Source organism: Plecotus auritus, assembly GCF_963455305.1.
Source record: "Plecotus auritus genome assembly, chromosome: 7".
NCBI lineage: Eukaryota > Metazoa > Chordata > Mammalia > Chiroptera > Vespertilionidae > Plecotus > Plecotus auritus.
The window spans coordinates 52,187,488-52,309,843 of record NC_137774.1 but is presented as its reverse complement, the minus strand read 5'-3'; the positions used below and the strand labels follow the sequence as shown (position 1 = coordinate 52,309,843).

At 45.2% G+C, this 122,356-nt stretch overlaps 2 protein-coding genes across 2 annotated transcripts; both read left to right on the top strand.

Moving 5' to 3' along the window:
- Window positions 1-1,370: 1,370 nt before the first annotated feature.
- LOC308252614 (phosphofurin acidic cluster sorting protein 2-like) lies at window positions 1,371-41,207 on the top strand (the record flags this gene model as incomplete). Its single annotated transcript, XM_080677393.1, is given in 10 exon segments — window positions 1,371-1,430; window positions 5,557-5,667; window positions 7,530-7,836; window positions 7,839-7,840; window positions 37,769-37,877; window positions 37,880-38,053; window positions 38,233-39,233; window positions 39,351-39,416; window positions 39,547-41,119; window positions 41,122-41,207. Coding segments are annotated over 10 exon segments (3,489 nt in total).
- A 54,694-nt stretch (window positions 41,208-95,901) lies between these two features.
- Window positions 95,902-99,017, top strand: LOC308252613 (phosphofurin acidic cluster sorting protein 2-like; the record flags this gene model as incomplete). Its single annotated transcript, XM_080677392.1, is given in 4 exon segments — window positions 95,902-96,888; window positions 96,942-98,291; window positions 98,295-98,696; window positions 98,700-99,017. Coding segments are annotated over 4 exon segments (3,045 nt in total). The 5' UTR covers window positions 95,902-95,913.
- Between the last annotated feature and the right edge of the window lie 23,339 nt (window positions 99,018-122,356).

Sequence of the window (122,356 nt, the reverse complement as noted above, 5' to 3'; positions counted from 1 at the left end):
CAGAGACACTTTACACAGACCTTTATACAGGGAGGGAGGGAGGGAGAGAGGTAGGGATGGAGTGCACACACAAGGTGTAACAGATGATTTTACCTGTCTGTGTCACAAGTGACAGTTGCCAGGCAAGGATCATCTTATTTTTGTAACTTGGAGGAGATTTATATTAGCTTCCAAATTAAATTGAAGAAGAAAATCAAATGAATATTCCTTAAAGAAATCCTCCAAGTTCATGAAGCACCTTCTGAAGAAGAGGAACTTGTCAAATTTGAAAGTGGGTCAAGGTCATTGTCATGAGCTGCAATGACTTTCCTCTAGTGGACAAGTGAGACATGGCACACATGTTGTTGGGCTCCTGCTTCTGACAGCATTGGAAGCAGACACCAAACTGAGCCTTTGCATGGGCTTGCCTCTAGACCACAATAAAATCGGTAAGAGTCAATATTTTGGGGTGCCTTCTAGTAGAAGTCATTGTCCTGTCATGTCACACTAGGAAGACACAGACTTTTTCCCAGGTCTGGTATTTCAGGAAGTCTGCATTGAGCTCCTGAGTCAGGCCCTGGGTTCCAGGACAGAAAAGCCAGACAAGGTCCCAGCCCCTGGACTTGAGGGCAGGGGCAGAGAATTGTGGGGATAATGGGTATACATCACCCTCCCATATGGCCAGTTGAAAAAATAGTACATAAAACCAAAGCATGTTGATTGAATCCTTCTGATTAAACAATAAACAGTTTAGATGATTGGAACACTACCCCTCAAGCTATTTGTATCTTTCATCTACATGTAAACACAGTTATTCCTAATATGGGGTCACCCTTTATTCCCACTCACTGTTCATTTAACATGAATATTATCGCTGCCCTTTAATAATTTTGCAACTATGATTGCACAGCTGCATAGCACTTCTTATGATACATTGTTCATAACTGACCTGCTGCCGACCTCTTGGCCAACCACATCCGTTTGTCTCCTAAAGTCCAGTTCGACTGCTATGAGCTCCAGGTAGCTCCAAATGTATAATCATTCATTATCCCTCCAGAGCATGCTCACTGCATTCTTTTCCCTTAAAATGCTGGCACTTCATGTTATGTCTTACCTCCTTTAGATCGCAAGCTGGTTCCTAGCCAAGATGATGCTCAATCAGATCTCTGTCCAGCTCTAAGCACAGCGCTTGGCGTACTGTGAACACTCGGTAAAGACGTGAATAGCACCATAATTCTAAATGAGATCCTCATGGTGTCAGAGAACTTTAATTGTCCATCAAAATTCACTCACCTGACTTGGGGTGCATAGCAGGATGGCACTTCCGAGACCCCCTTGCTGCCTTATGAGCTGCTGTTGCCAGTGGTAGAGAACAGGGACTGAGGTGCGCTATGGCAGACCTGGAGGATACAATCCCCCAGCATGCATTTCTCTGTGACCTGTCCCCTCAGGTGATGGAAGCACATGGGGGTGACGCCCTAGGAATGAAGAAGGCCCATGAGGGAAGAACTCTGGGTTCCTGAGAGACCACAGAAGGATTCGTCTCTCTAATCTGAACACCTGCCAGCACTTGTATGTGGGAAAACATATAGTGACATGCAATGGGAATTTTGGGGGATTTTTCCATAACTCAGCATAAATTAATCCACCTATGAGAGGATTAAACTACAGGATGAACTTACATGGTTATCCATCTAGTCCATTTAAAATGACAAAGTCAATTTGGCTCTAAGAACTGAGCTGATCTGTGGTGGATGGATCTGCTTATCTGTTCACTCAGCAACTGTGCCCTGAGCACTCAAACTGGGTCCATGTGGAAAAACCATCAGGGCCCTGCCCTCTAGGAGCTCACAGGCTGCAGGGAAGGTGGACACAACCACGAAAACAAAAACATGTGGAAGGAAAGAGTAGAGGCTGTGTGGAAAGGGAGCAGGTGCTGTGAGGAGGGCTGGAGGCTTCTGGGTGAGGGGCTGAAAGGCTGCACTGGGCATTTGTCTTCCCAGCAGCAGGACCAGAAGGAGCCAGTCCTGCCCAAACTCAGGTGTATTTAGCCTGGCAGAAGGCACAACTGTGCAGACACTTGGAGGCAGAAAGTGTCTGGATAGAGAGGAGGTTAGAAAGATGGATGCGGTGACTGGAGGGAACTGGGAGGAGATAAGGGAGGGAGGGAGGGAGGGAGGGCAGGGCTAGGGCCTGTTTTGGGATGACTATACTAGTGATCTGCTGTGTGCCAGTGTTACCCCACACTGGAGACTTAACCAACACACACTTATTAGCTCACATGTCTATGATGAGGAATCCCGCACGGCTCAACTGGGACTACTGTGGTCTCAAGTCAGGCAGGATCTGTGTCAGTGAGGGTCTGAGCTCCCTTGGAGGGTTTTTGGGATTCAGTTTGGATGGAAGGCCTGACTTCCTCTCTAGCTGTTGGTTTCTTTTATTTCTAGGCCATATGGGTCTCTCCAGATAGCAATTCATAGCACAGAGGCTTGAACAAGTGCATAGGCACTGACATTTAACATTTTTTAAAAATTTATTTTATAGAGAGAGGAAGGAAAAGGGACAGAGAGAGAAACATTGATGCAAGAGAGCAGCATCGATTAGTTGTCTCTTGTACCCACCCAAACCAGGGATCAAACTCATAGCCCAGGTATGTGCCCTGCGATGGAATCAAACCAGCAACCTTTTGGTGCCCAGGATGACACTCAACCAACTGAGTCACTCTGGCTGGGCCAGGCACTGACTTTTATAACCAAACTAGAGGCCCAGTGCACAAAATTCATGCACCGGTTGGGGGGTGTTCCTCAGCCCGGCCTGCACCCTCTCCAATGCCAGACATCCCTCTCACAATCTGGGACCTCTGGCTCCTAACCACTTACCTGCCTACCTGCCTGATTGCCCCTAACCACTCTTCCTGCCTGCCTGATCACCCCTAACCCCTCTGCCTGCCTGCCTGATATCCCCTAACCACTCTGCCTGCCTGATGCCTCTAACTGCTCCCCTGCCTGCCTGATCACCCCTAACTGCCTCTGCCTGCCTGCCTGATCGCCCCTAACCACCTCTGCCTGCCTGCCTGATTGCCCCAAACTGCTCTCCCCTGCCGGCCTGATTGCCCCTAACTGCTCTCCCCTGCTGGCCTGATTGCCCCTAACCGCCTCTGTCTTGGCCCCCACCACCATGACTTTGTCTGGAAGGACGTCCAGAAGATGTCTGGTCCATCCAGTCTAATTAGCATATTACCCTTTTAGATCATGAAGGTCATCTTGGATCCCTTTGCCTCTTCTATAGAGTCACTAATGACATCCACACTTAAGGGGAGGGCACACATTCACACCACATGAGAAAGGTGAAGACCATGGGGAGTCACTGAGGAGAGAACTGGTGACCTTAGAGGTCCATGCCTTGCCCAGAATCACAGACAGTCAGAATGCAGAGCCCAAGATAAACCCAGCTGTTTGTCCTCAAAGTTGGGGTCTTAGGTGCATCCAGGTTTTCTCAGGGGCTCTGGAAAAGGCTGTGCTGGTGGAATTGTGTACAGACATGGAGATGGTATGTGGGAAATGGTGAGTGTTCAGCAGCCTAGATAGGCATTAAGCCAGTATTTGTCTGAAAAAGAACCCAGATCTGGAACCATGCAGGTGCATTTCTGTCCACAACCCAACCAGGGTGGAGGGAGCCAGGCCCCCTTTATGCTGAGCTTATGCAGTTCTGAATCACACCCTCATTGGATATTTGGGTAACTAGAACCACAGAGAGGCAGATACTGCCCAATGTACATACATACAGAGTTCAGAGTTCAGGAACGTTCAGACCTTCCAGGCCAAGGCTCCCACCTCTCCCACAGGGTTGGTCTGGAAATTAGAAATCCTGACATATTGGGAAGCTCTTATCTGTTCCTCCCTATTTTGTGGCCTTTTTGTTATGGGATCCAGAAAGGGAGCACTGGCATGTGCTGGAAGCTAATTCCAGCAGGTCATAAATGCAAGAAGTTCATCAAAAGGTTGGTGGACCTTGAGCCTTCAGCAAGGGCTGGAAAATACATATTATTGTCTGTTGGAAATGGCTAAGGGCATTTCCCCAAATCTGAAAAGGATGCATAAATGATTGCTTTCTGCCAGACAGCTGAGAGCATTTCAATCTACATGTTATTGCCTCCTGCTGCCCAAACACCTGAACAGCTGTAGGCAGTTCCTCCAATCTGACAATGGATTCTGTATACTAAACCTTGCCTTTGATATGTATATCTACCTTGTTTTAGGATAATTTGTGTTAATAAAAAGCAAGGGGTCCAGAGAGACAGGAGGACTTGGTTTCTTTAGCTAAGTATCCTCTGGCTCCCCAAAATGCCTTCCAAAATTTATGTTTCATCTTTGGACTCTTTAATAATTTACACGTAGCCCTTCTTCAGATTCCTGAACACTTCTAACCCTTCTAGATGCTGGTTAAGACCCCTGGAAGGCATGTACACACACACACACACACACACACACACACACACACACACACACTAGATATAGTGACCTTGGGTGGTATTAGAAGAAAAGCAGACACAGAGGAGGTGACAACATGAAGGAAAAAGAGATTGGAGAAACTATTGTCTTGTGACAGTCCTCCTCCTACTTTACAGCTACTACCCCCCATGAGCCTGGACATCCCTAAGAAGCACTTGCTGCATAACCCATTGTGCAGGCAGGAGAGACAGGCATAATGACTTAAAAGGAAGTAAGAATGAGGGGATGAGTGTGAACCCAGGTTTGCTTCCTCAACTCTGGGACCCTGGCTGCACCCAGAGCTTCTAGGGTGCTGGGAGTGGGGAATGTTGGTGCCACTGTGTACAGATATGGTGTTTCATGGACAAGAGGGGTCCCCAGTCAGAAGCCCACAGGGCTATTTGTGTAACTGTCATTAGATGAGGGGACTCAGGGAAAACAATCCCAGGAACTGAGGTCACTTCCCAATAGAACTTGGAACCATATAACCAGGCACCCACATTCTAGCAACCACCCAACTGCCAGCTCACTTGCCAAGAGGCATTTGCCAGTGCAAGATGTTCTCTTGCTGTGTTCCCAGTGATTAGTGCTCTTGCTTCCGGAGACTCTGCAGTGAGGGCTTTTCCAGATGGCATAGACGTTGTTTCAACCCTCGTCCCCAACGTATCTGGCCATTTTCAAAAATATGGCCTAAGGTAACACAAGGTGGCCTGGGTTAGACCCATGCAGGCCAGTCCAGCCACCTCTGTGGGCCATCCCTGTGAGGCCCACATCCCCTCCCCTTCATGTGGTGGGAAGAGGAAAACCCTGGGGCAGAAACTGCTTTCGAGGCAGTGAATAACTTAGAGGTCCTGTTGTGATTACACCCCAGGACAGGGCAGGCAGTTGGGAGATGTGCAACCCTAGGGGTCCCTTATCTGTGACAACGGGAATCCTAGGCCCTCAGGTTGTCATGTCTTTTCCTCCCCAGTGGAGGTCAGAGTGGATAATGGTGTGTGTGACTGGAGTGGAGGGTCACAGGGGTCACAGAACCAGCAAAACAGGGCTCTGAGGCTTTCCCCCTGATGACTGGGAACTGTCTTTACAGAGCTCTGCACAGGAGAATGGACCAGAGCTGACATATGGGGTCCTCACCCCCGAGCCCCTGCAGGAGGCACAGGTGTCCCATCCATCCACAAGCATGCAGCACGGCTTCAGAGTGAGTGTAGGTGCCTAGTTGACCCAGACTCCAGGACCCCATGCAGTCAAAGGGGGAGCCCTGGGTTCTCGAGGCTGCCGTGCTACTCCCTGGAGATCCCTCCTAGAGTCCAATTTCCAAAGGAATCTGGGGCCCATATTCTCCCCGCAACCCACTCTCACAGTCCAGCCCCTTTCAGATCAGATGCAAAGTCACTGCCCACAAAGTTTTAGGAACATCAGAGGAGAGACTTTGTACCATTTCACTTCATGCTCAGTCAAGAGTATTTTTGCATTTTTGTACAGACTTTCCCTTTTAATATCCATGTCCAAGTGCCCATGTTGGCCTGACAATCCTTGCACACCTTCTCCCACTCTTACATATCGTCGTGATTAGTAGGATGCTTTTCCCAAAAGGACATGGGGCTCAAGGTTCCAAGTCTGTTGCTTTGCCATTTGCTGCCCCGAGGACCACATCTCTGTGGCCCCTCCAGGTTAGGAGCTGGGGCCTCCCTGGGCTACACAACAAGGGGGACCCATTATCAGGGCTGGCGATCCATCTCTTCACTGCTGTGGGACCTGAAATGATCCCCTTCTGCTGCCATGTCAATGGTGCTGTCCTGAACATCCCATTTGTTCTGATATGCAGAACCTCCCACTCCAGGAAAAGCCTCTGCGTGCTCATCTTAGAATGGGGTGTACTGTCAGAAATCCCAGGGTTAACACAGGGAGGTGCTGTCCATCCTCTGCTAAGAAAATGATTAAGATACTAATGTGTCTCATCATAACTCACCTCCAAATCTACTTTGCCCGCCAAGAACCTTTTCTGTTGTCAATGTAGAAAACATGAAAACCTGCGAAGAATTTTTCTGAGTTTCTTTGAGCCAAAGTGTAGACAATTGCAGTGAAGCAAAATCTCAACCGAATGAGATAATAATGCTTCAGAGAATGGCAGCTTTGTACCTTTTTTAATACATTACAATCAAAAGAGTATGTGTGAGTTCCATGAAATCCATTGGTAATAGATTAGGGAGGCAGGAGAAATTAAAGCAGGGAATCTCTGCGATTGGAGAAAAGGTAAAATGAGACACATACTTCTTTTACATAGGTGTGTGCGGGATAGTTAACAGTCCACAATGAACTCAATAACAATGAGCGGATTTGTGGTCTTTGCAGAGTGATGCCTGTGCTTTGAGGATTCTGAAAGAAGGAAAATTACTTTGACATTACAAAAATACACTGAGTGGCCAGATTCTTATGATCTCTGAACGCATAATAATCTGGCCACTCAGAGAGAGAGAGAGTGTGTGTGTGTGTGTGTGTGTATGTGTATGTGTGTGTATTAGAGGCCCAGTGCATGAATTTGTGCATGGGTGGGGTCCGGCCATCCTGGCCAGGGGGAGGGGACATGGGCGGTTGGCCGGCCTACCTGCTGGTCGAACCCCTGGTCGAAGGGACAATTTTCATATTAGCCTTTTATTATATAGGATATACACTGAGTGGCCAGATTATTATGCATTCAGAGAGCATAATAATCTGGCCACTCAGTGTATGTTGCTATAGATTCAAAAAGACAATACGCAGGTTCAGTTAAGGTAAAGATTGACCTTTGTCAGGGAAGATGACAGCCTAGGACATGACTACCCACCATACGCTGCTTTTAGTTTAAAAAAAACTTTAATTTCAGACCATCCTTTGTGGTCACTTTAGGTCTCTGAGTTTGCAAGGCTGCCAGGTTAGCATGTGGTCCCCGCGATCACTCCTGCCCCACCTCTTGCTACCAATCACTGAGTGCTTGGGGTTTGGTCTGAGCTGCAGCCCCCAGTGCTCCTGGCAGTTTATGAGCTGCCTCTGATGGCATGTGCCCCCTCTGTCCCAACACAGGGTGGAAGTAAGTCCTCTATGGGGCCTGCAGCTGCAGGCCTGGACAGCGTGCCCGCCGCACTCAGCACACAGGTACCGATGAACATCTTTGCTACCTGGGAGGTGGACTGCTCCAGCCCCACGTGTGTGCCCAGGCTGTGCAGCCTCACCTTAACCAAGCCGCTGATCTACAAGGAGCTGGCGAAGGAGCTCAGTGCTGTGGTGATAAGTGTGAAGATGCAGGGCTCCAAGAGCATCTTGAGGTCTGACGAGATTCTGCTGCCCCCCAGTGGTCAAGTGAAGACCGACCTGGCGCTGACCTTCTCCCTGCAGTACCCCCACTTTTTTTTTTAAATTTAATAAATCTTTATTGTTCAGATTATTACAATTGTTTCTCCTTTTTCCCGCCATAGCTTCCCTCCACCCGGTTCCCACCCCACCCTTTGCCTTTACCTCCCCCCACACTGTCCTCATCCATAGGTGTACGATTTTTGTCCAGTCTCTTCCTGCACCCTCCATACCCCTTTCCCCCTGAGAATTATCAGTCCACTCCCTTTCTATGCCCCTGATTATATTATATTCACCAGTTTATTCTGTTCCTCAGATTTTTAATTCACTTGAATTTTAGGTTCCCTTGTTGATAGATATATATTTGTTGTTCATAATTTTTCTCTTTACTTTTTTCTTCTTCCTCTTCTTTAAGAATACCTTTCAGCATTTCATATAATACTGGTTTGGTGGTGATGAACTCCTTTAGCTTTTTCTTATCTGTGAAGCTCTTTATCCGACCTTCCATTCTGAATAATAGCTTTGCTGGGTAGAGTAGTCTTGGTTGTAGGTTCTTGCTATTCATCACTTTGAATATTTCTTGCCACTCCCGTCTGGCCTGCATAGTTTCTGTTGAGAAATCAGCTGACAGTCCTATGGGTGCTCCCTTGTAGGTAACTAACTTTTTCTCTTGCTGCTTTTAATATTCTCTCTTTGTCTTTGCCCTTGGCATTTTAATTATGATGTGTCTTGGTGTGGTCCTCTTTGGATTCCTTTTGCTTGGGGTTCTGTGTGCTTCCTGGACTTGTAAGTCTATTTCTTTCACCAGGTCGGGGAACTTTTCTGTCATTATTTCTTCCAATAGGTTTTCAGTATCTTGCTCTCTCTCTTCTTCTGGCACCCCCATAATTCTGATGTTGGTATGCTTGAAGTTGTCACAGAGGCTTCTTACACTATCTTCAACTTTTTGGATTCTTTTTTCTTTTTTTTTTTTTTGCTTTTCCGGTTGAGTGTTTTTTGCTTCTTTGTATTTCAAATCTTTGACTTGATTCTTGTGTTCCTCTAGTCTGCTGTTGTGTCTCTGTATAATATTTTTTATTTCAGTCAGTGTATGTTTAATTTCTAGTTGGTCCTTTTTCATATCTTTGAGGGTCTCGTTATATTTATCGGCCTTTTCTAGGATATTCTTGAAAAACCTTATAACCGTGGTTTTGAATTCTATATCCAGTCGTTTGTTTTCCTCCATTTCTTTCGTTTGTGATCTGTTTCTTCGTCTCCCCATTTTTCACTGCTTCCCTGAGTTGTGTGCTAGGTTTCCTATATGGCCCAGTGGGTCGGCCTCCCCAGTTAACCTGAGGTGGACACTCTTGGTGCACCCCTTTGTGGACTGTGTGTACAGCCTTGTTGTAGTTAAGTCTTGATTGTTGTTGGTATCACTGGGAGGAATTGACCTGCAGGCCAGTTGGCTGTGAGGATCAGCTGTGTCTACACTGGGAGATTTTCGTTGCTGGAGACAGCCTTATAGGATTAGCCTTGCCAGATTGCAAAAGCCTCTGTGCTCACCTTGGAAGGGGTGGAGCCTCAGGGCGGAGCAGACAGCCTTGGCTTTCCGTCAACCCTGCCCTTGCGCGCGAGACTCCAGACCTCTGCCTTCTGCAGTTCCCGAGTTTCCGCCTTACAGTCCAGATTTCCCCCATAAGAGCGTGCATCACCAGCGGCTCGCCCAGAACTGCGGTTCAGTGCAGTTGGAACTGGGGTTCAGTGCCGTCAGGAGCTTCCGACTCCCTTCTGCTAGGGAATGCCTGCAGCAACCTCCGCAGTCAGTCTTTGTGCACACTCGTGCCTCCAGACCCCTGCCGCCGCGGCTCCCCTGAGTCTCCGAGTCTCCGTGTGCCTTTCTCTCTACCTGACAGTCCAAACTCCCCCTGTATGAACCTGGGTCCACAGGGTTTTGCCTGGAACTGAGGTTCAGTGCAGTTGGAACTGGGGTTCAGTGCAGTCGGGGGCTTCTTTCCCCCTCCCGCCAGAGAAAGCCAGCCAGGCACTCCTCTGCCCTTTCTCTCTGCGCGTGTGTCTCTGTACCTCAGCTCTTTGCTACTCCTTCTCCGTGAGATTTCCTCTTTCCTTCTAGTTGTAGAATTTCCACTCAGCCAGCTTTCCTGTGGTTCTGGATGGTGTCTGTTCTTTTAGTTGTAGTTTTGAAATTGTTCTGCGGGGCAGCAGTTTAGGTGCTTACCTATGCCGCCATCTTGGTTTCTAGTACCCCCACTTCTTAAAGAGAGAAGGCAACAAGTTACAGATCATGCTGCAGCAGAAGCAGCGCCTTAAAAACCAGACCATTCTGGGATACAAGACGCTTGCCATGGGCACCATCGACATGGCTGAGTTGATGCTGCGACCTCTCCAGGGTGGCCAGATGCTGAGCCTCCATAGCACCATCACAGAGACATCTGCCCATGTGGCTGAGGTCAGCTTCTCCTCCTTGTCCAGCCAGCTCATCAAACCCGAGGACAGCACCTGGCAGGCCGGCCCCAAAGCCAAGTGCAGAGTTCATTACTCTGAGCAGCAGGCCAGCCATGATCCCAGGCATGGGCAGGACCAAGAGGAGGAGGACTTCTACTTTGGGGAGCCCAAAAAGCAGCTCCAAGGAGTAATAAGAACGCCATTCATGACCAGGAAAGAAGATGCCAACAAGAAAGTTGGGGCGTGGCTGCGCAGGGTGCAAATGTGGGAGAAAGAATTGAACCTGGAGCAGGAGTCTTCGGAGCACATCACCGAGGTGGACGAGGACCTGGATCTGCTGTATGACTCACTAGAGAACCCCAGTGACAGTGGCCTATGATAGTCTCCTCAGTACCCTGAAGCACTACCTCAGGCCATTCTTGGAAGACCTGTCTCACCCCAGCTCTCAGAGGGAGATCTAGAACATCCACAGTGCCCACAGCCAGAAGGAGCCTCCAAATCCAACCCATGTGACGGAGATGAGCTGCTAGAAACCAGCAGGTGCATCACAAAGACCGAGTCTCTCCTCATCCCCTCCCCCAGATCCCATGGGCAGCAGGTGAGCAGTTGGGGCTGGAGCACATCCCTGAAGGAGGGACAGGTGGCACAGCCACACAACAAGCTGGTCAACAGCCTGGACAACAAGCACTGTCCAGACCCGCCGAGCCAGCTGCAGATCCCCAGGATGACAATGTATGACCAGCTGAACTGCATCCTCATCTCTGACAATCAGCTGCCTGAGAACATCCTCCTCCTCAATGCCTCTGACTGGCAGGGGCAGTTACCATCTGAGTCCTGTAGCAACACGTGCTGCAACACTTGCTCCAAGGCTGAGGTCCAGGAGTCCTTCAGCACCATCATCTGGAGGTTACAGAGATGGTGCTATGGAGGCTCAGCATCTGGCCCGAAGCCTGTGAAGATCCTGGTGGCAGGGGCACAGCATTACTTCAGCGCTGTGCTGCAGGTCTTCCTGGAGCTGCTGACCTACAACCTGCCCTCCTGGCTGGGCTACATGCACTTCCTGGTCACCCTGCTGGTTTCCCATCCTGTGGCCAGGTACCTGGGCTCCGTGGAAATCTGCTACAACAACTTCTTTCAGGCCCTGCCCAGGCAGGACCTGTTCTACAAGGAGGCCCAGAGGGCTGTGCAGGACACACTATATATCCTTTTGAGAATCACACAGTACATTATGGGGGCCAATTGTGTCCACTAACTGCCCATCATGGAGGCCATACTCACCTACAAATGGAAGAGCCCCAATGAGAAGTCCTTGAACATTATTCCCTTCATGGTGTTGGTGGAACTTGGAATAGTGGGACCATTCTGGGTCACATCAGGAGACGGAGATTATGTGGCTCCCGTGGCTCTAGGGTGCTGTCGTCCAGCCTGCCATACAGGTCTGCGGCAAACAAGGAGGCCCACCAACACTATTCTGCTCCTCGTCTGTGAGTGGAGGCGTGTCCTCCTCCAGCCAGGGTGTTGGCCCTGAGCTAACGGGGCTGCAGAAGGATTCCTGGACAGCAGCCCCGCCACAGACAGAAAGAGAGACTCTGAGAACAAAGACCAGGCTACCACCAACCACACCCTCAAGTGCACCTTCCAGTCTCTCCAGGTCAGCAGGCTGCCCAGCAAGGGTGAGGCTGTAGCCACGCCCACCATGTCCATGACAGTGGTCACCAAGGAGAACAATAACAAGGTGATGTGTTTTCCCAAGAAAACCAAGGACAGGGATGAGAAGTACCAAAGCCAGTGCCTGGAGGGCATCAGCCACCCACTCTGCAGGGCCAAGCATCTGCAGAACATACTGTGGGTCCTCGTCGATGGCGTGGAGTGGAGCAACGTGAAGCTGTCACATCAAGCACTTCCCCACCTGCATCTTCGGATGCTCCAATTCCACCTTCTAGCCTGCCCGTCCCCTACCCTTCCCCCTACCCTTCCCCCTACCCTTCCCCCTGCCCTGGCCAAGCCCAGAAGGACCAACTGCTTTTCTGCTCACATTTCAGTTTAGTACAGAGACAGACCCTGGAAATACAAAGCGTAAGCTTTTCAGTGTGAATGTGCTCACAACCTGGAAACTAACGTTGTGGACCCCACAGGGAGCCCCCAACTGCTCGGCTTATTACCCAGAATGCTCTGGTGAGTGGGAGGTCAGGCAGACAGTGTTCAGCTGGAGAATCATTGAAGCTGTGGCCTCAGGACCCCAAAATCCCCATTGAGAAAGGTTCTCACCATCAGGACCTGCCCTTCCTGGAAGCCAGGACTCTGCTCCCCGGGGAGTCAGCTTCAGTATGTGCCCAACTCAGCGCTGGGTGGCAGAGGCCAAGGACTGGCCTCCCATTGGGGGCATCCTCACAGAGCATGGAGGCCGGTCAGCCCAGCCCTGGGCCCCAGCTGCCAACCAGCCAAGTGGCCTCAGCACCACCCTCTCGTGGTGTCCAATAAACTCCATCCTCACAAGGCAAAACATAAAAGAAAAATAAAAAGACCAGTATGGTACCGACCACCCAGGCACACTGACTAGACAAACTGTCCAAATACCAGGTGTGCCCACCTTCCTGGGCAGGGACCCCACTTTTCTCCCCACCTTTCTGTGTTATTATATAGAGCATTTGCTACCACCCAAATGATGTGGGACCAACTATTTACCAAGTGAGCCCCTCCCTCTCCCCCTCCACAGCCACCTGTTTGCTGTGAGTCTTCAGGTCATTGCATCTCTCTGAGTGTTTGTTCCTCTGAACATGGGGAAATGGAGGCCCAATCAGGTTATTGTAGAGACTCAGTGGGGTCCTCCTGGGAAAGTGCTCTCTGGGTGTCTGGAGAGTGGAGAGGTGTGCCAGAGTGCCTGTGGTTGAGCCAATTGGTCATTTTCTCTTCCTGTTGAGGAAGCCTCTGCCAAATTTGTGATTCTCCTCAGGGCCTTGGGCTAAGCTCTTTTCTCATGTCATAAAGAGATCAGAGATTCCATTAAGGGTCCCTGTCTTGGGTGAAGCCAGAGCAGAAACCCCAGGGGTGAGCAGTGGGGCCCCAGGGTCACCCAGCTATCTGAGATGGGGCTGGTTTGGGCTCATTCGTTCAGCAAATATATCAGAAGCCCTGCCCAGTACAGACACATCTCTAGGTACTGACCATAATCCAGTGCACAGAGTAGACCCCAAGCCTGCACTCCAGATTTTCCTTCTAGTCAGGAGCGATTCAGTCACACTAGGCTGCACAGGCTCGTAATGTCCACAGGACAGTTGATGTGACGTCCTCCTGGCCTCTGCTACCTATGGTACTTCTTGCTGTATTGTGAAGAGGAAGGAGGACCTCTGGACCAGCAGAAAATGTGAGTAGGCTTTGGATCAGAGCTGTGAGGGGAGTATGGGGACTGTGAGTTCAAGATGCTGGCAAAACCCTGTATCTCACACCTGGTGGGATTGCTGCAAGAGGGCACAGGTCTGAGGGCTTCTCCTAGAAAAAAGGACAGGAGTCAGAGAGTTGTGCATGTGGATTTGGGTGGTGTGGGTGAGTGGGGAGGTCAGTGAGAGAGTCAGACCCTCAGAAAATTCATACCCTTCTGCTCCTAACCCCAGCCCTGCCTGCACCCCTAACGAGGGATCCTGTTCACTAATCTGGTAGAATTTCCTCAATGGCAGCTTGGCAGGTGTACCCCACCCTGTGGGAGTTGAGTTTAAGTGGGAGGCCAAGCACCACACAGGGCAGCTAGTGAATTGGGCAGCATGTAGGTGCAGGAGCCAAAGTCTGAGTGATAGGAAGGCCCTGGGAACCCAGCGATGGAGACGGAGTCCATTTGTTTGCTCATTGGCCAGATATTTCTGGAGGACCTACTGTGTGCCAATGAGTGACATGAACATGGTGGACACCAGTCTTCCCTGTCCTAATGGAGTTGATATTTGGGTGGGAGGGTCGTGGGAGGGAAAGGGACACTGAGAGAGCTTGTCAGGTTCCCCTGAAGAAGGGGCCAGGTGGTTCCCTCATTGATCCAGAGCTGTCAGTAGGAGGGCTTTCTGCGAGCCCCTCCTGGGTGACCAGGCGCGTGTCTGCCAGGACTGCCAGGTTGAAGGTGGACAAGGAGTAGGTCTGGCTTCTGGATGGGCAGGAGCAGCAGGCACAGGACCCCAGGCTTTCTGAGTGGTGCTCTGGGAGGGCCGTGTGGAAGGAAAGGCCAGGCTCCAGACTCTGCTGCCCACCTCTCTCCCTCCCTAGGGCCATCTCCTGCATCCTGGCATCTGGCTGGACCAGCACCTCCAGAATTTCCAAGCCTGATGATGCTTTTGGCCTCCATAGAGCCAACTTTCTAGCCCCAGACCTGCTAAACCAGGCCCAGCATCTCCATTCACAGCTGGAGCACCTGAGCTCACTGAGGCCAAGACAGAGAAGGGGAGAGTGGTGTGGTTGAGGGGGAGGGCATGTGGCTGGGCCACACAGAGAAGAGCTCCCAGGGGCTGGGTTTAGGCAGGAGCACAGAGTCGCTCAGGTCAGTGCCCGGGGCCTGCAGTCTGGAGGACCTCCTGGGGTGGGGTCTTGAACTGAGACTTCAGTGATGGAGATGGGAGGTTCCCTTCCTTGGAAGGCACACAAAAGTCAGTCATGGTGTAACATGTTCTCTTCCTGGATCTACAGAAGCAGCTCCTGAGCAAGATCAAGAAACACCTAAGGAGGAAACTCTGGAGTGCTCTCTCCAGAGCCAGAGCAGGCTCCAGGCACAGCTGTCCCTGAACTTCCAGATGTGGAACCATCTGCAGTTTGTGAGCTACTTGCCTCAGGCCTGTGAGGCCTGTGGTCCCAGGTCCAGAGCCTTAGCGTGTGTCAGCTGCCACGGAAGAGGGGGCTTCCCCTCCCTGATAGTAGCAATATAAAAAATGTCTGTGTTTATCTTACACATACTTAGAATTTTAGTGTATTTTTCTTAAACTATTGAGTAAAATAAAATGTATTTAAAATAAAATTTAATAAGACTATATTAAAAATAAATTTAAATTATATAAATTTTAATTTTATTATCCTTTAAAGTGTAAATTTTAACGTCAAGCACATTCACATTTTTTTAATTTAATAAATCTTTGTTGTTCAGATTATTACAATAGTTCCTCTTTTTTCCCCCATAGCTCCCCTCCACCTGGTTCCCACCCAATCTCTACCCTACCCGCCCCCCCACTGTCCTCATCCATAGGTGTACGATTTTTGTCCAGTCTCTTCTCCCACCCCCCACACCCCTTTCCCCGCAAGAATTGTCAGTCCACTCCCTTTCTATGCCCCTGATTCTATTATATTCACCAGTTTATTCTGTTCCTCAGATTTTTAATTCACTTGAATTTTAGGTTCCCTTGTTGATAGATATGTATTTGTTGTTCATAATTTTTCTCTTTACTTTTTTCTTCTTCCTCTTCTTTAAGAATACCTTTCAGCATTTCATATAATACTGGTTTGGTGGTGATGAACTCCTTTAGCTTTTTCTTATCTGTGAAGCTCTTTATCTGCCCTTCAATTCTGAATGATAGCTTTGCTGGGTAGAGTAGTCTTGGTTGTAGGTTCTTGCTATTCATCACTTTGAATATTTCTTGCCACTCCCGTCTGGCCTGCATAGTTTCTGTTGAGAAATCAGCTGACAGTCCTATGGGTGCTCCCTTATAGGTAACTAACTGTTTTTCTCTTGCTGCTTTTAATATTCTCTCTTTGTCTTTTGCTCTTGGCATTTTAATTATGATGTGTCTTGGTGTGGTCCTCTTTGGATTCCTTTTGCTTGGGGTTCTGTGCGCTTCCTGGACTTGTAAGTCTATTTCTTTCACCAGGTCGGGGAAGTTTTCTGTCATTATTTCTTCCAATAGGTTTTCAGTATCTTGCTCTCTCTCTTCTTCTGGCACCCCCATAATTCTGATGTTGGTATGCTTGAAGTTGTCGCAGAGGCTTCTTACACTATCTTCAACTTTTTGGATTCTTTTTTTTTTTGCTTTTCTGGTTGAGTGTTTTTTGCTTCTTTGTATTTCAAATCTTTGACTTGATTCTTGCGATCCTCTAGTCTGCTATTAGATCTCTGTATAATATTTTTTATTTCAGTCAGTGTACGTTTAATTTCTAGTTGGTCCTTTTTCATATCCTGGAGGGTCTCACTAAATTTATCGGCCTTTTCTAGAAAATTCTTGAAAAACCTTATAAGCGTGGTTTTGAACTCTATATCCAGTCATTTGCCTTCCTCCATTTCTTTCATTTGTGACCTGTTTCTTTGTCTCCGCATTTTGGCTGCTTCCCTGAGTTGATAGAGTGGCTTTGTGTGCTAGGTGTCCTATAGGGCCCAGTGGCTCAGCCTCCCCAGTTACCTGAGGTAGACACTCTTGGTGCACTCCTTTGTGGGCTGTGTGCTCAGTCTTGTAGTTAAGCCTTGATTGTTGTTGGTATCACTGGGAGGAATTGACCTCCAGGCCAATTGGCTGTGAGGATCAGCTGTGTCTAGGCTGGGAGAACTTCTGTGCTGGAGACACCCTTATGAGACAAGACTTGCAAAAGCCTCTGTGCTCAACTTGGATGGTGCGGAGTCTCAGGGTGGAGCAGACACCATTGGTTTCCCATTAGCCCTACCATAATAGGCCCCTGTGTCTCAGTGTCCCGTGGTAATTGCTGCAAGCACCTCTGAGAGAAAGCCGTCCTCGAGTTCCACTTGCTGCCAGACAGTCCAGTTTCTCCCCTAATGAATCTGGGTCCCCAGAGTCTCGCCCAGAACTGGAGTTCAGTGCAGTCAGGAGCTTTTGTCTCCCTCCCACTTGAGAAAGCCAGCTGCGTATTCAGTTGCCCGCCCTCTCCGCATGCGCGCCTCAGTACCTCTGCCTTCTGCAGTTCCTCTGAGTCTCAGTGTGCTTTTCTCTTTCCTGACAATCCAGTTTCACCCCGTATGAGTCTGGGTCCCCAGAGTCTCACCCAGAACTGGAGTTCAGCACAGTCAGGAGCTTTTGTCTCCCTCCCGTTTGAGAAAGCCAGCTGTGCACTCAGTTGCCAGTCCCCTCCGCACGTGTCTCAGTACCTCTGCCTCCTGCAGCTCCTCTGAGTCTCAGTGTGCTTTTCTCTTTCCTTCTAGTTGTAGAATTTCCACTCAGCCAGCCTTCCTGTGATTCTGGATGATGTCCGTTTTGTCTTTTAGTTCTGGTTTTGAAATTGTTGTGCGAGTCAGCAGTTTAGGTGTTTACCTATGCTGCCATCTTGGTTTCTCACATTCACAATTTTTCACAACTGTTATATAACATCATAAACACTCTCTAGTTCCAGAACATTTTCAGAACCCACAACCTAGGTATGTGTCCTGACCAGGAATCAAACCTGCCACCTTTTGGTGTATGGGATGACTCCCTGTCCAGGGTGAGAGAGAGCAATATTTTCATTTGAATTTTTCATTCTGTAAACTGCAGTTGGATATCTTTTCACATACTTTTTGGTTTATTTCTTGTTTTGGAATTTCAGTTGGAGGGCTTTTGCCCTCTTTTCCATTGGGTTGTTAGGAAATCTCAATTGTTATGAATATCAGCTTTTTGCCATGTAACTTGCAAATGGTTTCTCTAGCTTGCCATTTGTCTCCATTTGATGTGTGTTTTGCCAAGGAGATGCATTACATTTTGATGTGGTCAAATCTGTCTTCTCATATGCTTTTTGATCTTGTGTCTCACTTTGAGGGGAAAAGATGTTTTCCATCTTATCTGGATGACAGGCTAGGTTGTATTGTGCTAACAGAGCCCTAAATCTCAGTGGTTTGCAGCAGCAAAGGCTAATTTCATAGTCATGTGACTTCAATGATGTGATGGATTTAAAAAGAGTTCCTGTTTTTGGATTGTTCACTTTTTTAATTTATTTATTATAAGGATGAAAGTAAGGACTTCCAAGCTCTTTATATGTCAGAGTGGAAACCAGAAGTTGACATTTTATTTGACAATGGCCTGTGGTGGACATGACATCTATTTCTCCCTTTCTAACACCTGCCAATTTCCACATCCAGGTGGTTCTGGGGAGTGTGGTTCAGGGCCCCAGCGTGGAGGTATCTAACTAGCCTGTTGCATTTTGGATCAGATGCTTTTTCAGTGGTTGTATGTGGACATGAGACTTCAATGACTTCATAAGGTTCTTTATACTAGTGACCAGAAAAAATTTCTAGATGTTCTCAATTAAATTAGAGCAGCCAGAGTGAGAGAAAGAGACAGAGCTGTTAGCCAGTAATAGCTGGGAGCCAGTGGACTGAAGGGTCTTGGGTTTGATTCCAATAAGGGTATATACCTTGGTTGCAGGCTAGATCCTTGGCCCTGGTCTGGGCAAGTGCAGTAGGCAACCAGTAGATGTTTCTCTCTCACATGGATGTTTCTCTCTCTGTCTCTCCCTCTCCCTTCCATCCTCTCTAAAAATCAATAGAAACTTATCCTTGGGTGAGAATTAACAACAACAACAATTTAGTGAGAAGAATGGCACTGCCACTTGCATTGAAGCTTCAGTCATGTTAGCTGAGTTCTTTAAGGCTTGCTCTTTTCACGTGCAAAATGAGTTGTAAGGATAAAATTAAGTAAAAAAGTGCTTAACATAAAGAGTTGGCATGTGGTGGGCACTCAGTATACATGGCCCATTACTATTATAAATACATATGTATGTAAACAATCATCAGGTGGAAATACAAAGTGTAACATCAACAAAACACTCTAAAGCATTAAGATGTTAACAGGAATTGCCCAGGGCCTTCCAATGCTCCATTTCTCCATTTAATCATAAGTGGATGGACTTACTAATTTCTAGATAGAAAGATAAAATATGGCAAAGGCACACATTCTCCTGGATTAATATAAAATTTACTTATTTGAAATAAAAATCATAACAGGATTTTGGGGAAACAAAAACTATTCTAAATTTTATCTAAAAAGAAATATGCAAACAAATCAGGAAACGGTTAAAAAGAATATAGGAAGGGGACTTGCTCTGTCAAGTAGAAAGGACTCTGAAGCAGTGTGGCCCTGGCGCTGGAGTGAGTAGGTCATGGGAGCTGAGCAGCAACATCAGGAACAGGGCCGAGCACACCTGGGATTGAGTGGGTCATTATGGGGTCCTTTGGCAATAAATAGCACTGGGACAGCTGTTTATTTAGGGGCACATATTAGATCAATATTTCAGATCTCACCAAAAACATTTAAAATGAATTTAAGATTAATACATTTTTTAAAAAAATTTTATTTTATTGTTTAAAGTATTGTAAATAATAGTACATATGTCTCCTTTTCTTCCCCATTGACCTTCCCCTGGCCTCCCCTACCCCCACCCCGGCACATTCCCTCACCCCATCCCCCAGTGTCTTGCATCCATTGGTTATGCTTATATGCATGCATACAAGTCCTTTGGTTGATCTCCTACCACCCCTCCGCCAACCCTCTGCAGCCTTCCGCTGTAATTTGACAGTCTGTTCAGTGCTTCTCTGCTTCTGTATCTATCTTTTTGTTCATCAGGTTATAATGTTCTTTATTATCCATAAATGAGCGAGATCATGTGGTATTTTCCTTTCACTGACTGGCTTATTTTACTTAGCATAATGCTTCCAGTTTCATCCATGCTGCTGCAAATGGTAAGAATTCCTTCTTTTTTATAGCAGCGTAGTATTTCATTTTGTAGATGTACCATAGTTTTCTAACCCACTCATCTGCTGATGGGCATTTAGGCTGTTTCCAAATGTTAGCTATGGTAAATTGTGCTGCTATGAACATAGGGGTGCATATATCTTTTTTGATTGGTGTTTCTGTTTTCTTAGGATATATTCCTAGAAGTGGTATTACTGGGTCAAATGGCAGTTCCATTTTTAAATTTTTGAGGAAACGCCATACTGTTTTCCACAATGGCTGCACCAGTCTGCATTACCACCAACAGTGAAGGAGGGTTCCTTTTTCTCCGCATCATCTCCAGCACTTGTTTGTTGATTTGTTAATGATAGCCATTCAGACAGGTGTGAGGTGGTACCTCATTGTTGTTTTGATTTGCATCTCTCGGATGATTAGTGACTTTGAGCATGCTTTCATGTCTCTTGGTTTTCTGAATGTCCTCTTTCGAAAAGTGTCTATTAGATCCTTTGCCCATTTTTGATTGGATTGTTTATCTTCCTTTTGTTAAGTTGTATGAGTTCCCTCTAAATGTTGGAGAGTAAACCCTTATCAAAGATAACATTGGCAAATATGTTCTCCCATGCAGTGAGCTTTCCTGTTTTTTTGATGGTTTCTTTTGCTATGCAGAGGCTTTTTATTTTGATATAGTCCCATTTGTTTATTTTCTTCTTAGTCTCTCTTGCCCTAGGATCTGTATCTGTAAAGATATTGCTACGACATATGTCTGCAATTTTGCTATCATTAACAAATCAACTGCCTATGGAGTATTGTAGGATTTTTATGATTTACCATCTTACATTCAAGTCCTTTAGCCATTTTGAGTTTGTTTCTGTGTATGGTGTAAGCTGGTGATCTAGTTTCATTTTTTTGCATGTATCTGACCAAATTTCCCAGCACCATTTATTAAAGAGACTGTTTTGACTCCATTGTATGCTCTTGTCTCCTTTGTCAAATATTAATTGAATATAATGGCTTGGGTCAATTTCAGGATTCTCAATTCTGTTCCATTGGTCTATTTGTCTGTTCTTGTGCCAGTACCAGGCAGTTTTGAGAACTGTGGCTTGGTAATATAGCTTGATGTCTGGTGTTGTGATCCCTCCAACTTTGTTCTTCTTTCTCAGGATAGCTGTTGCTATTCAGGGTCTTTTTAAATTCCAGATGAATTTTTGTAGAGTTTGTTCTAGATCTCTGAAATATGCCATTGATATTTTAATAGGTATTGCATTGAATCTATACATTGCTTTAGGTAGCATGGACATTTTAATGATGTTGATTCTACAAATCCATGAACATGGTATGTACTTCCATTTGTTTATGTCTTCCTCTATCTCTTTTTTCAATGTTCTGTAGTTTTCCGAGTACAGGTCTTTTACATCCTTAGTTAGGTTTATTCCTAGGTATCTTAATTTTTTGTGTGCAATGGTAAATGGGATTGTTTTTCATTTCTCTTTCTGTGAGTTTATTATTGGTGTATAAAAAGGCCATAGATTTCTGGGTGTTAATTTTATATCCTGCTACATTGCCAAATTCATTTATTAGGTCTAGTAGTTTTTTGATGGAATCTTTGGGGTTTTCTATGTATAGTATGTCATCTGCGAATAAGGGCAGTTTTACTTCTTTTCCAATTTGGATGCCTTTTATTTCTTCTTCTTGTCTGATCGCTATGGCTAGTATTTCTAGTACTATGTCAAACAGCAGTGTTGAAAGTGGGAATCCTTGTCTTGTTCCTGTTCTTAGGGGAAATGAGTTTAGTTTTTGTCCATTGAGTATGATGTTGGCTGTAGGTTTGTCATATAGGGCTTTTATTATGTTGAGCTATGATCCCTCTATACTCTGCTGAGTGTTTTTATCAAGAAAGGGTGTTGGATTTTGTCAAATGCTTTTTCTGCATCAATTGATATGATTATGTGATTTTTATCTCTCAGTTTGTTTATGTGATGTATCACATTTATTGATTTGCAGATATTGTACCATCCTTGCATTCCCGGTATAAATCCCACTTGGTCATGGTGCATGATCTTTCTAATGTATTGCTGAATCCAATTTGTTAGAATTTTGTTGAGGATTTTAGCATCTATGTTCATCAAGGATATTGGCCTATAGTTCTCTTTTTGTGTGGTGTCTTTATCTGGTTTTGGGATTAGGGTAATTCTGGCTTCATAGAAAGAGGTTGGAAGTGTGCCTTCCTCTTGAATTTTTTGGGAATAGTCTGAGGAGGATAGGTTTTAGTTCTTCTTTGAATGCTTCGTAGAACTCCCCTGTAAAACCAGAGGAACCAGGGCTTTTGTTTGCTGGAAGATTTTGATCACTGTTTCAATTTCTTCGGTAGTTATTGGCCTATTCAGGCTTTTTGATTCTTCTTGGTTGAGTTTTGGGAGCTTGTACTTTTCTAGGAATATGTCCATTTCATCTAGGTTGTCCATTTTGTTGGAATAGAGTTTTTCATAGTATTTTTTCATAAGCGTTTGTATTTCTGTGGGATTGGTTGCTATTTTGCCTCTTTCATTTCTGATTTTGTTTATATGGGTCCTCTCTCTTCGTTTCTTGGTGAGCCTGGCTAGAGGTTCATCAGTCTTGTTTATCCTTTCAAAGAACCAGCTCTTGGTTTTGTTGACCTTATGTATTTTTTGTGTGTCTCTATTTCATTTATCTCTGCTCTGATCTTTATTATTTCCTTCCTTCTGCTTACACTGGGCTTTTCTTGTTGCTGCCTTTCTAACTCTTTGAATTGTAGGATTAGGTAATTTATTACCATTGTTTCTTGTTTTTTTTTTGCAGTAGGCTTGTAGAGCTATGAACTTCCCTCTCAAGACTGCTTTCACTGTGTCCCATAGATTTTAGATTGTTGTGTTTTCATTGTTATTTTTTATTTCTTCCTTGATCTCTCTGGTAACCCAGTCATTGTATAATAGCATGCTATTTAACCTCTAGGTGTTTGCTTTTTTTGATTGTTTTTATTGTAGTTGATTTCTAATTTTATGCCACTGTGATCTGAGAAGATGCTTGGTATGATTTCTATTTTCTTGAATTTGAATAGACTTTGCCTGTGTCCCAACATATGGTCTATCTTTGAAAATGACCCATGTGCACTTGAGAAGAATGTATATTCTGTGGCTTTGGGGTGCAATGTTCTGAAGATGTCAATTCCCAATTCCATCTGGTCTAGTGTGTCATTTAGGATTGATATTTCTTTGCTGATTTTTTCTTTAGAGGATTTGTCCAGTGGTGTTAGAGGGGTATTAAAGTCCCCTGCTATGACTGTATTGTTGTCAATTTCTCCCTTGATATCCTCCAGAAGTTTTTTTTTTTTATGTATTTGGTGTTCCTGTATTGGGTGCGTATATGTTTACCAGAGTTATATCTTCTTGTTGGATTGCACCCTTTAGTGTTATGAAGTGGCCTTCTTCATCTCTTGTTATGTCCTTCACTTTGAGATCTAATTTCTCAGACATAAGTATTGCTACCCCAGCTTATGAAATACCTTTTTCCATCCCTTCACCATCAGTTTGTGTGAATCCTTTTTTCTGAGGTGTGTTTCCTGTAGACAGCAGATATATGGGTCATGTTTTCTTTCTTTTTTTTAAAAAAAATATTTTTATTGATTTCAGAGAGGAAGGGAGAGGGAGAGAAAGATAGAAACATCAATGAAGAAAATCATTGATCAGCTGCCTCCCGCACGCCCCACACTGGGGATCGAGCCCACTACTCAGGCATGTGCCCCTCACCAGAATCAAACCCGGGACCTTTGAGTCCTCAGGCTAATGCTCTATCCACTGAGCCAAACTGGCTAGGGCATTGGGTCATGTTTTCTTATCTATTCAGCTACCCTATGTCTTTTGATTGGGGCATTTAATCCATTTACATTTAAAGTTATTATTGATAGGTACTTGTTTGTCTCCATATTTATTCTTTATGCCCGTGTTCCTTCTTTACTTCCTATTTCTTCTTTTTACACCAGACCCTTTAGTTTTTCTTGCATTGATGGTTTGGTGGTGATAAACTCCCTTAGTCCTTTTTTGTCTGTGAAGCTCCTGATTTCACGTTCAATTTTGATTGATAGCCTTGCTGGGTACAGTATTCTTGGATTCAGACCCTTGCTTTGCATGACTTTGTATATTTCATTCTATTCCCTTCTGGCCTGATGTGTTTCTGTTGAGAAATCAGTCACTAGTTTGATGGGGGATCCTTTGTAGGTAACTTTTTGTCTCTATCTGGCCGTTTTTAAGATTCTTACTTTGTCATTGGTGTTTGCCAATTTAATTATAATGTGCCTTGGCATCGGTCTTTTGGGTTTCATTTTGTTTGGGACTCTCTGAGCTTTTTGGACCTGTGTGAGTTTTTTCTTCCCTATATGAGGGAAGTTTTCTGTCATTATTGCTTCTAACAGGTTTTCTATACCTTGCTCAGTTTCCTCTCCTTCTGGAACCCCTATTATGCGGAGGTTGTTTCATTTCATGTTGTCCCAAAGTTCCCTTAGGCTCTCCTCTTGCTTTTTAAGCCTTTTTTTTTCTAAATGCTGCTCTGCTTGGGTATTCTTTCAAACTTTGTCTTCTAGCTCACTGATGTGGTCCTCCACTTCCTCTAGGCTACTGTTGACACTTTCTATTGAGTTCTTTATTGCAGTGATGTCATTTTTCATTTCTTCTTGGTTCTTCTTCATTTCCTCTTGGTTCTTACACATATTGTTGAATTTGTCTTCCAACATTTTCAGTGACCTTATGACCATTTCTCTGAATTCTTTCTCTGACATATTGCTTGCCTCCATTTCATTTACTTCCTTTTCTAGTGATGCCTCCTTTTCTTTCGTATGTGGGCTGTTTCTTTGTCTCCCCATGATCTCTCCTCTCTGGGTGTCTGGTTATGTAGATCTCTCTCTCCTGTGTTGACTTAAAGACACAAAATACAACACAACAAAGCACAACACACAAGGCATTGAACACAAATGTATTCACGATACTAATATCTGCAAATAAAGGTGACCACCAGAGAAAAGAGCATTCGGGGATAAAAAAAAAAAAAAGAGTGCAAAAATGATACTGAGAAAGGGAAAAAAATTAGAGATAAAAGAAAGAGAATGAAAAAGAAGGGGGAAAACTATTTATATGGGGAGAAAACTCCAATAGAACAGCAATAGAGCAATCCAAATAAATGCAAACAATGTACACCCAGATATGAATGCAAACTACAAAAACAACTAATAACAAGCGAGGAGAGGAAAAACAGAAGCAAAAAAAGGGGGAAACAATCACACAAACAAACAAACAAAACCCAATCTAATCAACAATCAAACAACAACAATAGGAAAGAGAAAAAATGGCAAAACAAAATAAAATAAAACAAAAAACATAAATAAAACAACAACAACAAAAACAAAAAAAGGGAAGAGAGAAAAAAATTGGATAGTGAAGAAAGAGAAGAGAGAAGTGTGTATGGACTTGGAGCAAGGGATCAGAAATTATGTATATAAGTAGGATGAATTTTTAACGGGGTAAAAAGAAGGAATATGGAAAATCTAAAGTAGGAATAGGGTAAGAGAAACAGGACAACAAAAGGGAAAAAGTGAGGAAGAGAGTGTTGGCATAAAGGTAAAGTTGAGATAGAGTAAAATGATGCTAAAGGAAAAATGAAAATAGAATGTAGAATGTAATCCCAAAATAAAATAAAACAGAGAAAATAAATGAAACTTAAAAAAGATAAAATAATAGTAGTAATAATACTGATTAAAAATAAAAACATAATAATTAGGTAAAATCAAGTGAGGAAAAAAATAAAAAAATGGTTTCTTAAGTCAAAGATAAAAAAAATGTGCAGTAGTGAAGGTCATTCACTTTCTCAACTGTTCTTTTTGACACACCTGTTCCTGTCAGGTAGTCAGGACAGTATTGAAGTTCCCTGCATTCCATAGCGCCTCTGTGTCGTAAGCCACAGTCTTGTTTTCAAGTAAGCAGTATTTCTTTGTTACTCAGCCTGCCTGTGGTTGTATTTACACGAGAGTCAGTTTGTGATTCAACCACTGGGTGGCAGTGTTTCTGTATTGACATATGGGGCTATAAGTCCTCTCTACCCAGTATTTAGAATTTGTTTTCCCTGCTGCACTTGATACTGGTTTGGGGATATGGACTGCCCCAGAGCTGGTTTTCTGATCGTTTCTCCCCACTCTGATCCCCAGTTTCCACAAAAACGAATTTTCCCTGCAGTCTCTGAGAGTGTTTTTAATTGGGTGATCTATGTACTAGGCTTAGTAATCAAAAGCAAGGATTTAAGGAGAAAAAAGAGTCAGAGTAAGTGCGCAAACTCGCAACTTTTTCGCCCCAGTACAGTGCTTGACTCTGTTCACGTCTCTGTGCACGTCTTTTCTCCCTGGCACAGCACAGCCGGTTTACTGGTAAAGCTTCAGGCTGCCTTTATGTGCCCATTCCAGCTATGGGTTTATTTCTAGAGTTCCCTCTGTCAGCAGTCCTGTGGACCCGCTTCCACATTTGCGGACTACGCTGGCCCCAAGGTCCACGAATTTGGTGTGGCGCAGGCTTCCTCTGAGCCTCTAGTTTCTATTGCATGTGTTTCTCCCTTCAGCCTGGATGGAAGACCTCACCTTTCTCTGGGCAAAATCTGACCTTTCTGTGAGAAGGTGCAGAGCTCATTTGAGTCCGCTTATTCACACTGCTTGAGACCCGGTGTTTGTGGGTTTGCAGCTGGTTCATGGGTGTTGTGGTTGTAGGGTCCTGGGAGGTATCCGATTCTTCCCAATTGAAATTAAGGTTAGGCTTCCAATCACAGCCACTCTCCCCTTCAAGATGGCACGGTCTCTGTTCAGAGCTGGTTGCTCTGGGAGAGATTTCAGTAGCAGTAGGCTGCCCAGTCTGGGGAGCCCAGTCCGGCAGTCCCCAACAGTCCCTTGGAATATAGCTGTCCATCACTCACAAATAGACACTCCCTGTATGTTCAACACTCTCCTTTCGTTCTTTCACTCACACACTATCTTGTAGCCTGCCTTCCTCGGCAGCCATCTTCGATCTTATTGATGGATCTATTTTTGTTCATCAGTTTATGTTGTTCATTACATTGCACAAATGAGTGAGATCATGTGATATTTATCTTTCTCTGACAGGCTTATTTCGCTTAGCATAATGCTCTCCATGTCCATCCAATCTGTTGTGAATGGTAAGAGTTCTTTCTTTTTTACAACAGCATAGAATTCCATTGTGTAGATGTACCACAGTTTTTTAATCCACTCATCTGCTGATGGGCACTTAGGCCATCTCCAAATCTTAGCTATTGTGCATATATGCTTTCTGATTGGTGTTTCTGATTTCTTGGGATATATTCCTAGAAGAGGAATTACTGGGTCAAATAGGAGTTCCATTTTCAATTTTATGAGGAAACTCCATACTGTTTTCCACAGTGGCTGCACCAGTCTGCATTCCAACCAGCAGTGCACCATGGTTCCTTTTACTCCACATCCTACCAGCATTTGTCCTTTATTGATTTATTAATGATAGCCATTCTGACAGGTGTGAGGTGGTACCTCATTGTGTTTTTTTTTTTTTAAATATATTTTATTGATATTTCACAGAGAGGAAGGGAGAGAGATAGAGAGCCAGAAACATCGATGAGAGAGAAACATCGATCAGCTGCCTCCTGCACACCTCCCACTGGGGATGTGCCCGCAACCAAGGTACATGCCCTTGACCGGAATCGAACCCGGGACCTTTCAGTCTGCAGGCCGACGCTCTATCCACTGAGCCAAACCGGTTTCGGCGTGGTTTTTTTTTTAAAATATATTTTTATTGATTTCAGAGAGGAAGAAAGAAGGAAAGAGGGATAGAAACATCAATGATGAGAGAATCATTGATTGGCTGCCTCCTGCACATCCCCTACTGGGGATTGAGCTCACAACCTGGGCATGTGCTTATGACCAGAATTGAACCCAGGACATTTCAGTCTGCAGGGCCACACTCTATTCACTGAGCCAAAAAGGCTAGGGGCCTCATTGTTGTTTGATTTGCATCTCTCAGATGTTTAGTGTCAATGAGCATGTTTTCATAAGGCCAAGAGACATATGAAAACAGAATTTTTGTTGTTGTCACAAATAAAAAGAATGTTATTAAACTCACTGAAGTCACATGTTCACATACAATCATCATTACTCTGGCCAGACCAGTTAAATATGATAATACCTCCTCTCTGGGGCCCTGAACCACACTCCCTTGAACCAGCTGGATGTGGAAATTGGCAGCTGTTAGAAAGAGGGAACTAGAAGTCATGTTCACCATAGACCATTATCAAATAAAACGTCAACTTCTGGTTTCCACTCTGACATATAAAGAGCTTGGAAGTCCTTACTCTCATCCTTACAAGAAGAAAAAAAAGAACAATCCAAAAAACAGGAACTATTTTTAGATTCATCAGATCATTGAAGTCACATGGCTATGAAATTAATCTTTGCTGCTGCAAACCACTGAGATTTAGGGCTTTGTTAACACAATACAACCTAGCACTAGCTCTTGTGTGCACGCACACGCCCCCCACAAACACGCTAGATAAAAATGGGTGGAATTAGAAGAAAAGCAGACACTGAGGAGATGACAATAGGAAGAAAAAGGAGGTTGGAGGCACTTACGCCTTGTGACAGTCTTCCTACTTGATAGCTACTACCCACATGAGCCTGAACATTTCTAAGAAGCACATGCTGCAATAATCCATTGTGTAGGCAGGAGAGAGACAGGCCCTGACAGGTACAATGACTTATCCAGGATCAAGAAGAGGTAGGAATGAGGGGTTGAGTCTGAGCCCAGTTTTGTCTCCTCAAATCGGGGACTCTGGCTGCAACCAGACCTTCTAGGCAGGGGGCTGTGGAGTGGGGTGTGTTGGTGTTACTGTGTACACTGTTGGTATTCCATGGAGAAGGTGGGTAAGCAATCATTAGCCCACAGCACTGTCTATGGCTGTTATTAGGTGAGAGGAGTCAGGAGAGGCAATGCCAGGAAGTGAGGTCACTTCCTAATAGAACTCGGAACCCTCGTAACCAGGCACCCACTTTCTAGCAACAGCCCAACCGCCACTCACTTGGCAAGAGACAGCTGAGAGTTTAAGATGTTCTCTTGCTGTGTTTCCAGTTATCGGGGCTCTAGTTCCCAGAGACCCTGTAGAGAGTTGTTCTAGACTCTGTAGATGGTTCAACACTTGTGCCCGACATCTCTGGCCATTTTCAAGAAGATCCCCTCAGGTAACAGAAGGTGGCCTGAGTCAGACCCATTCACGCCAGGCCAGCCTCCTCTGTGGGCCATCCCTGTGCAGCCCACATCCCCTCCCCTTCATGTGGTGGGAAGAGAGACCTGAAGGGAGAACCACAGGGGCAGGAACAATTTTCGGGGCAGTGGATAACCTAGAGGTCTTGGGGTGATCACCCACCAGGACAGGGCAGGCAGTTGGAAATGGGCTTCCAGAGGAGTCCCTTATTTGTGCCAATGGGATTTTAGTCGCTCAGATTGTCACCCCTTTTCCTTGCCAGTGGAGGTCTCAGCAGATCACACTGTGTGTATGTGTCTGGAGTGGAGGAATACAAGTGTAGAGACCAGCAAAATCAGGGCTCTGAGGCTTTCCCCTGTGACTGGGAACTGTCTTTACAGAGCTCCGCACAGAAGAACGGACTGGAGCTGACAGATGGGGTCCTCAACTCCATGCCCCTGCAGGAGGCACAGCTGCCCCATATATCTTCAAACGTGCAGCATGGCCACAGGGTGAGTGTAGGTGCCCAGTTTACCCAAACTCCAGAACGCCAGGGAGCCAAAGGGACCCGGGTTCCAGAAGGCACCCTGTTACTCCCTTGAGATCCCTCCTAGCATCCAGTTTCCAAAGGAATCTGGGTCCCCATCTCCTCCAGGTCCGGAGCTGGGGCCTCTCTGGGCTGCACATTATATGGGGATGGGGACTGCTTATCACGGCGACCCATGGCTTTATTGCTGTGGGACCTGGACCTTATACCTTCTGTTGCCATGACAATGGTACCACCCTGAACATACCACATGTCCTAATATCCAGACCCTCCACCCCAGGAAAAGCCTTTGTGTTCTCATCTTACATTGGGCTGTTTTGTCAGAAATCACACGGGTGATACTGTTAATACACGCATGTGCTGTAGGTCCTATGCTAAGAAAATGACCTAAGATACTAGAGTATTTCTTTATTCCTCACCTCCAATTCTACTTTTCCTGCCAAGAATCTTTTCTCTTATCAATGTGAAAAACTTTCAAACCTGTGAAAAATTTTTGTGTGTTTATTTGAGCCAAAGTGTCGACAATTGCGGGCGAGCAAAATCTCAATAGGTTGAGAGAATGCTCTGGAGAATGACAATTTTGCAAAGTTACAAGCTAAGTGAAGACTTATGTGGGTTACATGAATTCCATGGGTGATAGATTAGGGAGAGAGGAGAAAGCAAAGTGTGGAAACTTCTGTGACTGGATAAACGGTAAAATGATAAGCACATACTTCTTTTACATAGGTGGATATAGGATAGTTTCAAGTCAACAATGAACTCAACAACAATGAAGGGATTTGTGATTTCTGTAGAGCACAGAGTGGTGCCTGTGCTTGAGTTGTTCAAAGTAATGAAAATCCCTTTGATAATCCAAAGGTATGTTATCATAGATGCAAAAACGCAGTACACAGGCTCAGTTAAGGTAAAGACTGACCTTTGTCAGGGAAGATACCAGGCAAGGACATGTCTACCCACTATGAGCTCCTTTTAGTTAGTGTTTTTATTTCAGACCATCCTTTGTGGTTACTTAAGGTCTCAGAGTTTGCAAGGCCTCCATGCAAGACTTTCCTGAGCTAGTCAGGTTAACATGTGGTCCCTTTTTTATCCATACATCCTCCTTTTGTTCATAAATCAATACAAATTATGCACTGATGATGAGTGTTAGTGTTTTGTCTTGCTGAAAAATAGACCATTGGAAATGAGGCAAGATTATAACCTTAAGTGGCATTCAAGGTGGAATTTTTATTATTATTCAAAATAAAAAGGCAGGTGAATGGGAGGCCATGAGATCCTATACGTTCTTATTAAAAAATACTCTCTACCAATTTTAAATTTTGAGCTACCATGAGCAGGGTCCTTTTGCTGCTTGTCTTAAGTTTTGGTATTTTGCATCTAGTATAACATTTACATACCAAAAACAAAAGCAACAGCATTAAAGCAGTAACACCATTTAGGAATAGAAAATGTCTAGTACTAGACAACAAAGCGTCTGAGGGGAATAAGCATCCCAGCCAACCAAAAAACCCTTTACATGTATTTTCATAATTGTTTATTAAGCTAAATATATGTTTTCCTCTTCATGCACTGTCCCTTGTACTTATGCTATGTTTGGCCAGATGAATTAAGACTCTCTACTATTTCCTTATCAAAACTGATCATCAGAATGTCATTATCTAGTAGTTGGGAAAAATTAAAAGGTATCCAAATTCAACTTTTCATATGTAATAAGGAGGGTAATAACAATATAAAATCATTTGATGTACATTTAACCAATAACAATTAGGAGATAGAAGAATAAGTTCTGAGCAGTAGTAATTTGTGAGTATCCAGGCCTTGGTGACTTCTTGGGATAACTGTCAGCCCCCATGGTTGGTGGTTTCTCATCCTTGAAAAGTCTTCAGTCTCCATGGTGGATGGATGCCAGTGTCAGAGACAGATGTCCATTTGTGGTTAGGCATCTGATAAGGTAATGTCCTTTTTAACACGTTGGAGAGAGTCTTTAATTAATGTGTTTCAATAAACAAAACTCTCCTGGTTGTAAGTTTTGGTCTTTGAAGTCTTTGTCTCTTGGGAGTACTGTGAAATGAATGTCACAAATTTATCAGTCCCTATAACCTTCTTAGTGAGTCGTTGGTAGTAATGTAGAATGTCTGCTTTTAGTTTTCCTTGTATTTGGAAAACAAAACGATTTAAAAATCAGCAGTATTTTAAACAGAGTCAGAACAACAATAATCATCTTCTCTTCATTTAGCCCCATACCCATATTTTGTTCCTGATTATTTGCCAGTATTTTCATGAACTCAATTATTCCTTAGAATTCTATACATCTTCATTCAGTTGGAAGATATGACCTGCTTAGAAACCTGTAATTTAGAGTAAATCAGAGTCCTTTTCATGGATTTTTCTAAAGATGTAACATATTTGAAAATGCAGTAGAGTAAAACAATAACTACCTAAGAATGACAAAACAAAGTGGCATGGTTATAGTTTTGGTTGTATGCAATTAATAAAAAAAATTGCTTTTTTTGTAAATAATAACATTTCAAGGCAATAATTTTTGGAAAATAGTAATTACTATAAAATGACAGAGAATAATATGAAAATATATAATTATATGTATATATTTGGATTCAATACACAATTTCAATATAAAAAGAACAAATAATATGTAAGATTTTAAAACATTGTCCATGGCTTCTTGTATTAAGAATTGGGAATAATTCATAAACTTCCAATGTTTGCACCACAAATATCCAGAGTCCCCTTGCCAGATGCCATCACAGGGAATCATCCCCCTTGGCTGGCCCAGTATTGCTGACACCAAGACCACTGTTACACCTGAAAGATTCCTATTTGAACTTTTCTTTGAATCTTTGTACGTTCCTTCCTAGGGCAGGTTGAAATCTGTAGAATATCTATTTTAATAAAAATATATGTACACAAATAGCACAGTTATTTTTATTTTTTAATTTGGCAAAGCTTCCCATGCAATTTCAAGCATATTAAGTAGTCCTAAATTAGTTAAAACGTTTCTCTAATAAGGAGAGTGAATAAATCCTTGAGGTATTCCAGGGCCCATTGGAATTAACTCAAGTCATCTTTTGTTTAAAAAGTCTCTTAAAATTGGAAGATTGTCAAATATACTTATGCAAAAGATTATACCATGGCCTTTTTGTAAATCTAAGTAAAGTAAACAGAGACTTATGGTAATAACTCTAAAAGACATTAATCATACTTACAAACAGTTTTAATATTAAATATTTTGTCCAGACTACAGAATTCATCTAAATTTACGTAAGTACTTAATCTTTTTAGGCCAATAAAAGATTATATCTTAATAATGCCATCTGGAGGTTGAAAATTCACCACACATAACACCAAGATGAACACATATCACATAAAGACTATACACATAATTTGAATTACTAATTTTTGCTGAGAAAATACAAGAATATTTTTATATAAAACTTTTGCAAAGTTTTATAGCCTGTACCCCCTTTTACCAGTACAAACTTTGCATCAACTTTCACAAAGCTTCTTACCCATTCAGTAATAACTATCCTTAGAGAAACTTACATTTGTCCTTTTCCTTCAAATATGACTCTCCATACCTCAAGCCTTTTATTATCACAACTATATAATTTCTTCCAACTTAACTGGAACTTTTAACTCTTAGAAGCCTTAATTTATAATGATAACCCCAAAAGTGAACAACCAGCATTCCTTAGATTGACACTGATGAACATATTTTAATCACACTCTCACTTTCAAGAAACACACCTTCAACAAAGCACAAAACATTGCATTAATAGCTCAAAATCCATTTTATAGACCTTCTGTAATAAAAAATCCAAAAGCAGGTGAACTTAAGACTTGTCTAGCAATCAATGTTTCAGTATTTCATGTTATTTCCAATATCTAGATATTGAATAACTTTCATTAAAACTTGCTAAGTTAGAAATAGTTGAAATAAGCTAAAGTGATTTGTGTAGGTGGGTAAGGTATATTTTTTCTATTGGGAAAAGACATATCCTCTGGAGATTTGTATTTTTAAAATGGGCTAGACAAGAGGTCTTGGTGAACTCAGGTATTTTCACTTCAAAGGTTCTGGGACTTTGGTTGCATAAAGCCGATGATCTATAAGCCTCTGAAATGAATAGGGGGGCAGGGTTGGGGAAGGTAAAAGGAGTTGGTGGGCTTTGAATTGTTTCTGGAGCCAAACCTCTGACCCTATGAAGACTTCGTTTGTAAAACAAGGATAGCCATTTTCAATACCTCAGGGACTGGGTTGCCACCCAAATGCTGTCAAGGGACTGACAAATTCATTCACCCGTTTTTGGAATTTTTCTTTCTATTTGGGTACATTTTTCTAGTTTCCAGAAAGCACATACCTCTGAGAGGTATAAAGGCTTTCAGGTATATGAAACCTCTGTCCATCTCAATTGGGATGACAAAACAGGTCCTAGCTGCAAGATAGTCTTAAAATTAATGGTGCCAAACCTCTCTATTACCCACTTTGAATTGGGACCAGGTAGGTGGTGTAATAAAAGAAGATTGGATTCTTTCTTGAGGGACTCAGGGTCAAGTTTCTTCCATTTGGTGAATATGTATCCCAAAAGAGGATTCTCAAGTCACTGTGGGCTGCTTCCCCATCTACAGAAAGACATATGAGCAAGCCAAGTGTTAGAGGCATCTCTGCACGTCTCTGGGCTGTTTGGGGCCATTCTGAGTAGGTGGGTACCCTGTGAAGCCATCTCTCAGGCTCTCGTGGAAGATAATAATGAAGAAAAGATGATTAGGAAAAGTTTGGTCAGTCTCAAGGTTAGTTTCCTCCTGGAAGATACCTTTAAAATCATTAATTTCCTTTTTGCTTTAGTATCTGGTTCATTTATTCTAAGTATATATGTAACTATTCTGGAAAAAACATATGTATGCATCACTGATTTCATTAAAAAGAAAAAAAAAACCCACTCTCACTTAACAGGTGAATTGGGTTAGATTTATTAAGCAAACCATATATATATATATATATATATATATATATATATATATATACCCATAACATTCCCTATTTGGAAGGAAACAGGTTTTGATTAAAAAACAGACATTTGTAGCAAAGCTTTATTCCGATGGTGAGAGCAATTAATTGGGTGCAGTTAAGAACAAATAAAGTAGTCTCAGTATATACAGAGTACTTAGTGGCTTCTCCCTCCTCCCTTTTTTAAAAAAATATTTATGTTGACTTTAGAGAGGAAGGGAGAGGGAGAGAGAGATAGAAACATCAATGATGAGAGAGAACCATCAATTGGCTGCCTCCTGCATGCCCCCTTCTGGGGATAGAGCCCGCAACCTGGGCATGTGCCCTTGACCAGAATCAAACCTGGGACCCTTCAGTCCGCAGGCTGACGCTCTGTCCCCTGAGCCAAACTGGCTAGGGAAGTGGCTTCCCTCTTAATGATAATTTAAAATTCTCCCAAAGTATCAGTGAGAAGGTGAAACAGTCTTGGGGCATCCCTATGCTTGTTTTTGTTTGTTTTCTTTTTCTAAATCCTATTTCAGTTTCCTATAATCCTTAAAGAGGGCAGACTTCTCTGCAGGAGTTTTCTTACCAACTGTATTTAGTAATTATGTTGCTTTTCTCCCAGAAACCAGGAAGCATATTAATGGGAATAGGTTAAAACAGCCAGGATTATCAGTTAAATTTCTTTGTGAACTAATCAGGGCCATAGAGAAAATGGAGAACGATTGCTGGTTCCACTCTGGCTGAGAGCAGCTTTCCTCCAAAGGGAGCTGGTAGAATTCCTATTCTCATTTTCCCTTAAGTCAGTAGGGAGGGGTAGTAGAGGAGACAGAAAGGGAAGGAAGAAGGGAAGGGAAAGAACAGGTCTGGACAAGGAAGCTGAGAGAGCAAAAGATATAGTGGAAGCGCTATAGGAGGGGGAGAATGGGGTGTTAGCATTTATTAGCTTCAGGAGAGTTCAGAAATAATCTCTGAAATTTATTAATTTATTTTTTAAAGAGAATTTATCTGTGCTTCTCCTTAGAAGTTTCTAATTTCCAAATCAAGATATGCTTCCTATTCATTCAATCACTTTAATATTCAGTCAGACATTTTTCTAGTGTGTTTTTCTTTTTGCCTGCGAAAAATTATTTTAGCACCCAAAGACAACTGTATATTGGCCATTTTTCAGTTGATATTTTCTGATTAAATCTTCTAATTTCTGTAAAGCACTTGCAAGTCAAGTCTTCATATCAGAAATATTAATGAGGGCTGGAGTCTGGGAGTTCCCAGCCGTGGAGGCACAACTTCCCATGTTAACTAGAGGTTTGTTTGCTGCTGTTGTTTTTATTGTTTGGTGTCTGCAGAGTCTCAGCACATTTTAGAGGGGTGTTATGTAATGGGTTGAAATGTGTTGCTTTGTGGGTTGAGCTGCACGATGCTCATGCCCCCTAGAGTCTCATCCAACCCTCTTATGTGCCTCGGTCTCCCTCCCTGCTGTCTAAAACAACCAGAAGGGCTACCAGTGCAGGTGGACCACACCTAATTAGTGCTCCCCGTGAAGAGCCAGTTAGTTTAGTCACAGTTGTTTGGGAAATTCCCTATGGGGCTTGGGCATGTCATGAGGAATGACCTCTGACACATCCGCAAAGATCCTTAGTTGTCTAAGAACACCTGAGATTCGTGCAGGAAGGAGGATGTGCCCCTTCATCTTCCGAGCTGAGCAAGATCATCTCTCATTTATACAGCCAAGGTTTGTTCCCCAGACTCTCAAAAGGCAAGTCCAATAGAAAAGCCAGTGGTCGAAACCAGGCCCATTTTTCCTCCTGTCTCTCCTTGGCCTGGGATCTGTCAGCCGTTAACCTTCGTTCCACCAAGAGAATTAAAAAATACGCCTCAAATAAAGTCAGCAGCACAAGCAAGGGAAGGTCCTGGATCCAACAGAAAATTCACACAAGTTCACCCAACGGGCAGGGAACTGGTGGGTCAATGGGCCCTTTGCTGCATCCCAGCACCAGGGGTAGGTCTGTAGGGTGGTGCTGGGCGAGCTTTTCTGGGAGCCTGCTGTATTGTGCCAAGTAAACGTCAATGTAAGAAGCAGTCAAAACTGTGAACAATTCTTGAGATTTTATCTGAGCCAAACTGTCAATTGCCTGAAAGCAAAATCTTAATAGACTGAAATAATGCTCTGGAGAATGGCAGTGTTCACCTTATTTTAGATACTACAATCAAAAGTGGAGATGTGTGTGGGTTGCATGAAATCCATTGGTGATAGATTAGGGAGGTGGGAGAAAGCAAAGCAGGGAAATCTCTGGGGGGATAAAAAGTAAAACGATAGACACATACTTCTTCACATAGGTGGGTATAGGATAGAACAGCCAACAATGACCTCAATAACAATGAGAGGATTTGTGGTCTCCGCAGAGCACAGTGTCCAGAACAAGGGAAATTCCTTTGACATTCCAAAGTTATGTACTTGTAGATTCCAAAAGACAATAGACAGGCTCAGTTAAGATAAAGATTGACCTTTTTTAGAGAAGATGCCAGCCTAGGACATGGTGACCCACCATAAACTGCTTTTAGTTAAAAAAGTTTTAACTTCAGAACATTCTTAGTGATACCTTAGGTCTCTGTGTTTAAAAGGCCATCACACAGGCCTTCCCTGACCTAATCACAGGTTAGTGAGTGGCCACATTTTGTGTGACCACACTCTCCTTCGATCACTTATGCCCCACCCTCTTGCCACCAATCATGTCCCTCCTCTGTCCAACCACAGGAGGACAAACCATCAACCCTGGGTAGGAAAAGTACCCGTATGGTGCCAGCAGCTGCAGCTTCCTCATGAACTGTGGGCCTGGCCAGCACATCCACTGTGCTCAAAACACAGGTACCCCAGAACCTGTTCGCCACCTGGGAGGTGGACTGTTCCAGCCCCAGCTGCGTGCCCAGGTGATGCAGTCTCACTTTATAGAAGCTAGTGGTCTTCAGGGAGCTGGTGAAGGACCTCATCTCCATGGTGATTTCCATGAAGATGCAGGGCTCCAAGGGCATCCTGAGGTCCCAAGAGATTGTGCTGCCCCCCAGTGGACCAGTGGAGACCCACCTGGCCCTGACCTTCTCCCTGCAGTACTCCCACTTCCTCAAGGGAGAAGGCAACAAGCTCCAGATCATGCTGGAGCAGAGGAAGCGCTATAAGAATAGTGTCCTGGGCTACGAGACACTGGCCATGGGCGCCATCACATGGCTGACGTCATGCAGCGAAACCCAAAGTGTGGTCAGATGCTAAGCCTCTGCTGCAGCATCAAGGAGTCCTCCACCAAGGTGGCTGAGATCTGGATCTCCTCCCTGTGCAGTCAGCCCATCAATGAGGAGGACAGTGCCATGCAGGCCAGCCCCAAGGCCAAGTCTGCAGGTAACTACACTGAGGGGGAGGATGAGAGCCCCTTTTCTAAACTGGAGGCCAGCTACAGTGAAAGCACAGACAGGACCTGCACAAGGATGACTTCGAGAAAAGGAAGCCAAAGAAGCAGCGGTGATCATTACAAGGAAACTTGAAGCGGAAAGTCCTGGCGCTGTTTCACAGGTCCAAAGTGTCAGAGAGGGACCGTCGGTCTGACAGAAAAAGTGACCCATACATGGAGGATGATGAGAACATCCTCAGCACTCCCAGGCCTAAGCTCAGGCCATACTTCGAAGGCCTGTCTTATTCCTGCTCACAGACGGAGATGTGGGGCAGCCACAGTGCTACAGGCTCCCGAATGGAGCCTCTGAGTCTGGCCCAAATGCCAGAGAATGCATGGTCCCTGGGAGGCAAGCAGCCAAGTGACAGTGACAATGAATTTGTGATCTACAGTACACCCAACAGCAAGGTGGACAAGATCCATACCTCCTCCCTGTCCAGGCTGCCCATCGACCATGAGGACAGCGCCAGGCAAGCCAGCCCCAAGGCTGAGTCCTCAGATAACTTTTCTGAGTACAAGTGTGAGAACTTCTTCTCCAAGCTGGAGGCCAGCTACAATGCCGCCCACAGGCAGGACCAGGAGGAGGATGACTTCGACGCGGGGAATCTGATATTCAGAAGGAGATCCATGACCAGGCAACAGAACTACCACCAGAAAGTCCTGTTATGGATGCACACAGTCCGAGTGTCGGAGGAGGTCCTGGACCCTGAGCAGGGCCATGGGGAGCATGTCCCAGAGGTGGAGGAGGACCTGGACCCCCTATATGAGATGCTGGAAAACCCCAGTGACAGTGACCCAGACATGGAGGACAATGACATCATCCTTAGCACCCCAATACCTGAGCTCAGGCCAGACTTCGAAGGCCTGTCTAGAGGCCCAAACATGAAGGACAATCACAGTGTCCTCAGCAGCCCCAATCCCAAGCTCAGGCCATACATCAAAGGCCTATCATTCTCCAGTTTGCAGATGGAGATGTGGGGCCTCCACAGTGCCAGCATCCGAAAGGAGCCTGTGAGTCTGGCCCACCTGCCTGAGAATGCATGGGCCCTGGGAGGCAAGCAGCCAAGCCACAGTGACTCCAAATTTGTGGCCTACAGCACACCCACCACTAAGGTGGACATGATCCGGATGGCCTCCCTGTCCAGCCAGCCCATTGATCATGAAGCCAGGGCCAGGGAGGCCAGCACCAAGGCCCAGACCTCCCCTGACGACTCTGCTGGCCCATCTGAGAGCTTCTTCTTTGAGCAGGCGGCCAGCTACAATGCCGCCCACAGGCAGTCTCAGGAGAATAACTCTGAGGAAGGGAACCTGATAGTAAGAAGGAGGTGCATGACCTGGCAACAGAATTACCACCAGAAAGCCGTGGCATCTATGCTCATGGCCCAAGTGTCGGAGGAGGTCGTGTCCTCAGAACAGGCCCTTGTGAGGCGTGTCCTCGGAACAGGCCCTTGTGAGGCATGTCCCCAAAGTGGAGAAGGCTCTGGACCGTTGGTATGACATTGTGGAATGCTCCAACGAGAGTAGCCTAGACATGGAGGATGATATCAGCATCTCCAGCACCCCAAAGCCCAAGCTCAGGAGATACTTTGACAGCATGTCAAATGATAGTGACTCTGACTCAATGGCCCACAGAATTCACTCCCTTGGGGAGCAGCTGGTACAGCTGGAGGACAGCCGGGAGGCAGAGTCCTCTGCCCGGGGTTGGTTCACCAGGAAGCTGCCATCCATAGTGCGCTTCACCAGGTCTCTAGTCATCCCCTCCAGCAGGTCCAAGAGGAAGCAGGCTGGCCACCGGAGCTGCAACACATCCCTAAATGAGTGGTTCAACAGACCGGACAATGAGTGCCCAGTCCCGCAGAGCCAGCAGCAGATTCCCAGGAAGCCCGTGTGTGACCAGCTAAACAACATCCTCATTTCCCACGACAAGCTGCCTGAGAACATCATCCTGGTCAACACCTCAGACTGGCAGGGCCAGTTACTTTCGGACATCCTGCAGGGGCACACACTGCCCGTGGTGTGCACTTGCTCCACAGATGACGTTCAGGAGGCTTTCAGCATCATTGTCTCCTGGATGCAGAGATACTGCAACTGCACTTCCCAGGCCCTGACACCTATGAAAATCGCGGTGGCAGGGGCACAGCCCTACTTCAGCGCTGTGCTGCGGGTCTTTGTGGAGAAGCTGTCCCACCAGCCACCCCAATGGCTGGACTACTTGTGCTTCCTGGTCATCCCACTGGGTTCCCACCCCTTGGCCAGCTACCTGGGCTCCATGGATTGCTGCTACAACAACTTCTTCCAGGACCTGTACTGGTGGGACATGTTCAACAACCTGGAGTCCCAGAACACCTTGCAGGACACACAGGACTTTGTGTCGAGAATCACAGAGTACGTCGTGGGGGCCAACTGTGTCTACCTGCTGCCCATCGCAGAGGCCATGCTCATGTCTAAGCAGCAGCACCCCGATGAGAAGCCCTCAAAGAAGCTCATTCCTTTTGTGGGGGCAGTGAAGGTTGGAAGAGTGGAACCATCTTCAGCCATGTCAGGAGACTCAGATGATGGGGCCCCCTCATGCTCCAGTGAGCTTCTGTCCCCTACCAGAAAGGCCTCATCCAACACACTCTCCCCCACATCAATGAGTGGGGGCCTGTCCTCCCCCAGCCAGAGTGTCCATGCAGAGATGATGGAGCTGCAGATGGATTACTGGACGGCAGCCCAGCCAATAGATACAAAGAGAGTCGTGGAGAAGAAAGACCTGCCTACCGCCAAAAGCACACTCAAGTGCTTCTTCCAGTCTGTACAGGTCAGTAGGCTGCCCAGCAGTGGTGAGGCCACAGCAACACCGGCCATGTCCATGACAGTGGACACCAAGGAGAAGAAAAAGAAGGCGCCCAAGAAAACCAAGGACGAGGATGTGGAGTCCACAAGCCAGTGCATCGAGGGCATCCGTCGCCTGGTTTGCAAGGCAAAACACCAGCAGAACATGCTTCCGGTCGTCATCGATGGCGTGGGGTGGAACGATGGTTCTTCCAGCTGGCAGGCCAGTGGTCCTCCCACCTCAAGTACTTCCCCATCTGCAGCTTCAGACACTCCAATTCCACCTTCTAGCTCTGCCCCTCCCCCTGCCCTTCACCCTGCCTGGGCCAAGCCCAGGAGGACCTGGCTGCTTTTGTGTTAACATTTCAGTTTACTACAGAGACAGACCCTGGAAACCCAAAGAGAAACCATTTTGAGTTCGAATGCACTCACAGCCTGGAATCTAAGGGGGTTGTCCCTCACTGGAGCTCCTAACTGCTCTGTTCAATAACCAGAACATTCTGGTGGGTGGGAGGTCAGGAGGGCAGTGTTGATCTGGAGAATCATGGGAGATGTGTTTTGGCCTCAGGACCCCCAACATTCCCAGTGAGAAGGGTTCTGGCCTTAAGGACCTGCCCTTTGTGGAAGCCAGGACTCTGTTTCCCTGGGGAGCCAGCTCTAGCCTGTACCCAGACTCAGAGCTGGGTGGCAAGAGATCAAGGGCTGGCCTCTGATTGTGGGCATTCTGAGTAGAACATGGAGGCTGGTCAGCCCAGCCCTGGGATCCAGCTGCCAACCAGCAAACTGGCCCCAGCACCACATCCTTGAGATTCCCAATGAACTTCAGCCTCACAGGGAGAAAAAAAAAAAAAAAAAAAAAAAAAAAAAAAAAAAAAAAAAAAAAGACCTGCATGGTGCACGTAGTCCTGGCACACTTGCTAGACAAAGTGGTCGAATACCTGAGCAGGGAACCCACCTTCTTTCCTGTCTGTAATTACAGAACATTTACTACCACCCAACAGCTGTGGGGACCAATTATTTACCAGGTGAGCCCCTGCCCCTCCAGAGCACATGGTCAACAGGCCACCTGTTGGCTGTTTGCCTTCAGATCACTGCAACTCTCAGAGTGTTTGTTCCTCTGAACCCTCTGTGAATCCAGGAGCAAGCTCATAGGGTTATTGTAGGGATTCTCTGGGGTCTTCCCTGGTAAGTGTTCTCTGGGTGCCTAGTCAATGGAGATGTCTGCTGGAGGGGCTGTGATTGAGCCAATTGTTCATTTTCTCTTCCTGTTGAGGAAGCCACTGCCAAATTTGTGAATCTCTTTGGGGCCTTGGAATAAGCTGTTTTCTCATTGAATAAAGAGTTTGGAGATCCCATTAAGGGTCCATGTCCCAGGTGAATCCAGATCAGAGATGCCAGGGGTGAGTAGCAGGGCCCCAGGGTCACCCAGGTATCTGAGATGGGGCTGGTTTGGGCTCATTCATTCAGCAGATATATTAGAAGCCCTCCCAGGTATAGACACGTCTCTAGGCACTGACCATAATCGAGTGCACAGAGCAGACCCCAAGCCTGCACTGCAGAGCTTCCTTCTATTTGGGAGCGATTCAGTCACACTAGGCTGCACAGGCTCGTAGTCCCACAGGACAGCCGATGTGACGTCCTCCTGGGCTCCTCTACCTATGGATGCATCTTCCCGTATTGTGAAGAGGACGGTAGAACTCTGTTCCAGCAGAAAATGTGAGTCAGATTTGGATCAGAGCCATGAGGGGAGTATGGGGACTGTGAATTCAAGGAGCTGGCAGAACCCTGGATCCCACACATGGTGGGATTTCTGCAAGAGGGCACAGGTCTGAGGGCTTCGCCTAGAAAAAAGGACACGAGTCAGAGAGCTGTGCATGTGGATTTGGGTGGTGTGGGCAAGTGGCGAGGTCAGTGAGATAAACCCTCCGGAAATTCATACCATTCCGCTCCTAAACCCCCATCCTGCCTGCACCCCTATCCCCGGACCTTGCTCACTAATCTGTTAGAACCTCCTCAGTGGCAGCTGGGAAGGTGTACCCCACCCTGTGGGAGTTGAGTTTCAGTGGGAGGCAAAGAACCATACAGGACAGCTAGTGAATTAGGCAGCATGTAGGTGCAGGAGCCAAAGTTTGAGGTGATAGGAAGTCCCTGGGTTTCGTTTGCTTGCTCATTGGTAAGTATTCCTGAAGCACCTACTGTATGTCAATGAATGACATGAACAAGGAGGACACCAGCCCTCTCAGTCCTAATGGGAGGGTCATGGGAGGAAACAGGGACACTGAGAGAGCATGTCAGGTTCCCCTGTAAAAGGCGACAGGTGGTTCCCTCATTGATCCAGAGCTGTCAATAGGAGGGCTTTCTGCCAGCCCCTCCTGGGTGACCAGCACATCTCTGTCCGGACTGTCAGACTGAAGGTGGACAAGGAGTAGGTTTGGCTTCTTGATGGGCAGGAGCAGCAGGCACAGGACCCCATGCTCTCTGAGTGCTGCTCTGGGATGGCCATGTGGAACTAAAGGCCATGCCTCAGACCCTGCTGCCCACCTATCTCTCTCCCCAGGGCCATCTCCTGCATCTTGGTCATCTGGCTGGACCAGCACCTCCAGAATTTCCCAGCCTGATGATGCTGTTGGCTTCTCTAGAGCTCAACTTTCCAGTCGCCACCTGTAAAACCAGGCCCAGCATCTCCATTCACAGCTGGAGCACCTGAGCCCACTGAGGCCTAGACAGGAGGAGGAGGACGAGGCCTCCAGGGGGTGGTGTGGGTGAGTGTGCCTTTGGAAGGCACACAGAAGGCAGTGAGGGTGGTAACATGTCCTCCTCTTGGATCGGCAGAACCAGCTCCAGGACAAGATCAGGAAAACCCTCAAGAAGCAACGTCACCCTAGTGGCCTCTCCAGAGCCAGAGCCGGATCCAGGCCCAGCTTTCACTGAACTTCAAGAGGCAGAGGAACCACCTGCAGCATTTGAGCAACTCACCCAGCTCCTGAGAGGCCTGTCGTGCCAGATCCTGGGTCACAGCGTGTGTCAGCTGCCACGGCAGAGAGGGCGCCCCCAACCCATTTAGATGCAGTGTTAAAAAGTTTTGTTTTTATGTTACACATGCTTATAACTTTAAGGTATTTTTTATGATATTCATTAACATACAGTGAATTGTAGAGAACATTGAATGAAATACTCCTAAACATAACCTTAATTTAGATTCTATAAAATTTACCTCTAGAAACCCTCAGAGCTTGGAGCAAGTCTGTTTTTCTGGACCCTGACACACACAGGGAGAACTGTCCTCACCTTCTCCACCTGCCCTTCCTGGAAGCCAGGACTCTGCTTCCCAGGGAGCTGGTTCCACCCTGTGCCCAGACTCAGAGCTGGGTGGCCAGAGGCCAAGGGCTGGCCTCCCATTGGGGGCATCCTGAGCCCAACATGAAGGTCAGTCAGCTCAGCCCTGGGCCTCCATGTTGACCACAACACCACTCACTCGGGGTTCCAAATAAGCTTGACCCTCACAGGAAAAATAAAAAAAGGACATGTAGGGTGCAGAACTCCCAGGAACACTGACTGCACAAACTGATCAAATACTTGGTGCCCGGCTTCCTGGGCAGTGTCTCCACCTTTGTCCCCATCCACCCTTCTGTGTTAATACAGAACATTTGCTACTAACCAATGTGTGGGACCAACCATGTACCAGGTGAGCCCTGCCCCTCCACAGCACAGTGGTCACTCAGCCACCTGCTTGCTGTGTCTTCAGGTCACTGCCTCTCTGAGTGTTTGTTTTTCTGAATATGGGGAGAGCCGAGGACCAGCCTCATAGGGTTATTGTAGAGACTTGGGGAGGGGGTGGGTGTCTTCCTGGGAAAGGCTCTCTGGGTGCCTGGACATTGGAGAGGTGTGCTGGAGGGGCTGTGGTTGTTCTAATTGACCATTTTCTCTTATTCTTTTTTTTAAAAAAAATATATTTTATTGATTTTTTTACAGAGAAGAAGGGAGAAGGATAGAGAGTTAGAAACATTGATGAGAGAGAAACATCGATCAGCTGCTTCCTGCATACCTCTTACCGGGGATGTGCCCTCAACCAAGGTACATGCCCTTGACCAGAATCGAACCTGGGACCTTTCAGTCTGCAGGCCGACACTCTATCCACTGAGCCAAACGGGTTATGGCTTCTCTTATTCTTAACAAACCTTTTGCCTTATTTGTGATTCTCCTTGAGGCCTTAGGCTAAGCTATTTTCTATTGTGATAAAAATATTGGAGATTCCATTAGGCATCCCTGTCCTGGGTGAAGCCAGATTAGAAATCCCAGGGGTGAGCAGGGGGACCCCTGGGGTCACCCAGCTATCTGAGATGGTGCAGGTTTGGGCTCATTCAGTCAGCAAATGCCCTTCCCCCAGGATTGCACTCCAGAGCTTCCTTCTAGTCACGAGTGTTTTAGTCACACTAGGCTGCACAGGCAGGTAGCGTCCACAGGTCAGTCGATGTGACTTCCTCCTTGAAGTATCGCTGCATCTTTGCATATTTTGAAGCAGAAAGTGGATCTCTAGACCAGCAGAAAAAAGTGAATGGGCTTTGAATCAGAGCCTTAAGGGAAGTATGGGGACTATGACTTGGAGAAGCTGGCAAAACCTTGGATCCCACACCTTGTGGGATTTCTGCAAGAGGGCAGAGTTCTGAGGGCTTCTCCTAGAAAACAGGGAGGGAGCAAAAGAGATCTGTGCATATGGGTTTGGGTGGTGTGGGTGAATGGGGAGGGGATGGAGCTGGGCCACACAGAGAAGCGCTCCCAGAGGCTGGGATTAGGCAGGAGCATAGAGTCGCTCAGGTCAGTGCCTATGGCCTGCAGTCTGGAGGACTTCCTGGGGTGGGGTCTTGAACAGATACTTCAGTGGTAGAGATGGGAGGTTCCCTTCCTTGGAAGGCACACAAAAGTCAGTCATGGTGGTAACATGTTCTCTTCCTGGATCTACAGAAGCAGCTCCTGAGCAAGAGCAAGAAACACCTAAAGAGGAAATACCAACTCTAGTGCCTTCTCCAGAGCCAGAGCAGGCTCCAGGCACAGCTGTCACTGAACTCCCAGTTGTGGAACCACCTGCTGCATTGGAGCAACTCACCTCAGCTCCTGTGAGGCCTGTGGTCCTAGGTCCTGGGCCACAGCATGTGTCATCTGCCAAGGCAGAGAGGGCTCCCCCTACCCCCCGTTATATGCGGTTTTAAAACATTTGTGTTTATTTTTATATGCTTATAATTTTCCGGTATTTTTCTTATACTATACATTAGCATACAGTCTATTTTAAAGAAAATTTAATGAAATACTCTTAAACATAAATTTAATTTAGATTATATAAAATCTAACTCTATAATCCTTCTGAACCTTGAGCAAGTCTGTTTCTTCTGGGCCTTCGTTGTTACTATGTGTCATAGGTTGGGAATAATTAGTCTCTCAGGAGCCCTCTGCTCTAAGGACGTGACGTTCTTGAGACCCAGGACAATGGGACTTTGGGGGAAATTGACCAACGAGCATTTGGGCAGAGACCCTTTATGTCAGGGCTGTCCCTGGCAAGCCACATTTGATTTGACTTCATCTCCCACCAGTGTATGGGCAAAGCATATTTTAAGCGCCCCCTGGCTTCCACTTTGCAGAATGTTGTAGGGTTAAGCAGCAGCAAGCTGCTCCTGAACACTGACTGTCACCTGCACCTAGGACAGAAACTCTACCCTGCTCCACTCGCACTGAACAGCATCCTAAACAGCTCCTCTGTTGGCCCATAGCACTGAAGAGGGGACACGGCATGTTCCAGGGCCTGGGGTCCACACTCATCTCCTCCACAGGCACCGCTTCCAAATCTGCTCTGGGGTCAGAGCCTCTCCCTGCCCTCAGCTCCTGAGCTCTGGTTCAGCTGGGCTTTTTCCTGAGGCTCTTCTGTCTTATGCCCTAATGCTGAACAAGGTTGTTTATGTGGCCTGGCTTGTCGCTTTCCATCAGTCCTCTTCAGCGCTCCAAACCACCCTGGAGCGAAGGGACTAACACCCTTCTAGGCACCATGCCCTGGAAAAAGCTACAATGTCTCAGGACAAATGGAAATAAACTTTGGACCAGACACACAACCCATGCCCTCAAGATGAGCACCTGTCTGGGTTGACACGGGCATTAAAAAAATTCTAGTAGAATGTGATGAGTCCTACGGTTGACCTGGTACCATAAGTACTGAGAACACGAGCCCATCTGTACATCATATGCAAGGCTCTTTAGGATGGGATTCATAAAGCAAACCAGAGGATGAATAAGTATTTGTCTACCCACTTTATCCTGATTTTTCATGCACCATAGCAATTCAGGGGAGCATTTTCAAATTAAACAAAGGCTGGAAAAGTAAAGGGAGGGTAGGTCTACTTTAGAGTCCATGGGCCTTTTTACATTTATGATTGTTGTTAAGAGTAGATGTCATGGTCCAGAATTTGAACAAATATATTTTAACAGAAAATGGTTTAGAGTAAGTCCTGTGTGCTGGAATTGCTAAATACTAGAAATCAGTGATGCTAAAGTCTTTTCAACAACATTCTCATGGAATACAGATACATGAGGACAATGACCTGATGTGGTTCCCATAGCACAAGTGGACTTAAGGTGACAGGAAGAGGACATTTCTTTGTGGGGAAGTATTGTGTGTCCACTTCCAAAGAGGATCACTAACGAGCAGTTTTCATTTCTAGTCTGTGGAGATATATGATATTAACCAGGCAAGTTAGACATTGAAAAACATTTCAAGCAGAGGGAAGAATTAGAAAAATTGAATGAGTCAGGAATCAATAAGGGATGTGGGGGTGGGGTTGCTCTGGGAGCCCTGGTATGATGGTTCCTAGCAGTGACCAGCAGTCCTGGCGCAGGAGGAGAGAAGGGAAGCAGATCTTCCTGAGTTTGAGAGCAGGTGGAATGAGAAGGGAAAGGGAATGGACAATAGTGAGGAGAGAGTGAGATGTAGGAGAGGAGAAGCTCAGACATGTCCTAAATGATGACAAGCTACAGAGTATGGTCAGGACAGGATGTCCCTGAAGTGGAGGGAGGTGATGGTCTCTGCACTGAGGTGCTAATGAAACAGTGAGAGTAGGAGGTGGACGTGGCAAACTCATGGACAAATACCGAAATTTCTGCAGGTTGGATAGAAGGAGATTTTGGAGACATTTGCCTAATTTGTCCCTAAATATGTGGCCTGATTGAAGGGTTAGTAGGAGACTGTGAGCAGGAGGTAGGCAGTGACCCACCTGGATAATGGGATCTCAAAGAGGGGGGCTACTGAAACAACAGAAGCATGTCTGGAGGTAGCACTGTGCATACAGAGTGCTGACTGGCCTCCTGGCACCATGGAGATACCCACATCAGTGGGAAGAGCCCGTACTTGCTCAGATAGCCCTTATGTCCTGCTTGTTTCTGAAATCCTCAGCTGCCAGCACACTTTATGATCTTAAAAAGGCCAAGAGTAATGACATGACCCTTCTGATGACAGATAAAGAGACCAGTCATTCAAGACGCTCAGCATGAGCTCTCCACTTCTCCCTCAGTGCCCTCTCCTCCCTGCTCTTCTTCAGTCCTGTCTGCTCACTCAGAACCCAGAGGTTGTCTGGAATCCAGGACTAGCTTACTCCTTGTATATGGGGCACCCATCACCAAGTGGTTTCCCCAGGTGCCCAGCTCCTGGCTTTTAACAAACCATTGTGAGGTTCAGCTCAGCCAACAGGGTGACTCTCTTCTCTTCATAGGACCCCACACAGGCTAAAGCTCACACAGATGCACAGTGAGAGGACACACCCCAGGAGCCCAGGACACAGGACAAGGGATCCAGTCCTCTGGGCACAACTGAGTGTCTCATTCACAGTGACAAGTGCCCACGTGTCTCTAGTGCCCTCCACGGAACCCCTGTTTCAGTAACATTCTTCCCCCTACGTTCTCGGGGTAAGGCTGGAGCAGAAGCTGGTAGGCATGAGGCACCGTGTTGATACCTGGGCTCCTGCTCGCTCACTGCAGTCCCTTGATGCTGAGATGCGGATCCAGACTTGAGGAGGAAAAGCATGGCTGGGGCCAGCAGAATGCATTGTGCTGCTCACCCCTGGGACCTGGCATGTTGCCTGCACTAGGGAGCAGGGGCAGCTGTGGAGAAAAGGCCCTGCTGAGAGAGGTGGTCACTTATGTTGGAGACCAGAGGGAGGGTACCCTCCTGGAACCTTCCTGGGTAACCCCCCATGCAAATTCCACAATTAGATTCACCAAGAAATGGCAGTTTTGACAGCATATGCAGGCAAAGAAAGGCAGAAAATGGGCATATCTGGGGAGAGGAGACACTTTGTTGATTCTCAGGGTCTCGGGAGACCTCAGGATGGGCGTGGCTCACTGTCTTCTCCCAAAAGGGTGCTGCTCCTTGGCTCTGATTGTGGTAGTGCATGGCTGTGCCCCCATCAAGGAAGAAACTCAGAACACTGAACATGTCTTCATTTTTGTTCCTTTTGTTTAAGATATAGGAGAAGGCATTTTCTTAAAACAGCCCCAAATCTAAGATCAAGGTGACAGGGTACACAGGCCCAGTTACACTGGGTCATGAAAGGGGTAAACAGGGAAGATGACAGTGGACAGAATTTCAGGTCCTAATAGGGAGGGAGAGGGGCCAAGTCAGAATAGCCTCATTTCTCTGTGGACAGAGCAGGTGCTGAGCTGAGTGTGGGTGGGCGGGATGTTGGTGACTGTCACAAACCTCAGGTTATGGGGCAGCTGCTGAGACTGGAGGTGAAGCCCCTGGGATAGCACAGCCTTTTCTTTCCATAAATAATAAGATGCCTGCTGTGCCCCTACAAGGCCTTGGGGGTTGCACCAATGAAAAAATTGACCTTCAGGGTTTCTATCTCAGGAGACACAGTTGTAGGGGCACACACCTCCCACGGTCACACACCTCTAACCAGAGATGTGCAAGCAGCCAGCCTGTTTCTCCTGAGATCTCCTGCCAGTCAACTTCCTCAGGTTTCCCAGGTTCCAGAGACTGTTCCACAGTCTTATTTGTAGACCACTTGCTACTCAAAGATCCATATCACTAAGATGGAGCTACATGATTGACAAATGTCGCTAATACATCACATGTAAGGTCAAAGACACTTTGCACAGACCTTTATATAGCGAGGGAGGGAGAGAGGTAATGGAGTGCACACACAACGTGTAACACATGATTTTACATGTCTGTGTCACAATTGACAGCTGCCAGGCAAGGATCATCTTATTTTTGTAACTTGGAGGGGATTTACATCAGCTTCCAAATTAAATTGAAGAAAAAAATTAAGTGAATATTCATTGAAGAAATCCTCCAAGTTCATGAACTTGTAAAATTTGGAAGTGGGTCAAGGTCATTGTCATGAGTTGCAATGACTTCCCTCCAGTGGACGACTGACACATGGCACACGTGTTGTGGGGCTCCTGGTTCTGCCAGCATTGGAAGCAGACACCAAACTGAGACTTTACATGGGCTTGCCTCTAGACCACAATGAAATGGTAAGAGTCAATATTTTGGGGTGCCTTCTAGTAGAAGTCATTGTCCTGTCATGTCACACTAGGAAGACACAGACTTTTTCCCAGGTCTGGTATTTCAGGAAGTCTGCATTGAGCTCCTGAGTCAGGCCCTGGGTTCCAGGACAGAAAAGCCAGGCAAGGTCCCAGCCCCTGGACATGAGGGCAGGGGCAGGGAAGTGTGGGGATAATGGGTGTATATCACCCTGCCATATGTTGGTTGAAAAAATAGTACATAAAACTAAAGCATATTGATGGAAGGCTTCTGATTAAACAATAAACATTTTAGATGATTGGAACACTACCCCCCAACCTTTTTGTATTCTTTCATCTACATGTAAACACAGTTATTCCTAATATGGGGTCACCCTGTATTCCCACTCACTGTTCATATAACATGAATACTATCCCTGCTCTTTAATAATTTTGAACCTATGATTGCACAGCTGCATAGCACTTCTTATGATACATTGTACATAACTGACCTGCTGCCTACCTCTTGGCTAACCACATTTGTTTGTCTCTGAAAGTGCAGTTTGACAGCTATGTGCTCCAGGTAGCTCCAAATGTATAATCATTCACTATCCCTCCAGAGCACACGCACCATATTATTTTCCCTCATGCCATGCCTTATCTCCTTTAGATCAGAAGCTTGTCCCAGGCCAACATGCTGCTCAATCAGACCTTCTTCCAGCTCTTAGCACAGCGCTTGGCGTATGGTAAACACTCAGTAAAGACGTGTATAACACCATAATTCTAAATGAGTTCCTCATGGTGTCAGATAACTTTAATTGCCCTTCAAAATCCATTCACCCGACTTGGGGCGCACAGCTGGATGGCACATCCCAGTCCCTCTTGCTGCCCTATGAGCTGCCATTGCCAGTGGGAGAGGACAGGCACTGAGGTGCGCCATGGCAGACCTGGCAGATACAATGCACTGGTCTAGATGTAATGATCTTGGATGGGATGAGAAGAAAAGCAGACACAGAGGATGTGACAACTAGAAGGAAAAAGAGGTTGGAGGCACTACCTAGATGTGACAGTCCTCCTCCTACTTTATAGCTCCTACACCCCATGAGCCTGAACAGCCCTAAGAAGCACTTGTTGCAATAACCCATTGAGCAGGCAGGAGAGACAGAGGCCCTGACAGTACAAGGACTTATGCAGGATTAAGAAGAGGTAAGAATGAGGGGTTGATTCTGAACCCAGGTCTGTCTCCTCAACTTTGGGAACTTGGCTGAGATTAGGCCTTCTAGGGTGCTGGGGAGAAGGGTGTGTTGGTGCCACTGTGTACATATATGGTGTTTCAGGGAGAATAGGGATCTGCAGACAGCAGCCCACAGGAGTATTTGTATAGCTGGTCTCCGATAAGGGAACTTGGGGAAGACAACCCCAGGAACTGAGGTCATTTCCCAATAGAACTTGGGATCCCCATAACCAGGCACCCACATTCTAGCAACCACTCAACCGCCAGCTCACTTGCCAAGAGGCATTTGCCAGTGCAAGATGTTCTCTGGCTGTGTTCCCAGTGATTGGTGCTCTTGCTTCCGGAGACCCTGCAGTGAGAGCTTTTCCAGACGGTGCAGACGTTGGTTCAACCCTCGTTCCCGTCATCTCTGGCCATTTTCCAGAATATGGCCTAAGGTAACACAAAGTGGCCTGGGTCAGACCAATCCTGGCTAGGCCACCTCTGTGCACCATCCCTTTGCAGCCCACATAATCCCTGGGGCAGGAAGAGGTTGCTGGGTGGTGGATAACCTAGCAGTTCTGTCATGGTCACACCCCAGGACAAGGCAGGCAGATGGAGATGGGCTTCCAGAGGGGTCTCTTATTTGTGCCAATGGGAATCCTAGGCCCTCAGGCTGTCACGCCTTTTCATCCACTTTGGGGGTCTAAGCGGATCATGGTGTGTGTGTGTCTGTGTCTGTGTGTGTGTGTGTGTGTGTGTGTGTGTGTGTGTCTGTGTCTGTGTCTGTGTAGAGTGGAGGGTCACAGGGACAGAGAACCAGCAAAAGAGGGCTCTGAGGCTTTTCTGGTGACTGGGAACTGTCTTTAGAGAGCTCTGCACAGGACAATGGAGAGGAGCTGACTGATGGGGTCCTCACTCCAAGCCCCTGCAGGAGGCACAGGTGTCCCATACATCCTCAATCGTGCAGCACAGCCTCAGGGTGAGTGTAGGTGCTGAGGTGACCCGGATTCCAGGATCCCATGCAGTCAAAGGGAGCCCTGGGTTCCAGAAGCTGCCCTGTTACTCCCCCGAGATCCCTCCCAGATTCCAATTTCCAAAGGAATCTGGTTCCCCATCTCCTCCTCCTAACCCACTCCCACTGTCTGTCCCCTTTCAGAAGAGATGCATAGTCACTGTTGACAAAGTGCTAGGAATATCAGAGGAGAGACTTTGTTCCATTTCCCTTTATGCTCAGTCAAGAGTATTTTTGCATTTTTCTCCAGACTTTCCCTTTTTAACGCCCATCCCCGCATGTCCATATTGGCCTGACAATCCTTACAAAACTTCTCCCACTCTTACACATCATTGTGATTAGGAGGGATGATTTTCCCAAAAGGACACGGGGCTCAAGGTACCAAGTCTGTTGCTTTGCCATTTGCTTCCCTGAGGAACACATCTACTTGACCTCTCCAGGTCAGGAGCTGGGGCCTCCCTGTGCTACACGACATACCAGGAGGGGGACCTGTTATCAGGGCTGGCGATGCATCTCTTCACTGCTGTGGGACCTGGACATGATCCTCTTCTTTTGCCATGCCAACCATGCTGCCCTGAACATCCCACTTGTCCTAATATCCTGACCCTCCCACTGCAGGAAAAGCCTTTTTGTTGTCATCTTAGAATGAGATGTTTTGTCAGAAATACCAGGACTGATATTGTTAATGCAAGCATGTGCTGTCCATCCTCTGCTAAGAATTGACCTAAGATACTATTGTGTTTCATCAGTCCCCACATCCAATTCTACTTTTCCTGTCAAGAATATCTTCTCATGTCAATGTAAGAAATTTTCAAACCTGTGAAGAATTTTTGTAAATTTGAGCCAAAGTGTCACCAACTGCCAGGAAACAAAATCTCAATATAAGGAGATAATGCTCTAGAGAATGGCAGTTTTGCACCTGATTTTATACATTGCATCCAAACCAGGAGACCTGTATGGGTTCCATGAAATCCATTAGTGATAGATTAGGGAGGCTGGAGAAAGCAAAGTGGGGACTGGACAAATAGCAAGATGATAGACACATACTTCTTTCACTAGGTGTGTGCAGGGTAGTTAACAGTCAACAATGAACTCAGTAACAATGAGGGGATGTGTGGTCTCTGCAGAGAACAGAGTGGTGCCTGTGCTTTCAGGGGTCTGAATAAAGGAAAATTGCATTGATATTTCAAAGATATGTTATTCTATATGCAAAAAGACAATAGACAGGCTCAGTTAAGGTAAAGATAGATCCTTGTCAGGGAAGATGCCAGGCTAGGACATGGCTACCCACCATAAACTGCTTTTCATTTAATAGTTTTAATTTAAGAACATCCTGTGTGGTTACTTTAGGTCTCTGCATTTGCAAGGCCGCCAGGTTAGCATGTGGCCCCTGTGTTCACTCCTGCCCCACCTCTTGCCAACAATCACTGAGTGCCTGGGGGTTCAGTTTAAGCTGCAGCCCCTAACCCACCTGACAGTTTATGAGTTGCCTCTGATGGCACGTGCCCCCTCTGTTGAAACATAGCGTGGAAATAAGACCTCTATGCTGCCTGCAGCTGCAGCTTCATCACCACCTGCAGACCTAGACCCCATTCCCCCTGCCCGCAACAAACAGGTGCCCATGAACCTCTTTGCTACCTGGGAGGGGATTTCTCCAGCCCCACCTGTGTGTCCAAGGCTGTGCAGCTTCACCTTAACCAAGCTGGTGGTCCTAAAGGACCTAGCAAAGGCGATCTCCTCCTTAATGATTGCTCTGGGAATTAAGAACTCAAAGTGCATCCTGAGGTCTGAGCAGATTCTGCTGCCCCCCAATGGACTAGTGAAGACTGACCTGGTGCTGAACTTCTCCCTGCAGTACCCCCACTCCCTCAAGAGGGAAGGCAACAAGCTGCAGATCATGCTGCAATAGAAGCAATGCCTTAAAAACCAGACTATTCCAGGGTACAAGATGCTCGCTGTGGGCACCATCGACATGGCTGAGGAGATGCAGCGAGCCCACTAGGATGGCCAGGTTTTGAGCCTCTATACCACCATGAGAGAGGCATCTGCCCATGTGGCGGATGTCAGCATCTTCTCCTTGTCCAGCCAGTGTATGGAACCTGAGGATAACACACAGCAGGCCGGTCCCAAGGCCAAATCCAGGGTTCATCACACTGAGAGGGAAGATAAAATTATCTCTGAGCAGCAGGCCATCCATGATCCTGGGCAGGGGCAGGACCCAGAGGAGGAGGACTTTGATGTGGGAGAAGCCAAGAAGCAGCACAAAGGAGTAGTAAGAATGTCATTCATGCTCAGGCAACAAGATGCCAACAAGAAAGTTGGGGCGTGGCTGCACAGGGTGCAAATGTGGGAGGAAGACCTGGACCTGGAGCAGGAGTCTTCAGAGCATGTCCCTGGGGTGGAGGAGGACCTGGATCTGCTGTATAACTCACTAGAGAACCTCAGTGACAGTGGCCCATGACAGTGTCCTCAGTAACCTGAAGCCCTGGCTCAGGCTATACTTGGAAAACCTGTTCCCCCCCCCAGCTCTCAGATGGATATGGAGAGCATCCACAGTGCCAGAGCCAGAAGGAGCCTCCAAGTCCAACCCACCTGCCTGAGAAGATGAACCACAAACAACCAAGGAACTGTGTCTCAGACTCAGTGGCCCACAGCGCACCCACCCACAGGAGAAACTGGCACAGCCCTAGGACTGTCAGGGGCAGAGGCCTCAGCCCTGGACGTGTTCATAGAGAAGCTGCCACTCTGTGGGCATGTCACCAAGACCAAGTCTCTCATCCCCTCCACCAGATCTCAGGGGAAGCTGGTGGGCCCCTGAGGCTGGAGCACATCCCCGAAGGGGCGGCAGGTGGCAGAGCCAGGAACAAGTGGTCCAACAGACAGGACAACAAGCACTGCCCAGACCTGCCCAGCCAGCTGCAGATCCCCACGAAGATGGTATAAGACCAGCTAAACCACATCCTCATCTCTGACAACCAGCTGCCCAACAACATCCTCCTCCTCAATTGCCTCTGACTGGCAGGGGCAGTTCCGTTCTGAGTCCTGCAGCAACACATGCTGCCTGTGGTGTGCATCTGCTCCTGAGGTCCCGGTGGCCTTCAGCTCTTATCATCTCGTGGAAACAGATACTGTCACTACAATTCCCAGCCCCTGAAGCCAGTGAAGATCGTGGTGGCAGGGGCACAGCACTACTTCAGCGCTGTGCTGTGGGTGTTCGTGGAGCAGCTGTGCAAGGACCTTCCCGACTGGCAGAGCTATGTGTGCTTCCTGGTCATCCCACTGGTTTAACACCCCATGGCCAGGTACCTGCGCTGCATCGATTGACACTCCACAACTTCTTCTAAGACCTGGCCTGGCGGGACGTGTTCCACAAGCTAGAGGCCCATGCAGGACACACTGGGCATGGTGTTGAGAATCACATGGTACACCCAGGGGGCCAGCTGTGTCCACCAGATGCCCATCAAGGAAGCCATGTTCACGTACAACAGAAGAGCCCCAACGAGGACTCCTTCCACTTCAATCCCTTCATTGGGTTGGTGGCACTTGGAATAGTGGAACTGTCCCCAGCCCTGTCAGGAGACACAGATGGTACAGTCTTCTTGGGCTGCAGTGTGCTTTCGTCCAACCTGCCATACAGGTCTGCGGCCAACAAGGAGGCCTTGCCCACCCCACCCACCTCCCCCAGGCAGGACATTGACACTGAACTGATGGGGCTTAAGGTAGATTATTGGATGGCAGCCCAGCCCACAGACAGGAAGAGAAACTCTGGGAAGAAGAACCTGGCTACCACCAAACACACCCAAGTGCACCTTCCACTCTCTCCAAGTCACCAGGCTACCCACCATGTCCATGACAGTGGTCACCGGGGAGATGAACAAGAAGGTGCTGTTTTTGCCCAAGAAAACCAAAGACAGGGACGTGGAGTCCAAAAGCCATTGCATGGATGGCATAAGCCCCCTGGTCTGCAGGGCCAAGCACCAGCAGAACATGCTGCAGGTCCTCATCAAAGGTGTGGTGTGGAATGACCTGAAATTCTTCCAACTGGCAACCCAGAGGTCCTCCCACATCAAGCACTTCCCCATCTGCATCTCTGGACACTGAAGTCCACCTTCTAGCTCTGCCTGTGGCCCTGCTGACTCCAAGCACTGGAGGGCCCAATTGCTTTTCTGTTAACATTTCAGTTTAGTACAGAGACCGACTGTGGAAACACACAGAAAAACTGTTTGAAGTGTGAATGTGCTCACAGCCTGGAAACTAACTTGGTGACACCCACGGGGAGCCCCCATCTGCTCTGCTCATTAACCAGCACGTTCTGGTGGGTGGGAGGTCAACCGGGCAGTGCTGAGCTGGAGACTCACGGAAGATGTGTTTTGGCCTGAGGACTCTGAATACTCCCAGTAAGAACTGTACTCACCTTCTCAACCTGCCCTTCCTGGAAGCCAGAACTCTGCTTCCCTGGGGAGCTGGCTCCATTGTGCCCAGACTCAGAGCTGGATGGCCAGAGGCCAAGGGCTGGCTCCCTTTAGGGGCACCCTGAGCAGAACAGGGAGCCAGTCAGCCCAGCTGCGGACTCCAGCTGCCAAACAGCAAAGTGGCCCCAGCACCACTCACTCAGGGTTCCAAATAAACTTAACACCCACAGACAAAAGAAAGGACCTGTGAGATGCAGACTGCCCAGGCACCCCGCCTAGAAAAATTGATCAAATACCTGGTGCCCGCCATCCTAGGCAGCGACCCCACCTTCATACCCACCCACCCCTCTGTGTTAATACAGAACAATTGCTGATAACCAACGTGTGTGGGACCAACCATGTACCAGGTGAGACCCTGCCCCTCCACAGCACAGTGGTCACTCAGCCACCTGCTTGCTGTGAGTCTTCAGGTCACTGCATCTCTCTGAGTGTTTGTTCCTCTGAACACAGTGTAAACAGAGGCCCAGCCTCATAGGGTTATTATAGGGAATCCATGTGGTTTTCCCTAGAAAGTGAACTCTGGGTGCCTGGACAGTGGAGAGGTCTGCTGGAGGGGCTGTGGCTGTGCTAATTCTCCATTTTCTCTCCCTCTTGACAGAGCCTCTGCCTCATTTGTGATTCTCCTCTGGGTCTTGTGCTAATATTTTCTAGATTAGAGATTCCATTGGGCATCCCTGTCCTGAGTGAAGCCAGATTAGAAATCCCAGAGGTGAGCAGTGGGGCCTCAGGCTCACTCAGCTATCTGAGATGGGGCTGGTTTTGGCTCATTCATTCAGCAAATATATTAGAAGGCCTGCCAGGTACAGACATGTCTCTAGGCACTGACCATAATCCAGTGCACAGAGCAGACCCCAAGCCTGCACTCCAGAGCTTCCTTTTATTCAGGAGAGATTCAGTCACAGTGGTCTGCACAGGCAGGTAGTGTCCACAGAATGGTTGATGTGACATCCTCCTGGTCTCCTGGATGTATCTCTGCATCTTCCCATGTTTTGAAGAAGAGGGTGGACCTCTGGACCAGCAAAAAATGTGAGTGGGTTTAGAATCAGAGCCGTGAGGAGAAAATGGCAACTGTGATTTTGAGATGCTGGCAAAATCCTGGATCCCACCCGTTGTGGGATTTCTGCAAGAAGACACAGTTCTGAGGGCTTCTCCTAGTAAAAAGGGAGGGAGTCAAAGAGAGGTGTGCATGTGGATTTGGGTGGTGTGGGTGAGTGGGGATGGGATGGGGCTGGGCCACACAGAGAAGAGCTCCCAGAAGCTGGTGCTCAGGTCAGTGTCCATGGCCTGCAGTCTGGAGGACTTCCTGGGGTGGGGTCTTAAACTGAGACTTCAGTGATGGATATGAGAAGTTCCCTTCCTTGGAAGGCACACAAAAGTCAGTCATGGTGTAACATCTTCTCTTCCTGGATGTATAGAAGCAACTCCTGAGCAAGATCAAGGAACATCTAAAGAGAAAATGCCAACTTAGTGCCCTCTCCAGAGCCAGAGCAAGCTCCAGGCACAGCTGTACCTGAACTTCCAGATGTGGAACCACCTGCACTTTGTGACCAACTCACCTCAGCCCCTGCAAGGCCTGTTGTCCCAGGTCCTGGAGGCAGCCTGTGTCCACTGTCACCAGTAAGAGCAGTTTTTTGATGTTTGTGTTTATCTTACATACATACTTTGAATTTTACTGATTTTCCTATACTATTGAGAAAAATGAAATGTATTTTGAATAAAATTTAATAAAGTACTAATAACATCAATTTAATTTAAATTATTTAAAATTTAATTCTTTGATACTTCAAAGTGTCAATTTCAACATCATTAAGCACATCCACAATTTTTGGCAACCACCACAGCACATCGCAACCCTCTCCAGAATATTTCATCCAGACCAATTCAGGTGGTGGCCAGTCATTGCTCACCCTCCCCACTCAACCCCTGACAGTCCCTCATCTCTAAGTCCCCCCATGGATTTACCTAATGTGGGTTTTCATGGAAATGAAATTATAGCATATGAGGCCTTTCCTGTCTGACTATGTAATGAATTAGATGAGAAGACTGATTGTGATTTGGTGAGAATAAAAACAATTTTTATTAAGACCGAAAATCCCAAAAGGTGAACATAATGTGTAAAAAGAAGCCCCCATATTAAATATTTGCATTACTTTGGGGTATGGACCACTTTGAGAGTTATGACATGAGAGCTGGAAACCACAGGGTGATACCTGGGTCTCTGAGACACCTTGGAAAGCTTTCTTTTCCTGGACAGGCTTTGTTTTCTTTTTCTATTGTGCGTAGTATGAAAATACGAAAGTCAGATATTTCCCTTTATCATCATGTATTAAGTAATAAAATATGTGGTTTTTTAAGGTTTTAGGAAAAATGATGTTTTTTAAAATGTTTTTATTGATTTTAGAGACAGAGGAAGGGAGAGGGATAGAGAGATAGAAACATAGATGAGAGAAAACCATTGAATGGCTGCATGCCTCCTATGGGGATCCAGCCAGCAACCCGGGCATGTGTCCTGACCTGGTATCTAACTGGGGACGTCTTGGTTCATGAGTCAACACAATACCACTTAGCCACACTGGCTGGGCAGAAAAAATAATGTTTATTAGTTAAATAAGGATTTAAATGTGAACCAAAAGATGACACACTCACTCCTTCTACCAAGAAATAATTGCCAGGAACAAGAGGTTTCCATCTTTTCATCTCAGTGCTGCAGTGTGTGGGGTGTTGTTGGGAGAGGGTATCAGGACTGTGCTCTTGTGTAACCTGACATCTCCATAGGTGGACACAACACAGCCTTGTTCCCCTCATGCATTCTCAGTGACCATCACAGGAATTCATCATAGGAAAGATGTGTTATTACCTAGCCGGTGTGCAGCTACCTGCTGAATGGGACTTTGCTTTGAAGGACTATTTTGTCTAGAGCTCCTTGTTAGCATTGGCTACATGGCCACTGGCTCCTACAATAAAGACTCTCTTATACACTTACAACTTCTCAAGGCTTCTCCGTCTTTGAATACCCGGGTCCCAGAAGGTCCAGCCCCTGGCAGAGGGGCTCGGACCCAACAGTTGGCATAGTAGGACAGGATCAGGAGCTGTGCTCCCACCCTTGTCAGCAGGATGGAGCAGTGAGTTCCTGACAGTCCTCCACAGCCCCCCTGGGCCACCCACGTCACTAGCCTCCTGCCTTTGCGAGCAGTGCCTGCCCATATGGTCTAATGAGCAGAGGGGAAGTGTGTCGCCTCCCTGACTCTTGGTTCTGCAGACAATGTGGGGTTAGAGAGAATGAGCTTCCCTCACATGCAGAATTGTGAAGGAAAACCAGGCATATGGGCTCCAGCCACTGCTCTGTGACCTTAGAGACTCCCTTTCTGTGGGTGGGCTTGTTTCTACCTACTCCATAAGGACCCAGGACCAGATCATCTCTCCATGGTTCTTCACATTTAACTACCTTTGGTTATGCTAGTCTGGATGAACTGTTTCCTAGGACGGAACCCAGAAAATATTTCCAGAGCATTACCACTACCATTTCCCCCACTTCATCTAGACTCTGAGCATTTAGTACTGCCCTGCTGACTCATCTCACTTATTACCCCAAAGGGTAGTCTATTACCCCAGGCCTTGGCAAGCTTACCCTGAGTATTCATGCCAGACTCTAAAGGGTGCTGTCCTTGGAAATTGTTTCCTATTTTCTGCCTCTCCTCCAAGGCCAAAGAAGGTAGTTACAATGGATATCAGCTTTTTGACAGTAATTTGCAAATGGTTTCTCTAGCTTGCCATTTGTCTCAATTTGATGGATGTGTGTTTGCTAAATAGATGTGTTACATTTGTTTGTGGTCAAATCTGTCTTTTCTTATCATGCTTTTTGATTTTGTGACTTAGAGCAGAAAAGATGTTTTCCATCTTCTCAGGAAGCTAGGCTAGGTTGCATTGTGCTAAGAAACCCCTAAATCTCAGTGGTTCACAGTAGCAAAGATTAATTCATTGTCATGTGACTTCAATGATCTGATGGATCTAAAAGGGTTCCTGTTTTTCAGATTCTTCATCTTTTCTCTTATCATAAGGATGAGAATAAGGACTTTGAAACTCTACATATGTCAGAGTGGAAACCAGAAGTCAATGTTTTATTTGACAATGGCCTGTGGTGGACATGACTTCTATTTCCCCTGCCAATTTCCACATCCAGGTGGTTCCAGGGAGTGTGGTTCAGGGCTCAGAGTGAGGTATCAGCACACCAGCTGGCCTGGCCACAGTGATAATGGTTGTACATGGACATGTGACTTCAGAGAGTTTAATAAAATTCTTTATATTAGTGACAAGAAAAAAATTCTGGATGTTCTCAATAAATGAGAGCAGCCAGATAGTAAGAGAAAGAGACAGAGCAGTTAGCCTGTTAATAGCTGGGAGCCAGCAGACTAAAGGGTTTTGGGGTTGGGTTCTAGTCAAGGGCATGTCCCTTGGTTGTAGGCAGGCTGGACCCTGGCCCTGGTTGGAGCGTGTGCAGGAGGCAATCAATCCATGTGTCTCCATGTTTCTTTCTCTCTCTGTGTGTCTCTCCCCTTCCAGTCCACTCTCTCTAAAAATCAGTGGAAAATTATCCTCCGGTGAGGATTAACAACAGCAACAACAGCAACTAGTCGGGAGACAGCTCACAAAATCTGCTCCCATATCTAAGTGTAGGTTGGGACTTTGAATTAACTTCCAGGCGGCTATTTTTCTGATGATCTGAAAGAGAAGAGAGAATACTCCTATTTTTAGTAGAATGTCAACTAGCACCTTGTTGCTAAAGAAGCACACTGTTACTTTTGCTTTTGTCTATTGCACTTAAGAGTTCCCAAGCTTTCCCTCCTTTCTGCACCTTAACCCATTGTATGCCATAAGCGTCTGTAGAAGCAAGCAGTGGACCTGCCCCACATGCCAGGCATGTCTATAAAAAAATGTTTTCCCTACGTGACAGCCCTGACCAACTTTAAAATCATTTTTTTGTGACAATTTTCTGCTGAAAATATTCAAGAACACTCGAATTGTGAGTAATGTATTTATTTTTATAATAGTCATTGCAAATTGATTTTTTAAATTAAATTCAAAATATCGTGGCCTGTGGGGATGGTTTCCATTTTGGATGCGTGGCAGTTAACTGGTTAACAGGCAAATAAACCCTAACAAAACAAAAATTGCAGCTTGTGTCCCTCCTGGTGAAAATGTAGGGGTGGATTTGTACAGGTCATTTTTGAAAAATGTTTCAACTCTTTGATCAATTCATAAAAACGTTTGGTCCAGCAAGTCCGCTTCACCAGATTTGCTTCAGCAAACAATCATGTAAGTGAACAAAAGGAAGACATTTATTACCATGTTGTAAACAATGGGAAAAAACTGTAAGCAACTAAATATTGAATATTGGGAAGTGTGTGAAATGAATTCTGATACATAATTGAATTGCACACTGAAATATTGCATAGGCATTAAGTAGTAATATAGCCTAATATTTACTAACATAGACATTATTATGTAAAAAAGCAAGTTTCGAAACAATTTGACTTCATTCTGAAAAAAACCACGTATATTTAGCCAAGATCAAAGTTTAAAATTTAAATACAGGTAATTATTTTGGGCTTATTTTTACTAGACTATTTCTACAGTAATGCATATTGTTGGTTTAATAGAAACAATAAGAGTAAAAAATACTAAACATTCAGTGGTATCTCATTGCCTACGCAATATATTCCAAGCTCTTCAACAAGGCATTGGTGGCCCGTCCCCCACAATGTCCTCCTCAGCCGCAGGGCTTGCTGTGGCTTGGTCACCAGTTACACTCAGCTGGGACAGTCTTTGCTCGCTCAGGGTGTTCCCACCCTCACTGCCTTTTTGTCCAGCTGTTCTGCTTAATAACAACTACCCTGACTATGGGTCATGTGCTTTGCTCTTGCATATTATCTATTTAGTCCTCACAGCTACCCTCCGAGTGACACAATGCTGTTGTTCTAAGTTTACAGGGGAGAAGAGGACACTTAGAATGGTGAGTGACTTCCACAGACACCCTAGGGATGGGCAGAGCTGACCAAGGCCGATGGGAGTATCCCTCTACTCCATGCCTCTGCCCCTCTGGGAGTGATCTTATTTCCCCCTGGCCACTTTTCCTGGGTGACTCATCAGCATTCGTTAATCTTAGCTCAACTTTCACCACCTTAAGGAAGCCTTCCCTGAGTCCTCCATCACTGACAAGGCAGGCTAAGCTTTCCTACTTTGTGGCTCCAATCCTCCTGCCCCGACCATAACCCTTCAGCATTGCATTAATGTTTTCTTCTTTCCTGTCCATGTGAGCTCCTGATTTGTGTTCTTAACCCAATTTGAGGTGCCTAATAGGCATTCAGTCATTATCAATGGAAGGAAGTGAACCTCAGATCAATTCAACTGTCTCAGGTCTAGGTAAAAACTGGCTTTCCTGACTCATTTGTAAAGGATTGCTCTCTCTTCCTAACTTCCACCTGCCAATGATGCATCTTTTTATCAGTTACTATCCCTTTTCTAGCCAGTGCATTGTTCAGGGCAGGTTGAACCTAAGTAGAGACTGGATCTCTCATTTACCTCCATCCTGTCACCTGCCTCCACCACCACCCCTCTTCAGGAATGTGTGTTGATATGCTGAGAGTTTTGTGCTGAGTAAAGAATGGAGTGGTTGCAAGGGTAATGGAGTGAGGAGCCACAGTAATAAAGGCTATGATGGGCTACCCAAAGATAGGGTCTTCCCACAGGGAAACGGAAAGGAGGAGACAGGCACAGTCAGTATTGTTTAAGGCCAAAGAGACAAAAATAAACCCAGAGCAAAGGAGAACATTTCTGCAAGTTTTGCCTGAATTGGAGGGGCTTTGTCCAGAGAGACTCTGGGTCAGATGGAAGCAGTGGGAGCTGTGCTCAGCAGAGAATCATGAGCGGGGCAGCCTCACACAGAACACTTGCAGGGAGGGTAGTGCACAGTGTCTCCTCCAAATGGCTTACAAGTAGTGGCTCCTTAGAGAGGGCTAGCATTCAGGATCATGAATGGGTGTGTGCTAGAGAACACAAGACCCCTCCCAGATCATAACCGGGTATATTTTGACAGGCTCGGTTGGGGGCACTGTGGTCCTATGATCAGGTAAGTGAAGGGTTTGAGCCTGCAATCTTCTAGTATTAGTGTTTGCATGACCTTAGTTATTGCCAAGGTGGGTGAGATCTGGGGTCTTGGGTTATACCTGTCTTTTCTTCATCACAGATCTGTGAGCTCATTCTGAGCAGGAGCTCTGTCCTATTTACTCCTGTGTTCCCCACAGGGCAATGCTCTTCACATAGTGGAGCAAGTTCCCAGTCTCCATGTCCATGCCCCAAATTACCCTCATGTCAACCTCTGGAAGGCTTTCCCTAGGAGGCATCTTCCCAAGGCCCCATGCATGTCCTTTTTCTCAGGTATAGATGAAAGTGTTCTTCATCATGGGTGTGACCACAGCCTACTGTGGCCACCTAGTGCAGCAATCTTTATGGTGGGGTTCAGGATCTGAAGGAGGGGCCAGTGCACAAATGAAAATACTATATAAGAAATATGACTTTAGAAGGCATTGGGGCCCAGGGGTGTCTCTTTCGTGAAGAGCATACAGAAACTAGGTCCAGTCTGCTTTTATGCACTTGAATATACATTTTCCCTTTAGCAATGCATACAGGCATATCAAAGGTAAAGTTTGGTAAACAGTAAAAGGATTATCATGTTAGGGAATTGCCTTGAGCCACTGAGCCCAGAGCAGGGCAATGTTATGCTGATTTTCAGCCCTGCTGAATATCAAATTCCATTGGCCTTCCAATGGTCTTTTTGCATTAATATACTAACTACTGTTGGTTTTACCTGGTAGCCTCCAGCAACCTAGTCCTTCATGGACTAGGTGTAGAGAGGCTATAGTTAAACTATGCAATGTGCCCCATAAAAGAGAGAGATGACATCCAAATGGGAGTCACAGGTGGAGAAGGCTTTATACTTCCCAGTGGCTGTGGGTATTCGGAGGATGGCTTGGACAAGTCAGAACAAGACATGATCATGAACCCTAATGGGGTGAAGAAGATAAAGCAGCCTGTGGCCATCAGCACTGTGAAGATTAAGCAGCCTCTGGCCATCAGCACTGTGTGATTCATTGGAGTGTTGGAACACGTGAGCCTCAGCAGAACATACAGCTCACAGCTGTAGTGGATCTTTCCAGACACACAGAAGCTCACCCTGGTCATGAGGAGGGTGTGGATGAGGCCATAGATGATAGAGCAGCCGTGGGCAAACTATGGCCCGTGGGCCAGATCCGGCCCGTTCGGCTGTTCTATCCAGCCCGCGGAGCCGAAAGAGTGGAGGGTTCTCTTGCTCTCCCCTCCTCTCCTTCACCAGCAGCAGTGTTAACATGGCAACGTCGGGAAACACGGCCGCAGCTTCTTCTACTGAGTGGGCGTATTTGTATAAATCCACCCACTCAGTAGAAGGAGAAACCTCTCAATCTTCCAGAGGCTCCTTGTAATGCCCCGGACGTGTCCCCGGACATCACCCTGAGAATGCGTAGACACATTATCGTGGTGATGAAGGGAGACACGCCCCTGGAGAGCACAGTATCAGAGCATTAGCTAAAAAGGAGACCAACAACACTGTTCCCACTGAAGTTGATGTTTTAAGGACCAAAAACCTTTCAACCCAGTCTACATTGCCATCTACATCTACGTCCTGGGCATAATTTGGAAGTTGCACTAAAGAAAATGTTTAATTTACTGTTTACACATTTTGTTCTTTTCTATTTGTTTTAGTTTTAAATTATTTTATTATATTTAAGTTTAATCTGAAAGGCTTTTGTACCTTTCCTTTGTTAGGCAATTTTATTTTGCCTTTGCCATCTTCAATATAAGGTATGTTATTGTGCTATGATTCCTCCATTTTTTGAAGTTTCAAATTATAATAATTAGTGTTTACATTCTTTTGTTAAAATGTTTGAAATGAATAAAACTATTGAAGTAAAAAAAAAAAAAGACCGTACCCTTTTATGTAATGATGTTTACTTTGAATTTATATTAGTTCACACAAACACTCCATCCATGCTTTTGTTCCGGCCCTCCGGTCCGGTTTAAGAACCCATTGTGGCCCTCGAGTCAAAAAGTTTGCCCACCCCTGTGATAGAGAGTGCCTAACATAAGGTGAGGAGTTCCACACATAGCCCAGGGCTCATGGCCATGGTGTACGGGAGGGGGCTGCCATAGTGGCCAGGATGAGATTGTCCAGAGCCACCAAGGAGACCATGCAGTTGAGCTGAGTCAAACATCCCAAGTAGGAAATGGCTTTGTTCAGGGACTGAATGTTCACCAGCATCTTGGGGATTGTGTTGGTGATAAAGAAGAGGTCAGTGAAGGAGAGATTGGCCAGAAAGAATAAATGGGAGTGTGCAGGCAGGAGTCAGTGCCTCTGACCAGGATCATGAGGTCATTTCCCACACCGTGACCAGGTATATGCACAGGAACATCCAATACAGGACCTGCTGGTCTGCAGGACTCTCTGAGTTCCAGGAGCAGAACATTGGAGACTCTGCTTTGGTGGCCTCCATCCATTTCCCCAACTGTCTGCAACATTGGTACCAACCAATGTTTGTTTCCTAGGTGCCCTCAATTGAACAATGACATTCATAGAAGCAAAATGAAGCATAATGTTAGCATTCACATAACTTAAACTATATAATACTTCTAGATTAGTAAGAAGATAAAAACAGGCACACACATATTACTTGGAAAATATTTTTGCAATTTATTCTTTCCAGCTACTTTTAATCTCACATACTCAATATTGCAGGTGTAATGTCTTGTTTTATTTCAAACCCTACATTTCACAGTACTCCTGAGCTGCTTAGAGATTACTATATTATAATATTTAATGGATTTAGAAATGATATTTAAAACAGGGTATGTATTGTAACAAATGACTATTGTCATTTGGGCAAAGGGGAGTAAGAAAAATATTGTATAAAAGAAGGAAAATGATTAGTTGCTGAAAGATGATCTATCTGCAAAACCTAAGATAAAGAATTGAAATGCCGCTAGAAATAAAAAGCAACTTCAGCCCAGCCAGCATGGCTCAATGTTTGAGCGTCAACCTATAAACCAGGAAGTCAAGGTTAGATTCCTGCTCAGGGCACATGCCCAAGTTGTGAGTTCAATCCCCCATAGGGGGTGTGCAGGAGGCAGCCCATCAATGATTTTCTCTCATCATTGATATTTCTATCTCTTTCTCCCTCTTCCTTCCTCTCTGAAGTCAATTAAAAAAATATATAAAAGCAACGTCAGTACAGTGGCCATTTATAGTGTATAGAACCAAAAGTAATAATGTAATGGTTAAGACTGTGCTGTCAGATGCTGGGATTCATGTCTGAGCTCTGCCACTTGCACTGAAACCTCAGGCAGGTTAGCTGAGCTCTTTAAGACTTGCTTTTTTCATGTGAAAAATGAGTTGCAAGAATAAAATTAAGTAATAAAGTGTTTAACACAAAGAGTTGACCTGTGGTGGCCCCTCAGTAAATATTGCCCATTACTATTATAAATATACTAGAGGCCTGATGCATGAAATTCATGCAAGAGTAGGCATTTCTTCTCTGGGCTGCCAGTATCGGCTTCCTTCTGCCACCCAGGACCCAGGCTTCCCTCACAGCCCCGGCATCATCTGGAAGGTCATCCGGAAGGATGTCTGGAAGGACATTTGGTCTCATTAGCATATTATGCTTTTATTATTATAGATGTACATGTATATAGACAATCATCAAGTGAAAATGCAATGTGAAACATCAACAAAACAATTTAAAGCATTAAGATGTTAACAGGAATTGTGCAGGGCCTTCCAATGCTCCATTTCTCCATCTTATCATAAATGGATGGATTTACTAATTTCTAGATAGAAAGATAAAATATTGCAGAGGCACATATTCTCCTGAATTAATATAAAATTTACGTGTATGAAGTAAAAATCATAACTGGATTTTGGGGAAACAAAAACTATTCTAATTTTATCTAAAAGTAAGTATGGAAATAAGTCAGGAAATGGTTGAAAAGAATATAGGAAGGGGACTTGCTCTGTCAAGTAGAAAGGATGCTCAAGCAGTGCGGCCCTGGTGCTGGAGTGAGCAGGTCACGGGAGCTGAGCAGCAACATCAGGAACAGGGCTGAGCACACCTGGGATTGAGTGGGTCATTATGGGGTCCTTTGGCATAAATAGCATGGGGGCAGCTGTTTATTTAGGGGCACATATTAGATTAATATTTTAGTTCTTAACAAAAACATTTAAATGTATTTGAGATAAAAAGAACTGAATGTGCCTTTTTTCCTTTGAAATTTAATGCAGGTGGAATAAAAATTTGTATTTTGTTGAATTTTTTTTTAATATCCTTAAATATAAAATGTAAAGAAAGTAAAAGTAACCCCAGGTCCTGTTAACATCTTGGTGAAAATTCTTCCAATTTTGTTTTTTTTACTAAATTATTTTTATTCACTCAATGTGCTGAAGAACATACTATGTAAATATTTTCGTCATTCTTAATGGCTGTGTGCTATTACACTTTATTGTTGTATCATATATATTTTAAATTAATATTGTGATGATATTTAGCTTCTTTCCTGTTTTCCCTATTACAGACAATGATTCAGGAAATGTCTTTGTACATCACTTTTGGATATATTTCTAGGTACATTCAAAGGGATTCACACTTTTCATTTTTATACATATTGCCGGAGTATCCTCAAGGGAGATAGTTTCAACTTGCATTCCCCAAATTAATGCAAACTGTCACGTCATGCCACCCTGCCCATGTTATCTGTGAAACATGTTTAATTTTCACAGCACTTCATTACTGGCAAGTCAGGTTACGATAAGAAGTTATTTTTTTCTTAATTCTTTGTTGTTGAAAGTATCACATGGTCCCCCTTTCATCCCATTGACCTCTCCCAGCGTGTCCTATTTGCAACAGCCTGGATGGAACTGGAGAGCATTATGCTAAGCGAAATAAGCCAGTCAGAGAAAAATAAGTATCACATGATCTCACTCATTTGTGGAATATAAAGAAGTTTTTTTTTTTTTTAATTAACCCAATACCTTAAGGAAATAGCAAAAGGAACTTTTTGTAGCTAAACCTCAAATATTGAGAAAGGTATCTCTCTCCAAGAAGCAAGGATAACTATTAAATTATGCAGACAATTATTACAGATACTTGAGACTGAGAAACTCCTTTTTACTGGAAATCACAGTGATAGGATTAGACACTGAAGCAAATATCAAACTTCTTATATTTGGACTTCCAGTTTTTGTAAATTTAATTTTATATTTTTGAATGCCATGGAAGTATTCTACACAATCAATTTAGAGAATTAATTTAGAGCATCTATAAAAATTAAAATTTTCATTCTTTTTGGGACAATTCCACTCTTTGAACTTATTTTATAGGAATTCAAGCAACTGTAACAAAAATAAAATATGACAACATTGTAATCATAAAACTTTGGATTCACTGCAACATCTACCAACAGACAACTGAGTAAAATACACTATTGTGCATACATAATGAATACTTATTCAGTTATAAAAAAAGAGTGATGTTATGTTAAGGCAGATATGAAAAATATTCCCATGATGAAGTTTAAATTAAAAATTCAAGTTTGTGTAAACCTATTTTTAATTACATATATGTGTGTTTGTATATTATCAGAAAAATCTGCATGTGTATTATCACACCATTAAAATTGGCTATTTTATTATGTAAAAATCAAGATATTAAAAACATGTTGTTCATGTGATTTGACTCTAGAACTCTACTCCTATGGATACAGATCCTAATAAATCATTCAAAATGGAAATAGTTTTATAAACAAAGATATCCATCACAACATTTTGTACCTTTTTATTAAATAAAAAGAGTCTAAATGCCCATGAAATAGGCAATGCTTAAGCACATGATGGTACCTAAACAGGTGAAATATTATTCAGCATGTTTATGGGCACCAGACATTTCTTTTGAGATAAGGATAACAAGAGGGGAACTATTTCAACATGCACAGGAAAATACTAGAAGCAAATATGCTAATATGCTGCATGTGATTGTCTCTGGGTGATGGGATTCGAGGTGATTTACTTCTGTGTGTTTTTCAGTGGATTGAGATCCCGGACTTCTCCTGCGTAAGAATTACTCATTCCTCTCAATGTCCCAAGGGCACAGCCCAGGACTTGGGGCCCGGAAGACTTGAGTACTGTCTGCCTAAGGGAGACCATGTGGCTAAGCCTCCAGCAAGGTTTGGCTCCCCCCAGCCTCCTTGGCGCAGATGTCAATCACCAAGAAACTACTTTCACCCAAAAAGCTTGCTCAGTGAGTAACATTGGGTGTTGGAATTTCTGGAGCACCTCAGAGCAGCATCCATTCTATTCTGTCCACTGGGATTTTGTCTCACAAGGCTAGAGAGAGAAACAAAGAAACCACCTCAACAAACTCCTTGAACACCACCTGACAAATGCATTTGCAGAGCATGCCATGTGCTTCTCTGGGCACTTGGAGAAAAATGTCCAGGGAAATCTCAAGGTCTTTGTTCTCAATCAAGGATTCAAGCGATCACTTTTGATCCACAGGCATTTGTTGATATCTAATGGAAATCAGCCTATAAGGTTTACTTGTCTGGCTGCACCATATATCTCCAACTTCAACCAGGGCAAATTGTCTACTCCTGCCCTGGGCACTGAGGCACAGAGCTATCAGATGTGGTAGAAGTTTGGTCCCCAGATCTCCTGGGACCAGGACATAAAGTTTTGTAAAGGGGAAATAAAAAGACATTATTAACCAGGATTATCTTTGATCCCAGAGATAATCCGGGCTCCCTGGAGCACGCAGAGAAAGGAAGAATTAGGCTGAGATTGACCACCAGGTCAGGCATGAGACTGCCTCAGTGCTCCCATGTGTTTCCTCCCTAATGAGGCTCCTGGGAGGTTCTGCTTCCTCTACCCTCCAGGTTCCTTGACTCAGATGCTGCACTAATCACTAGGGAAGGTCTCTGCCATCCAGTTCAACCCACTTAGTCGGTAAAAGTTGGTTTATTTGGAAGGTCTCTCAGAAAACCTGTTCCCCATCCCAGACATAGGTCTCCACAAAGTGAAGGAAAATAAATGTTGTTTGGCTTCTTGTTTTCTTGGTGCAGAGCTCCCTAAATCATATGCCTCAATTCATGACACCTCATCACCTCCATTCCTTGCGAGACATCTTCCTGGTTTTATTATCTTTTTTTTTTTTTACCTCTAATCTCTATTTCCTTCTTCTCCCTCCACATAGGTAGCGGCTTTAAAATTGGCATCTATGCTTGAAGAATTCATGTCTTTGTATGTCTGTATGTTTTATAGAAACACCTAGTATTGTGCTATAAATTCCATAGTGTTTCCTACTTTCTGTGTTGACACTATAATTTTTATGATCCACTGTCATTACTGTATGAATATTCAAATCCCTGCTTCTCTAATCTTCTTTCCAAACCATTCTCTTTGCACTCAGACTAATTTTCTTAAAGTCTAAATTGAACTGTATCACTTTCCTGCTTAAAGCATTTCAAGAACTTCCTATTACAATTAGGAAAAAAATGGAAACCAGCCTATAAGGTCTACTTGTTTGGCTCCTACATACATCGCCAACCTCAACCAGTATCCTTCTCTTTCTTCTGCTCCCCTCACTTCAGCCATACTGGCTTTTTTTCAGTTTGTTGAATTCACAAAGCTTTTTCATTTCAGAGCCTTTGCCTTCGCCCCCTCCCGCACCTCAACTTTTGAATGGCGTTCTCTTTCTCAGCCTTTAAGCCTCTCCTAACTGTGGCCATTGGTGCAGCCCTTGTGGAGAGACTTTGGCAATATTAGTCATCTTGTGTCAGGTTCCCTGGAAGCAAAGGGACTCTTTGGAACTGGGGCAGAGTTTAGTGAAGGAGTGACCTCAGAAGTAGAAGATGAGGGAGGTGGGCAGAGATGTGAACTCAGCACATTACGTACAGCCTGGTCTTGAGAGGGGATCTAAAACACCAATTGTACCCATTGAATGAGTCCCATTGGATGTAAGGAGCCAGGCTTGTCTACCCAGTGCCAGTCAGTTACTGGCCTCTGGCTGAGCCTACATCCCAGGGCAATGGAGGGGGAGCACCTAACACCTCTGGCCAGGGAAAGGCAGTTAGGAGCCATTAGCCACTATCATCCACAGCAGCTGGGAGGTGGCTGAACCAGCCAGTGAAATTGCACCCACCAGTAATTAAGGTGGGCATGGCCTTCCTCCTACAAATTCATTCTTAGCAACGTACTCTAGAGAACCTTCACTCACGCGCCCAGAATGGACTATATAAGGAAGTCCATTTCAGCATCGTTTTTAATGGTGAAATACTAGAGATAACCGAAATGTCCAACAGGAGAATGAAGTAATCATATTAAATATCTATTACAGTGATAAAAATAATGGACTGGAGTATGTGTAGCAACCTGGATTAATCTCAAAGTGTGATTTGAGTAAAATAGCAAGTTTCAGGATATATTCTGATTGATGCTATTGAAATAAAATCCCAAAAATGCAAAACCAAAACTAAAATATTTTGTGGATATACTACTTTAGAGTAAAATTATAAAAATGTTCATTAGAAGGAGCAGCACAAAGTGGATGATAGTAACTAGCTCTGGGGAAGGAAAAACTGGGATGGAATCAGGAGTTCAACAGTCTCCCAACTGTCACTCTAATGTTCTATTTAAAGACACACATGCAATGGCAGCATTTTAAGATTTAGTAGTAACACAGGTGATCATATTTTATTCTAGACACTGGACTGTGTATTTGTAATACTGACACTTTAAAAAATTACAAAAATATTCTTGTGGGTATATGTACATCAAAAGTAATACTTCTTTATTTCTATGTTATCGCTTTACTGACAAATGACAACAAAAGAAAGTACACCGATGATCCGTTTTCTCTTTTTAGGCTCCATCACAGCACTTTGCCACATTTCATCATGTCACATGAGTTTATTAGCTATGCTGTTCATATATAATACAATTAACATCGCCTGAGGATGTTTAGTCAGTGGAAAAATACTCATAAAAAGGCTCATGTTTTTGAGATGGAATTGACAGGATACATTTTTGGAACTTATTCCAGCTGCTTCTTTGCTATCTATTCTTTCAAATATTTCCAGTGGTCCATGCCCACCCAATGATGCTGACCTGAAAGATGGGTTCATGCTCTTAAACTCTGAGAGGCTATGATTTGACACAGAAGGCCTGCTTTTTCTCGTGTGTCCCAGCAGAGCAAATGTTATTCAAAAAATGACAATTCAAGCTTGAGAATGAGAGGCCTATGTTATAGATTCTCCTCCAGTGATTTTTAATGCTCTTTGGCTTGTTTCCTGGTGGGCGGTGGCCGGGAGCAAGCATCTGATCATTTTCCCTGAATGAGATCATATGAGGAGGCACGGCTAAGTACCATGGACATGAGGAAGTGCTTTGGGTTAGTTGAACACACAGATCCTGAGTGATGAGAATGGGACCATGCGCAGTGAAACTGCTTTCCCTGACCATGTCTTAGCTTGCCCCTGTGTGTCCATGTCTACAGTACTGTGGACCCAGTCAGAGCGATGCTTCTTTTAACAAATTCATGTATCCACCAGATTTTATTTATCCATTTCCCCAGGTGATGAACAGCTGACTTCATACTGCTACAAACAAGGCAGTGATGAACGGCCTTGCATGTCTCACTATGGATCTTAAGACAAGTCCTGTGAGGTATATGCCAGGAATGGGATTCTAGGTAACAGGAGACTGATGATGATAGATAGATAGATAGATAGATAGATAGATAGATAGATATGGATGAATGGTTATATATACATGCATATATATGTATATATAGTATATATCCTAATATAGGACATCAGAATAACTATCAGGACTTAGAAAAAGTATACATATGAATATTCAAATATATATAAAGTATTTAAATTTAATTTTGCTATGTACTTATAGATGGCCCTCCTGGGTGCCTGTACTAGTTTACAGTACCATCACAGTCCATTTGTTCCATAGCCTCACCAACACTCCTCATCAGACTCTAATCTGGCATTCAGATTGGTGTAGAGAGCATCTCATTACTTCTCTGACCAGACATGAGATTTAACATCTCTTCATATCGTGTTAACATTTCGGGTTTCCCTTTATGAAATTCCCTTTTCATATACTCTACCCATTTTTTATGTGACAGACGTTTCTTACAAACTCTAGATATTAATCCCAACAAGGGATTTCAGGGATAGCTTGCAGGTGTTAAAAGTTCCTATAGACATTTGTGCTCAGGTTTTTGAGTGGATGAAAGTTTTTATTTTTCTGGGATAAATGCCAGGAGTGCAAATGCTGGGTTGCATGGCAGTTGCATGTTTAGTTTTATAAGAAACCACCAAACTGCTTTCCCCAGTGGCTGTAATGGTCTACATTCCCACCAGCCCTGAATGAGTGACAGTTTCTCCACATCCTCACCATCATTGAATGTTAGCACAGACTTTTATTTAGTTAGTCTCCTTGTGGTTTAATTAACCTTTTCTTTCTTTTTTAAAAAAATATATTTTATTGATTTTTTACAGACAGGAAGGGAGAGGGATAGAAAGTTAGAAACATCGATGAGAGAGAAGCATCGAACAGCTGCCTCCTGCACACTCCCCACTGGGGATGTGCCCTCAACCAAGTTACATGCCCTTGACTGGAATCGAACCTGGGACGCTTGAGTCCACAGGCCGACGCTCTATCCACTGAGCCAAACCAGCTAGAGCTAATTAACCTTTTCTTAATGGCTTATGATGTTGAACTTTTCAAGTGTGCTTCTGTCATGTTATAGCCTCTTCAGTGAAGTGTCTGTTCATTTGTTCTATTTAATTCTCCAGTGAAACCACCTGGGCCTGGATGCCCTTCATTAGAATGCTTTAACTACAAATTCAATCTCTTTAATAGACTACTCAGGGTATCACTTTCTTTTGAGGAAGGTTTCATAGTTTGTTTCTTTCCAGGAATTGGTCCGTTTCACCTAACTTGTTGGAACTATGTGCAGTGTTTTTCTGTTTCTTGGTCAGTCTGGCTAGAAATCTGTTTATTTTACCAATGTTTTCAGAGAAGCAGTTTTTCAGTTTGTTGAAAGCTATTTTACAATTCTTTGTTTTACTGATTTCTTCCATTATCTTTTCCCCCTTCCTTGTTTCTTCAAGGTCACTCTGTTGCTCTCTCTAATTTACTGTTTTGATACTTTGATACTGTTGTTCTTTCCTTAGAAGTCTATTTAAAACTAAAACTCTCTTTTATGGCTGCTTTTGATTTGTAGTATTTCTTTATTTTTTTTAGTTGTAAATATTCCATAATTTCACTCATGATTTCCTTTGAACCCAGGGTTTATGTAGAATATACTTCACTTCAGGTTCCCTTATGCCTTCTCATGTGTGTAGATATTTGGCGGTTTTAAAGCATCATTCATTATGGTTCATGAACATAGCAATGGAGAACAAACATATTTCTTCTTTAAAATTTATTCAGATTTCCTATGTGGCATAGCACATGCTAATGTTTTATTTTGTTTAAAAGACTGGGTGTTAAATGTTAGGTGCTACTACACTGAGTGGCCAGATTATTATGATCTCTGAACGCATAATAATCTGGCCACTCAGTGTATTATATGTGTAACAAAGCAAACAATAACTTCCATTTGTCAAATTTTCTCTGATTTTTTAAAAATAACTTACTGCTTCTCATTTAATAGGTCCTATTTCTTGAGGGAGGTTTAAAATTTACACATTCTATTTTATAAGCCAGGATCCTTTACATTAACTTAAATACATGCAGTTAAATGTATCCCTAGGGATTTCTTTTTTTATTTATTTTATTTTATTGATATTTTACAGATAGGAAGGGAGAGAGATAGAGAGCTAGAAACATCGATGAGAGAGAAACATCGATCAGCTGCCTCCTGCACACCTCCCACTGGGGATGTGCCCACAACCAATGTACATGCCCTTGACTGGAATCGAACCCAGGACCCTTCAGTCCGCAGGCCGACGCTCTATCCACTGAGCCAAACTGGTTTAGGCTCCCTAGGGATTTCTTATACACATGTATATGTTCCCTAGCAAGACATACTCTTTAACATGCTCTCCTGTCTTGTATTCCCCTACTCTCATTCTCTACACAGTATTGACACTATCTAGTATTTTAGAATTTTATTTCACACTTTCTATGTACCCTTTTAGTCAAGAATAAACTTTGCTATGTTATTTCTCTGAAACCCACATCCATGGCTCTCTTTGACTCCTTCCCATTTTACTAGGAGAAGTCCTCCGACCTGTGCCCTACAGAAATCCCACCATGTGTGGGATCCAGTGTTTGGTCAGCAACTTGAATTCAGTCTTCATACTCCCCTCACTGCTATGAACCAAAGGCCATTCTCTTTTTCTCCTGTTGCAGAGATCCACCATTTTCTTCACAAATGGGAAGATGCAGACATAGGTCCTGGCTGATGCCACATCGACTGTCCTGTGGACACTACGAGCCTGTGTAGCCTAGTGTGACTGACTCCCTCCTGACTATAAGGAAGCTCTGCAGTGCCTGCTTGTGGTCTGCTCTGTTCCCTGCATTATGGTCAGTGCCTAGAGACATGTCTGTATCTGGCAGGCCTTCTGATTTACACTGAGTGGCCAGATTATCATGATCTCTGAACGCATAATAATCTGGCCACTCAGTGTGTGTGTGTATATATATATTAGAGGCCCGGTGTATGAATTCGTGCTTGGGTGGGGTCCCGCCAGCCTGGCCAGGGGGAGGGGACATGGATGGTTGGCCGGCCTGCTTGCTGGTTGAACTCCTGGTCGAGGGGACAATTTGCATATTAGCCTTTTATTATATAGGATATACACTGAGTGGCCAGATTATTATGCGTTCAGAGATCATAATAATCTGGCCACTCAGTGTATATGCCGAATGAACACAAATGAACCAGTCCTTCTCACAGTTGGGTGAGCCTAGGTCCCCATTGCTCACTCCTGGGATTTTGGGTTCTGGCTTCACCCAGGACACGGACCCCTCATAGAATCTCCAATATCTTTAGATAAGGAGAAAAAAGCTTAACTCAAGGCCCTGAGGAGAATCACAAATGAGGTGGAGACTTGGTTAAGAGGAAGAGAAAATGGCCATTTAACTCATCCACAGCCCCTCCAGCATACCTGTCTACTGTGCAAGCACTCAGAGAGGACTCCACTGAGTCTCTGCAATAAACTTATGAACTTGCTCTTTGGTCCTCTCACTTCTCTGGGTTCAGAGGAACAAACACTCAGAGACAGAAAGTGACCTAAAGACTCCCAGTAAGCAGGTGGCCCAGTGACCACTGCGCTGTGGAGAGGCAGGTGGTAAGTAGTTTATCCCTCACCTGTTGCATGATACTAATGTTCTGAAAGGTGGGGATGAAAGTGGAGTCCCTGCTCAGGAGGCAGCTAGTATTCCTCCAGTTTGTCCAGTCAGTGTGCCTGGGGGTCTGCACCATGCAGATTTTTTTTTTCTGTGAGGCTGGAGTTTATTGGGAACCATGAGTAGGTGGTGCAGTGGCCACTTGGCTGGTTGGCAGCTGAGGCATAGGGCTGGGCTGATTGACTTCCTTCTAATGCTCAGGATGCCTCCAGTGTAAGGCCAGTCCTTGTCATCTGGCCACTTAGCTCTGAGTCTGGGCACACAATGGAGCCAGCTCCCCAGGGAAGCAGAGTCCTGGCTACTAGGAAAGGCAGGTGGAGAAGGTGAGAACCCTTCTCATAGGAGGGTTAGGGGTCCTCAGGCCAAAACACACCTCCTATGATTCTCCAGCTCAACAGTGCCCGCCTGACCACCCACCCACAAGAAGGTTAATAAGCAGAGCAGTTGGGGGCTCCCACTGGGGCCACCACATTAGTTCCCAGGTTGTGAGCACATTTGTACTTAAGAAGGTTTCTCTTTGTGTTTCCAGGGTCGGTCTCTGCACTAAACTGAAATGTTAACAGAAAAGCAGTTGGGCCCTCCCGTGCTTGGCGTCAGCAGGGCGACAGGCAGAGCTGGAAGGTGGACTTGGAGTGCCCGGATGCAGATGGGGAAGTGCTCGATGTGGGAGGACCACTGGGCTGCCAGCTGGAAGAACTTCAGGTCATTTCACACCACACCTTTGATGAGGACCCGCAGCATGTTCTGCTGGTGCTTGGTCCTGCAGACCAGGTGGCTTATGCCCTCCAGGCACTGGCTTTTGGTCTCCATGACTTTGTCCTTGGTTTTCTTGGGCAAAAACAGCACCTTCTTGTTATTCTCCTTGGTGAGCACTGTCATGGATGGTAGGTGTTGCTGTGGCCTCGCCACTGCTGTGCAGGCTGCTGACCTGTAGAGAGTGGAAGGTGCACTTGAGTATGTTTTTGGTGGTAGGCATGTCTTTCTTCTCAGAGTCTCTCTTTCTGTCTGTGGGCTGGGCCATTCAGTAATCTACCTGCAGCTCCATCAGCTCAATGCCATCGCCCTGGCTGGGGGAGGCCAAGCCACATTCACTGATGGGGAGCAGAGTGGGGTGAGGAGGCCTCTTTGGTGACCAGAGGTATGGACAGTGGGATGGACAAAAGTACATTGCAGCCCAAGAGGGCCCATCATCTGAGTCTCTTGACATGGCTGAGAATGGTTCCACTATTCCAACTTTTACCCCCTCAACACGAAGGGAATGCATTGCAAGGACTCTTCTGTTGGGTCCTTCTTGTTGGGGCTCTTCTGCTTGTAGGAAGGCATGGCTTACTCAATAGGCAGCTGGTACTCAGAGTTGGCACTGTGACATACTGTGAATCTCATCATGATGCCCAGTGTGTCCTGCATGGTGCTCTGTGCCTCCAGCTTGTGGAACGGGTCCCGCCAGGCCAGGTCCTGGAAGAAGTTGTTGTAGAGGTAATGGATGGAGCTCTGGTACCTGGCCACATGTGGGAACCCAGGGAGATGACCAGGAAGTACACGTAGCCCAGCCAATCAAGCATCTTGTAGGACAGCAGCTCCAGGAAGATCCGCAGCACAGTGCTCAAGTAGTGCTGTGCCCCTGCCACAAGGGTCTTCACTGGCTTTGGGAACTGGTCATTACATTACTGTATCTCTGTATCCGCAAGATGATGGTGCTGAAGACTGCCTGAACGTCAGCCGTGGAGCAGGTGCACAGAAATGCAGCGTTTGCCCCTGCAGGATGTCTGAGGGGAACTGCTCCCACCAGTAGGAGGTGTTGACCAGGATGATGTTCTCAGGCAGCTGGTCATCACAGATGAGGATGTGGTTTAGCTGGTTGTACATGGTCTTCCTGGGGATCTGTGGCAGCAGCTTCCTGGTGAACATGTCCAGGGCTGAGGTCTCTGCCTCTGGGCTGTCCTTGGACTGTGCTGGCTGCTCCCTGGGTGGGCATGCTCTGGAGCACTAAGTGGGAGACCCTGTCACTTGGCTATTGCTGCCTGGGCTTGGTCTTCTTGGGTACTTCAGCCAGACTAGGAAGCTCCTTCTCTTTTTTTGTTTATTTTGTTAACCCTCAATGGAGGACATTTTTCCATTGAGAGAGTATAAGGGAAGGGTAGAGAAGGAGAGAGGGAGAGAAGCATTAATGGGAGAGAGACACATGGATTGGTTACCTCCTGCACGTGTCACCAACCAGGGCTGAGGATTGAGCCTGTAACCAACATGGGTGCCATTGACCAGAATTGATCCTGGAACCCTTTAGTCCGCGGGCTGATGCTCTAGCCCTGAGTGAAAGCTGCTAGGGCTTGGAAGCTCTGTCTGCCTCTGGGCACCATGGATGCTCCCCATGTCCATTTTCAAACTGAAATGTGACAGGCCTTCCAAGTATGGCCTGAGCTTGGGCTTGGTGTTGCTGAGGATGCTGTCATCATTGTCCCTGTCTGGGCTACTGTAGCTGGTGTTCTCCAGCATGTTAGACAGGAGGTGCAGGTCCTCTTCCACTTGGGGCCATGATCTGCAGGGTCCTGCTCTGGGTCCAGGGCCTCCTCTGACACTTGGACCCTGCTCAGCCAAGCCATGACTTTCTGATTTAAGTTTGGATGCCTTGTCATGGACATTGCTGTGACTGTCAATAGTCGCTGCTTCCTGGGCTCTCCTATGTCAAAGTTATCCTACTCCAGGTCCTACCTGTGTGTGGCATCTTCACTGGCCTCCTGCTCTGAGGAGAAGCTTTCATATTCCTCCTTAGAGTAGTTATCTGTGGACTTATCCTTGGGCCGGCCTGCACAGCGCTGTCCTCACAGTGAATGGGCTGAGTAGACATGGAAGAGATCCAGACCCTGGCCACCTTAGGGTTGGGGTTGCTGTGGGCCACCAAGTCTGAAACACTGTCGCTGGGCTGTTTGATGCCCGAGGGCCCACATGGTCTCTTGCACTTTGGGCAGATTTAGAGGCTCCTTCTGGCTCTGGGCACTGTGGATGCTCCCCATCTTTGTCTGTGATCTGGACTGTGCCACGCCTTCCAAGTACAGTCTGAGCTTGGTGCTGAGGATGCTGCCTGAGAACATCCTCCATGTCTGGGTCTTGGGTTTTCTAGTGTTTCCAGGTCCTCCTCCAACTTGGGGACATGCTCTGCTGTGTCCTGCTCAAGTACACAACCTCCTCTGACACTTTGAACTTGCCCATCCACGCCACGACTTTCTCCTTGATATTTTGTGGCCTGGTAATGGATGTCTTTCCTAATATCAAAGGCGTCTGATTCTTGGGCATCTTCATGCCAATGCCCTCTTCAGCCAGCTCTTGTGCATAGTGGCATTTTTGATGGCCTGCTCCTCAGATAAAAACTTTGGTAAACACCCTCCCCTCGGAGAAGTTAACCCTTGACTTAGCCTTGCTTCTGGCTTGTATGGCACTGTCCTCCTGATTGATGGGCTGGCTGGACATTGAAGAGATCCAGATCCTGGGCACTTTGGCAGAAGCCTCCTTGATGCTACTGCAGAGGTACAGCCCCTGGTCACCTTGAGGAGTTGCTGCCTGACTTTGGCCATGTGGATAACACCCATGGGGAGTGTCTTGTAGCTCTAAGTGGTCTTGTTCTTAAAGTGCTTCTTCCACTGCAACAGGACCTGTAGCATGTTGCCTCTCTCTTGAAGAAGTGAGGGTCCTGCAGTGAGGCCAGCCCAGGTCTCTCCAGTTGTCCACTGGGAAGCATCACACTCTCATAGGATGTGCTTATAGTCCTGCATCTTCCTGGCGATCACCAATGATATGAGGCTGGAGCCCCACATCTCCATGGCAATCACCATGGAGATGAGGTCCTCCAGCTCTTTGAAAATGACCATCTTCATTGAAGTCAGGTTCTGCAACCTGGGCATGCAGCTGGGGCTGGGGCAGTCTAACTGCCGGGTAGCGAATAGGTTCACAGGCACTGGTGTGTTGAGTCTGGGGGACATGCAGGTCAGGCCTAAGGGCAGTGAGGAAGCTGCAGTTGCTTGCACCAAACAGATCCGTTTTGGATTCTCGGTTGGTCGTTTCTCTTCTGTGTTGGGTCAGAGGAGAGACATTGCATTGGCAGCAGCTCATGAAGTGACAAATAGTTTGGGGGCTGCAGCTCAGACCCAACCCCTAAGCTCTCTGTGATTGGTGTCAAGAAGTGGGACATGACTGATTCAAGAATAGTGTGGACTAAAAGGGACCACATGCTCACTGATTAGCTCAGGGATGGCCTACATGGTGGTCTTGCAAACTCAAGAGACCAAAAGCTATCACAAAAGATGGTCTGAAATTAAAACTTTTAAACTGAAAGCAGTTTATGTTGGGTCATCATGTCTTAGGCTGGCATCTTCCCTAACAAAGTCCAATCTTTACCTTAACTGAGCCTGTGTATTACCTTTTGGGATCTACAATAACATATATTTGAAATGTCAAAGAGATTTTTTTCCTTTTCCTGGATCCCTGAAAACACAGGCAATGCTCTGCAGAGACCACAAATTCCCTCATTGTTATTGACTTAATTGTTGACTTGTAACTATCCTATGTCCACCTATGTAAAAGAACTACCTCTCTGTCATTTTACTGTTTATCCAGTCACAGAGGATTCCCCACTTTGATTTCTCTGGGACCCTAATGTATGACCACTGGATTTTGTTACCAAGACACATCTCCTGTTTGGATTGTACTTTATAAAATAAGTTGCAAAACAGCCATTGTCCAGAGTATTATGTCATTCCCTTGAGATTTTCTTCCCACCAATTGTTGACAGTTAGGCTTAAATAAACTCACAAAAATTCTTCACATGTTTGAGTGTTTCTTTCTTTACTTGGTGTACTGGGTCAGGATTCCAAAGAAGCTCACCCAGGACTAACCTGTGGACCTGGTGCTAGAATTCAACAAAAGGCCTATTGAGCCACTGGTTCCCCACCCATGGGGTGAACCTGGGTTAGTTGTGTCTTAAATCCAGGACTTTCCCTTGCTGGTGGTAGAGGGTGTGACTTTATTTGAGCTGTATTTTTAAATACTCCAGGTAGAAATAAGGTTAAGGGTTGAGGGAACTTAGGCTAAGACAAGACAGGAGGAAAAGTGGGTGGTGGTTTTAAATTGTGGCTTTCTAATTATAATTGCTTTCTTAGAGCCTGATCAAAAAAACTTTTGCTGTATAAATTAGAAATGTACTCTTTCAGCTCCAAAAATAAAGGGGCATGTCCTCCCTCCAACCCCAACATTGGGTATTCTTAGGTGACTAAGAATCTGTGTGGAGGTGTCAGGTCATTCCTCATGAAATGCAGGAGCCCCATAGCACAATTTCAGCTCAACTGTAATTAAAGTGACTGGTTCTTGTGGGGGAGCACCCATGAGATAGGTCAGCTAGTTCCCGAACCCTCTGGTTGTTTTAGAAGGCAGGGAGATAAACCGAGGCACATAAGGAAGTTGAATGTGACTTGAGGTCTGAAAGTCTCATGGAGCTCAACCCATAAGCAACACACTTTGACAAACTACATTATATAAAAATCCTAGAAAAGTTGCTCATGTTCTGCATATACCAGAAAACAAACAAAAACCTCCCAAAAGTGCGCGCGCACACACACACACACACACACACACACACACACACACACACCCCTACAAAACAAGAAAACACACCCAAAATTAACAAGGAACTTTGTGCCTCCAAGGCTGGGAACTCCCAGATCCCAGACCTCATTAATATTACTGATAGGAAGCTTTTACTTGTAAGTGCTTTACAGAAATGGGAAGATTTAACTAGAAAATAGCCACCTAAAAATGGGCAAAATGCAGTTGTCTTTGCGTGCGTAAGTTAACTTTTTGGCATGCAATAAAAATTAGAAAAATACCATTTCTATCATTACACTGAATGAATGAATGGGAAGCATATCTTGATTTGGAAATGAAGGGATTCTAAGGAGAAGATCAAATAAATATTTAAAAAATTAAGGAATTAGAAATTTTAGAGACTGTCTCTGAACTCTTCAGAAGCTAAGAAATGCCAATACCCCTTTCTTCCCCCTTTCCAGCTCTCTCACTATATCCTTTTCCCTTTTCCCTCCCTCTTCCTTCCCCTTCAGTCTCCTCCACTACTACTCCCTAGTGACTTAAGGATAATGAGAATAGGAATTCTACAAGCTCCCTTTGAAGAAAAGTTTGTCTCAGCAAGCTAGGAACCAGCAATTGGTCTCAATGTTCTCTATGACCTGATGGGTACACAAAGACATTTAACTGGTAGAACATATAATCCTGGGTATTCTTACCTATTCCAATTAATATAGCTACTGGGTTCTGCCAGTAAATGCAACACAATTACTAAATAAGGTTTGCAAGAAAATTCCTGTAGAGAAATCTGTCTACTGTTAGAATCATAGGAAACTGAAATGGGATTTAGAAAAAGAAAACAAACAAAAATAACCATAGAGTTGATCCATGGGTGTTTCCCCTTCTCACTGATAGTTTGGGAGAAGTTGAAATTATCATAGAAAGAGAAGCCACTAAGACCCCTGTAGATACTGGGCTGCTTTATTGGTTCCTAACCACATCCAACTAATTGTCTTCCCATTCAGAGTAAAGTTTCTTTTTAAATGGCAGGGATATTTAACCAATGTCTGTTTTTGAATCAAAACATGCTTCCTTCCAACTAGGGAATGTTATAGGAATATAAGCAAATATATATCTTTGCTAATAAAATCTTTCCCAATTCAATGGGTAGGGGGTGGTGTTTTGTTTGTTTGTTTCACGAAATCAGTGATACCCACACATGCTTTTTCCAGAAGGGTAATATTTATTTAGAAGTAAATGAACAAGACACTGAACACAACAGAGCTTGAGATAAACCCAGCTGTGTGTCCTCAAAGTTGGGGTCCTGGCTGCACCCAGGTTTCCTCAGGGGCTCTGGAAAAGGATCTGCTGGTGGCATCATGCACAGACATGGAGATGGCATCAGGGAGATGGTGAGCATTCACCAGGTAAGATGGGCATTTGGCCAGTGTTTGTCTGAAAAGGAGCTCAGAGTTGGAACCACATACATGCACCTCTGTGCAATACCCACCCAGGGTGGATGGAGCTGGGCCCTTTATTCTGAGGTCAGGCCTATGCAGTTCTGAACCCAAGCCTCACTGGAAAGATGGGAACCTGATGTCCATAGAGTGGCAGATATTACCCAATGTCCATGACATTCAGAGTCCAGAGTTGAGGAATGTTCAGACCTTGCAGGCCAAGGCTTCAACCTCTCCCACAGAGTTAGTCTGGAAATTAGAAATCCTGACATATTGGGAAGCTCCTGTCTATTCCTCCATATCTGGGTGCAGGGGGGCTCTTTGTTCTGGTTTCCAGAAAGAGCACTAGATAGATCAAATGACTTTGACTGAAATTAGAAGAAAAGGAGACACAGAGGAGGTGACGATAGGAAGAAAAAGAAGGCTGGAGGCACTACTGTTTCGTGACAGTCCTCCTTCTCCTTTGTAGCTACTACCCACATGAGCCTGAACATCACTAAGAAGCACATGCTGCAATATTCCATTGTGCAGGCAGGGGAGAGACAGGCCCTGACAGGTACAATGACTTATCCAGGATCAAGAAGAGGTAGGAATGAGGGGTTGAGTCTGAGCCCAGGTATGTCTCTTCAAATCTGGGATCCTGGCTGCAGCCAGACCTTCTAGGGTCTGTGGAGAGGGGTGTGTTGGTGTCACTGTGTGCACTGTTGAAGAAGGTGGGTAAGCAGTCAGCAGCCCACAGGACTATATGTATAGCTATTATTAGATGAGGGTAATCAGAGGAGGTAATCCCAGGAAGTGAGGTCACTTCACAATAGAACTCAGACCCCCCGTATCCAGGCACCCACTTTCTAGCAACTGCCCAACCGCCACTCACTTGGCAAGAGACATTTGACAGTTCAAGATGTTCTCTTGTTGTGTTCCCAGCTATTGGGGCTCTGGTTCCCGGAGACCCTGCAGTGAGAGTTGTTCCAGACTCAGTAGATGGTTCAACACTCATGCCCGACATCTCTGGACATTTTCAAGAAGATCCCCTCAGGTAACAGAGGGTTAGACCCATTCATGCCAGGCCAGCCTCTTCTGTGGGCCATCCCTGTGCAGCCCACTTCCCTTCCCCTTCATGTGGTGGGAAGAGGGACCTGAAGGGAGAACCCTGGGATAGGAACAGTTTTCCAGGCAGTGGATAAACTAGAGATCCTGCTGTGATCACACCCCAGTACAGGGCAGGCAGGTGGAGATGGGCTTCCAGAGGGGTCTCTTATCTGTGCCAGTGGGAATCCTAGGCCCTCAGGCCATCATTCCTTTTCCTACCCAGTGGAGGTCTCAGCAGATCACACTGTGTGTGTGTGTCTGGAGTGGAGGGTCACGGGGTTAGAGAACCAGCAAAATCAGGGCTCTGAAGCTTTCCCTGTGACTGGGAACTGTCTTTACAGAGCTCTGCACAGGAGAATGGAGGGGAGCTGACAGATGGGGTCCTCACCTCCATGCCCCCGCAGGAGGCACTGGTGCTCCAACCATCCACAAGCGTGCAGCATGGCCTCAGGGTGAGTGTCGGTGTCCAGTTGACCCAAACTCCAGAACACCAGGGAGTCAACGGGACCCAGGTTCCAGAAGGCACCCTGCTACTCCACTGAGATCCCTCCTAGTGTCCAGTTTCCAAAGGAATCTGGGGCCTGTATCCTCCAGGTCAAGAGCTGGGGCCTCTCTGGGTTGCACATTGTACGGGGATGGGGACTGTTTATCACTGTGATCCATGTCTTCATTGCTGTGGGACCTGGACCTTATACCCTTCTGTTGCCATGACAGTGGTGCCACCCTGGAAATACCACATGTCCTAATATCCAGACTCTCCCACCCCAGGAAAAGCCTCTGTGTTCTCATCTTACATTGGGATGTTTTGTCAGAAATCCCATGGGTGACACTGTTAATACAAGCATGTGCTGTCAGTCCTCTGCTAAGAAATGACCTAAGGTACTAATGTGTTTCATCATTCCTGACCTCCAATTCTACTTTTCCTGCCAAGAATCTTTTCTCTTATCAATGTGAAAAACACTCAAAGCTGTGAAAAGTGTTTGTGTGTTTATTTGAGCCAAAGTGTTGACTATTGTGGGCGAGCAAAATCTCAACGGGCTGAGACAATGCTCCGGAAAATGACTATTTTGCACCTTATTTTATACATTACTAAAGGCATGGTGCATGAAAATTCTTGCTCTCCGGGGGAGTCCCTCAGCCTGGCCTGTGCCCTCTCACAGTCAGGCACCCCTCCAGGGATGTCAATGGGATCAGGCCAAAGATGGCAGACAACCATCCCTTTGGCAGCCAGGAGCCTTCAGGAGATGTCAAAAAAGTGGGAAAGGCTCCCACCACAACTCCGCTCACAGCTGCAGCCTGTCAGCCTGGCTTGTGGCTGAGCAGAGCTCCCCCTGTGGGAGCACACTGAACACCAAGAGGCAGCTCCTGCGTTGAGCATCTGCCCCCTGGTGGTCAGTGCGCATCATGGTGAATGGTCATTCCTGGTCATTTTGCCTTTAGGGTCACTTTGCATATTACCCTTTTATTATATAGGATAAGCAAAAGTGGAGACTTATGTGGGTTACATGAAATCAATTGGTGATAGACTAGGGAAAGAGAGGAGAAAGCAAAGTGGGGAAACCTCTGTGATTAGATAAACAGTAAAATGATAGACATTTCTTTTACATAGGTGGGTACAGGATAGTTACCCATCAACAATGAACTCAATAACAATGAGGGGATTTGTGGTCTCCCCAGAGCACAGAGTGGTGCATGTGCTTGTGTTGTTCAAAATAAGGAAGATTCCTTTGATAATCCAATGATATATTATCATAGATTCAAAAAGGCAGTACACAGGCTCAGTTAAGGTAAAGATTGACCTTTGTCAGGCAAGATGCCAGACTAGGACATGTCTACCCACCATGAACTCCTTTTAGTTAGTGTTTTAATTTCAGACCATCCTTTGTGGTTACTTAAGGTCTCTGAGTTTGCAAGGCCTCCAACACAGGACTTCCTTGAGCTAGTCAGGTTAGCATGTGGCCCCTTTTTCCATCCATACATCCTACTTTTGTTCATAAATCAATACAAATTATGCACTGATGACTAGTGTTAGTGTTTTGTCTTGCTGAACAATGGACCATTGGAAATGAGGCAAGACCATAACCTTACATGGCATTCAAGGTCGAATATTTATTATTATTCAAAATAAAAAGGCCTGTGACTGGGAAGCCATCAGATCCTATATGACCTTGTTAAAAAGTATTCTGGATCAATTTTAAATTTTGAGCTACCATGAGCAGGGTCCTTTTGCTGCTTGTCTTAAGTTTTGGTATTTTGCATCTAGTATAACATTTACATACCAAAAACAAAAGCAACAGCATTAAAGCAGTAACACCATTTAGGAATAGAAAATGTCTAGTACTAGACAACAAAGCGTCTGAGGGGAATAAGCATCCCAGCCAACCAAAAAACCCTTTACATGTATTTTCATAATTGTTTATTAAGCTAAATATATGTTTTCCTCTTCATGCACTGTCCCTTGTACTTATGCTATGTTTGGCCAGATGAATTAAGACTCTCTACTATTTCCTTATCAAAACTGATCATCAGAATGTCATTATCTAGTAGTTGGGAAAAATTAAAAGGTATCCAAATTCAACTTTTCATATGTAATAAGAAGGGTAATAACAATATAAAATCATTTGATGTACATTTAACCAATAACAATTAGGAGATAGAAGAATAAGTTCTGAGCAGTAGTAATTTGTGAGTATCCAGGCCTTGGTGACTTCTTGGGATAACTGTCAGCCCCCATGGTTGGTGGTTTCTCATCCTTGAAAAGTCTTCAGTCTCCATGGTGGATGGATGCCAGTGTCAGAAACAGATGTCCATTTGTGGTTAGGCATCTGATAAGGTAATGTCCTTTTTAACACGTTGGAGAGAGTCTTTAATTAATGTGTTTCAATAAACAAAACTCTCCTGGTTGTAAGTTTTGGTCTTTGAAGTCTTTGTCTCTTGGGAGTACTGTGAAATGAATGTCACAAATTTATCAGTCCCTATAACCTTCTTAGTGAGTCGTTGGTAGTAATGTAGAATGTCTGCTTTTTGTTTTCCTTGTATTTGGAAAACAAAACGATTTAAAAATCAGCAGTATTTTAAACAGAGTCAGAACAACAATAATCATCTTCTCTTCATTTAGCCCCATACCCATATTTTGTTCCTGATTATTTGCCAGTATTTTCATGAACTCAATTATTCCTTAGAGTTCTATACATCTTCATTCAGTTGGAAGATATGACCTGCTTAGAAACCTGTAATTTAGAGTAAATCAGAGTCCTTTTCATGGATTTTTCTAAAGATGTAACATATTTGAAAATGCAGTAGAGTAAAACAATAACTACCTATGAATGACAAAACAAAGTGGCATGGTTATAGTTTTGGTTGTAATGCAATTGATAAAAAACTTTGCTTTTTTTGTAAACTATAACATTTCAAGGCAATAATTTTTGGAAAATAATACTTACTGTAAAATGATAGAGAATAATATAAAAACATATAAGTATATGTATATATTTGGATTCAATACACAATTTCAATATAAAAAGAACAAATAATATGTAAGATTTTAAAACATTGTCCATGGCTTCTTGTATTGAGCATTGGGAATAATTCATAAACTTCCAATGTTTGTGCCACAAATATCCAGAGTCCCCCTGCCAGACGCCCTCACAGGGAACCATCCCTCTCGGCTGGCCCAGTATTACTGACACCAAGACCACTGTTACACCTGAGAGTTTCCTATTTGAACTTTTCTTTGAATCTCTGTACATTCCTTCCTAGGGTAGGTTGAAATCTTTAGAACATCCATTTTAATAAAAATATGTATACACAAATAGTGCAATTATTTTTATTTTTTAATTTGGCAAAGCTTCCCATGTAATTTCAAGCATATTACGTAGGCCTAATTTAGTTTAAAAATGTCCCTTTAATAATGAGAGAGAATAAATCCTTGAGGTATTCCAAGGCCCATTGGAATTACCTCAAAGTCATCTTTAGTTGTAAAAGTCTCTTAAAATGAGAACTTTGGGAAGATTGTCAAATATACGTACACAAATGATTATACCATGGACTTTTTGTAAATCCAAGGAAAACAAACACATGCATATTGCAATAATTCTAAATAACTCATACTTACAAACAGTTTTAATATTAAAAATTTTGTCCAGACTGCAGAATTATCCTTAATTTACATAAGTATTTAATCTTTTTAGGCCAATAAAATATTATATCGTAGTATTACCATCTGGAAGGTGAAAATTTACCACACATAACACATAGATGAACACATATCACATAAAGACCATACACATAATTTGAATTACTAATTTTTGCAGAGAAAATACAAGAATCTTTTCAGAAAGTTAAAACTGTCACAAAATTTTATAGCCTGTATCACCTTTTACAAACCTTTCCTCAACTTTTCCAAACCTTCTTACCCATTCAGAAATAACTGTCCTTAGAGAAACTTACTTTTTTTCCCCTTCAAATATGACTCTCCATACCTCAAGCCTTCTATTATCACAACTATATGATTTCTTCCAACTTAACTGGAACTTTTAACCCTTAGAAGCCTTAATTTCCAATGATAACCACAAAAGTGAACATCCAGCATTCCTTAGATTGATAATGACGAACATATTTTTTAAAAATATTTTTATTCATTTCGGAGAGGAAGGGAGAGGGACAGAAAGATAGAAACATCAATAATGAGAGAGAATCACCAATTGGCTGCCCTCTGCAAGCCTTCTACTGGGGACTGAGACAGCAAGGCAGGCATGTGCCCTAGACTGGAATTGAACATGGGACCCTTCATTCTACAGGCCAACGCTCTATTCACTGAGCCAAACCAGCTAGGACAATGATGAACATATTTTAATCACACTCTCACTTTCAAGAAACACACCTTCAACAGAGCACAAAACATTACATCAACAGTTCCAAATCCATTTTACAGACCTTCTGTAATAAAAAAAAAACCCCAAAGCAGGTGAACTTAAGATTTGGTCTAGCAATCAATGTTTCAGTATTTCATGTTATTTTAAAATATCTAGATATTCAATAACTTTCATTAAAACTTACCAAGTTATAAAGAAATAGTTGAAATAAGCTAAAGTAGTGTGTAGGTGATTTCTTTAATTTGATAAGGTGTGTTTTTTTTGGATTAGATATATCTTCCAGAGATTTGTATTTAAAAAAAATGGGCTAGACAAGAGGTCTTGGTGAACTCAGGTATTTTCACTTCAAAGGTTCTGGGACTTTGGTTGCATAAAGCTGATGATCTATAAGCCTCTGAAATGAATAGGGGGGCAGGGTTGGGGAAGGTAAAAGGAGTTGGTGGGCTTTGAATTGTTTCTGGAGCCAAACCTCTGGCCCTGTGAAGACTTTGTTTGTAAAACAAGGATAGTCATTTTCAATACCTCAGGGACTGGGTTGCCACCCAAATGCTGTCAAGGGACTGACAAATTCATTCACCCACTTTTGGAATGTTTCTTTCTATTTGGGTACATTTTTCTAGTTTCCAAAAAGCACATAGCATAGGGTCACCTCTGAGAGGTATAAAGGCTTTCAGGTATATGAAACCTCATAGGTCCGTTTCTTTTGGGAATGGAAAAACAGGTCCTAGCTGCAAGATAGTATTAACATTAATGGTGCCAAACCTCTCTATTACCCACTTTATATTGCAACGGGGTCCTATAGCAAAACAAGATTGATTTTTTTCCTTGAGAGCTCAGGGTCCTGTTTCTCCCATTTGGTGACTATGTACCCAAAAGAGGACTCTCAAGTCAGTGTGGGCTGCTTCCCCATCTTCAGAGAGACATATGAGCAAGCCAAGTGTTAGAGGCATCTCTGCATGTCTCTGGGTTGTTTGGGCCATTCTGAGTAGGGTGGTACCCTGTGAAGCCATCTCTCAGGCTCTCATGGAATTTAATAATGAATAAAAGGTGATTATCAAAGGTTTGGTCACCAAGATTAGTTTCTTCTTGGGAGGATCCCTTGAAATTATTATTTTCCCTTTTGGTTCAGTATCTGGTTCATTTATTCCAAATATATACAACTATTTTGGCAAAAGCATATGTGGACATCACTCATTTCATAAAAGAGAAAAATAAACCTCAGCTTATATATATATACTAGAGGCCCGGTGCATGAAATTCATGCATGGGAGGAGGGTGTCCCAGCCTGCACCCTCTCCAATCTGAGACCCCTCAAGGGATGTCTGACTGCCCGTTTAGGCCCAAACCCAAATGGGCATTTGGACATCCCTCTCACAATCCAGGACTGCTGGCTCCCAACTGCTCACTTGCTTGCCTTCCTGATTGCCCCTAACCGCTTCTACCTGCCAGCTTGATCACCCCCTAACCACTCCCCTGCCAGCCTGATTGATGCTTAACTGCTCCCCTGCCAGCCTGTTTGCCCCTAACTGCCCTCCCCTGCAGGCCTGGTCACCCCTAACTGCCCTCCCCTGCAGGCCTGGTCACCCCTAACTGCCCTCCCCTGCAGGCCTGGTCACCCCCAACTGCTCTCCCCTGCAGGCCTGGGTCCCTCCCAACTGCCTTTCCCTGCAGGCCTGGTGGCCCCCAAATTCCCTCCTCTGCCGGCCGGGTCACCCCTAACTGCCCTCCCCTGAAGGCTTGATCACCCCCAACTGCCCTCCCTTGCAAGCCTGGTCCCTCCTAACTGCCCTCCCTTGCTGGCCATCTTGTGTCCACATGGGGGCAGGATCTTTGACCACATGGGGGCAGCCATCTTGTGTGTTGCATGATGGTCAATCTGCATAATACTCTTTTATTAGACAGGATAGAGGCCTGTGCATGGGTGGGGGCCAGCTGGTTTGCCATGAAGGGTGTCCCAGATCAGGGTGGGGGTTCCCTTGGGGTGTGGGGTGGCCTTGGCGAGGGGCCTGTGGTGGTTTGCAGGCTGGCCATGCCCCCTGGCGACCCAAGTGGAGGCCCTGGGATCTGGGGTTTATTTATCTTCTACAATTGAAACTTTGTAGCCTGGAGCGGAGCCAAGCCTTCTGCTTGCTCAGTGGTGGCAGCCATTTCTATTGGGATTTATGTATCTCCTATAATTGAAACTTTGTAGCCTTAAGCGAGGCCTAGGCCAGCCAGGGTGTGCGGAAAGCTTGGCTTCCTCCGTTGCCGGGGAAACCCAAGCCTCCCTCCTGCTCTCTGCGGCCGTAGCCATCTTGGTTGGGTTTATTTGCACATTTGCTGCTGATTGGCTGGTGGGCGTGGCTTGTGGGTGTAGCGGAGTGATGGTTAATTTGCATATTACTCTTTTATTAGATAGGATATATATATATATATATATATATATATATATATATATATATATATTTTATTCCATAACATCCCTAGTTGGAAGGAAACAGATTTTGATTAACAAGCAGACATTTGTACAGGAGGTTTAGTCCGATGGAGAAAGCAATTAGTTGGGTGCAGTTAAGAACAAATTATGTGGCCCCAGTATCTACAAGGTCCTTAGTAGCTTCCCACTTAATGATAATTTCAAATTCTCCAAAACAATCAGTGAGAAAGGGAAACACCCTTAGAGCAACTCTATGCTTGAGTTTTTTTTATTCCTTTTTCTAAATCCTATTTACATTTCCCATAATCCTTAAAGTGGGCAGACTTCTCTACAGGAATTTTCTTACAAACCTTATTTAGTAATTCTGTTGCTTTGATCCCATAAACCAGGCCAATATTAACTGGAATAGGTTAGAACAGCCAGAATTACATGTTGTAGCAGTTAATTTTTTTTTGTGAACCAATCAGGGCCATAGAGAAAATTGAGAACAATTGCTGGTTCCTCTCTGGCTGAGGGCAGCTTTCCTCCAAAGGGAGCTGGTAGAATTCCTATTCTCATTTTTCCTTAAGTCAGTAGAGAGTGGTAGTGGAGGGGACAGATGGGGAGGGAAAAGGACACATCTGACAAGGAAGCTTAGAGAGCAAGAGATATAGTGGACATTCTATAGAAGTGGGAGAATGGGGTGTTAGCATTTATTGGCTTTAGGAGAATTAAGAGATAGTCTCTACAATTTCTCATTAATTTATTTTTTAAAAAAATTTTCTGCGCTTCTCCTTAGAAGCTTCAAATTTTCAAATCAAGATATAGTTCCTATTCATTCAATCAGTTTCATTTAGGGCCGACATTTTTCTAGATTTTTTGCCTGCAAAAAAATTAATTGAGGCACTCAAAGACAGCTGCATCTTGGCCATTTTTCAGTGGATATTTTCTAGTTAAATCTTCCTGTTTTTGTAAAGCACTTGCAAGTCAAGTCTTCCTATCAGGGTTATTAATGAGGGCTAGAGACTGGGAGTTCCCAGCCTTGGAGGCACAACTTCCCATGTTAATTATAAGTGTGTTTGTTTTTGTTGTTTTTTTTTTTGGTTGTTGTTTTATATCTGCAGAATCTGAGCAAATTTTCTAGGGATGTTATGTAGTGGGTCAAAGTGTGCAGCTTCTGGGTTGAGCTCCATGATGCTCACACCCCTCCAGTCTCATTCAACCCTCTTATGTGCCTTGGCTTCTCTCCCAGCTATCTAAAACCACCTGAAGGCCTCTAGCCACTTTGGCTCAGTGGGTAGAATGTAGGCCCTTAGAGGTCCTGGGTTTGATTCCAGGTCAAGGGCATGTACCTCGGTTGCAGCTTGTTCAGGTGTGTTGAGGAGGCAAACAATCTATATGTCGCTCTCATTCTCTCTCTGTATCTCTCCCTCCCTTCCAGTCTCTCTAAAAACCGATGGGAAAAATAGACTCAAGTGAGGGTAAATAAATAAATAAATATAAAACCACAGGAAGGGCTAGGAACGCTGGTGGACCAAACCTTATTGGCTCTCCCCCAGAAGAGCCAGCCAGTTGAATTCCAGTTGAGTTGGAATTCCCAATGGGGCTCCTGCTTGGCGTGAGGAATGACCTCTGACACCTCTGCAAAGATTCTTCATTGCTTAAGAACAACCGAGGTCAGGTCAGAAAGAGGATGTGCCCTGTTATCTTCGGAGCAGAACAAGTTCAGCTCTCACTTATACAGTGAAGGTTTTTTGCTCAGACTCTCAGAAACCAATTCCAAATGAAAACCCAGAGTTAAAAACCAGCTACCCATGTTTCCTTTTGTCTCTCCTTAGACTGGGTTTTGTCAACCCTTAACCTTAGTTCTGCCTTAAGGATTTAAAAGTACAGCTGAAATAAAGTCAGACCCCCTACCACAAGCAAGGGACGATCTGGATATAAGAGACAACTTAGCCAAATTGACCTAACAGGCAAGGAACTGGCAGGCTCAATGGGCCCTTACCTGGATCCTAGCACTGGGTCTGGGTGTGCAGGGTGGTCCTGTGTGAGCTTCTTTAGAATCCTGCCACAGGAAGCCAAGTAAATATCAATGTAAGCAGCATTCAAACCTGTGCAGAATATTTGTGAGTTTATTGGAGCCAAACTGTCAACAATTGCCAGAAAACAAAATCTCACTGTATTGAGGTAATGCTCCAGAGAATGGAAGTATTGCACCTTATTTTATACATAAATATAAAAAGTGCAGATGTATGTGGGGGTACATGAAATCCATTAGTTAGGGAGGCAGGAGAAAGCAGAGCAGAGAAATCTCTGGGATTAGATAAAAAGTAAAACGATAGACACATGCCTCTCTTATACAGGTGCAATACAGGATCGTTAGCAGTCAGCAATGAACTCAATAGCAAGGAGCAGATTTGTGGTCTCTGCAGGGCACAGAGCAGTGCCTGTTCTTGGAGGTGTCCAGAAAAAGGAAAATTCCTTTGACATTCTAAAGATACGTTATTGCAGATGCCAAAAGATAATAGATAGGATCATTTAAGGTAAAGATTAACCTTTGTCAGGGAAGATGCCGGCCTAGCACATGACTACACACTGTAAACTGCTTTTAGTTAATAAGTTTTAATTTCAGGCCAACTTTGTGGTTAATTTAGGCCTCTGACTTTGCAAGGCCACCATGCAGACCTTCCCTGTGCTAGTCACAGATGAGCGTGTGACCACTTGTCATCCACTTTCTCCTTCGATCACTTGTGTCCCATCTCTTGCCACCAATCATGTCCCTCCTCTGTCCCACCACAGGGAGAGAAACCATCAAGGACCTGTATGCTGCAAGCATCTGCAGCTTCCTCGCCACCTGCAGGCCTGGCCCACATGCCCACCATGCTCAATACCCCAGTACCCATGAACCTCTTCTCTACCTGGGAGGTGAACTGCTCCAACCCCAGCTGCATTCCCAGGTTGTGCAGCCTCACTTTAAAGAAGCTGGTGATCTTGAAGGAACTAGAGAAGGAGCTCATCTCCATGGTGATAGCAGTGCAGATGCAGGGCTCCAAGGGCATCTTGAGGTCCCACGAGATTGTGCTGCCCAGTGCACCAGTGGAGACCGACCTGGTGCTGAGCTTCTCCCTACAGTACTCCCACTTCCTCAAGAGAGAAGGCAACAAGCTACAGATCATGCTGCAGCAGAGGAAGTGCTATAACATCAAGATCATCCTGGACTACAAGACACTGGCCATGGGTGCCATCTGCATGGCCGAGGTGATGCAGCGACCCCCTGAGGATGGCCAGGTGCTGAGCCTCAGCAGCAGCAGCCAGGAGTCCTCCACCAAGGTGGCTGAGATCTGGATCTCCTCCCTGTCCAGTCAGCCCATTAACTATAAGGACAGCTCCATGAAGGCCAGCACCAAGGCCAAGTCCACAGATAGCTACACGGAGGGGAATTCTGAGAGCTTCTCTAAGCTGGAGGCCCGCTACAATGCCCCACACAGGCAGGACCTGGAAGAAATTGACTTCAATTTGGGGCAGCCCAAGAAGCAGCAGCGATGCATGCAACGAAACTCGAAGCAGAAAGTCACGGCACTGCTTCCCAGTTCCAACATATCTGAAGAGGTTGTGGATTCAGATCTGGATCCTACAGAGCATGTCCCCAAGGTGGAGGAGGACCTGGACCTTCTGTATGACACCCTTGAGAATCCCTGCTACCGTGGCCCAGACATGGAGGATGACGACAGCATCCTCAGCAACCTCAAGCCCAAGACCAGGCAATATGTTGAAGGTCTGTCACACTCCAGCTGGCAGAGGGAGATGAGGAGTTTACACAGTGCCAGGAGGCAGAAGGAGCCTCCTTGGCTGGCCGACATGCCCGCGAAGACCCAGGTCCCGGGCAGCAAGCTGTTGAACGACAGTGTCTCTGACTTGATGGCCTGTAGCACACCCACCACCAAGGTGGACGAGACCTGGATCTCCCCATGGAGCCAGCCCATCAACCACTTGGACAGTGCCATGCAGCAAGCACCAAGGCGGAGTCCGCGAATAACTTCTCCGAGGGAGAGTCTGAGTTCCTTTTCTCTGAGCTGGAGGTCATCTACAATGCCACCCATAGGCATGGCCTGGATGAGGATGACTTGGACCTGGAGAAGCCATTAGTAAGAAGGAGTTCCATGGCCAGGCAACAGAACTACCTACCAGCAGAAAGTCGCAGAATGGCTGCTCAGGTTCCAAATGATGGAGGAGGTCCTGGACTCAAGCAGGACCCTGAGGAGCAAGAACCTGATGTGGACAAGGACCTGGCCCTTACGTTTCATAGGCTGGTGAACCCCAGTGACAGTAGCTCAGACATGGAAGATGATGACCGTCTCCTAACTCCTCCCATGCCTGAGCTCATGACATACTCTGAAAGCCTGTCAAGTGGCCCAGACATGGAGAAAGATGACAGAGTCTTCGGCACCCCCAAGCGTAAGCCCAGGTTATACTTTGAAAGCCTGTCAAGCGAGAGTGGCTCCGACTGGGTGGCCCGCAGCATGCCCAACCTTGGAGAGCAGCCAGCACAGCCTGAGGACATCCTGGAGGCAGAGACCTCTGCCCAGGACATGCTCACTAAGAAGATGCTGCCCAGTGGGCACATCACCAAGACCGAGTCTCTGGTCATCCCCTCCAGCAGCTCCAAGGGGAAGCAGCCTGCCTGCCGGGGCTGGAACAGTTCTCTGAATGCGTTGTCCAACAGCTTAAACAGGGAGCGCTGCCCAGACCCACAGAGCCAACTGCAGATCCCCATGAAGACCGTGTACGACCAGCTGAACCACATCCTCATCTCCAATGACTGTTTGCCCAAGAACATCATCCTCATCAACACCTCTGACAGGCAGGGGCAGTTCCTGGCAGACATCCTGCAGCAGCACACGCTGCCCGTTGTGTGCACCTGCTCCATGGTTGATGTCCAGCAGGCCTTCAGCACCATCATCTCCTGGATACAAAGATACCGCAACTGCCATACTGAGGCCCCAAAACCAGTGAAGATCGTGGTGGCGGGGGCTCAGCACTACTTCAGCACCGTGCTGCGGGTCTTTGTGGAGCAGCTGTCCCACAAGAACCCAGACTGTCTGGCCTACATGTGCTTCCTGGTCATCCCGCTGGGTTCCCACCCCGTGGCCGGGTACCTGGGCTCCATGGATTACCACTACAACAACCTCTTCCAGGACGTGGCCTGGCAGAACCTGTTCCACAACCTGGAGGCTCAGAGTGCTGTGCAGGACACACTGGACATCATGTCAAGAATCACATAGTACATCACAGGGGCCAACTGTGTCCACCAGCTGCCCATCTCTGAGGCCATGCTCATCTCTAATACGAAGAGCCCAGGCGAGTTGTCCTCGCAGAAGTTCATTCCCTTTGTGGGGGTAGTTAAGGTTGGAAGAGTGGAACCTTCTTCAGCCACGTCTGGAGACACAGATGATGCAGCCCCCTCATGCTCCAATGTGCTTTTGTCCACCGCCAGGGAGACCTCACACACCCCAACCTCCTCCCCGTCCTCCCCGTCCTCCCCCAGCCAAGGTGTCAGTGCTGAGCTGATGGAGTTGCAGCTGGATTACTGGATGGCAGCCCAGCCCACAAACAGGAAGAGAAATGGGGAGAAGGAAGACCTGCCTACCACCAAAAACACACTCCAGTGCACCTTCCGGTCTCTTTAGGTCAGCAGGCTGCCCAGCAGTGGCGAGGCCACAGCAACACCCACAATGTCCATGACTGTGCTCACCAAGGAGAAGAAGAAAAAGGTGGTGTGTTTTCCCAAGAAAACCAAGGACAAGGACTTGGAGTCCAAAAGCCAGTGCATTGAGGGCATCGGCCGCTTGGTCTGCTCAGTCAAGAACCAGCAGAACATGCTGCGGGTCCTCATCGATGGCGTCGAGTGGAACGAGGTGACCTTCTTCCAGCTGGTAGCCCAGTGGTCTTCCCATGTCAAGCACTTCCCCATCTGCATCTTTGGACACAACAATTCCACCTTCTAACCCTGCCCCTCCCCCTGCCCTTCACCCTGCCTGGGCCAAGCCCAGGAGGACCTGGCTGCTTTTGTGTTAACATTTCAGTTTACTACAGAGACAGACCCTGGAAACACAAACAGAAACTGTTTTAACCTAGAATGTGCTCATAATCTGGAAGCTAAGTGGGTTGCCCCCACTGGGACGCCCAACTGCTCTGTTTAATAACCGGCACGCTCCTGCAGGTGGGAGGTGAGGCTGGCACTGTTGAGCTGGAGAATCATGGAAGATGTGTTTTGGCCTCAGGATGTCCAACACAGGGTTGTGTCTTTGGAGACCTTCCCTTCCTGGAAATCAGGGCTCTACTTAACCCTGGGAGCTGGCGCCAGCCTGGGCCCAGACTCAGAGCTGGGCAGCCAGAGGCAAAGGGCTGGCCTCACATTGGGGCATCCTGAGCACAACACGGAGGCCCGTCAGCCCAGCCTTGGACCCCAGCTGCCAAGCGCCCCAGACAAACCACTTATGGTTCCCAGTGAATTCCAGCCTCACAAGGTAAAATGAAAAGTAGACCTGTATGGTGCAAACCTCCCAGGCACACTGGCTGGACAATCCGATGCCCACCTTCCTGGGCAGCGACCCACCTTCGTCCCTGCCTCTTCATGTTATTGCAGAACATTTGCTGCCACCCATCAGGTGTTGGACCAGCTATTTACAAGGTGAGCAACCTGCCCCTCCACAGCACAGTGGTCATTCAGCCACTTCTTGGTTGTGAGCTCTCAGGTCACTGCATCTCTCTGAGTGTTTCTTTCTCTGAACATGAGGTGAATTGAGGAGCATTCTCATAGGGCTATTGTAGGGACTCTGTGGGGTCCTCCCTGGAAAGCTTTCTCTGGTGCTGCACAGTGGAGAGGTCTGCGGCAGAGGCGGTGGTTGTGCTAATTGGTCATTTTTCTTCCTCATGATGAAGCCTCTGCCTCATATGTGATTCTCCTCTGGGCCTTGGACTAAGCTCTTTTCTCATTTGTAAAAGAGATTGGAGATTCCATTAGAGGTCCCTGTCCTGGGTGAAGCCAGATCAGAAAGCCCAGGGGTGAGCAGTGGGGCTCAGGGTCACTCAGCTGCCTGAGATGGGCTGGTTTGGGCTTATTCATTCAGCAAATATATTAGAAGCCCTGCCAAGTACAGACACGACTCTAGGCACTGACCATAATCCAGTGCACAGAGCAGACCCCAAGCCTGCACTGCAGAGCTTCCTTCCAGTCAGGAGCAATTCAGTCACACTAGGCTGCACAGGTTCATAGTGTCCACAGTACATTCGATGTGACGATGTCCTCCTGGCCTCTGCTACCTATGGCTACATCCTCCCATATTATGAAGGGGACAGTGGATCTCTGTTCCAGCAGAAAATGTAAGTCGGCTTTGGATCGTGAGGCGAGTATGAGCACTGTGAATTCAAGATGCTGGTGGGATTTCCGCAGGAGAACAGAGGTCTGAGGGCTTCTCTTAGAAAAAAAGATGGGAGTCAAAGACCTTTGCATGTGGATTTGGGTGGTGTGGGCAAGTGGGGAGGTCAATGAGAGAGTGAGCCACTCAGAAAATTCATACCCTTCCACTCCTAATCCCATCCCTGCCTGCACCCTTATCCAGGGACCCTGCCCCCTAATCTGGTGGAACCTCCTCAGTGGCAGCATGAGAGGTGTACCCACCTTGTGGGAGTTGAGTTTCAGTGGGAGGCAAAGAACCATACAGAACAGCTAGTGAATTCTGCAGCATGTAGGTGCAGGAGCCAGTTTGAGGTGATAGGGAGTCCCTGGGGTTCATTTGCTTGCTCATTGGTCAGTATTCCTGAAGCACCTACTGTGTGCCAATGAGTAACATGAACAGGGTGGACACCAGCCCTCTCAGTCCTAATAAGAGGGTCATGGGAGGGAACAGGGACACTGGGAGAGCATGTCAGGTTCCCCTGAAGAAGGGGGCAGGTGGTTCCCTCATTGATCCAGAGCTGTCAGTAGGAGGGCTTTCTGCCAGCCCCTCCTGGGTGACCAGGCGTGTGTCTGCCAGGACTTTCAGACTGAAGGTAGACAAGGAGTCGGTTTGGCTTCTTGATGGGCAGGAGAAGCAGGCACAGGACCCCAGGCTCTCTGAGTGCTGCTCTGGGATGGCCATGTGGAAGGAAAGGCCATGCCTCAGACCCTGCTGTCCACCTATCTCTCTCCCCAGGCCACCTCCTGCATCCTGGTCATCTGGCTGGACCAGCACCTCCAGAATTTCCCAGCCTGATGATGCTGTTGGCTTCCCTAGAGCACAACTTTCCAGTCGCCACCTGTAAAACCAGGCCCAGCGTCTCCATTCACAGCTGGAGCACCTGAGCCCACTGAGGCTGAGACAGGAGGAGGAGGAGGCCTCCCCGGGTTGGTGTGGGTGAGTGTGCCTTTGGAAGGCACACAAAAGGCAGTGAGGGTGGTAACATGTCCTCTTCTTGGATCTACAGAACCAGCTCCAGAACAAGTTCAGGAAAACCCTCAAGAGGCAACACCAGCCTAGCGGCCTCTCCAGAGCCAGAGCCGGATCCAGGCCCAGCTTTCACTGAACTTCAAGAGGCAGAAGAACCACCTGCAGCATTTGAGCAACTCACCCAGCTCCTGCGAGGCCTGTGGTGCCAGATCTCGGGCCACAGCGCATTTCAGCTGCCACGGCAGAGAGGGTGCCCCCACCCCATTTAGATGCAGTGTTAAAAGTTTTGTGTTTATGTTACATATGCTTATAATTTTACTATATTTTTGTGAATTAAGTAACATACAGTGAATTGTAGAAACATTGAATGAAATACTCCTAAACATAACCTTAATTTAGATTCTATAAAATTTACCTCTAGAAACCCTCAGAGCTTGGAGCAAGTCTGTTTTTCTGGATGGTCTCTGACACACGCAGGGAGAACTGTCCTCACCTTCTCCACCTGCCCTTCCTGGAAGCCAGGACTCTGCTTCCCAGGGAGCTGGCTCCACCCTGTGCCCAGACTCAGAGCTGGGTGGCCAGAGGCCAAGGGCTGGCCTCCCATTGAGGGCATCCTCAGCCCAACATGGAGGCCAGTCAGCCCAGCCCTGCGCCTCAGCTGCCAACCAGCCAACGGGCCCCAACAGCACTCTCTCAGGGTTCCAAATAAGCTTGACCCTCACATGGGAAGAAAAAGGACCTGTACGGTGCAGACCGCCCAGGCACCCCTCCTGGACAATCTGATCCAATACCTGATGCCTGCCTTCCTGGACAGGGGCCCCACTTTCATCCCCACCCACCTTCCTGTCTTAATACAGAACATTTGCTACTAACCAACGTGTGTGGGACCAACCATGTACCAGGTGAGCTCTGCCCCTCCATAGTACAGTGGTCACTCAGCCACCTGCTTGCTGTGAGTCTTTAGTTCACTGCATCTCTCTGAGTGTTTGTTTCTCTGAACATGGGGTGAATTGAGGACCAACCTCATAGGGTTATTGTAGGGATTCGGGCTGTCGTCCTGGGAAAGGACTCTCTGGGTGCCTGGACAGTAGAGAGGTGTGATGTAGGGGCTGTGGTTGAGCTAATTGGCCATTTTCTCTTCATTTTAAGCAAGCCTCTGCCTCATTTGTGATTCTCTTGGCACCTTTGGGCTAAGCTATTTTCTCTTTTGGTAGATATTAGAGATTCCATTAGGGGTCCCTGTCCTGGGTAAAGTCAGACTAGAAATCCCAGATGTGAGCAATGGGACCACAGGCTCACCCAGCTATCTGAGATGGGGCTGGTTTGGGCTCATTCATTCAGCAAATACATTAGAAGGCCTGCCAGGTACAGACACGTCTCTAGGCACTGACCCCAGGGCTGCACTCCAGAGGTTCCTTCTAGTCAGGAGCGATTCAGTCACACTCAGCTTCATAGGCAGGTAGTGTCCTCAGACAGTCAATGTGATGTGCTCTTTGAGGTATTGCTGCATCTTCCCATATTGTGAAGCAGATGGTGGATCTCTGGACCAGCAGAAAAAGTGCATGAGCTTTGGATCAGAGCCATAAGGAAAATACAGGGATTGTGATTTGGAGATGCTGGCAAAACCATTGTGATCCACATATGGTAGTATATCTGCAAAAGGGCAGAGGTCTGAGGACTTCTGCTAGTAAAAAGGGAGGGAGTCAAAGAGAGCTTTGCATATGGATTTGGGTGGTGTGGGCAAGTGGGGAGGTGATGGGGCTGGACCACACGGAGAAAAGCTCCCAGAGGCTGGGTTTAGGCAGGAGCATAGAGTCGCTCAGGTCATTGCCCATGGCCTGCAGTCTGGAGGACTTCCTGGGGTGGAGTCTTGAATGGAAACTTCAGTGATGGAGATGAGAGGTTCCCTTTCTTGGAAGGCACACAAAAAGCAGTCATGGTATAACATGTTCTCTTCTTGGATCTACAGAAGCAGCTCCAGAGCAAGATCAAGAAACACCTAAAGAGGAAACGCCAACTCTAGTGCCTTCTCCAGAGCCAGAGCAGGCTCCAGGCACAGCTTTCAATGAACTTCCAGATGTGGAACCGCCTGCAGCTTGTGAGCCATTCTCCTCAGTTCCTGGGAGTCCTGTAGTCCTAGATCCTGGACCACAGCATGTGTCAGCTGCCACCACAGAGAGGGCTCCCCCCCATCCCCTTTATATGCAGTTTTAAAACATTTGTGTTTATTTTATATATACTTACAATTTTACTGTATTTTTCTTATACTATTCAGTAACATAGAGTCTATTTTAAGAAAAATTTAATGAAATACTCAAACATAAATTTAATTTAGATTATATAAAATTTAACTCTATAATCCTTCAGAACCTTGAGCAAGTCTGTTTCTTCTGGGCCTCCGTCGTGTTACTATGAGTCATAGGTTGGGAATAATTAGTCTCTCAGGAGCCCTCTGCTCTAAAGATGTGACGTTCTTGAGATCCAGGACAATGAGACTTTGGGAGAAATTGACCAACGAGCATTTGGGCAAGGACCCTTTATTTCAGGGCTGTCCCTGGGAACCCGCATTTCATTTGACTTCATCTCCCACCAGCACATGGGCAAGGAATGCTTTCAGCGTCTCCCTGGCTTCCACTTTACAGAATCTTGTAGGGTTAAGCAGCAGCAAGCAGTTCCTGAACACTGACTGTCACCTGCACCTGGGATGGAAACTCTACCCTGCTCCACTCCCATGGAACTGCATCCTGAGCATCTCCTCTGTTGGCCCATAGCACTGAAGAGGGACAGGGCATGTCCCAGGGCCCAGGGGTCCACACTCATCTCCTCCACAGGCACCACTTCTAATCTCCCTTGGAGTCAGAGCCTCTCTCCGCCCTCAGCCCCTGAGCTCTGGTTCAGCTGGGCTTTTTCCTGAGACTCTTCTGTCTCACCCAGTGACCATTCCTTCTCCTGCCCTAATGCTGAACAAGATGGTGGATGTGGCCTGGCTTCTCCCATTCCATCAGTCCTCTTCAGCGCTCCAAACCATTCTGGAGAGAAGGGACTAACACCCTTCTAGGCATCATGCATGACATAAGCTGCAATGTCTCTGGACAAATGAGAATAAACTTTGGAAAAGACACACAATCCATGCCCTCAAGATGAGCACCTGTCTGGGTTGACTCGGGTTTTAAAATATTCTAGTGGAATGTGATGATTCCTGTGGTTGACTTGGTACCATAAGCATTGAGAACACGAACCCATCTGGGGATCATACACAAGGGTCTCTTTAGGATGTGATTCCTAAAGCAAACCAAAAGATGAATAAGTATTTGTCCACCTACTTTATCTTGATTTTTAATGCACCATGGCATTTGTGAGAAGCATTTTGAGATTAAATAAAGGTTGGAGAAGTAAAGGGAGGGTAGGTCTACCTTAGAGGCCATGGTGCTGTTCAGTAGACTTGTACATCCTAGCAATGGGCTTGGAGGTGGAGCCACCCACCTTGAATGGAACATCTCCTTATTTTGGAAACTCTGGACTGTGGTCTCCACAGCAGCTGTTTACTATTTAAAATTGCATATTTTAACCTGTTTTCTCTTCCCCGGGTACTTTCTTCCATTTCACAGCCAACCTAGAAACTGGAGGTTTTGCATTTTTAAAAATAAATGTTTTTATTGACTTCTGAGATGAAGGAAGAGGGAAAGAGAGATAGAAACACCAATGATGACAGGAAATCATTGATTGATTGTCATTCACAGATGACATGATACTGTACATAGAAAACCCAAAAGACTCCATCAAAAACTACTAGATTTAATACATGAATTTGGCAATGTAGCAGGATAAAACATTAACACCCAGAAATTGATGGCATTTTTATACGCCAAAAATGAACTTTCAGAAAGAGAAACTGAAAAAAACTCATTTACAATTGCTATAAAAAATTAAGATACTTAGGAATGAACATAACCAAAGAGTTAAAAGACCTGTACTCAGAAAACTATAGGACATTGAAAAAAGAGACAGAGGAAGATATAAACAAATGGAAGGATATACCATGTTCATGGATTGGTAGAGTGAACATCATTAAAATGTCCATATTACCCAAAACAATCTATAGAGTCAATGCAATTCCTATTAAAATACCAATGGAATATTTCACAGATTTAGAACAAATGCTCCAAAAATTTATATAGAACCAAAAAAAAAAAAGACCCCCAAATAGCCACAGCAATCTTGAGAAAGAAGAACAAAGTTGGAGGAATCACAATACCAGATATCAAGCTATATTATAAAGCCACCGTAATCAAAACATCCTAGTACTGGCACAAGAACAGGCATATAGATCAATGGAACAGAACAGAGACCCCAGAAATAGACCCAAGCCATTATGCTCAATATTTGACAAAGGAGGCAAAAGCATACAATGGAGTAAAGACAGTCTCTTCAATAAATGGTGTTGGGAAAATTGGACAGGTACATGCAAAAAAATGAAACTAAACCACCAACTTACACCATACACAAGAATAAGCTCAAAATGGATAAAAGACCTAAAAATAAGTAGGGAAATCATAAAAATCCTAGGAGAAATAACAGGAAGCAAAATCTCAGACATCTCTTGTAGCAATATATTTATGGATACATCTCCTAGGGCAAAGGAAACTAAGGAGAAAATAAACAAATGGGACTACATCAAAATAAAAAGCTTATGCACAGCAAAAGAAACCATCAATAAAATGAAAAAAGAGCCCACTGAACGGGCAAACATATTTGGCAATGATACATCTGATAAAGGGTTAATATCCAAAATATATAAGGAACTCATCCAACTTAACAAAAGGAAGACACACAATCCAATTAAAAAATGGGCAAAGGACCTAAATTGGCACTTCTCCAGAGTAGACATACAGATGGCCAAGAGACAAATGAAAAAATGCTTAGTCACTGATCATCAGAGAGATGCAAATTAAAATAAGGTATCACCTCACACCTGTCAGAATGGCTACCATCAACAAATTAACCAACGACAAGTGCTGGCGAGGATGTGGAGAAAAGGGAACCCTAGTACACTGCTAGTGGAAATGCAGATTGGTGCAGCCATTATGGAAAACAGTATGGAGTTTCCTCAAAAAATTAAATATGGAACTGCCATTTGACCCAGTGATCCCACTTCCAGGAATATATCCTAAGAAACCTAAAACACCAATAAGAAAGAATGTATGTATCCCTATGTTCATAGCAGCACAATTTACAATAGCTAAGATCTGGAAACAGCCCAAGTGCCCATCCGTAGATAAGTGGATAGAACAGCTATGGTATATTTATATTTATAATTAATATTATGCAGCAGTGCCAAAACAGGTTTGGCTCAGTGGATAGAGCGTCAGCCTGCGGACTGAAAGGTCCCAGGTTCGATTCCGGTCAAGGGCACGTAACTTGGTTGCAGGCACATCCCCAATAGGAGGTGTGCAAGAGGCAGCTGATCGATGTTTCTCTCTCATCGATGTTTCTAACTCTCTATCCCTCTTCCTTCCTTTCTGTAAAAAATCAATAAAAATATATATAAAAAGACACTAATCACATTGTATTTAGGGCCCTCCCCACTCCAGTTTGACCTCATCTTAAATAATTACATCTGCAAAGACCTTATTTCCAAATAAAATCACATTTAAAAAAATATTATGCAGCAGTAAAAAAGGAAGGATCTCTTACCCTTTGAGGTAGCATGGAGGGATCTGGAGATTATCATGCTAAGTGAAATAAGTCAGTCAGAGAAAGACAAGTATCACGTGATTTCACTCATATGTGCAATCTAATTAACAAAATACACTAATGAACAGAGTGGGTACAGAGACAAGGAAGCATGGGATAGAGTGCAGACTCTTGGAGGGAAGGCAAGTGAGAGTGGATGGGAGGGAGGTAATCAACCAAAGATCTTGTATGCATATATGCATAACACATGGACCCAGACAGTGGGGTGGTGAGGGGTTGGGGAGTGGGGGGCGGCTCTGGGCTGGAGAGTGTTGATGAGGGGAAAAGGGGGGCATATGTAATATTTTCAACAATAAAGACTTAAGAAATAAGTGATACAAATTTTTTTAAAAAAGAAAAGAAAGGAATCCCAGAGCTGATACTGTTAATATGGAAAAGTGCTGTCCATTCTCTGCTAAGAAAATGACTAAGATTCTAATGTGTTTCATCATAACTTACCTCTAATTCTACTTTTCATGCCAAGAACCTTTTCTCTTGTCAATGTTTCTACTTTCAAAGCTGTGAAGAATTTTTGTGAATTTATTTGAGCCAGTGTCAACAACTGCAGTGAAGCAAAATCTCAATGGACTGAAATAATGCTCTAGAGAATGGCAGTTTTGCACCTCATTTTATACACTAAAAACAGGAGACATATGTGCATTCCATGAAATCCATTGGTGATAGATTGGGGAAGCAGAAGAAAGCAAAGTGGGGAAAACTCTGGGATTGGATAGACAGTAAGATGACAGATACATACTTCTTTCACTTAGGTGTGTGCAGGATAGTTAACAGTAAACAATGGACTCAATAATAATGAGGGGATGTGTGGTCTCTGCAGAGAGCAGAGTGATGCCTGTGCTTTGAGGGGTCCAAATTAAGGAAAATTATGTTGACATTCCAAAGATATGTTATTGTAGATGCAAAAAGACAATAGACAGGCTCAGTTAAAGTAAAGATTGACCTTTGTCAGGGAAGATGCTAGGCTAGGACATGACTACCCACTATAAACTGCTTTTAGTTAAAAAACTTTAATTTCAGAGCATCCTTTGTGGTTACTTTAGGTCTCTGAGTTTGCAAGGCCACTAGGAAGGCCTTCCCTGAGTTAGTCAGGTTAGCATGTACTCCCTGCGATCACTCCTATACCGCCTTCCTCCACCAATCACTGAGTGCCTGGGGGTAGAAATAAGCCCGCTATGGTACCCGCAGCTGCAGCTTTGCCTGCAGGCCTGGACAACATGCCTGCCACACTCAACACACAGGTCCCCATGAACCTGTTTTCTACCTGGGAGGTGGACTGCTCCAGCCCCACCTGCCTGCCCAGGCTGTGCAGCATCACCTTAACCAAGCTGGTGATCTTCAAGGAGCTGGAGAAAAAGCTCAGGACTGTGGTGATCAGTGTGAAGATGCAGGGCTCCAAGAGCATCTTGAAGTCTGAAGAGATTGTGCTGCCCCCTAGTGGACAAGTGAAGGCCGACCTGGCGCTGACCTCCCTGCAGTACCCCCACTTCCTAAAGAGAGAAGGCAACAAGTTACAGATCATGCTGCCTCAGAAGCAGTGCCTTAAGAATTAGACCATCCTGGGCTACAAGACACTCGCTGTGGGCGACATCAACAAGGCTTAGGTGATGCAGTGACCCCTTGAGGGTGGCCAGATGCTGAGCTTCTTCAGCACCATCAAGGAAGCATCTGCCCACATGGTTGAGATCTGCATCTCCTCCCTGTCCAGCCAGCCCATCAACCCTGAGGACAGTGCCATGCAGGCCAAGTCCAGGGTTCGTTACTCTGAGATGGAGTATGAGATATTCTACTCTGAAAAGCAGGTCAGCAATGATACCGAGCACAGGCAAGACCAGGATGAGGACGACTTTGACTTTGGGAAGCCCAAGAAGCAGCACCAAGGAGTAGTAAGGACACTATGAAAGTAGTAAGAAGCAACAAGAAAGTCCTGGCATGGCTGGGCAGGGTCCAAGTGTGGGAGAAGGTCCTGGACTCAGAGCAGGAGTCTTGGGGGCATATCCATGAGGTGGAGAAGGACCTAGACCTTTTGTATGACACCCCTGATAATCTCAGTGACAGTGGCCCATGACAACATCCTCAGCACCCAGAAGCCCAAGCTCAGGCCATACTTGGAAGATCTGTCCCAATCCTGCTCTCAGATGGAGATCTAGAGCATCCATAGTGCCTGGAGCTAGAAGGAGCCTCCCAGTCCAACCCATGTGCCAGAGAAGACGAGCCCCAAGCAACCAAGCAACAGTGTCTTGGACTTAGTGGCCCACAGCACACCCACCCCCAGGGAACAGCTGGCACAGCCCTAGGACAGTCCTGGGGCAGAGACCTCTGCCCTGGACATGTTCACTAAGAAGCTACCACCCTGTAGGTGTATCACCAAGACTCAGTCTCTCCTCATCCCCTCCACCAGATCCCAGGGAAAGCAGGTGGGCTGTTGGGGCTGGAGCACATCCCAGAAGGAGCAACAGGTGGTACAGCCAGAAACAAGAGGACCAACAGCCTGGACAACTGAGATCCGCTGAGCCAGCTGCAGATCTCCAGGAAGACTGTGCATGGCCAGCTAAACCACATCCTCATCTCTGACAACCATTTGCCTGAGAACATCCTCCTCCTCAGTGCCTCCGAATGGCAGGGGCAGCTCTGGTCCTAGTCCTGCAGTAACACATGCTGCCTGTGGTGTGCACTTGCTCCAAGCCTGAGGTCCAGGCAGCCTTCAGCACCATCATCTTGTGGATACAGAGACACTGTAACTACAATTCCCAGCTCCTGAAGCTGGTGAAAGTCCTGGTGGCAGGGGCGCAGCACTACTTCAGTGCTGTGCAGCCGCTCTTCCTGGAGCAGCTGTCCTACTGGCTGGGCCACATGCTTTTCCTGGTCATCCCGCTGAGTTCCCACACCGTGGCCAGGTATCTGGGCTCTGTGCATTACCGCTACAATAACCTCTTCCAGTACCTGCCCTGGCGGGACCTGATCTACAAGCTGGAGGCCCAGGGTGTGTGCAGAACACACTGGACATCATGTTGAGAATCACACAGTACATCACGGGGTCCTACTATGCCCACAAGCTGCCCATTGAGGAAGCCATATTCACCTACAAACAGAAGAGCCCCAATGAGGAGTCCTTGAACTTTATTCCCTTCGTGGGGGTGGTGGAACTTGGAATAGTGGAACCATCCTAGGTCACATAAGGAGACTCAGATGATGCGGCCTTTGGGTTCCAGGGTGCTTTCATCCACCCAGCCATACAGGTCTGTGGCCAACAAGGAGGCCTCACCCCCCTTTCTCCTCCCCTTCCGTGAGCATGCGATCATTCCTGTTCCAGCTCCCTCCACCAATCACTGAGTGCCTGGGGTTCAGTCTGAACTGAAGTTCCCAGCACACCTGGCTTGTTCTCCCCAAGCCAGGGCATTGGCCCTGAGCTGATGGGGCTTCAGGTGAATTATTTGATGGTAGCCCAGCCCAAAGACAGGAAGAGAGACTCTGAGAACAAAGACCTGGCTACCACCAACAACACCCTCAATGTACCTTCCAGTCTCTTCCAGGTCAGCAGGCTGCCCAGCAGTGGTGAGGCCACAGCAACACCCACCATGTCCATGACTGCGGTCACCAAGGAGAAGAACAAGAAGGTAATGTGTTAGCCCAAGAAAACCAAGGACAAGGACATGGAGTCCAAAAGCCAGTGCTTGAGGGGCATCAGCCACCTGATCTGCAGGGCCAAGCATCCGCAGAACATGCTGTCAGTCCTCATCAATGGTGTGGAGTAGAACAACGTGAAGTTCCCACGTCAAGCATTTCCACATCTGCATCTTCAGATGCTTCAATTCCACCTTCTAGCCCCGCCCTTTGCCCTGCCTTGGCCAATCCAGGGAGAGACCAGCTGCTTTTCTGATAATATTTCAGTTTAGTACAGAGACAGACCCTGGAAACAAAGAGAAGCCTTCCTAAGCAAATGTGCTCACAACCTGGAAACTAACATGGTGGACCCCACAGGGAGCCCCTAACTGCTCTGCTTATTACCCAGAACGCTCTGGTGAGTGGGAGGTCAGGCAGACAGTGTTCAGCTGGAGAATCATTGAAACTGTGGCCTCAGGACCCCTACAACCTCCACTGAGAAAAGTTCTCACCATCAGGACCTGCCCTTCCTAGAAGCCAGGACTCTGTTCCCCGGGGAGTCAGCTTCAGTGTGCGCCCAACTCAGCGCTGGGTGGCAGAGGCCAAGGGCTGGCCTCCCATTGGGGGCATGCTCACAGAGCATGGAGGCCGATCACCCCAGCCCTGGGCCCCAGCTGCCAACCAGCCAAGTGGCCTCAGCACCACCCTCTCGTTGTGTCCAATAAACTCCATCCTCACAAGGCAAAACAGAAAAGAAAAAAAAAGACCAGTATGGTACCGACCACCCAGGCACACTGACTAGACAAACTGTCCAAATACCAGGTGTGCCCACCTTCCTGGGCAGGGACCCCACTTTTCTCCCCACCTTTCTGTGTTATTATATAGAGCATTTGCTACCACCCAATGGGTGTGGGGCCAACTATTTACCAGGTGAACCCTTCCCCCTCCACAGCACAGTGGTCACTCGGCCACCTGCTTGCTGTGAGTCTTCAGGTCATTGCATCTCTCTGAGTGTTTGTTCCTCTGAATCCTGGTCAACCTAGGAGCAAGCTCTCAGGGTTATTGTAGAGACTCAGTGGGGTCCTCCCTGGAAAGTTTTCTCTGGGTGCTGCACAGTGGAGAGGTCTGCTGGAGGGGCTATGGTTGTGCTAATTGGTCATTTTCTTCTCCTCATGATGAAGCCTCTGCCAAATTTGTGATTCTTCTAGGGGCCTCGGGCTAAGCTCTTTTCTCATTTGTTAAAGAGATTGGAGACTCCATTAGGGGTCCCTGTCTTGGGTGAAGCCAGATCAGAAACCCCAGGGGTGAGCAGTGGGGCCCCAGGGTCACTCAGCTGCCTGAGATGGGCTGGTTGGGCTCATTCATTCAGCAAATATATCAGAAGCCCTGCCAAGTACAGACACGTCTCTAGGCACTGACCATAATCCAGTGCACAGAGCAGACCCCAAGCCTGCACTGCAGAGCTTCCTTCCAGTCAGGAGCAATTCAGTCACACTATGCTGCACAGGCTCATAGTGTCCACAGGACAGTTGATGTGACGCCCTCCTCGATAAATGGCTGCATCTTCTTGTATTTTGAAGAGGATGGTGGATCTCTGGACCACCAGAAAATGTAAGTCAGTTTTGGATCAGAGCCGTGAGGGGAGTATAGGGATTGTGAATCAAAAGTTCTGGCAAACTTTTGGATCCCACACATAGTGGGATTTCTGCAAGAGGGCACAGGTCTGAGGGCTTCTCCTAGAAAAAAGGACGGAAGTCAGAGAGCTGTGCATGTGGATATGGGTGGTGTGGGCGAGTGGGGAGGTCAGTGGACAGAGTGAGCCCCTCAGAAAATCCATACCCTTCTGCTCCTAATCCCAGACCTGCCTGCACCCCTATCCAGGGACCTGCAACAGGGCGTGTGAGAAGCACCTTGCTCACTAACCTGGTAGAACCTCCACGGTGGCAGCTTGGCTGGTGCTCTCTACCTGTGAGAGTTAAATGTCAATGGCAGGAGAATAACCACACAGAACAGCTAGTGAATTAGGCAGTATATAGTTGCAGGAGACAAAGTTTGAGGTATTACATGGGCTGTGGGATGCAGAATTCATTTGTTTGTTCATTGGTCAGCTATTTCTGGAGCATCTTCTGTGTGCCAATGAGTGCGATGAACAGAGCAGACACCAGCCTTCCCTGCCCGCATGGAATTCACATTTCTATGTGAGGGTAGTGGGAAGGGACAGAGACACTGAGAGAGCATGTCAGGTTCCCCTGAAGAAGGTGACAAGTGGTTCCCTCATTGACCAAGAGCTTTCATATAAGGGCTTTTTCCAGCCCCTCCTGGGTACCAGGCACGTCTCTACCAGGACTGCCAGATTGAAGGTGGACAAGGAATAGGTCTGGCTTCTGGATGGGCAAGGGCAGGAGGAATAGGACCTCAGGCTCTCTGAGTGGTGCTCTGGGGAGGAAAGGCCAGGCCTCAGACTCTAATGCCCATCTCTCTCTTTCCCCAGGCCAGCTTCTGCATCCTGGGCATCTGGCTGGACCTGTACCCTCAGCCACCAGAATTTCCCAGGCTGATGCTACTGTTGGTGTCCCTAGAGCTCCACTTTCCAGGCCCAGATCTGCAAAGTCAGGCCTAGCATCTCCATTCACAGCTGTACTACCTAGAATCCATTGAGGCAGACACAGAGGACAAGGGGTCAGTGTTGTGGGTGAGTGGGGAGGGGATGGGGCTGGACCACACAGAGAAGAGCTCCCAGAGGCTGGGGTTAGGCAGAAGCACAGAGTCGCTCGGGTCAGTGCCCATGGCCTGCAGTCTGGAGGACTTTCTGGGGAGGGGTCTTGAACTGGGACTTCAGTGATGGAGATGGGAGGTTCCCTTCCTTGGAAGGCACACAAAAAGCAGTCATGGTGGTAACATGTTCTCCTCCTGGATCTACAGAAGCAGCTCCTGAGCAAGATCAAGAAACACCTAAAGAGGAAAGGCCAACTGTAGTGCCCTCTCCAGAGCCAGAGCAGGCTCCAGGCACAGCTGTCACTGAACTTCCAGATGTGGAACCACCTGCAGCTTGTGAGCCACTCACCTCAGCTGCTGTGAGCCTTGTAGTCCCAAGTCCTGGGCATTAGCCTGTGTCAGCTGCCACTGCAGAGAGGGCTTCCCCTCCCTTATAACAGCAATTTTAAAACTTTTTTTCTGTGTATTTTACACATACTTATAATTTTACTGTATTTTTCTTATACTACTGAGTAAAATAAAATGTATTTTTAAAATTTAATATTTTATTAAAAATAAATTTAATTTAAATTACATAAATGTTAACTCTATGATCCTTCAAAGTGTAAATTTTAACATCAAGCACATTCATAATTTTTCACAACTGTCACATCACATCACAAACACTCTAGTTCCAGAACATTTTCAGAACCAGCAACTTAGGGATGTGTCTTGACCAGGAATCAAACCTGCAACGTTTTGGTGTATGGAATGACTCTCCAACTGAGAAACACTGTGCAGGGTGAGAAAGAGCAATTTTTAAATTTGACTTCTTTCATTCTGTGTTAAACAACAGTTGGATATCTTTTTACATACCTTTTGGCCAATATTTTCTTTTGGAATTGCAGTTTGAGAACATTTGTCCTCTTTTCCATTGGATTATTTGTTAGGAAATCTCAGTTGTTATGGATATCAGCTTTTTGCAATGAAACTTGCAAAACGTTTCTCTAGCTTGCCATTTGTCTCCAAATAGATGCATTACATTTTGATGTGGTCAAATCTGTCTTCTCTTATGCTTTTTTTTAAGTATTAAATTTTATTTTATTTTTTTATTAAGGTATTATATGTGTACATATCTTACTATTGCCCCCCACCCCACTCCCATACATGCCCTCACCCCCCAATGTTTTGCATCCGTTGGTTACTCTTACATGCATGCATATAAGTCCTTCAGTTGATCTCTAATTTCCCCCAACTCTCCCTAACCTTCCCGCTGTAATTGGACAGTCTGTTTGATGCTTTACTGCCTCTGTATCTATCTTTTTGTTCATTAGTTTATAATGTTTTTCATTATCCCCAAATGAGTGAGATCATGTGGTATTTTTCTTTCATTGACTGGCTTATTTCACTTAGCATAATGTTCTCTAATTCCATCCAGGTGCCTACAAATGGTAGTAATTCCTTTTTTTTTATGGCAGCATAGTATTCCATTGTGTAGATGTACCATAGTTTTCTGATCCAGTCATCTGCTGACGGGCACCTAGGCTGCCTCCAAATCTTAGCTATTGTAAATTGTGCTGCTATGAACATAGGGGTGCATATATCCTTTCTGATTGGTGTTTCTAGTTTCTTAGGATATATTCCTAGGAGTGGGATTACTGGGTCAAATGGGAGTTCCATTTTCAGTTTTTTCAGGAAACTCCATACTGTTCTCCACAGTGGCTGCACCAGCCTGCATTCCCACCAGCAGTGCACGAGGGTTCCTTTTTCTCCGCATCCTCGCCAACACTGGTTGTTTGTTGATTTGTTGATGATAGCCATTCTGACAGGTGTGAGATGGTACCGCATTGTCGTTTTGATTTGCATCTCTCGGATAATTAGTGACTTTGAGCATGTTTTCATGTGTCTCTTGACCTTCCTTCTGTCTTCTTTTGAAAAGATTCTATTTAGGTCCGTTGCCCATTTTTTTATTGGATCATTATCTTCCTTTTATTAAGTTGTATAAGCTGCCTGTAGATGTTGGAGATTAAACCTTTATCAGTGATACCATTTGCAAATATGTTCTCCCATACAGTGGGGTTTCTTGTTTTGTTGATGGTTTCTTTTGCTGTGCAAAAGCTTTTTATTTTGATGTAGTCCCATTTGTTTATTTTCTCTTTGGCTTCCATTGCCCTAGGGGCAGCATCAGTGAAGAAGTTCTTTCGGCATATGTCTGAGATTTTGCTGCCTGTGGATTCCTCTAGTATTTTTATGGTTTCCCATCTTATGTTTAAGTCCTGTATCCATTTTGAGTTTATTTTTGTGTATGGTTTAAGTTGGTGATCTAGTTTCATTTTTTGCATGTATCTGTCCAATTTTCCCAACACCATTTATTGAAGAGACTGTCTTGACTCCATTGTATGTTCATGCCTCCTTTGTCAAATATTAATTGCGCATAGTGGTTTGGGTCGATATCAGGATTCTCTATTCTATTCCATTGGTCTATATGTCTGTTCTTGTGCCAGTACTAGGCTGTTTTGAGGACAGTGGCTTTGTAATACAGCTTGAAATCTGGTATTGAGATCCCTCCTACTTTATTCTTCTTTCTCAGTATTGCTGTGGCTATTCGGGGTCTTTTTTTATTCCAGATGAATTTTTGGAGAGTTCTTTCTAGGTCTGTGAAATATGCCGTTGGTATTTTAATGGGGAATGCATTGAATCTATAGATTGCTTTGGGTAGTATAGACATTTTAATGATGTAGATTCTCCCAATCCATGAACATGGTATGTTCTTCCATCTGTTTACGTCTTCCTCTACCTCTTTTTTCAGTGTCCTATAGTTTTCTGCATATAGGTCTTTTACCTCCTTGGTTAAGTTTATTCCTAGGTATCTTAATTTTTTTGGTGCGATGGAAAATGGGATTGCTTTTCTAGTCTCTCTTTCTGTAAGTTCACTGTTGGTATATAGAAATGCCATAGATTTCTTGGTGTTAATTTTGTATCCTGCTACATTGCCAAATTCATTTATTAAGTCTGTTAGTTTTTTGATGGAGTCTTTTGGGTTTTTTATGTACAATATCATGTCATCTGCAAATAAGGACAGCTTTACTTCTTCTTTTCCAATTTGGATGCCTTTTATTTCTTCTTCTTGTCTAATTGCAATGGCTAATACTTCCAGTACTATGTCAAACAGAAGTGGTGAGAGTGGGCATCCCTGTCTTGTTCCTGTTCTTAGAGGAAATGGTTTTAGTTTTTGCCCATTGAGTATGATGTTAGCTGTGGATTTATCATATATAGCTTTTATCATGTTGAGGTATGATCCTTCTATTCCCACCTTGTTGAGAGTTTTTATCAAGAAAGGGTGTTGGATTTTGTCAAATGCTTTTTCTGCATCAATTGATATGACTATGTGATTTTTATCTCTCAATTTGTTTATGTGATGTATCACATTTATTGATTTGCAGATATTGTACCATCCTTGCATTCCTGGGATAAATCCTACTTGGTCATGGTGTATGATCTTTCTGATGTACTGCTGGATCCGATTTGCTAGAAATTTGTTGAGGATTTTGGCATCTATGTTCATGAGGGATATTGGCCTGTAATTCTTTTTCATTGTGTTGTCTTTATCTGGTTTTGGTATTAGGGTGATGCTGGCTTCATAGAAGGAGCTTGGAAGTGTTCCTTCCTCTTGAATTTTTTGGAATAGTCTGAGGAGGATAGGTTTTAGTTCTTCCTTGAATGTTTGGTAAAAGTCTCCTGTGAAGCCATCTGGCCCCGGGCTTTTGTTTGCCGGAAGCTCTTTGATGACTGCTTCAATTTCTTCCATAGTTACTGGCATATTGAGCTGTTTAGATACTTCCTGATTGAGTTTTGAAGGTTATATTTTTCTAGGAATATGTCCATTCCCTCCAGGTTGTCCAGTTTGTTGGAATAGAGTTGTTCATAGTATTTTTTAACAATCCTTTGTATTTCGGCAGGATCTGTTGTTATTTCACCTCTTTCATTTCTGATTTTGTTTATTTGGGTCCTCTCTCTTTGCTTCTTGGTGAGCCTAGCTAGAGGTTCATCAATCTTGTTTATCCTTTCAAAGAACAAGCTCTTGGTTTTGTTGATCTTTTGTATTGTTTCTTTGGTCTCTGTGTCGTTTATCTCTGCACTGATCTTTATTATTTCCTTCCTTCTGCTTACACTGGGCTTTTCTTGTTGTTCTTTTTATAACTCTTTGAGTTGGAGGGTTAGGTAATTTATTACCATTGTTTCTTGTTTTTTGCTGTATGCTTGTAGAGATATGAACTTCCCTCTCAAGACTGTTTTAGCTGTGTCCCATAGATTTTGGATTGTTGTGTTTTCATTGTCATTTGTTGCCATGATGTTTTTTATTTCTTCCTTGATCTCTCTGGTAACCAAGTCATTGTTTAATAGCATGCTGTTTAGTCTCCATGTGTTTGATTTCTTTGGGTTGTTTTTATTGTAGTTGATTTCCAGTTTTATGCCACTGTGGTCTGAGAAGATGCTTGATATGATTTCTATCTTCTTGAATTTGAAGAGACTTTGCCTATGTCCCAACATATGGTCTATCTTTGAAAATGACCCATGTGCACTTGAGAAGAATGTATATTCTGTGGCTTTGGGGTGAAATGTTCTGAAGATGTCAATTAATTCCATCTGGTCTAGTGATTCATTTAGGATTGCTGTTTCTTTGCTGATTTTTTGTTTCGAGGATTTGTCCAATGGTGATAGTGGGGTATTAAAGTCTCCTACTATGATTATATTGCTGTCAATCTCTCCCTTTATATCCTCCAGGAGAATTTTTATGTATTTGGGTGCTCCTGTATTGGGTGCATATATGTTTACCAGAGTTATTTCTTCTTGTTGGATTGCTCCCTTTAGTATTATGAAGTGGCCTTCCTTATCTCTTGTTATGTCCTTCACTTTTAGTTCTAATTTGTCACATATAAGTATTGCTACCCCAGCTTTTTTTTTCATTTCCATTCGCCTGGAAGACCTTTTTCTATCCCTTCACTCTCAGTCTGTTTGCGTCTTTTTGTCTGAGGTGGGTTTCTTGTAGACAGCAGATATATGGGTCTTGTTTTCTTATCCAGTCCGTTACCCTATGTCTTTTGATTGGGGCATTTAATCCGTTTACATTTAAAGTTATTATTGATATGTACTTATTTGTCTCCATTTTTATTCTTTACCCCTGTGTTCCTTCTTTGCTTCCTATTTCTTTTTTTACAGCAGACCCTTTAGCATTTCTTGCATTGCTGGTTTGGTGGTAATAAATTCCCTTATTCCTTTTTTGTCTGTGAAGCTCCTGATTTCACCTTCAATTTTGATTGATAACCTTGCTGGGTACAGTATTCTTGGATTCAGATTCTTCCTTTGCATGACTTTGTATATTTCATTCCATTCCCTTCTGGCCTGATGAGTTTCTGTTGAGAAATCAGTTGCTAGTCTGATGGGGGTTCCTTTGTAGGTAACTTTCTGTCTCTCTCTTGCCGCTTTTAAGATTCTTATTTTGTCATTGGTGTTTGCCAATTTAATTATAATGTGCCTTGGCGTCGGTCTTTTGGGGTTCATTTTGCTTGGGACTCTGTGAGCTTCTTGGATTTGTGTGGGTTTTTTCTTCCCTATATCCGGAAAATTTTTTGTCATTATTTCTTCAAACAGGTTTTCTATTTCTTGCTCAGTTTCCTTTCCTTCTGGAACCCCTATTTTGCAGATGTTGTTTTGTTTCGTGTTGTCCCAAAGGTCCCTTAGGCTCTCCTCCTGCCTTTTAATTTTTTTTTTAGAAGCTGCTCTACTTGGGTATTTTCCCCCATCTTCTAGCTCACTGATGCAGTCCTCTGCTTCTTCTAGTCTACTCTTGATGCTTTCTATTGAGTTCTTTACAGCAGCGATGTCATTTTTCATTTCTTCTTGGTTCTTCTTCATTTCCTCTTGGTTCTTACTCATATTGTCGAATTTGTCTTCCATTCTTTTCAGCCACCTTATGACCATTTCTCTGAATTCTCTCTCTGGAAGGTTGCCTGCCTCCATTTCGTTTACTTCCTTTTCTGGTGATGCCTGCTTTTCTTTCATATGTGGGCTGTTTCTTTGTCTCCTCATGGTCTCTCTTCTCCGGATGTCTGGTTATGTAGTTCTCTCTCTCCTTATCCCAGGTGAAATCTGACCTTTCCATGGTGGAGTGTAGAGCTCCTCTGAATCCGTGCGTTTGCGCCAATTGGGGACCGGTGTTCTGGGGCTCACAGCTGTTCGGTGGGTGCCGCAGTTGTGGATTCTCAGGCTTCCGATAAGCTCCACTTTCCCATTCAAGATGGTGCAGACTCCGCGACCAAGCCCGCAGCTCCGGGAGGAGACCCAGCCGCAGTGGGGGCTGCCAGGTCAGGGGAACCCCGTCTAGCAGTCCCCCACCTTCTCCTGGAGTTTAGCTGTCCCTTAACTTGCCAATAAACACTCCTCATGTGAACCTCAGCGGTTCTTTCTTTCTGCTCTGGGACAAGGCTTGGAACATGTCTTTCTTTTCCACCGCCATTTTTTTCCTCCTACTGTGCCTTTTTCATTTTGAAAATCTAATGCAGGTGGAATGAAAATTTTAAAAATAAAATATAAGAAAATATAAATAAACTTTTAAATTCCATGATATAGAGATAGATAACACTTTCCATATTTAGATGTCTTTTTTTTGGATGAGATGTAAAGGAGAAAAAAGGTCAGTGCTATGAAGTCCTGAGCAAAGAGTTTTGCAAATAGAGATGTGTGTGCAAAGGCCCTGATGTAGATAAAAGCTCACTGTGTTGAAGGAATGAAATACGGGCCAGAGTAGCTGGAGTAAAAAGGAGAGTTGTGAGAAAGGAAATTGTGCAGGCCAATGGGGTCCAGAGCTTGCATAGCCTTGTTGAGGTTGTAAGATTTATTCCAAGTGCAATGAGGAGTTTTAGAGGATTTTAAGTGAAAGATTTTAAGTAAAAGATATTTAGCAACTATCTTTCCATTTGTATTTTACAATAGTACTTTAATAATCAGATATGGCTGTAGCATTTTGGTCAGATGCTTTTTCAGTGCCTATCACTTTTTATTAACTTTTATAAACATACCTTTTTAAATTTTAGAATACTCATTCCTAGGTTTAATTTTCTAAAAAACCTACATCTGAGAAATTTATTTATTTATTTATTTTTAATTTAAGTATAGTTGATATACAATCTTATATGGTTATATTGTTTCAAGTGTGTGATATAATGAATCGACAATTTTGTACTTACAATGTGATCACCCCACTAATTCTTATAATCATTTGTCTCCATGCAAACTTATCACAATATTATTGACTCTATTTCCCTTCACCTTTTCACCCATTTTTCACACCCTCCCTTCTGGTAACCATCCTTTTTGTCTCTTTTTTAAATTTATCTGTTCTTGTTTTGTTTTGTGTTTTGATTCCACATATAAATAAAACTCTATGATAATTGTCTTTCTTTGCCTGACTTAGTTCACTGAGCATAATACGCTCTAGGTCCACCCATGTTGTTGCAAATGGTAAGATTTCCTTCTTTTCTATGGTCCAGTAATATTCCATTGTACATATGCCCCACATCATCTTCATCCATTCATCTGTTGATGCACACTTAGGTTACTTCCGTATCTTGGCTATTGTAAATAATGCTGCAATGAACATAGGGATAGTGCATATCACTTTTAATAGCTCTCCTAACATTAAACCATACTTGTGTTCCAGTATAAAATAATGAAGTATATATGCTAATTTTTTATTTAGGCCTTTGTATTTATTTGTATTTATTAATAACTTGGTCCATAGCTGCTTTTCTGTATGTGCCAAACTTACTTTTTATTATATCTGTTCAATTAACTTCCATATTAAACTTGCATTCACATGTTTATTTTCTACTATTGGATTTTGTTGAATTTTCTTTAATGCTCTTAAATATAAAATGTAAAGGAAGTAAAAATCACCCCAGATTCTGTTAACATTTTGGTGAAAATGTTTCAATTTTATTTTTTTACTAAAGTGTTTTTATTCACTCAATGTGCTGGTGAACATACTCTGTAAATATTGTCATCATTTTTAATGGCTAAATGCTATTACATTTTATGATTGTATCATTTATTTTTAAATCAATATTGTGATGATGATATTTAGCTTTTCTCCTGTTTTCCCTACTACAGACAATGATTCAGGAAATGTCTTTGTACATCACTTTTGGATATATTTCTAGGTACATACAAAGGGAAGCACGCCTCATTGTTACACATATTGCCAGAGTGTCCTCCAGGGAGATAGTTTCAACTTGCATTCCCCAAGTTAATGCAAACTGTCAGGTTCATGCCACCCTGCCAACCTAATCTGTGAAACATGTTTAATTTCCACAGCACTCATCAGTGGAACATCAACATAAATATGAAGAAGTTTTTTTAATTAACTCAATGCCTTAAAGAAATAGGCAAAGGAACTTTTTGGAGCTAAATCACAAATATTGAGAAAGGCATCTCTCCAAGACGCAAGGATAACAATCATAAATGATACTGACAATTACTGCAGATACTTGAGACCCAAAAATTCCTTGCCTTTATGCCAGAAATCATTGTGATAGAATTAGACACTGAACCAAATTCTTTTTTTTTAAATGTATTTTATTGATTTTTTACAGAGAAGAAGGAAGAGGGATAGATAGTCAGAAACATCGATGAGAGAGAAACATCGATCAGCTGCCTCTTGCATACCTCCTACTGGGGATGTGCCCGCAACCAAGTTACATGCCCTTGACTGGAATCGAACCTGGGACCTTTCAGTCCGCAGGCTGACGCTCTATCCACTGAGCCAAACCGGTTTTGGCTGAACCAAATTCTAAACTGCTTATGTTTGG